Source organism: Dendrobates tinctorius, unplaced genomic scaffold (genome assembly GCF_039654945.1).
Source record: "Dendrobates tinctorius isolate UK_male_01 unplaced genomic scaffold, ASM3965494v1 ptg000046l, whole genome shotgun sequence".
Classification (NCBI taxonomy): Eukaryota; Metazoa; Chordata; class Amphibia; order Anura; family Dendrobatidae; genus Dendrobates; species Dendrobates tinctorius.
The window spans coordinates 51885523-52029701 of NW_027361714.1; positions in this window are offsets into that span (position 1 = coordinate 51885523).

A 144179-nucleotide genomic window follows, 5' to 3' on the forward strand; every position below is an offset into this window, starting at 1 on the left:
GTGCCCACTTAGCTGCACTGTTGACGGCTGTCTGAGAGGCCTCTGACTGTGTGTGAGTGCAGCTCACGCTGAGTAGAGTGTCCTGCAGCTACGTCTGGTTGTAGGACGCTCAACGTGCGTCACTGCCTCACACATATTTGTCTTTGAGTGCAGCTCATTTTTTCTTCTCCTATTAGTGTGCATCCATCCGTATCCATCAACATTGGTTGGTTGCAAACACTATATAGGAGTAGATAGAGGAGCCTTTTTTTCTGGCTTGTGCCCTGCCGGCGCAGCCAGATTAGTATTACCCAATTTTTTTGGAGCCTCATCTTTTGCATTGTAGGTTACCTGCCTGCATTGTAATAGCTCCAAAAAGTTGGTGATACTATCAGTTTCAATTCTTTGTTCACATACTTTGAGTTTGTTTCCAACAAAGAAACCACAAAAAAAGTTCACCAAACACTACATTTTGAACTTGTGTAGGCCACATCAGCTCCTATTAAAGTCTAGTCCACACACACACACACTTCATAAAATTAGTGTTTCTTGTACTTGTAACCAGCTGTTCAAGAATAAGCACACTAAGGCCCCCCTTTGTACTTTTTTGCCTATCTTAAGCAGTCTTGCAAGATGAAGAAGGCAGGGAGAGAGGCGCGTGGGCGTGGGCGTGGGCGTGGAGTTTCAGCAGGGAGAGGACGTGGGGATTCTGCAGGGAGAGGACGTGGGGATTCTACAGGTAGAGGACGTGGGGATTCTGGGCCTGCTGCGGGCACCAGTGGATCAGCATCCCCCAGTTTTAGCAGGCAACAGTCCTTTATGCGCAGCTTTGTAGGACCTCAACGTACCCCACTGCTGCGGGAGGAACAAATTGAAGCCGTTGTCGGATGGATGGCAGCTAACGCATCGACTTCAATTACTTCCGCATCCTCTCAGGGTCAGAGCACCGAAGAGCAACCATCTGTCTCTTCACCACCTGCCAAAGTGCCCAGGAAGTCAGAGAGACATGGACAGGAGCCATCACAGTCTCTACTTCTGTTCTCGGAATCTGTTGGCTTGGAAAGAGGGGGCCAGCCAAGCAGCATTCCTGAATGTGAAAAAGAGGGAGTATGCAGTGATGCGCAATTTCTTTGTCCCTCTGAATCTGAAGAGGCGAGTGGGCCAGTGCCTATGGTCAGCACACCTCAGTACGCATCAGATGATGACGAGACTCAGTTGCCACTTTCTGGTGCGTACGGTGCTGGCGAGACAACCCCGGAGAAGCAGCTGTTTGAAGAGGGGAGGGAAGATGATGAGGTCCTTGACCCATCATGGCGTGAGCAACAGGAAGGTGGTGGGAGCAGCTCGGAGGAAGAGATTCCCCTACCGGCCAAAACAGGAGGCAGAGGGAGGGGGAAGACTTGGTTGCCTGTACCCTCCACTTCGGCACCCGTTAGGAGCATTCCTCCTTCCAAAGGCAAACCGGGCGCTCACAAGAGTTGCAGTGCGTGGTCCTTTTTTGACACAGTTGCAGATGACATTTGCTTTGTCAAATGCAAGCTGTGTCATCAGAGAGTCAAAAGAGGGAGAAATGTCAGCAACCTCAATACCACAAATATGTGGAAACATGTGCGCACCAAGCACGAGTTGGAGTTGCAGAGACACCCTGAAGACGTAGGCCAACGTACAGCACCACCTACCACCTCTTCAGTTCGTGTTGGGCCCTCTTCCTCCAGCTCACACACTGCTGGTTCGGCTTCCTCACAGGATCGCCAAGGAAGAACCCCTGCCACTGTTGTCCGGAGACCCTGTCAGATTACACCCATAGCAGCATGTTCCCATCCATCACAGCCATCGGTAGCACAGGCATGGGATAAAAGGCGCCCTTACTCGGCAAACCATCCCCGAGCACAGTCTCTGAATGCTGGCATTGCCAAACTTCTGGCAGTTGAAATGCTGTCATTCAGGCTGGTGGACACTGACACCTTCCGGGACTTAATGGCATTGGCAGTCCCCCAATACAACGTGCCCAGCCGCTTTTATTTCAGCAGGCGAGCCGTCCCTGCCCTGCAGAAACATGTTGAGGGCAAAATAAAACATGCGCTACTAAACGCCGTTAGTAGCAAGGTCCACCTGACCACCGATGCGTGGACCAGTAACCATGGACAGGGACAATACCTTTCCCTCACTGCCCACTGGGTCAATGTTGTGGAGCCGGGTACGGATCTGGAGAGTGGCGCTGTACGTGTTCTTCCAACGCCACGGATTGCAGGACTCCAGTCTGTACACATAGACTCCTCCTCCTACTCAAGTTCCTCAGAAACAGCAGAGCAGGAGCCTGTTACGACCGATATGAGCACAGCCGTGGCCAAACGTCAACAGGCTGTACTCAAATTAATTTCTTTGGGGAATCGAAGCCACACAGCGCAGGAGCTCTGGAATGCTATCAAGCTGGAGAGCGATGTGTGGTTTGGGCCAGCGAATCTCCAGCCGGGCTTGGTAGTGTGTGACAATGGCCGAAATCTGGTGGCAGCTCTTGGCCTAGGCAACCTCACACACATCCCATGTCTGGCACATGTTCTTAACTTGGTCGTGCAGAGCTTTCTGAGGGACTATCCGGATCTTGCTGCACTGTTGCACAAGGTCCGCATAGAGTGCGCTCACTTGCGACGTTCCAGCACGGCAAGATCGCGCCTCGCTGCTCTGCAGCGACGATTTGGCCTTCCGGAACATCGCATCATATGTGACCTACCCACCCGGTGGAATTCAACGTTACATATGTTGGAGCGGTTGTGTGAGCAGCAGGCAGCAGTCATGGAGTACCAGCTGCATCAGGCGCAAACAAGTCGCACTGTGCGCCGTTCACACTTCAGCACCATTGAGTGGGCCTCTATGAAGGACATCTGCCTCGTTTTGCGTGCCTTCGATGAATCCACGCGGATGGCGAGTGCAGATGATGCACTAGTCAGCATGACTGTCCCCCTTATCTGCCTGCTTCAACAAACACTGCAAGCACTAAGTGATGAGGTTTCAGAAGAGGTGGAGGATGAGGAGTCCCAAATGCCATCTGCTTCTGGACAGTCTGCGCTACGTGTTTCCTCACAAAGGCCTAGGCAGGGGACACTTTGTGAGGAGGATGAGGAGGAGTCGATGGAGGAGGAAGACATCTCTCCAGAGGAGGGAGGTACACAAACCTCTACTCAGTATGTACAGCGAGGGTGGGGTGATGCAGAGCAGGCCGAGGTCACGCCTCAAACAGGGGACAGCGGTTCTTTGGCAGTTGGGAGTCTGCAGCACATGGTTGATTTCATGCTGCAGTGCCTGAGAAACGACCGCCGCATCGCCCACATACTCGTCTCGGCTGATTATTGGGTGCACACCCTCCTAGATCCTCGCTACCGGGACAGCGTACAAAGGCTCATACCAACGTTGAACCGGGAGCGTAAAATGCGGGAGTACGAAGAGTCACTGGTGCAGTCCATAATGTTTTCCATTCCACCCGACAGCATTGTTGCTAGTGCTTTACAAAGCAGCTCTGTGCGTCGAGGCAGTGGAGGAAACTCTGCACAAAGAGGGAGCAGAGGCAGCGCCGCAGCACAAGGCAAGACCACTATGGCCCAAATGTGGCAAAGTTTTGTGTGTCCACCACAATTGTCTACACCATCAGCGACGCCTCGAGTCAGCAGGAGGCAACGCTTCCGTCAGATGGTGTCAGACTACATGTCTTGCCCTGTCGCTGTACTCCCAGATGGCTCTTCCCCCTTCAAGTTTTGGGTCTCTAAGCTGGATACATGGCCAGAGCTTAGCCAGTATGCATTGGAGGTGCTGGCTTGCCCTGCTGCCAGTGTATTATCGGAACGTGTCTTTAGTGCCGCAGGTGGTGTACTAACAGACCGTCGCACGCGACTATCTTCCGATAATGTTGACCGGCTGACTTTTCTGAAAATGAACAAGGCCTGGATCTCCAAAGACTTTGCCATTCCTCTTACAGACTAAATTAGTGGTTGGCAACTGTATCCAGGTCTGCTGGTGTGTTCATTTTTCTACCACCTGAACTATAATCCCTTTGCTTCAACACAGCCAGTTGTCGCTCAGATGTGTCGTCTGCACAGAGAAACACACTAGCTCCTGTGTTAGTGGGGTTCAGTAATGCCAGCTGATCCCCTGCTGTGTGGACGGCAAAGTCACCAGCTCCATCAACATTCAAACCACTACTGATTTTTAACCGTGCCCAACTTAGGTCTCTGGCTCCACTGTCTCTACTATTTCCCCTGACCTCCAACCCCGCCATCTACATCTCTGAAGTGGCGTCAGCACAATCTACACTTGTTCCTGTGTTCCTGTGGCTCAGTCCCATCAGTTTATCCCCTGATGTGTGTCCGGCAAGGTCTCCTGCTCTGTCCACATTCCCATAACCAGTAGTGGGAATGAGGACAGAGCTGGGGAACTTGCCGGACAAACATCAGGGGATCAACTGACGGGACTGAGCACCAGTAACACAGGAACAAGTGTAGATTGTGCTGACGCCACTTCAGAGATGTAGCTGGCGGGGTTGGAGGCCAGGGTAAATAGTAGAGACAGTGGAGCCAGAGGCCTAAGTGGAGCATGGTTAGAATCAGTAGTAGTCCACAACCTCCATAAAAACCGCTGCCTATTGGCCTCTGCATGCGGCATGCGTAATCCTGGGCTCCAACAGCGTCAGTTGGTGTTCAGAAGTGTCGTCTCCACAGAGCCAAACACATTCGTTAGAGTGTTAGTAGGGTTCAGCACTGCCAGCTGTTCCCCTGCTGTGGAGATGGCAAGTCTCCTGCTGCCTTCACCTGCCAAAATCCAGTAGGCCACAGCCTGCTCCTCGCCTAATCCTGGGCTCCAACAGCGTCAGTTGGTGTTCAGAAGTGTCGTCTCCACAGAGCCAAACACATTCGTTAGAGTGTTAGTGGGGTTCAGCACTGCCAGCTGTTCCCCTGCTGTGGAGATGGCAAGTCTCCTGCTGCCTACACCTGCCAAAATCCAGTAGGCCCCAGCCTGCTCCTCGCCTAATCCTGGGCTCCAACAGCGTCAGTTGGTGTTCAGAAGTGTCGTCTCCACAGAGCCAAACACCTTTGTTAGAGTGTTAGTGGGGTTCAGCACTGCCAGCTGTTCCCCTGCTGTGGAGATGGCAAGTCTCCTGCTGCCTTCACCTGCCAAAATCCAGTAGGCCACAGCCTGCTCCTCGCCTAATCCTGGGCTCCAACAGCGTCAGTTGGTGTTCAGAAGTGTCATCTCCACAGAGCCAAACACCTTCGTTAGAGTGCTAGTGGGGTTCAGCACTGCCAGCTGTTCCCCTGCTGTGGAGATGGCAAGTCTCCTGCTGCCTTCACCTGCCAAAATCCAGTAGGCCACAGCCTGCTCCTCGCCTAATCCTGGGCTCCAACAGCGTCAGTTGGTGTTCAGAAGTGTCGTCTCCACAGAGCCAAACACCTTCGTTAGAGTGTTAGTGGGGTTCAGCACTGCCAGCTGTTCCCCTGCTGTGGAGATGGCAAGTCTCCTGCTGCCTTCACCTGCCAAAATCCAGTAGGCCCCAGCCTGCTCCTCGCCTAATCCTGGGCTCCAACAGCGTCAGTTGGTGTTCAGAAGTGTCGTCTCCACAGAGCCAAACACATTCGTTCGAGTGTTAGTGGGGTTCAGCACTGCCAGCTGTTCCCCTGCTGTGGAGATGGCAAGTCTCCTGCTGCCTTCACCTGCCAAAATCCAGTAGGCCCCAGCCTGCTCCTCGCCTAATCCTGGGCTCCAACAGCGTCAGTTGGTGTTCAGAAGTGTCGTCTCCACAGAGCCAAACACATTCGTTCGAGTGTTAGTGGGGTTCAGCACTGCCAGCTGTTCCCCTGCTGTGGAGATGGCAAGTCTCCTGCTGCCTTCACCTGCCAAAATCCAGTAGGCCCCAGCCTGCTCCTCGCCTAATCCTGGGCTCCAATAGCGTCAGTTGGTGTTCAGAAGTGTTGTCTCCACAGAGCCAAACACATTCGTTAGAGTGTTAGTGGGGTTCAGCACTGCCAGCTGTTCCCCTGCTGTGGAGATGGCAAGTCTCCTGCTGCCTTCACCTGCCAAAATCCAGTAGGCCACAGCCTGCTCCTCGCCTAATCCTGGGCTCCAACAGCGTCAGTTGGTGTTCAGAAGTGTCGTCTCCACAGAGCCAAACACATTCGTTAGAGTGTTAGTGGGGTTCAGCACTGCCAGCTGTTCCCCTGCTGTGGAGATGGCAAGTCTCCTGCTGCCTTTACCTGCCAAAATCCAGTAGGCCCCAGCCTGCTCCTCGCCTAATCCTGGGCTCCAACAGCGTCAGTTGGTGTTCAGAAGTGTCGTCTCCACAGAGCCAAACACCTTCGTTAGAGTGTTAGTGGGGTTCAGCACTGCCAGCTGTTCCCCTGCTATGGAGATGGCAAGTCTCCTGCTGCCTTCACCTGCCAAAATCCAGTAGGCCACAGCCTGCTCCTCGCCTAATCCTGGGCTCCAACAGCGTCAGTTGGTGTTCAGAAGTGTCGTCTCCACAGAGCCAAACACATTCGTTCAAGTGTTAGTGGGGTTCATCGTTGCCAGCTGATCCCCTGCTGTGGAGATGGCAGTCTCTCCTGCTGTCTCCGCATTACAAAGACAGTAGGCCTCTGCCTACACCCTCCTATTTCCTGGGCTTCAACACAGCCAGTTGTAGTTCGTAAGTGCCGTCCACACGGAAAGAGATACTTGCTCCCGTGTCTCAGTGGGGTTCAGTAATGTCAGCTGATCCCCTGCTGTGTGGATGGCAGTCTCTTCTGCTGTCACCTCATTCAAAATACAGTAGGCCTCTGCCTATACCCTCCTATTTCCTGGGCTTCAACACAGCCAGTTGTAGTTCGGAAGTGCCGTCCACACGGAAAGAGATACTTGCTCCCGTGTCTCAGTGGGGTTCAGTAACGTCAGCTGATCCCCTGCTGTGTGGATGGCAGTCTCTCCTGCTGTCACCTCATTCAAAATACAGTAGGCCTCTGCCTACACCGTCCTATTTCCTGGGCTTCAACACAGCCAGTTGTAGTTCGGAAGTGCCGTCCACACGGAAAGAGATACTTGCTCCCGTGTCTCAGTGGGGTTCAGTAACGTCAGCTGATCCCCTGCTGTGTGGATGGCAGTCTCTCCTGCTGTAAACTCATTCAAAATACAGTAGGCCTCTGCCTACACCCTCCTATTTCCTGGGCTTCAACACAGCCAGTTGTAGTTCGGAAGTGCCGTCCACACGGAAAGAGATACTTGCTCCCGTGTCTCAGTGGGGTTCAGTAACGTCAGCTGATCCCCTGCTGTGTGGATGGCAGTCTCTCCTGCTGTAAACTCATTCAAAATACAGTAGGCCTCTGCCTACACCCTCCTATTTCCTGGGCTTCAACACAGCCAGTGGTAGTTCGGAAGTGCCGTCCACACGGAAAGAGATACTTGCTCCCGTGTCTCAGTGGGGTTCAGTAACGTCAGCTGATCCCCTGCTGTGTGGATGGCAGTCTCTCCTGCTGTAACCTCATTCAAAATACAGTAGGCCTCTGCCTACACCCTCCTATTTCCTGGGCTTCAACACAGCCAGTTGTAGTTCGTAAGTGCCGTCCACACGGAAAGAGATACTTGCTCCCGTGTCTCAGTGGGGTTCAGTAATGTCAGCTGATCCCCTGCTGTGTGGATGGCAGTCTCTCCTGCTGTCACCTCATTCAAAATACAGTAGGCCTCTGCCTACACCCTCCTATTTCCTGGGCTTCAACACAGCCAGTTGTAGTTCGGAAGTGCTGTCCACACGGAAAGAGATACTTGCTCCCGTGTCTCAGTGGGGTTCAGTAATGTCAGCTGATCCCCTGCTGTGTGGATGGCAGTCTCTCCTGCTGTCACCTCATTCAAAATACAGTAGGCCTCTGCCTACACCCTCCTATTTCCTGGGCTTCAACACAGCCAGTTGTAGTTCGGAAGTGCCGTCCACACGGAAAGAGATACTTGCTCCCGTGTCTCAGTGGGGTTCAGTAATGTCAGCTGATCCCCTGCTGTGTGGATGGCAGTCTCTCCTGCTGTCACCTCATTCAAAATACAGTAGGCCTCTGCCTACACCCTCCTATTTCCTGGGCTTCAACACAGCCAGTTGTAGTTCGTAAGTGCCGTCCACACGGAAAGAGATACTTGCTCCCGTGTCTCAGTGGGGTTCAGTAATGTCAGCTGATCCCCTGCTGTGTGGATGGCAGTCTCTCCTGCTGTCACCTCATTCAAAATACAGTAGGCCTCTGCCTACACCCTCCTATTTCCTGGGCTTCAACACAGCCAGTTGTAGTTCGGAAGTGCCGTCCACACGGAAAGAGATACTTGCTCCCGTGTCTCAGTGGGGTTCAGTAATGTCAGCTGATCCCCTGCTGTGTGGATGGCAGTCTCTCCTGCTGTCACCTCATTCAAAATACAGTAGGCCTCTGCCTACACCCTCCTATTTCCTGGGCTTCAACACAGCCAGTTGTAGTTCGGAAGTGCCGTCCACACGGAAAGAGATACTTGCTCCCGTGTCTCAGTGGGGTTCAGTAATGTCAGCTGATTCCCTGCTGTGTGGATGGCAGTCTCTCCTGCTGTCACCTCATTCAAAATACAGTAGGCCTCTGCCTACACCCTCCTATTTCCTGGGCTTCAACACAGCCAGTTGTAGTTCGGAAGTGCCGTCCACACGGAAAGAGATACTTGCTCCCGTGTCTCAGTGGGGTTCAGTAATGTCAGCTGATCCCCTGCTGTGTGGATGGCAAAGTCTCCTGCTGCCTACACAGTCGTACTACTACTGATTTTTAACCGTGCTCCAATTAGGCCTGTGGCTCCACTGTCTCTCGTATTTCCCCTGTCCTCCAACCCTGCCAGTTACAGCTCCGAAGTGGCGTCTGCACAATCCACACTTGTTCCTGTGTTACAGGTGTTCAGTCCGGTCAGTTAATCCCCTGATGTGTGTCCGGCAATGTTGCCTGCTCTGTCCACATTCCCATTATGGGAATGTGGACAGAGCAGGCGACATTGCCGGACACACATCAGGGGATTAACTGACCGGACTGAACACCTGTAACACAGGAACAAGTGTGGATTGTGCAGACGCCACTTCGGAGCTGTAACTGGCGGGGTTGGAGGACAGGGGAAATACGAAAATCAGTGAAGCCACAGGCCTAAGTGGAGCTTGGTTCAAATTAGTAGTCTACAACCGATCTTAAAATTTCTTCAATGCAGCCTCAGCCTGCTCCGTGCTTGTCCCTGGGCTTCAACACAGCCAGTTGTTGCTCGGAAGTGCCGTCTTCACAGAGTAAAACACTAGCTCCTGTGTTTGTGGGGTTCAGTAACGTCAGCTGTTCCCCTGCTGTTTTGATGGCAATCTGTCCTGCTGCCTCCCAATTGACAGCACATCAGGCCTCAGCCTGCTAAGTGCTTGTCCTGGGCTCCAACATCGCCAGTTGCTGCTCATAACTGACTTTGGCACGGGTACTCCCTCCTGCCCAGCTTGGTTCCAGCCCTGCCTGCTGTTTCTGGGAAGTGTCAATGTCAGTTTGCCACCCCAAGTTGCCATGTCGTGTTGCGGTTGGGTTAGCCGAGGCTAGGGTGCCAGCAGTTTAGGTGCTTCCTATGTGGACTGCGGGTTCTGGTAAGAAAGGCTTGTTCCATAGTGCCAGTAGGACAAGCACCCCCTGTAGGACTGTGTGATTCGGTAACTGCGGCCAGCTTGCGGCATGCCAACTTTGCTTTTCAGGGGTAACTTCTGATACCCCTCCGGGTTCCAGCACCGTCAGCTGGTTCTCGTCAGAGCCTTTGGCCTAGGTGCCTCTATCTCGGTATCCGAGTTCCGGCAACGTCTGCTGGTCCTTGGTAGTGCTTTGTAGCACAGGTACCTCCTGCTTAGTAACCGGGTTCCAGCACCGTCAGCTGGTCCTCGGTTGTGCCATTGGCTCTTATTCCTTCTGCTGCCCCTCCGGGTGCCAGCACTGTCAGCTGGTCCTCGCTATTTCCATTTGCTCTTGCAGCTTATGCTACCCCTCCGGGTTCCAGCACCGTCAGCTGGTTCTCGTCAGAGCCTTTGGCCTAGGTGCCTCCATCTCGGTATCCGAGTTCCGGCAACGTCTGCTGGTCCTTGGTAGTGCTTTGTAGCACAGGTACCTCCTGCTTAGTAACCGGGTTCCAGCACCGTCAGCTGGTCCTCGGTTGTGCCATTGGCTCTTATTCCTTCTGCTGCCCCTCCGGGTGCCAGCACTGTCAGCTGGTCCTCGCTATTTCCATTTGCTCTTGCAGCTTATGCTACCCCTCCGGGTTCCAGCACCGTCAGCTGGTTCTCGTCAGAGCCTTTGGCCTAGGTGCCTCCATCTCGGTATCCGAGTTCCGGCAACGTCTGCTGGTCCTTGGTAGTGCTTTGTAGCACAGGTACCTCCTGCTTAGTAACCGGGTTCCAGCACCGTCAGCTGGTCCTCGGTAGTGCCATTGGCTCTTGTTCCTTCTGCTGCCCCTCCGGGTGCCAGTACCGTCAGCTGGTTCAAGAGGACAAAGAACAGGAAGACAACCACCAAGATGCAGAACAACAAGAGAGAGAAGACAAAGAAGCATAAAAAAAACAAAGCAGAAGAACATTAAGCATAAGACTAATACTCTGAGCAAATGATATTATCTTATTTATAAGCAGAAGAAGACTAAGCAGTGTATGGGGGTGAGTCCGTTCCTCCTCGTGGTGCCCCTGGAAAAGGCCTGCTGCTGCAGGCCAAACTGAACGCGGACAAATCCTGTTGTAAATCTTTTGTGACAGGCAGAACGGAAGGTGTAAACTTCTAACTTTTCTAGATAACAACTACAGGAATGCCTGACACAAACAAGAATATGATGAAGAAGAATAGGAAGAAGATGAAGAAGCTGAATATGTAGAATAATAATTGTTGAATAAGAAGAATATGAAGAATGTAAGAAAAGGAAGAAGAAGAAGAAGAATGTAAAAAAAGGAAGTAGAAGAATTTAAAAAAGGAAGAAGAAGAAGAATGTAAAAAAAGGAATAAGAAGAAGAATGTAAAAAAAGGAAGAAGAAGAAGAATGTAAAAAAAGGAAGTAGAAGAATGTAAAAAAAGGAAGAAGAAGAAGAATGTAAAAAAAGGAATAATAAGAAGAAGAAGGTAAAAAAAGGAAGAAGAATAAGAAAGAAGAAGAAAGAAGAAAGAAGAAGAAGACATACATGTCTGGCAAAATATAAATGAGGCTAACATAGTCAATATCTTTGTAACTCCTAACATCTTTAAAAAAAAAGTTTAATTCCTGCTATTCCATTTGATTGGGCTAAACCTCTATGGCTTTAATGTCTCCTCCACCTCCCACAATACATTCTACATTATTCTTAGTTGTTTTTCTTCATGTAGAATTAACCTACAAGGAAAGAAAGGGTTTTTTTTAATTCCGATATTTTGGCCCCATTGACTTGCATTGGTTCCCGGTATCGGAATCGGCGATACCGATACTTTTTTTTAAGATCGGCCGATCCATTCCGATCCGATATTTTCAAGTATCGGCTGGTATCGCTCAACTCTAGTATTGGAGCATGTAGTACAAGCAATCAGACAATTGCAGGTTCAAGACCCCTAAGGCCACGTTCACATGTTGAGTATTTAGTGAGCTCTTTACATAAGTATTTGTAAGCCAAAACCAGGAGAGGAACAATCAGAGCAATAGTATAATAGAAACCCGTCACCACTTCTGGATTTATCATCCTCTCTTGGTTTTGGCTTACAGATACTGAGGTAAAATACCAAATGCTCAATGTGTGCAAGTGGCCTAAGGGAACTAAAAAAAGTAAGTAAACAGAAAAGTAATTTTTAAAAAATACTTACAAATTTGAATCCTCCTCTTTATACACCAATAAAATAAAGAAATTAAAGAAAAAAATACACATGATATCATTGTGTTAGTTAACCCCTTTCTGTCATGTGACGTACTATCCTGTACATGTGCCCTGGGACTTGACTCCCAGGGGCGGGATAGTACGTCACAGCGATCAGCGGCGCCCACGTGGTGACCGCCGCTGATCGCGGCCTGGTGTCAGCTAATTATCACAGCTGACACCCAGCATAATGTGTCAGGGGCAGTCTCGGATCGCCCTCGACACGTTAACCCCTTGCACACTGCGATCAAACACTATCGCGGTGTACCGGGGGTTAAAGGGAAGCATCGACATGGAGGGGGCTCCCTCCGTGCTTCCCTGAGCCCCCCACAGCAGCGCATTGTGCAGCACTGCTGCAGGGGGCTCCATCCCTGCAGGTCCCTGAATCGAAGATGGCAACGGGGACCTTCGGGGGCCTGCAGGGAGCTAGCTTCCTCATGCCTGCAAAGCGCAGGCAAGGAGGAAGCCTTGTGCAGTGCCTGTGACAGATCGCTGATCTGTCACAGTGATCTGTGATGTGACAGATCAGTGATCTGTCTCATGACAGGTATGTCCCCCCTGGGACAATGTAAGTTAAAAAAGAAAAGGTGTAAAAATAATTTTTAAAAAATCGCTAAATAAAAAAAAAATATTCCCTAATAAATTCATTTTTTGGAAATAATAAAAAAAAAACAATAAAACTACACATATTTGGTATCGCTGCGTCCGTAACAACCCACCCTATAAAACTGTCCCACTAGTTAACCCCTTTAGCGAACCCCTTAAAAAATAAAAATAAAAAACTAAGCAAAAGATAATGATTTATTATCATACCGCCAAACAAAAAGTGCTATAACGCACAAACAAAAAGATGAATATAAATATCCATGGTACCACTGAAAAAGTCATCTTGTCCCGCAAAAAACGAGCCACAACACAGCATCATCAGCAAAAAAATAAAAAAGTTATACCTCGCAGAATAAAGCGATGCAAAAAAAATTATTTTTTATATAAATTTGTTTTCACTGCATAAAAGTGCCAAAACTTTAAAAAATGACCTAAATGAGTTATTGCTGTAACCATTCTGACCTGAAGAATAAGAGGGCTTTATCAATTTTACCGCAGGCGGAACGGTGTAAACGCACCCCCCAAAAGAAATTCATGAAACGCTGGTTTTTGTTCATTCTGCATCCCAAAAATCGGAATAAAAAGCGATCAAAAGATGTCACGTGCCCGAAAATGATACGAATAAAAACGGCAACTCGTCCCGCTAAAAATAAGACCTCACATGATTCAGTGGGTCAAAATATGGAAAAATTATAGCTCTCAATATGTGGTGATGCAAAAACTATTTTTACAATAAAAAGCGTCTTTTAGCGTGTGACAGCTGCCAAAAATAAAAACCCGCTATAAATAGTAAATCAAACCCCTCTTTATCACCCCCTTAGTTAGGGAAAAATAATAAAATTAAAAGAAAATGTATTTATTTCCATTTTCCCATTAGGGTTAGGGCTAGGGCTAGGGTTAGGGTTGGGGCTAGGGCTAGGGTTAGGGCTAGGGATAGGGCTAGAGTTAGGGCTGAGATTAGGGTTAGGGGTGTGTTGGGGTTGAAGTTATAATGGGGGGTTTCCACTGTTTGGGCACATCAGGTGCTCTCCAAACGCAACATAGCATCTGATCTCAATTCCAGACAATTCTGCATTGAAAAAGTCAAACGGCGCTCCTTCCCTTCCAAGCTCTACCATGCGCCCAAACAGTGTTTTACCCCCACATATGGGGTATCAGCCTACTCAGGACAAATTGCAAAACAACTTTTGGGGTCCAATTTCTCCTATTATCCTTAGGAAAATAATAAATTGGGGGCAAAAATATCATTTTTGTGGAAAAAAATGATTTCTTTATTTTCACGCCCGGGCGTTATAAACTTCTGTGAAGCTCTTGGGGGTTCAAAGTGCTCACCACACAGCTCGATAAGTTCTGTGGGGGGTCTAGTTTCCAAAATAGGGTCACTTGTGGGGAGCTTCAATAGTTTAGGTACATCAGGGGCTCTCCAAACGCACATGACACCCGCAGACCATTCCATCAAAGTCTGCATTTCTCCCACATATGGGGTATCAGCGTACTCATGACAAATTGGACAACCACTTTTGGTGGTCCAGTTTCTCCTGGTACCCTTGGGAAAATAAAAAAATTGGTGACTAAAAGATCATATTTGTGGAAAAAATACGATTTTTTAATTTTCACGCCCGGACGATATAAACTTCTGTGAAGCCCTTGGGGGTTCAAAGTTCTCACCACACATCTAGATAAATTCATGCCATTTGTTGGGGGTTTTCACTGTTTTGGTACATCAGGGGCTTTCCAAACGCCACATGGTGTCCGATCTCAATTCCAGCCAAAAATGTGAAATGGCGCTGCTTCCCTTCCGAGCTCTGCCATGCACCTAAATAGTGGTTTACCCCCACATGTGGGGTGTCAGCGTACTCAGGACAAATTGCACAATAAATTTTATGGTCCTTTTACCCTTGGAAAAATAAGACTTGAGGGTGAAAAGATCATTTGTGTGGAAAAAATATGATTTTTTAATTGTACGGCTGTACGTTATAAACTTCTGTGAAGCCCTTGGGGGTTCAAAGTTCTCACCACACATCTAGATAAATTCCTTGGGGGGGTCTAATTTCCAAAATGGTGTCATTTGTGGGGGGTTTCCACTGTTTTGGTACATCAGGGGTTTTCCAATCGCGACATGGTGTCCGATCTCAATTCCAGCCAAAAAAGTCAAGTGGCGCTGCTTCCATTCTGAGCTCTGCCATGCGCCTAAATAGTTGTTTACACCCAAATATGGGGTATCAGCATACTCAGGACAAATTGCACAATAACTTTTAGGGTCCTGTTACCCTTGGAAAAATAAAAATTGGGGGTGAAAAGATCATTTTTGTGGAAAAAATATGATTTTTTAATTGTACAGCTGTACGTTATAAACTTCTGTGAAGCCCTTGTGGGTTCAAAGTTCTCACCACATATCTAGACAAGTTCCTTGGGGGGCCTAGTTTCCAAAATGAGGTCACTTGTGGGGGGTTTCCACTGTTTAGGTACATCAGGGGCTCTCCAAACATGACATGGCGTCCGATCTGAATTCCAGTCAATTTTGCATTGAAAAAGTCAAACGGCGCTGCTTCCCTTCTGCCATGCACCAAAACAGTGGTTCACCCCCACATATCAGGTATCAGCGTACTCAGGACAAATTGCACAATAACTTTTGCAGTCCAATTTCTCCTGTTACCCTTGGTAAAATAAAAAAATTGAATCTGAAGTATTTTTTTTGTGAAAAAAAGTTAAATGTTCATTTTTTTAAATATTCAAAAAATTCCTGTGATGCACCTGAATGTGGTTTTGAGCACCTTAAGGGGTGCAGTTTTTAGAATGGTATCACTTTTGGGTATTTTCTATCACATAGACCCCTTAAAGTGGCTTCAAATGTGAGGTGGTCCGTAAAAATAAAATGGTGTTGCAAAAATGAGAAATCGCCGGGTAACTTTTAACCCTTAAAACTTCCTAACAAAAAAAAATTTTGGTTCCAAAATTGTGCTGATGTAAAGTAACCATGTGGGAAATGTTACTTATTAAGTTTTTTGTGTGCCGTATCTCTGTGATATAAGGGCATAAAAATTCAAAGTTGGAAAATTGCAAAATTTTAAAAATTTTCCCCAAATTTCCATTTTTTTCACAAATAAACGCAAGTTATTTGAATGAAATTTTACCACTATCATGAAGTACAATATGTCATGAGAAAACAGTGTCAGAATCACCAGGATCCATGGAAGCGTTTGAGAGTTATTACCTCATAAAGGGACAGTGGTCAGAATTTTAAAAATTGGCCTGGTCATGAATGTGCAAACCACTCTCGGGGGTTAAAGAGTGATTTATCAAAATCTAAAAATAATTAATCCAATCAGTAAATAGAAATGAGAAAATTAGTTTATATGCCAGAACTGTGGTTTTCAAGTCACTGCAACCCACAAAAAAATGCAATAAGAATCAATATAAACATTCAATCTATTCTAAAATGGTATTAGCAAAACTCTCAGCTCGCTACTCCAAAAGCAAGATCTCTCACGGCGTCATCAACCAATCTTTTTGCATCAATTTCCAAATTTTGTTTCACTAATTAACTGAAAAAAAATTGGCATTACTGTAATTGTGCTGAAGGAGAATGAGGGTGATTAATAATTTGTACAATAAAATGAGTATAGTTAAACCAAAAACCATAAAACTATTGCAGAATTGCATTTTTTTCACAATTTCATCCTATTTGGAATTTTTCCCCTGTTTTAAAGTTGACTGAATGATAAAATAAGAGGTGTAATTCAAAACTACAACTTGTTCACTGAAATCCAAGCCCTCTTAAAGCTAAATCGATGGAAAAATGCAAAAGTTATGGCTTTTGGAAGAAGGAGAAGAAAAAATGAAAATGCAAAAATGGAACATCGTCTAGTCAGAAAAGAGGTAAAGAGGAAACACATCATATGGTAAGATGTTGTTTTTTTAATTTAGCAAGTAGAAGTTTTAAATGCAACTTGAATAGAGTGCATTAAGTATTGGCAATGCACTGTGATCGGAGTCTGACCAACAAAATATCCAATAGTCAAAAAATCCCAAATATAGGACAATGGAAGTTTTCTGCATGTCAGACTGTTCATGTCATGCTCCCCAGAACTGTATTCTGTATTGTAACATAATTTCAAAGTTTTAACCAATTTTTTAGATTTTGTACTTAAAAACAAGAGTGATAAAATATCTGCCATGTTTCAAGTTCACACAGCCACACCCTATGAATTTGGCATTTTCTATCTCACTGGACAGTAACAATTCATTTCGTAATGATGTGTTGCTGTCCTAAAGTCTCAGTCGTATAAAGGAACTTGGCAGGTTTTTTTAAGTAGTCTTTAGAAATCGTAATGGAAAATTACTATTCTGTACGTTACATTCATAAATAAAAATCTACAGGGGTTTTCCCACAAACAAATATAATTGTAATCAACATTTTAATCATTAAATCTTTGAATAATAAGTTCCACAATTGATTGTGTTTAAAACAAATTGTTCCTGTAGTGAGATAATCTTATAAATGTGCCCCTGCTGTGTACTGTGTAATGGCTGTGTCTGTGCAGAAAAATGGTCTGATCATATCATATCTCCTGGCCGGGGAATGATGCAAAAGAGTATACAGATATTACAGCCTGGGATCACAGCTGATTCATTCTTTGAGGTAAAACATTACTTACAAACATTCAGGCAAATGTTTTGCCTTACAAACAGAATCAGCTGTGATCCCATGCTGTGCTATGTGTATACACTTTTGCTTCCTCCCCTGCCCAGGAGCTGTGGTATGATCAGACCATGTTCCTGTACAGAAAGACACAACCATTACACAGCACACAGCAGGGACACATTTAAAAGATTACCTCATCACAGGAACATTTTTGTTTAACACATTTAATCGTGGAACTTATTTTTTATTACAAGATCTATTAAGTAAAATGTACTTTGTTTGTGGGAAAACACCTTTAAGAGAGTTACCCTGGATTTTGACTATTTTTTTGCATGAAGCTAACAATTTACCGGCATGTAAAAAAAAAGCACATTAAGGTCATGGAGCCAGTGTCCAGACCTTAATCCTATAGAAAACTTATGGAGGGAGTTGAAGCTCTGATTTGCCAAGCGGCAGCCTCAAAATCTTAATGATTTAGAGATGATCTGCAAAGAGGAGTGGACCAAAATTCCTCCTGACATGTGCACAAACCTCATCATCAACTACAAAAAACATCTGACTGCTGTGCTTGCCAACAAGGGTTTTACCACCAAGCAACAAGTCTCGTTTGCTAGAGGGATCAAATTCTTATTAATCACAGCAAAACGCAAATAAATTTATATAATTTATACAATGTGATTTGCTGGATTTTATTTTTGATATTCTATCTTTCAATATTAAAATTAACTTACCCTTAAAATTATAGACTGTTTATGTCTTTGCCAGTGGGCAAACATACAAAGTCAGCAAGGGATCAAATACTTCCCCCCCCCCACTGTATAGATTTTTCCATGGTCTAGAGTTCATTTTGTTGCTATATAACCTTCTATAACCCTCAAAAAACTTGTTAAAAAATGTATCTGTATTATATTGCTCACCACAGACTATTCTATGCAGGTCTGGCTCCAGGTTTTTGTGGGCCCTCTTTGAAAGAAATTAAGTGAACCCCTTTAACACATACCACAACTCATGACTCACAGATATGGCAGAGAATTATAAGTATAGTGCATCCCCAAAGAGTTCACTTATGGTACTTCTTACATTACATGAGTGATATCTATTGTAAATTCTTCAATAGCTGAGAAACTGGCAAGTCTTTGAAGTGCACCGTGCATGCTCTGGGGTGATTCAAAAGTTTTCATTCTAGGCCAGACAGTATAGTTCTCGATACAGTATTACGGGCACCACATAGTCCTCCATACAGTATTTTGGGCACCACATAGTCCTCTATACAGTATAACGGACCCCATATATTTCAACATTCAGTATAATGGGCCCCATTTATGGCTTCATACAGTAAAATGAGTCCCAAATATTGCTCTATACAGAATAATGGGCCCCATATGACACTCCATAAAGATTAATGGACCCCATATAATGCTCAATATAGAATAATGGACCCCATATATTTTTCCATACAGAATGGACCCCATACAATGCTGCATACAGAATAATGAGCCTCATATAATGCTCCATGCAGAATAATGCACCTCATATAATGGTCCATACAGAATAATGGGCCCCATACAATGCTCCAAACAGAATAATGAACCCAATCTAATGCCCCATACAAAATAGACCCCATTGAAGGCTGCATTTAGTATAATGGGTCCCATATAATGCTCCATACAGAATAATTGGCCCCATATAATGCTCCTTAAAGATTAATGGACTCCCATATAACTCTACATACAGAATGGACCCCATGTAATGCTGCATGCAGAATAATGGGCCCAATATAATGCTGCATACAGTACAATGGGCCCCATATGATGCTCCATAGAGAATGGGCCCCATATAATGCTTGATACAGAATGGGCCCCATATAATGCTCCAAAGAGAATGGGTTCCATAAAATTCTCCATACAGAATGGGTCCAATATACAGTAATGCTCCATAGAAAATGGGTCCTATGTAATGATCCATCTAGAATGGGTTCCATGTAATGCTTCATATACAATGGGCCAGATGTAAGGTTCCATAGAGAATGGGCCCAATATAATTCTCTATACATAAGAAATAAATAATCATATAATTACTCTCCTCATTCCCCACAGGCCGAAACTTCAGTCTATTTAGCTTCAATATTTTCAGCCTCTTTTGTCTTTCTTCACTGCTGAGCAAAGAAGGTGTGCTGTAGTGACATCATCGTGCTCTCTGCCTTGAGATGTCAGAGTCAAATGACACGGAAGAGACTTGCAGCCAGGAAAGGAGAGGTAAGTATTTCAAACACTTTAAAGCACAGAGGAGTCCATTGCCAGCAACTCATGGGCCCCATAGCATGCCAGTGTCCTCAAAGGCGAGTGGGCTCCGCCCTTGCTCAGGGTCCCGGTACCTGCCAGGATGCGCCGGGTGGTGACACTGACCTTGATTCCATGGTCAGGAGTACATTTCCATGGTATATGTCTTACCGAATTTTCACTTTGAGAGGGGCAAGCCCCTTACTTACATCGCTCACTAATATACTAATTAGGCAAAAAGACTACTAGGTCTTTATTTCGGTAAAACAATTTATATTTTATTAATAATGAGATTACAGAATGACTTAGGTAACACTTTGATATGTGTGTGTTATAGGCACATGAATTATAGCAGCACTAGTCTAACATTACATTGATCATTATCATCATCTATAAAATAGAGAAAAGTAAGCATCAATACGTTTACCGGATATTGTAGCATCACTTCTCCCTCGGGGGACTCGACGGGTAGGAAGGAAACATCCAGTTAACACAACATCACAGAAGTTATGCGTCCATAAAGCCTTCTGGAAACGTCCCCGCCTACCAGTGAAAGTCCCCTTTGTTTTATGTTGTTTATAATCAGATATCAGTTCAACCATGCGCAGTACACTTTCTGCAAGCAATGCTTATATAACATGTTCACGCTTGGCGCCTGCGTGGTTAATCCTTGAGCTCGTGGCCAGCTCGTGTTACGCAGGCGCATTGCGGTTGTTTATCACTCAACCTACCGTGTTCTCATCATATCTCCTAACAGGTCATGTATCGGTCAAGTTCAGTTCTTCTAAACTTGTGCTGAATTACTGCAAAAAGGGACAATAAGACCCATGATCACCTGTGCACCTATCTTCTTCATACATACACCATACATATCACATATGTATCACAATCGGTCCTTGATCACGGGAATTATTTTCCACTTCTATAGGTTACCATCAGCACTTTTGGTCGCCTATAGAAGATTTTGTATGCCATGTAGCAATTCCATATAGATCGAAGTATTACTACAAGGACAAGCACCAACACTGGGTGAATGATCCAATTTAACATCCTTTGAGCCGAAGGAGAATGACCCATGAAAATATCATACCAATGATGAGAAGTGGCATCAGCAATTGCCGAACCCATTTTAACAATTTTCCCTGCCACTATGGTGGTACTAACAACATGATATTGTGTTGTTTTATTTAACATTTGAATTATTCTATTCCCTTCTTCAGATGTCTCCATAATATTCCTGAGCCGGGTCATATTCAATTCCCAGTTGTTTACCTGCAACTTGGTCGGTTGCCACCGCATTGTTTTCTGCACCTCCCGGTCATGAGTGAGAAGGAAGGTTTGGCCCTCCCACTGTAAAGCAGAAACATTCTGTAAACACCCCACATAAAGAACTTTCATCCCAGGAACAATAGGGACATCAGTTATTACACAAATTTCTTGTGAACCTATCTCCACCAACATCTTGTAGGATACTGGTAGAATGGTGAACTCACAAATATTCACAGTCTCTTGTAGCAAACATGGTTCATATACAGTAGAATGCAACCTACAAATTTTACCTTCTAATGTGTCTTCACATAAGCTTAAATCATGCGTGCGATTATTGACATCAATATATAAGCCATTCATTTTAGGCATCCACAACCATTGATCCCCTAGGGGTCCCAATAATAGTGGTAAAACTACATATCTACACATTACTTGCTGGTTGGTTACATTATATATATTCAATATCCCTTGACATACTGTGTCATTGCAAACCATTTTGGGAGCTTCAATTTTAAGCCATGAAACTCCAGGGATTGTGTTATTAAACATAGTCCTCCATACCCATTCATTTCCTGTCATAAGACGAGTCTGCATTGTTGCCTTCTGCTGCATTTGATAAATAGCCTGAATGTACACATAGTCCAATTAAGAATCGCACTAATATTTGATCCTTCCTTGAATACAAAAGAATTTGAAATATTCTGCATATCTAGTAAAAATTTATCTGCTTGCCAAGCTTGTGTCAGTGGGTGCCATATTGTAGGCATCCATTTACCTTGTAAAGTTAAAACATCTTGTATTCCTGCACCTGCTTTACTCATGCGATTTGCTAGAGTTTCAATATCAAAATAATTCAAAGTCCCAGTAACAGTTCCCACTCCCCCCAGCAACGTATCATACCATGCCCTTTTTTGTCTTATAGGGCAGAGAACGTTAGACGGAAATATCACTATAGCTGTTACTACAGTCTTTTGTGATTGAGTTCCAGTCTTTACACAGGACGAGGGGATCCTCTTCATATGTCCCGGATCCGTTTTTGACTAATTCATATTAACAAACGTTATACTTTGTGCCCAAGTACTTCTATTTGTTATACTAGTAGCATTATGACAAAGTAAAGTCTGTAGGACATTAATACTGAATACTAATTCTGTTCCACTTCCAATGGTGGGGGTGCAATTCTTATAGATCCGTATTTGTTGAGTTGGAGACAAAGACTCAAAACCCTCACCGGTGTTACAACATGTTAAATTCACCTTAGCGGTAATATTCGCAGTTCCGTGCATATTGTGTAACATATATGCTACTTGAAATGAGGTGGCCCCACGGGGGCCTATCCATACATATCCTTCCACTGTTACATTAGCTATGTTACAGCTCTGTCCTTCTGGGCAAATAAAGTCATCTTGTTTTCGTTCTTTTGCGCTTTCCTTCCACAACCACCTTATCCGACTGGTGTTTTGACTTTGGATTTGAGTACCCGGTGTTCATTCTTCAACTTTCACCAAACACTCGCTTCCAAGGATTCCAATAATTCCACATATTCCCAGAAATATCTGTTAGGGAAAAAAAAAACAAAGCATGATTTTATTCACGCAAATAACATTTTTTCCTGGGGAACATATTCCCATTTCTCCACTCCTGGTCTCATGATTAGCAAAGTACGATCCTTGCCCACAGCAATGACTTCAGCCGCCGATGGCAGTCCTTGAGGACTCTGTACCCAAATTCTAGCTCCTACATTGGTCACATCTGATGACCCGAATGCTTTATCCCCCCATAAGGAGAGTTCTAGTGGAGCTTGTCCTTCGATGGCTTGATCTAAACTAATAGGTATTACCAACATTTGAGCCATCTTCTGTCCTTTAGAGATAACTAGCGGCTCTTGTCTTAGATTGGACATAATAACTTTAATTTCTCCTTGATAATCAGCATCAATTACTCCTCCCACCACTATGGCCCCTCTTAAAGCAAAACTAGACCGAGTTGCCAACTGACCATAATGTCCTTTAGGCATTTGACATCCCAATCCTGTTAGTATAGGAACAGTCTTACCTGGAGGTACAATAGTCACTTCTATTGCACTGAGATCCAATCCCGCAGATAGGGGAGTTGCTCTTTCAGGAATTTTAGCCTCTTGATTCATCTTCCACCAAGTAATTGTATGTACAATATGAGTTTCGTGTATGGTAAGGTTGGGTGTCAGCATTCTCATCAATGGTGTCATGGAATCAGTAATTGGCCTATTGTTGATAATTTGTAAAGCCTCACTTAGATTATCTCTCCACTGGCCATATCCTCCTTCCATATTGTGTATCTTTTTCAGAGTAGACTTCAAGAGTCCATTCATCCTTTCCACTAACCCTGCAGCTTGGGGATAGTAAGGCATATGATATACCCATTGGACATTATGCTCATTAGCATAATCCTTTATCTGTTGACCAGTGAAGTGTGACCCATTGTCAGTCTGTATCTGCAGTGGAACACCATAGTATTGTGTGATAATCTCTAATGTACGTAATGTGCTCCATTGTGTGGCTGCTTTGCAAGGGAATCCTATCATAAGTCCTGAGTAGTTATCTACTGCTGTGCAGACATATTTACATCCCCTACTCTCAGTGAGTGGACCAATGAAATCCATCTGCCAAATTTGAGCTGGTAATTGTCCTCGAGCTATGTGTCCCATTACTGTGTGTGGAACTTCCCTTTTTTGTGAATGCTGGCATACTGGACACTGTGCAATGACTTGTTTTATAATGTCCATGGTTAGTGGAACACCTCTTTCTTGGGCCCACCTGTAAGTGGCTTTTTCTCCAAGGTGTCCACTCTTGTTGTGCGCCCAAACAGCTGTACCTTGCAGCCATTTTTCTTTTTCTTGATCAACCTCAGAAGTCTGTCTAATGGCGGCGGCTTTATCTGCTTCAGAATTAAACAGACGATCAAGTGAGTCAGCAGGCATATGTGCATCAACATGAAAAACAGTAGTAAGTGTGATTTGAACCATTTCTTCTATAAATTCCCACACCTCTTTTCCCCACACTTCCTTACCATGTATTAACCAACCATATTTCTTCCATCCCATCATCCAAGTTGCAAGACCATTAGCCACAGACCACGAGTTTGTGAAAAGGTGACACTCCTTCCCTTGTTCAAAACTCAATGCCAGAAAGATAGCATATAATTCTGCATATTGGCTACTTTTACCGTGACCTTCCATAACCAAATGTTTTTCTAGTTTCGGGTTATAAGCCACACTCTTCCAGTGTCGCTTTCCATTGACATATCGAGCTGACCCATCAGTGAACCAAGCATGTTGCTGTTGTTGTTCTGTTAAATCTTCATAAGATGTTCCCCATTTTACAGGGGACTCTTCCAGGACAGTTGGTTTCACAGGGGATTTGATTTCTTCCCCTATTTCAGCTATTTTCTCATGGAGGGAGGCGATCCCGCCTTCTCCTTTCTTTGCTCTTTCATTTCCATTTCCATTTTATGATACTTTGTTCCTATGCATATCCTACCCTATTGGTTTTAGGGTTAGACAATACCCATTGCATTATAGGTATTGCTGGTCTTAATATGACTTCATGTCCTAAAGTTAGCTGTTCTGTTTCTACCAATGCCCAATAACAAGCTAGCAATTGTTGTTCTAATGGAGTATACTTTTCTCCAGCATCAGGGAGTTTTCGATTCCAAAATCCTAAGGGGACTCTTTTTCCCCCTTGTTTTTGCCATAATGACCAATTTGCATACATATTTTGTACTGATCCATGCAATTCTACACTCCCCGCTGTCATTGGCCATAAATCTACAGCTTGCTGTATGGCCTCTTTTACCATTTCAAAGGCGGTTTGTTGTTCTTCCCCCCAATGAAATTCATATTTCTTCCTCGTAACTTTATACAAAGGGGACAGCATCTGTCCTAAATGAGGTATATGCTGTCTCCAAAATCCAAATAGCCCAATATAAGATTGAGTCTCTTGCTTAGACTTGGGAGTAGGGAAATTAATAATCTTCTGTTTTACTTTTGGTAAAATTTCCCTATGTCCTTTATTCCATTGTATTCCAAGGAATTTTACAACTTGAGCCGGTCCTTGGACCTTTGCTTCATTTATTTCCCATCCTTTGCTCCTCATATGCACCAAAAGTTTTTCCAATTGTGATTTCAGTGCCTGCTCCTCATTTCCTTGTATCATTATATCATCAATATAGTGTGAAATTTGCATATCTGAGGGCAAGGAGAACTGATCTAGATGTTCTGCCACCGTCCGGTGACAAATAGTAGGGCTATGAAGCCATCCTTGAGGCAATCTGGTCATGGTATACTGTCGACCTAACCAGGTAAAAGCAAATTGATCCTGCGCCTTTTCCTCTATTGGAATTGTAAAGAAGGCATTAGCCAAATCAATCACTGCATACCAAGTTCCATTATGACTCTGTATATTTTCTATTATAGTGATAGTATCTGGCACTGCAGCTGTTAATGGAGGGATACATTTGTTCAATTCCCTGTAATCCACTGTCATACGCCAGGAGCCATCACTCTTTTTAACTGGCCAGACTGGATTATTCCATGCAGTAGTAGTGGTACGCATGACTCCTGTGTCCACCAGATTTTTAATTGTTTCAGTAATCTCTTTGTGTCCCCTGGTATTCGATACTGTTTCATTGCCACCATTTTGGTAGCAGGAGGGATATGTACAGGGGGCATTTTTACTTTTCCTACCGTTACAGGTCTCATTTGTATTTCTGTCCTTTTTACTCCAAAGGAGAATTTGCCAGCCGATAAATTTAAAGTCATTCCTTTTAAAACATCAATTCCCAATATATATTCCGGAATGGGTACTACTAAAACACGGTAATTTCTTATCGGTAGATTTCCTATTTTCAAAGCAACTTGTGTTTGTACTCCGGTGATTACCTGTCCTCCTAGTCCGGCAATTTTAATTTTTGGACCTTTGAATTTTGTGGGAATACTTTTTCTTTATTAATTTTTCCTCTTCTCTTGCGATATTTATTTTGAGCAACTATGATAGCAGCTTTCTCTGCTACACTCTGGTAATGTTCCAACTTATCTTTGAGCAGACGGGTATTGCAATCCAGCACCACTTTCTGCCCTCCTAGCTCTGCAACTTTTTGTTCCAATTGAGAGCACTTCCTCTGCATTTGTTGATTCCGCTCATGCATCGCGCGATATGCACTGAGCAGAATCCAAGTTCGTCGCCCAAGTGACACAACATCACCCGCCTTGGCGGGGACACCCCTGAGTACATTAACAACATCCTGCTTTGACTGCATCACCTGCCTTTGCAGGGAAAACCTCGAGTAACTAAACAACATCGAGGGGTTATCTGCATCACCTGCCTTTGCAGGGATCCCCATGAGTAAACCAACAACATCATGGGTTAACTGCATCACCTGCCTTTGCAGGGAAAACAAATCCACATACGCCGTCCTAAAGACTCTACATCACCCCTGAGTACTTTAACAACATCAGTGGGTTCACTACCTTTAAGCTTACTAGACCACTGTTCCGCCAGTCCAGAACTGCTCAACTCATGTGCCAATACATTATACGGTGCCTCAGTCCAACCGGGCACATCCACAACATCCTCCTGCTTTTCCTTTCGTTTCTTAAACATATTGAAAAAAAAATAAAGAGATCCTGCCGACTACGCCAATTTATGTCTTACCGAATTTTCACTTTGAGAGGGGCAAGCCCCTTACTTACATCGCTCACTAATATACTAATTAGGCAAAAAGACTACTAGGTCTTTATTTCGGTAAAACAATTTATATTTTATTAATAATGAGATTACAGAATGACTTAGGTAACACTTTGATATGTGTGTATTATAGGCACATGAATTATAGCAGCACTAGTCTAACATTACATTGATCATTATCATCATCTATAAAATAGAGAAAAGTAAGCATCAATACGTTTACCGGATATTGTAGCATCACTTCTCCCTCGGGGGACTCGACGGGTAGGAAGGAAACATCCAGTTAACACAACATCACAGAAGTTATGCGTCCATAAAGCCTTCTGGAAACGTCCCCGCCTACCAGTGAAAGTCCCCTTTGTTTTATGTTGTTTATAATCAGATATCAGTTCAACCATGCGCAGTACACTTTCTGCAAGCAATGCTTATATAACATGTTCACGCTTGGCGCCTGCGTGGTTAATCCTTGAGCTCGTGGCCAGCTCGTGTTACGCAGGCGCATTGCGGTTGTTTATCACTCAACCTACCGTGTGCTCATCATGTCTCCTAACAGGTCATGTATCGGTCAAGTTCAGTTCTTCTAAACTTGTGCTGAATTACTGCAAAAAGGGACAATAAGACCCATGATCACCTGTGCACCTATCTTCTTCATACATACACCATACATATCACATATGTATCACAGTATATTACCCTCAAAAGTGCCGAGCCTTTATGTGTCTAGGAGAATCAATACATGACAATTTGATCAGAATGTATATGAGGGCCATCTTTCTGCCTAATAAAGGGTGTATCTGAGTTCGTCAGAGTCCCTTATTTTTGGCAGTTCTTGTTTCCTTTGCAAATTACACTGAATGTACTATTTTTTACCAAAAAAAATCAATTTTGGTTTACTTAAATTATATATATGTTTATATCCTTTTAAAATGTTGTCTAATATGCAAGTCATTATACAGGAAGAAATGTTTCTTAACATTTTTTTTCCTGTAAAATGCAATTTCTCATTGGTTTGGAATGTTTTATTGTCACTCCTTAAAGTGGAATAACAAAACACTGACTGGCACATCCAAGATAGAGTGAATAGGTGCATACTAAGAGCAGCCACCTCCATATACAACATACAAAAAAGTTGCACTCTGTAGTGCTAAAGCATATCAATGTGAAATATATGGAATATGAAATATGAATAGCTTCTGAATACTAGGAAAAAAATGAGACGCTTAGCACATAATTTAGCCAATTCATACTTGCCCATAAACCAAAGTCAAGGTGGTCTCAAAACTGATGGGTCCCTACATATCTAATATGAATATCTTTCTTAGGCTGAAGTCTGAATTCCTGAGTGAATGTGAACACCTCTTTCAGTAAAGCCTGTATTTATGGGTAGTGTTATGAATGAGTCACCGAGGAGGAGAGAAAGCCCAAGCTAAGCCACAGAAAACCAGAGAGGTTGGTAACTAAGCGGATTGCAGACCCCTAAACCTATCCACAAAACTAGCAGTAGCCGTGGAGCTTGCCTACGATGATCCTAGATGCCTCGGCACAGCCGGAGAGCTAACTAAGCCTAAAGCAAGAAAGGGGAAATCTAAACTGCCCCAGAGCAGACCCCAAAGGAATAGATAGCCCCCAAACATATATTGTCGGTGAGACAAGATGAAAACACAAACGCAGGCAGGAAAATAGACTGAGCAAATGATGGGGCCCACACTGACTAGACAGGACAGGAAAGGAAAGACACTGTCTTCAATCACGCAAAAAACCCTGCAAAAAAGTCCAACACGTCTGATGCAAAAAATACTGAAGTCACATGCCCACTATATCAGCACTCTGTATAAATCCTACAAAAGAACACGGAGATATATCCCGCAAGTATAGTAAAAAAGTCACTTTATTATTATAAACTCTTTAGACAAATGTACAAAATACAGACAACAAACAAAATGCTCATACAGGGCTCATATATGGTAACCGCTAATAACACCTTATATAACAGAATGGGTGATATGAAGTAAAGCAATGGATCCCAAAGAGAGCCATTCATTTCATAGTATATAGGCCCTCATTATGAGAAAACAGAGCTATCACACTCCAAATAGAAAATTCAATGTAGATAAATGGATATATATCCAAAAATAGTAACACCACAATGAAAGGAGTCAAAATCTTACCCATAAATATCTGCAGGTGAACGCGGCACTAAGAGAGCAGCCCCGACGCGCGTTTCGCGTGGGCTTCCTCGGGGGGCTGTGTCTGTGTGTTGAAATTGTGGGCATTTTATACAGGAGATCCAGGTGTATAGAATCGTCAGCGCCATTATTGGCGCATGCGCAGTGTAAAGCAAAGCGCCATGAAACAACGCCCACAGCCGCCCATGTGATCGGAAGGCAGAGGGAAAACCCCTCATGACGTCAAACGCCTCCCATATCACAGCCAGCCACCTGGGAGATGAGTCATAAGAGCAGCCACACTGGGCATGCGCACTAACTGAAGCCACCATCTTCCATAAGGGCAAGAAAGAGGGCATGCATATCGCTACATCTCATAGTGATGCAATCTAAAAGTACTGTGAAAAACTATATCTTCATCAGTGAATCTAAGGGTAATAACCTAAAAGAACCGCATTAAAGGGACACCCTCTCAAAATGGGCGCACAAAAGTATAACATATATACTATCATTACAAGGACATCCTCTCCAAGTGAACGCACATTACATAGAGCGTATATACTATTTTATAACTCACAAAATCTCGTGAAAAAATAAAGTGAACATAAATATATACTATAAATATTGTTACAAAAAATCCCAGACAAAAGGGAAATAAAGTAACAAAGTGTACAATAATACATAATTATACAAACATACACTAATACAATACACACATAGAGAATTACAAGAGAACACCCCTCCAAATAGAGAATTAAACCCAATAGTGGAACGGTTGCTTCAGAAATGCTGTATCTTGAATAACAGGCTATTCAAGATACAGCATTTCTGAAGCAACCGTTCCACTATTGGGTTTAATTCTCTATTTGGAGGGGTGTTCTCTTGTAATTCTCTATGTGTGTATTGTATTAGTGTATGTTTGTATAATTATGTATTATTGTACACTTTGTTACTTTATTTCCATTTTGTCTGGGATTTTTTGTAATAATATTTATAGTATATATTTATGTTCACTTTATTTTTTCACGAGATTTTGTGAGCTATAAAATAGTATATACGCTCTATGTAATGTGCGTTCACTTGGAGAGGATGTCCTTGTAATGATAGTATATATGTTATACTTTTGTGCGCCCATTTTGAGAGGGTGTCCCTTTAATGCGGTTCTTTTAGGTTATTACCCTTAGACTCACTGATGAAGATATAGTTTTTCACAGTACTTTTAGATTGCATCACTATGAGATGTAGCGATATGCATGCCCTCTTTCTTGCCCTTATGGAAGATGGTGGCTTCAGTTAGTTCGCATGCCCAGTGTGGCTGCTCTTATGACTCATCTCCCAGGCGGCTGGCTGTGATATGGGAGGCGTTTGACGTCATGAGGGGTTTTCCCTCTGCCTTCCGATCACATGGGCGGCTGTGGGCGTTGTTTCATGGCGCTTTGCTTTACACTGCGCATGCGCCGATAATGGCGCTGACGATTCTATACACCTGGATCTCCTGTATAAAATGCCCACAATTTCAACACACAGACACAGCCCCCCGAGGAAGCCCACGCGAAACGCGCGTCGGGGCTGCTCTCTTAGTGCCGCGTTCACCTGCAGATATTTATGGGTAAGATTTTGACTCCTTTCATTGTGGTGTTACTATTTTTGGATATATATCCATTTATCTACATTGAATTTTCTATTTGGAGTGTGATAGCTCTGTTTTCTCATAATGAGGGCCTATATACTATGAAATGAATGGCTCTCTTTGGGATCTATTGCTTTACTTCATATCACCCATTTTGTTATATAAGGTGTTATTAGCGGTTACCATATATGAGCCCTGTATGAGCATTTTGTTTGTTGTCTGTATTTTGTACATTTGTCTAAAGAGTTTGTAATAATAAAGTGACTTTTTTACTATACTTGCGGGATATATCTCCGTGTTCTTTTGTAGGATTTATATTATAGTGGAGTTTCCGTAGTTACTTATATATCCTCAATGAAGGTCTATTTACCTATATGAGTAATGGGTGTATATCAGTGGTTTATATTTTTATATCAGCACTCTGGTATATTCTGAAAGCAGAGCAAAAAGAGGCCAATCTAATAATGGACAAAAGCAAACTGGCACAAGTAGTAACATATGGACGGTGATTCAGCACAGCCCCAGCCGGAGCTAGCTAAACCCACACAAAACTGAGATAGACAAAACCAGATCAAATGTAAACAGAATAGCAAAAGAACACTTAGCTGAACATGCAGGGACTGAGCTGGAAACAAGGACCTCAGGAGGCAGGAAGAAAATTACCAGCAGGGATAGAGGGAGTCGGCTGTCTTAAATCCCTATCTGTGAAAAGAAAAGGGGGAGACAGGGCGCTTCCAATGCGTAGGTCTGTATGGAAAGTAGATGAGTGCACAGCAAGTGTTAGGCTCACCTGATAGGGTTGTGAGAGTCACAACACCTATAATCGCATAAAACAGCTGCAGCAGTCTGCATGAGGTCCAAGGACTTGGTACAAAGTGAAGGCTGGTAGTGCAATAAGAGACTGCGCTGCTGTGGTAGAATTCAAGATATCTTTATTGCCAACGCGTTTCCTGAGCCAGTCCCAGCTCACTGACTGGCTCAGGAAACACGTTGGCAATAAAGATATCTTGAATTCTACCACAGCAGCGCAGTCTCTTATTGCACTACCAGCCTTCTCTTTTTAAATCCCAATCTGAAACCCCAGATCTCCAGTCGTCGCCCTCATTATCAGGTGGCAAGCCTCTGCTAATCAGATCAGCTCCATTACCTCCAGCAACCACCAGAGGGAGCCCAGAAAGAGAACTCGCAACCCCTCTGTCAATTTGACCAGCTCCACTACCTTCAGTAATAACCAGAGGGAGGCCAGAAAGCGAATTCACAACAGGGTAGGTAGGATCCTGTTGTAATTAAGCCACCACTTGTTGAAGGGCAGAGTGTTTGATCAGAGAGCTAACATAGAAATAACAAAAGACTGACTGTGACTAGGTGCATACTAGGAGCAGTCACCTCCATATACAATATATAAAAAAGTTGTACTCTATGATGCTAAAGTTTTGCCTTATATATAAGTCATTACACAGGAAAAAAAAGTTTCTATACATTTTTTTCCTGTAAAATGAAATTTCTAGTTGGTTTGGAATGTTTTATTGTCAATCCTTAAAGTGTAGTAAAAGTATGATATCATTGTTCTCTGCAGAGATCTGGGAGTCAGAGATGTTTCCAGGGGTCTTCCCCATGCTGTTCTCCTTCCATTCAGAGCTTTTACCATAAAATTGATCATTTTCACTGCCCCCCAGACCTCTCTGTAGGGTCTGCCGGAAAAAAGCTTCGATTTGCCATTGACTCCCAATGAGCACCCGAGCATTTTAGTGATAGTTTATCTCTACTTAATATGTTTGTATTGCCATCTACAAATGTTCCAACTTGAAGCATCCTTGACCTTCATTTTTATTCTCTACAAAGTATTTTCTTGAATGTAACTTCCTTTTTTGGTCTACACTTTTAAAGTACAAATTGCAACTTATGTTTCAAAATATAATTCTAATATACCTTTTTATTTTCATCCCTGGTATATTTATATTTTACATATAAACCAGAGAGAAATGTTTGGTGCAAACGTTCTTGTTTTCAGATCAGATATATATTTCATTGTCAGGGATGTGACAAATATAGAATGTAAAGTGCAGAGTCTATCATATAAGGATGAAAATATTTGCATGCCCAGCATAGACGTTAGATGTACATTACTATCAATGAAACAGATTGTGGGTGCTAATTCAAATCAGTAGAATCATTTGTATTTAACCCCTTAACAACCAGAGGTATTTTTGGTTTGGCATTTTCATTTTTTGCTTCCCTTCTTCACAGAGCTATAACTTTTTTATTATTTGGTCAAAAGAGCCATGTGAGCGGTTGTTTTTTGCGGAACTAGCTGTACTTTTGAACAACACCATTGGTTTTACCTTATCTTGTACTAGAAAACGGGAAACAAATTTCAAGCGCGATGAAATTGTAAAAAAAGTGCAATTCCACAATGGTTTTTTATTTGGCTTTTTTGCTGGGTTCACTAAATGCTAAAACTGACCTGCCATTATGATTCTCCAGGTCATTACGAGTTCACAGACAACAAACATGTCTAGGTTCTTTTTTATCTAAATGGTGAAAAAAATTCAAAAGTTTTTTAAAAATAAAATTGTGACATTTTCCATTACCCATAGCGTTTCCATTTTTCGTGATCTCGGGTTGGGTCAGGGCTTATTTTTAGTGTGATGAGCTGGCATTTTTTAATGATATCATTTTGGTGCAGATACGATCTTTTTTTCATTTTAATGAAATGTTGCGGCGACCAAAAAAGCATATTTTTGGCATTTTGACTTTTTTTCTCATTACGTACGTCATTTAGCGATTGGGTTAATTCTTTTTTTATATTGATAGATAGGGTGATTCTGAATGCAGCGTTACCAAATATGTGTATCTTTGATTTTTTATTGTTTTACTTTGAATGGGGTGAAAGGGGGGTGATTTGAACTTTTTTTAAATTTATTATTTTAATATTTTTAAAAACATTTTTTTTTACTTTTAGCATTCTTTAACAGTCTCCTTGGGAGACTTGAAGCTGCCATAACCCTATCAGCTCTGCTACATACAGGTGATGATCAGATCGCCAGTAAGTAGCAGAATTGCTCACTTGGGCAGAAGCTCATGGCAATCCATCAGTGACAACCATAGAGGTTTGCTGGAGACCTCTGTATGTCATGCCAATGCATCGGCAACTCGCAGTCATGTGACACGGCACTGATGAGCGGGATTTCCAGCGTGCTTGCCAGAAGCCCGTGTTAGATGCCACTGTCAGAGTTTGACAGTGGCATTTCCCTAGTTAACAGACTCTGGTGGATTGTGATTCCACCCACGGCTGTTAGAGGCACATATCAGCGGTTCAAAACAGCTGACATATGATGGAAAAGATGGAGCCCACATCAAAGGGAGGGAGTCTGACATTGGCGTACCATTATTCCCGATGTTGGAAAGGGGTTAAAGGCAACCTGACATCAGTATTTTGCGTTATAAGGCATGCCCATTACCTTTAAAAACATGTAAATTGGTTCCTACAACCCTTTTACACCCTTGCATACCTCCAATATAGTATTTTATTCGAGTCCCTTGCTGCATGCAAATTGTGTGGTCCAATCCAATAGATGAATCCAGTTCAAGCTCGGCACTGCCCCAGTTTCTTAAAATGGGACCTCTTCTATCTGGATGGAAGTGGATGATGTCTCTATGACGTGAACACAGTGTTCAAAATCTCGTGTGTGTGCAGTGCAATCCGAGACCTTCTAAGGAGTGCCTGACTTTGGCCTATTGAACAGCCAGGGAGCTGGTGATATACAAGTATAGAGGGGCACCCCTGAGGGTATAAAGACATTGTAGGAATCCCATTTACATGATTGTAAAGATGATGGGAGTGGCTTATAAGGCAAACAACTGGTGATGGTGACAGCTTCCCTTTAAGAGGACAAGTGGCCGTTTCTTTATGTTTTTGCATTAGCTGCTAATACAATAATACAAAACAGCTAATAAAAAGAGATGCATTTATTTGAATGGAAGTGGGAACATATTCTGTCACGCTAGGTTCTATTTCTGGAACATCATAGAAGAGGTGCGTGATGGACTAACACACAAGAGAAGGAAATATAATATTCCCACAGATAAATCTGGAGTTTATCATAGACCTAGCAAATATTTCAGCATCAATCAACTATATAGTGAAATATGTTTCTTCCTGCAGATTTCAGATTTTCAGAATATTCTAACAGCTACAACTTTTGGATTTATTAGTCAACATTTATCTTGGTGCAAAAAAAGTTCTTTTTTGTTTTGTCAGAGGAGTAAAATGTTTAAAACCAATATACAGGTATTCTATAACCCTAATATTTGATGTAAGTGCTAAATAAACTGTACCTACTTGTATAGTGGGGAAAATAATAATAATAATAATAATAATAATAATAGTAATGTTTTGCAAGTTTTCCCACCTACAAAGAATGGAAAGTTCTGTATTTTTTTTCGTAGGTACACTTCAGAATAACAGAATCTTTAAAAAAAAATCCAGAAAATTACACTGTATAATTTTTACATAATTAATTTGTATTTTGTTTCATTAAATAATTATTTGACAAAATAGAAAAACAGAACTTAAAAATTGGTAGAGAAACCTTTGTTTACAATTACAGAGTTTAGACGTTTCCTGTAGTTCTTGACCAAGTCTGCACACACTGCAGCAGGGATTTTGGCCCACTCTTCCATATAGATCTTCTCCAGATCTTTCAGGTTTTGGGGCTGTCGCTGGGCAACATTGAGTTTCAGCTTCCTCCAAAGATATTCTATTGGGTTCAGGTCTGCAGACTGGCTAGGCCACTCCAGGTCTTTGAAATGCTTTGTATAGAGCCACTTCTCAGTTGCCTTGACTGTGTGTTTTTTGGCATTGTCATGATGGAAGATCTAGCCAGCAACCATCTTCAATGCTGTTATTGAGGGAAGGAGGGGAAATTGTTAGCTAAAATCTTGTGATACATGAGTCTATTCCTCGTCCCTTCAATGAGGTGCAGTCATCCTGTCCCCTTTGAAGAAAAACACTCCCAATGTTTTCTTCACCATGCTTCAAGTTTGGGATGGTGTTCTTGGGGTTGTACTCATCCTTTTTCCTCCAAACACGGCAAGTGGAGTTGATTCAAAAAATTTCTATTTTAGTCTCATCTGATCACCTTACCTTCTCCCATGCCTCTTCTGGATCATTCAGATGGTCATTGGCAAACTTCAAATGGGCCTGTACATGTGCTGACATGAGCAGGCGGACCTTTTGTGCGCTTCAGGATTTTAATCCATGACGGTGTAGTGTGTTATGAATGTTAATGATTGAGACTGTGGTCCCAAGCTCTCTTCAGGTCATTGACCAATTCCTCCCATGTAGTTCCTCGCTGATTCCTGACATTTATCAGAATCTTCCTTTCCCCACGAAGGGAGATCTTGCATTTAGCACCAGACAGAGGAAGATTGACTGTCATCTTGTATTTCTTCCATTTTTTAATAATTGAGACAACAGTTGCTGTTTTCTAACCAAGCTGCTTGACTATTGTTCTGTAGCCATACCCAGCCTTGTGCTAGTCTACAATTTGGTACCTGGTGTCCTTTGACAGCTCTTTGGTCTTGGACCTGGTGGAGAAGTTGGAGTGTCATTGATTGATTGAGTGTGTGGACAGGTGTCTTTTATACAGGTAATGATTTCAAACAGGTGCAATTAATACTAATAATGAGTGCAGAATAGGAGGGCTTCTTAAGGAAAAGTTAACAGCTCTGTGAGAGACAAAATTCTTGCTGGTTGATAGGTGAACAAATATTTATTTCATACAATAAAATGAAATTTAATTATTTAAAAATCATACAATGTGATTTTCTGGTTTTTATTTTTAAATTCTGTCTCTCACAGCTGAAGTGCACATATGATAAAAAAAATTTCAGACCTCTCCATTCTTTGTAGGTGGGAAAACTTGCAAAATCGGCAGTGTATCAAATACTTATTTTCCTCAATGTACATGAGATGTCTATATGCTACTTTTATATTTTTGAATATTTTACATTTACGTTGTAGGTAGTAAGAGTTAGTTGTGGGGAGATAGGGGATGCTATAAGCATCTGGAAGGTCGGGGAATTGCCACTTTTTCCTAAAAGTATTAAACATATGGTATATGTCATGTATTCACATCCACTGCTGAGTGTACAAAACCACAAAGCATTCACTATAATATGCAAGAAAATACTTTCCCAGCATTTACTATGTGAAAAGTGTCTCTTAAAATGGAACGTCTGTTTGTTTTTCCTTTCTATTCAACCCTTACTTCACACATAAAAAATAAACCTTGACAAAGTCTTTGTGCACATTGACTTGTCTACTTGGCAAGATGTTTGCCAGATCTGAATTACATTGTATTTGGCAAGCTCCTTATTCCCTAATGTAAATTCAGTCTGTATAAATATGTAAGTCCAATAACAAAGTGTGGTATATACAAATGTTTAGCAAACAAGTAATAAAGTGAAAAGATGATCATCACTCTTCAATATTTTCTGGTGCTTTGCTCCTGCTGTGTTTCTGATAACAATAAGCAATGTTGAAATGTACTTTATAAAACATTTTTTAAATTGATATTTCATGGAAAATATCTGCATTGCATTAATAACATTTTAAATGCAACCTGTGAGTTGGCATAAATGCTAATAAATAATTAAGATGAATGATAACAATGTTTAAAAAAATTTACCAATACAGAATTTAGTCTGGAAATATTTCTTAACTAAAGTAAGTGTCATGATCACGTGTGTCAGGTCGCAGATGATGCCGCAAGGCGAACCCATAACACACGTGACCCTGGATACACCGCCTCCAGTGGGGCGAATTTAAATAATAGAACGTGCAGGTGGATACGCCGCCTCCACCTGGCGAATTTAGGTATTACACGTTATAAATATATTTCTGGAAACACCGCCTCCAGTTAGGCGCATTTAAATAATAAGGGGGGAACCTGGGTAACTTTAACAATGGTGGGCCCTGCGATAGGGAATGGGGAAATGGAGACCTCCTGCACTCCCCTGAGCCAGTGTCCCTACACTCCTCACATTCCCTAAACAGGCTCCGCACCTGTCGCCGCATGCGTACCTTAACGCCCTTGCTCGCCCTGAGCCTAAACCCTCACTAGGGAATAGGTCGGTGCGGAGACTAATCCCACCACTGCACTAACAACACACATGAGGAAAGAGACAATACAGGGGAAACACCACTTATCTTTGCTCTGTTGCGTGCGCTCCTAGCAACAGAGCCCACCACCTGTGTGCATCTTCTCCTCCACCCTGATCCATCACCATAACTGGATCCATCACCATCGTGCAGCCTGGGAGCAGAGTCCATCACCACTTGCAGCAGTCCAGTACACAGAGTGCCAAGATGAGTCCAGCCTCTGCCAAGAATCCAAGCATGCTCGAGTCCAGTTCTCAGCAACCAAGTAGAGCATGCTGAGTGCAACTCTCTTCCTAGTCGCCAGCAACAGAGCCCACCACCTGTGTGCATCTTCTCCTCCACCCTGATCCATCACCATAACTGGATCCATCACCATCGTGCAGCCTGGGAGCAGAGTCCATCACCACTTGCAGCAGTCCAGTACACAGAGTCCCAAGATGAGTCCAGCCTCTGCCAAGAATCCAAGCATGCTCGAGTCCAGTTCTCAGCAACCAAGTAGAGCATGCTGAGTGCAACTCTCTTCCTAGTCGCCACTCCTCTAAGCCATGCCCGCACTTCCCGCCGACACCATAAACTGCGACTCCACCAAGCCATGCCAGTCCTTCCTGCAGACACCATTAGCTGGCACTCATTCTCTCTGGCTGACTGAGCAGGACTCATATCCAGCTCCATCATTCCACCAGGCTCTCCAACAACTCAGAAAGAAATCTCACAATATCACAGGCAGTGAGTGAACACCCTGAGCACACCTTTATAGGGTGTCACACCTGAACCCTAATTAAGTGAACATTAACCTAAACCTATGGTGCGATACCGCTAACCACCACCGGGGACAGTCAAGACACCTTGGAACTTTCCAAAGTAAAAAAAGTTCACCCAGTGCAATTTAAAACTGTCAGATCACTTCAGATCATGACAGTACCCCCTCCTTAATGAGGGGCCTCTGGACCCTCAAGCCCACCCCTCATTAGGGAAACACCTACAGCGGGGACGCCCAGACCCTGAGTTCATCCCACCATTCCCTGACACTTCAGGTTTACGACAAACACCGCTGATATTGGCAATATATGTTCCATTTGGAGGCACCACTCATCTCCACAGCGCCGACCTGGGGAACGAGTTAATGTATGTGTAGGTTTGCTCAGAGCTGATCAGACTCCACAACACATTTCCAAGATGTTTTTTGGTGGCACCCATACATGCTCGTTCACACACAGGTCCGGACCTGAACGTTTATTGCACACATACATTTGTCATTTTTTGGTGAACTCATTCTGGACTCAACAGAGGCGTCCCCCTGTGTCACCACACTCACACCCCCACTATTCACCAAGGGACACACCCTCCAACCCTTTCACCATGAGGACTGCGCCTCTTAGGGTTGGTTAATGGCGAGGGTAGAGATTTGTCCCTACTCCCCCGCAGCACACCTGCTGCACACACCAGGAGGAGAAGGGGACCGGGAAATGGAGGAAATATACACTCGCTGGTCACCTCCACACGACCAGGAGGGCGGCTTCTTCGATGGTATGAAGATTTGGCGTAAAACCCCGCGGACTCACACCAGTCAGCTCACCACAGGGGCGTACCCCTTCACCTCGGGGAATACCAGGCAGCTCCGTGGGGCACCATTCCTCCCACCTGCCTGGGTGCGCCCGCCTGCATGAACCAGTCCTGCTCCCCAGCAGCGACTCTAGGGGGTTTTAGTACCATAGCCGCAGGAATATGGAGGAAAATATATATACTCGCTGGTCGCCTCCACACGACCAGGAGGGGCGGCATCGAAGATTTGGCATGAGCCCCGCAGACTATACACCAATCTGCTCCCTACAGGGACGTACCCCTTCACCTCGGGGAATGCCAGGCAGCTCCGTGGGGCACCATTCCTCCCACCTGCCTGGGTGCGTCCCCTGAAAGAGCAAGTCCCGCTCCCCAGCAGCGACTCTAGGGGCTTTTGCCAGACCGCAGCCGCCATTTTTGTTTCTCTGGTTATCTGAGCAGAGGCCCCAGACCCTGATAACTGCTGCTGCAGCGGCTTAAACACACCTTGCCGCTCCCCACTGCACCTCAGTGAGGCCCGGCAGCAATTACCACAGGTCTCCACATGGCCAAAGCTCACCAGAAAAAAAAGTAAGGGCTGGTGATAAAGTCATGATCACGTGTGTCAGGTCGCAGATGATGCCGCAAGGCGAACCCATAACACACGTGACCCTGGATACACCACCTCCAGTGGGGCGAATTTAAATAATAGAACGTGCAGGTGGATACGCCACCTCCACCTGACGAATTTAGGTATTACACGTTATAAATATATTTCTGGAAACACCGCCTCCAGTAAGGCGCATTTAAATAATAAGGGGGGAACCTGGGTAACTTTAACAATGGTGGGCCCTGCGATAGGGAATGGGGAAATGGAGACCTCCTGCACTCCCCTGAGCCAGTGTCTCTACACTCCTCACATTCCCTAAACAGGCTCCGCACCTGTCGCCGCACGCGTACCTTAACGCCCTTGCTCGCCCTGAGCCTAAACCCTCACTAGGGAATAGGTCGGTGCGGAGACTAATCCCACCACTGCACTATCAACACACATGAGGAAAGAGACAATACAGGGGAAACACCACTTATCTTTGCTCTGTTGCGTGCGCTCCTAGCAACAGAGCCCACCACCTGTGTGCATCTTCTCCTCCACCCTGATCCATCACCATAACTGGATCCATCACCATCGTGCAGCCTGGGAGCAGAGTCCATCACCACTTGCAGCAGTCCAGTACACAGAGTCCCAAGATGAGTCCAGCCTCTGCCAAGAATCCAAGCATGCTCGAGTCCAGTTCTCAGCAACCAAGTAGAGCATGCTGAGTGCAACTCTCTTCCTAGTCGCCAGCAACAGAGCCCACCACCTATGTGCATCTTCTCCTCCACCCTGATCCATCACCATAACTGTATCCATCACCATTTTGCAGCCTGGGAGCAGAGTCCATCACCACTTGCAGCAGTCCAGTACACAGAGTCCCAAGATGAGTCCAGCCTCTGCCAAGAATCCAAGCATGCTCGAGTCCAGTTCTCAGCAACCAAGTAGAGCATGCTGAGTGCAACTCTCTTCCTAGTTGCCACTCCTCTAAGCCATGCCCGCACTTCCCGCCGACACCATAAACTGCGACTCCACCAAGCCATGCCAGTCCTTCCTGCAGACACCATTAGCTGGCACTCATTCTCTCTGGCTGACTGAGCAGGACTCCTATCCAGCTCCATCATTCCACCAGGCTCTCCAACAACTCAGAAAGAAATCTCACAATATCACAGGCAGTGAGTGAACACCCTGAGCACACCTTTATAGGGTGTCACACCTGAACCCTAATTAAGTGAACATTAACCTAAACCTATGGTGCGATACCGCTAACCACCACCGGGGACAGTCAAGACACCTTGGAACTTTCCAAAGTAAAAAAAGTTCACCCAGTGCAATTTAAAACTGTCAGATCACTTCAGATCATGACAGTAAGTCTGTTGTTGAGTTTTTTCCTTGGTGCAGATAGTGATGCGCAGACCCATGGGTTTTCTGGTTCACCCAGTTCGCCAAACACACAGTATACATTTCAGCTTTGCTCCAAACTTGACCCCAGACCTGACCACAACACAAGTCAAAGGTAACCCAAACTGTTGTGCTTTAGCTGTAAAATGGTCATACTTAGGGCTAGGGGGCTGCCAAAGGAAGCAGGGTAATCGTCCTGCAAGCAAATATGGATAAGAAAATTATTTATAATATCACAGGATAAAAAAAGAGAAAAATTAACAATCTTGAAACAGGAGGCGGAGGTCTAAGTGGTGGAGGTAGACGTGGTGGTGGAGGTGGAAAAGGCAGAGGAGGAGGTATGGACCACTGTTTTGTAAGGCTTTTTTTGTTTTTGTTAGGAAACTGACTTAACACCTTAATGTCGAAGCCAATTTTGACCTTAATGACCAGTGTCACTTTATAATAATAACTATAATAACTAATAACTGCAAAACGCTTCAACAGATCCCAGTGATTCTGAGATTGTTTTTTTTTCTGATATAGTGAACTTCAATATTGTGGTAAGATTTGCTCGATATGACTTGTGTTTATTTGTGATATTTGTGAAAATATTGGAAATTTAGAGAAAATTTTGAAAATTATGCCATTTTCAAACTTTTAATTCTTTTGCTCTTAAAACAGTAATGTCACATAGAATAGTTAATAAATAACATTTCTCATATTTCTACTTTACATCAGCACAATGTTTTAAACATAATTTTTTTTAGGAAGTTAGAAGGGTTAACAATTGATGAGCAATTTCTAATTTTATTTTTTTTTTAAATTCTAAACCATTTTTTTGTGCACTGCACCACATATGAAGTAATTTTGGGGGGCCTATATGAATTAAAATACACAAAATGAAACCATTCTAGAAAATTCACCCTTCAAAGTCCTCAAAAACATATTCAAGAAGTTTATTAACCCTTTAGGTGCTTCACAGGAACTGAAGCAATGTGGTAGGAAAAATTCACATTTAACTTTTTTTTTTTTACAAAAAAATTACTTTTGCCCCAAATGTTTTATTTCCCCAAGGGTAAGAGGAGAAAATGGACACCAAATTTTGCTGTGCAATTTCTTCTGAATACAGCGACACCCCATATATGGAGGAAAAGTACTGTTTGGATGCACGGCAGGGTTTGAAAGGGAAGGAGCGCCCATTGACTTTTTGAATGCAAAAATGGTTGTAATTGAAAGCGGCCACCATGTCGTGTTTGTTGAGCCCCTGATATGACTAAACAATGGAAACTGCCCACAAGTGACTTCATATAGGAAATTTCACCTCTCAATGAATATATCTAATAATATATGTATAGATGTGTTGCGAGCTGTGAAAATAAAAATTTCACATTTTTCCCACAAAAATGTTTTTTAATCCCAAATTTAGCATTTTAACCCCTTTCTGACATGGAACGTACTATCCCGTCCATGTGACCCAGGCCCGTATAACCATGGACGGGATAGTACGTCATTGCGATCAGCTGCGCTCACGTGTGTCAGCTGTGATAATCAACAAGATCGGAGTGTACTGGGGCATAGTGAAGAATCGCGCAGGGAGGGAGCTCCCTGCGTGCTTCTCTGAGCCCCTCGGAACAACGCAATTTGCTCGCATTGTTCCGAGGGCCTCCTTCCTGCAGGTCTCTGGATCCAATATGGCCACGGGGGCCTTTGGGGTCCTACAGGAAGGCGGCTTTCTCAGTGCCTGCTGAGAGCAGGCACGGGCAAGCCTCCTACACTGCCTGTCAGTTCGCTGATCTGACACAGTGCACTGCAAAGTGTCATATCAGTGATCTGACACTATACAGTGATGTCCCACACTGGGACAAAGTAAAAAAGTTAAAAAAAGTGTAAAAATAATTTTTTAAAAATTCCTAAATAAATATTTTAAAAAATTCCCTAATAAATTCATTTTTTTGTAAATAAAAAAAACAATAAAAGTACACATATTTAGTATCACCGCGTCCATAATGTCCCACCCTATAAAACTGTCCCACTAGTTAACCCCTTTAGTGAACCCCTTAAAAAAACCAAAAACAAGGCAAAAACAATGCTTTATCATCATACCACTGATCAAAAAGTGCAATAACACACAATAAAAAAGATGAATATAAATAAACATGGTACTGCTGAAAACATCATCTTGTCCCACAAAAAACGATCCGCTATAAAGCATCATCAGAGAAAAAATAAAAAGGTTATACCTCACAGAATAAAGCAATGCAAAAATAGTTATTTTTTATATAAAATTGTTTTTATTGTATAAAAGCACCAAAACATAAAAAAAGATAAATGAGGTATCGCTGTAATCGTACTGACCCGAAGAATAAAACCGCTTTATCACTTTCACCACACGTGGAACAGTGTAAACGCCCCCAAAAGAAATTCATGAAATGCTGTTTTTTGTTCATTCTGCTTCCCAAAAATTGGAATAAAAAGCGATCAAAAAAGTCACGTGCCCGAAAATGGTACCAATAAAAACGGCAACTCGTCCCACAAAAAATAAGACCTCACATGACTCTGTGTTCTAAAATATGGAAAAATTATAGCTCTCAAAATGTGGTGATGCAAAAACTATTTTTACAATAAAAAGCATCTTTTAGCGTACTACAGCTGCAAAACATAAAAACCCAAAGAGAAGGCTGGTAGTGCAATAAGAGACTGCGCTGCTGTAGTAGAATTCAAGATAACTTTATTGCCAATGCGTTTCCTGAGCCAGTCCCAGCTCACTTCATCAGGGCATCTGGGACTGGCTCAGGAAACGCGTTGGCAATAAAGATATCTTGAATTCTACTACAGCAGCGCAGTCTCTTATTGCACTACCAGCCTTCTCTTTGCACCAAGTCCTTGGACCTCGTACAGACTGCTGCAGCTGTTTTATGCGATTATAGGTGTTGTGACTCTCACAACCCTATCAGGTGAGCCTAACAATTGCTGTGCACTCATCTACTTTCCATACAGACCTACGCATTGGAAGCGCCCTGTCTCCCCCTTTTTCTGAACATAAAAACCCGACATAAATAGTAAAGCAAACACCCCTTTATCTCCCCCTTAGTTAGGGAAAAATAATAAAATAAAAAAGTATTTATTTCCATTTTCCCATTAGGGTTAGGGTGAGGGCTAGGGTTAGGGCTGAGATTAAAGTTAGGGGTGTGTTGGGGTTAGGGTTGGAGTTAGAATTGGGGGATTTCCACTGTTTAGGCACATCAAGGGCTCTCCAAATACAACATGGCATCTGATCTCAATTCCAGTCAATTATGCATTGAAAAAGTCAAAGGCAGACCTTTAACCATTGTGTTGGCTGCTACTGTACACAATGCCTAGCCCCTAGCTATTACATCAGCACCTATGAAGCTCTGAGGACCGGCACCAAATCATTAAATTGGCTGCTACTGTGCACTGCTGCCAGCAGCTAGCCATTAAGTCAGCTGTTTCTGTCCATGTGTAGGAGTGGTGGAGATGATGGTCTGCGCTCTGACACTATAAAGGATTAAATATACTTTATAATCATGCACATGTCAAGGGTACCAACCACTGGGGCTGCAGTCTAGCGTAGGCATAGTTAAATGTAATGGCCGGCCCAGTCTTTGGAGGGGGAACTGAGAGTTAGTGCCAAGTTCAGGAAGTGAAGAGTCAGTGCAGCAGTGTGAAGTTTCAGCAGCAGTCTCATGTAATAGGCTTCTAGGGACAAAATAAGCCTAATATTCAGGGCAGTGGAATGCCAAAAATACTCTTACTCTTGTCTGACTGTATATACTGCAATGGTCTGGTAAAAGTTTGATTTTTTTTAACAAAACCTGTGTCTACTGGATTGATTGATGTTAAGGTTCCAGAAGAAGAAAAACTGGAGCCAATGAAGGCCTGCAGGATAGAAGTAAGCGTGATGCACCCCACACACAGCAGCACACTGGGTTGGGGACACGTATTGTCTGTAGAGTGCCAGAGCAATTGGGATCAGCAACTCACCACAACTACCTTGGTTGGGCACTTCTGCCTTCTAGCTTCCCGCCTCATATGTGGCATACTTCAGGCAATACTGGAGTTTGAGCTGGAACACGCACAGGTGAGTCGATGTGAGGAACAGCACCACCTTACAACCAAAGACTGTGAGAATCCATGAGTGACATATCATAGAATCATAGAATCATAGAATCGTAGAGTTGGAAGGGACCTCCTGGGCCATCTGGTCCAACCCCCTGCTCAAAGCAGGATTCGCTAAATCATCCCAGTCAGATGTCTGTCCAGCCTCTGCTTGAAGACTTCCATTGAAGGAGAACTCACCACTTCTCGTGGCAGCTTGTTCTACTCATTGATCACTCTAACTGTCAAAAAGTTTTTTCTAATATCTAATCTGTGCCTCCTCCCATTCAGTTTCATCCCATTGCTTCTAGTCTTTCCTTGTGCAAATGAGAATAAAGTTGATCCTTCTACAATGTGACAGCCCTTTAGATATTTGTAGACAGCTATTAAGTCTCCTCTCAGTCTTCTAATTTGCAAACTAAACAATCCCAAATCCTGCAACCTTTCCTCATAAGACAGGGCTTGCAGACCGGTCACCATTCTGGTCGCTCTTTTCTGAACTTGCTCCAGTTTGTTGATGTCTTTTTTAAAATGTGGTGCCCAAAACTGGACACAATATTCCAGATGAGGTCTGACCAAAGAGGAGTAGAGGGAAATAATGACTTCACGTGATCTAGACTGTATGCTTCTGTTAATACAACCTAGAATTGCATTTGCCTTTTTTGCTGCTGCATCACACTGTTGACTCATATTCAGTCTGTGATCTATTAGTATACCCAAGTCTTTTTCACATGTGCTGTTGCTTAGCCCTATTCCTCCCATTCTGAATATGCTTTTTTCATTTTTATTGCCCAGATGTAGTACTTTGCATTTTTCCCTGTTAAAAACCATTCTGTTAGTTGCTGCCCACTTCTCCAGTTTATTTATATCTTTTTGAATCCTCTCTCTCTCTTCTCTAGTATTAGCTATCCCTCCTAGCTTTGTGTCTTCAGCAAATTTAATCAGTTTACCCTCAATTCCTTCATCTAAATCGTTGATAAAGATGTTGAACAATACAGGGCCCAGGACAGAGCCCTATGGTACCCCACTTGAGACATTCTTCCAACTGGATGTGCAGCCATTTACGACCACTCTTTGGGACCGATCACTAAGCCAGTTATGAATCCACCTAACAGTTGCCTTGTCCATTCCATACTTAGTCATTTTTTCAATTAATATTGTATGAGATACTTTGTCAAATGCTTTGCTGAAGTCAAGATATACTATATCTACAGCATTTCTTTGATCCACCCAATCAGTGATTCCATCATAGAAGGAAATTAAGTTAGTCTGACATGACTTATTAGTTACAAACCCATGCTGACTCTGTTTAATCACTTCATTCTTATCCAGGTACTGACATACATGTTGTTTAATAATTTGTTCAAAGATCTTTCCTGGTATAGAAGTCAGACTCACCGGCCTATAGTTGCCTGGGTCCACCTTCTTCCCCTTTTTGAAGATAGGAACAACATTTGCTCTTCTCCAGTCTTCTGGGACTTCTCCTGTTCTCCAAGAATTTTCAAAGATTATGGAGAGGGGTTCAAAAATTTCTTCTGCTATCTCCTTCAGTACTCTGGGGTGTAATTCATCTGGACCTGGAGACTTGAATTCATTTAGGTTAGTTAAGTGTTTCCTCACTATCTTTCTGTTTATAGATATCCTGGATTCTTCTATTTCCTTAATAGGACAGTTGATGTTACATTTCCTTTCTGAGAGAAAACAGATGCAAAATAGGAATTTAAAAGTTCGGCCTTCTCAACATCCTGTCTTACCATTTCATCATTTTTATCCTGTAAAAATCCTATAGCATCTTTGACTTTTCTTTTACTTTTGACATATCCCCAAAATCCTTTATTATTGCTTTTGACATCTCTTGCAAGCCTCAATTCATTGTCAGCTTTAGATAATATGATTTGTGCCCTGCAGGTTCTGCAGACAGCATTATATTCTTTTTTAGATATGCCTCCCTCTTTCCATTTTATAAACATTTTTTTCTTCCTTTTTAGCATGTGCTTAAGTTCTGTGTTCATCCATCCTGGCTTCCTTAAATGCTTCCTATTCTTCCCTCTTTTTGGAAATGTTAATAATTGTGCTTTGAGAATTTCATTTTTCAAGATTTCCCATCCTTCCTGGACATTTTTGTCTTTAAGGATATCCAGCCATTGGATCCTTCCAATTCTCTTTCTGAATCCCTTAAAATCTGCCTTTCTGAAATCTAACCTTGATGTCTGAGTCTTCACAGGTCTTCCTCCTCTAGTTATTCAAAATTCTAAAATAGCATGGTCGCTACCTCCTAGGGTCCCAGCCACTTTTACCTCCTCAACCATTTCCTCCCTGTTTATAAGGATTAGATCCAAGGTAGCAGTTCCCCTTGTTTTCTCCCCTACCTTTTGGAAGATAAAGTTGTCAGCAAGAGAGGATAAGAATTTCCTTGACCTGTTAGTTTTGCCTGAGAGAGATTCCCAACAAATGTCTGGATAGTTGAAATCTCCCATGACAACTATGTCATATTTTTTGGAGAACTTGGCCATTTGATGCATAAAGAGTTCATCCATATCTTCAGCTTGCACAGGCAGCCTGTAGTAAATGCCTACAATGGTGTCCTTTCCATTGTTCTGTCCTTGTATTCTTACGCAAACAGTTTCCACAGAACTCCCAGTCTCTGAAGCTTCAATCTCTGTTCAGATATACACATTTCTAACATACAATGCGACGCCTCCTCCTCGTTTATCAAGTCTGTTTCTTGCAAATAAGTTGTATCCTTCTAGTCTTGTATTCCAATCATGTTTATCGTCCCACCAAGTTTCAGTGATTCCAATGACATCATATTTCTGTTCCTGCGTTAGTAGTTCCAATTCTCCTTGTTTGTTGCCCATGCTTTGTGCATTAGTATAGAAACATTTTAGTTTGTGATTAGTTTCTCTTTCTCCAATATGTGTATTAATTAGATTCTTTTGTCTTTGTTCTTCCTTTCCACTTCTAATAGCAGAGTTCTCAATAGCATTTGTCAGGTGTATGGCTTTTTCTGGTCTTTTGCTTCCCTTCCCACGTTGTTCTAGTTTAAAGCTCTCCTTACAAGTGTAGCAAGGCGATTTCCAAATACATGTTTTCCAGTCTTCGTAAGGTGCACCCCATCTCTAGCAAGTAGTCCATCGTAAAGGTAATTCACTCCGTGATCCAGAAATCCAAATCGTTGCTGACGGCACCATCGACGTAGCCAGTTGTTCACCTGCAGAATCTTATTCCACCTCCTTGTTCCATGGCCATCCACTGGAAGGATGGAAGAGAAGACCACCTGCGCTCCCAGTTCTTTCACTTTCTAGCCTAAGTCTTCAAATTCTCTGCAGATGGTTTCCAGGTCGTTTCTTGCGGTGTCATTTGTCCCCACATGTAGTAGCAGGAATGGGTAGTCATCTGTAGGTCTGAAGAGTCCTGATATCCTGTCAGACACATCTTTAATTTTTGCACCTGGAAGACAGCACATTTCTCTTGAAGTTATATCCGGTCTGCAGTTTGCGGCCTCTGTTCCTCTCAACAGGGAATCCCCCATGACCACCACTCTCCGTTTCTTCTTCACAACATTTTTCTTTCTCCATCCAGGAGGACTCTGAAGGCGCACAAGGTTGCTGTTTGTGGGCAAAGTCTTATCCTGATGTATTTCTTCATCGTTTTCCTGCGTGAGAGCCTGGTACTGGTTCCTGAGAAGTATGGGTGAGAAGTATGGGTGCTGACTGCCTCCTGATCCTCCTGCTTCTCTGGGTCACATGTCTCCATTCCTCTGTTTCTTCAGGTGCACTTCGAATTTCTTCTCTTCCTGTAACATGAAGAGATAATTCTGCTCTGTCTAAGAACTCTTCACCTTCCTTAATGATCTTCAACGTAGCTAACCTCTCTTCGAGATTTTGCAACTTTTCCTCCAACAGGGACACAAGCTTGCATTTGTGGCATGTGAAGTTTGACTTTTCCACTGGTAGGTCTGTGAACATGTAGCAAGAAATGCAGCTCACCAAATGGCTCCTGGCCTCTTCCATATTGAGATTTCTTAAAAACGATGAAAGATGAGCCAAAATTTGCGCGCTGATAGGCCAAAACCCAGTGATCGTTGAGCTCGCGGAGACTCTTCACTTATCCCAGAAGGCACTGGGAATATGCAAATGATCTCCTCAAGACTCTTCCCCTGGTTTTCCGATCTCCTCTTTTCAGCTGCAACGGCCAAAACCCAGTGATCGTTGAGCTCGCGGAGACTCTTCACTTATCCCAGAAGGCACTGGGAATATGCAAATGATCTCCTCACGACTCTTCCCTTGGTTTTCCGATCTCCTCTTTTCAGCTGCAACGGCCAAAACCCAGTGATCGTTGAGCTCGCGGAGACTCTTCACTTATCCTAGAAGGCACTGGGAATATGCAAATGATCTCCTCAAGATTCTTCCCCTGGTTTTCCGATCTCCTCTTTTCAGCTGCAACGGCCAAAACCCAGTGATCGTTGAGCTCGCGAAGACTCTTCACTTATCCCAGAAGGCACTGGGAATATGCAAATGATCTCCTCAAGACTCTTCCCCTGGTTTACTCGAAGCCATTTTGCGTGGCTTCGAGTACTCCATGAAAATGGCCAGCGCTGTTGACGGCACCATCAGTGTTAACATCCCACTTCTATGCCTCATAGAAAAACAAAGCTTAATGTGATGATGGATGAAGCGGTGGTACAGGAGGAAGAGGAGGAGGAAATGGGACCATTCAAACCATTATCAGGCCCGGCATCGACACATGTCTTGAAGGATGAGTTCCTGTTCCAATATTGACCTGGTACACAAATGGTACTCCTTCCCTTCCAAGCTATACCATGCGCCCAAACAGTGGTTTAACCCCACATATGGGATATCAGCCTACCCAGGACAAATTGCACAACAACTTTTGTGGTCCAATTTCTCCTGTTACCCTTGGGAAAAGAAAAAATTGGGGGCAAAAATGTCATTTTTGTGGAATAAAATATGATTTTTTTATTTTTATGGTTCTATGTTATAAACTTCTGTGAAGCACTTGGGGGTTCAAAGTGCTCACCACACATCTAGATTAGTTCCTTGGGGGTCTAGTTTCCAAAATGGGGTCATGTGTGGGGGTTTCCAGTTTAGGCACCTCAGGGGCCCTCCAAACGCGACATGACACCTGCAGACCATTCCATCAAAGTCTGCATTCCAAAACGTCACTACTTCCCTTCCGCACCCCGACGTGTGCCCATAAAGTAGTTTTCTCCCACATATGGGGTATCAGCGTAGTCAAGACAAATTGGACAACAACATTTGGTGTCCAATTTCTCATGTTACCCTTGGGAAAATAAAAAATTGGGAAATAAAAGATCATGTTTGTGGAAGAAATATGATTTTTTTATTTTCATGCCTGGGTGTTATAAACTTACGTGAAGCGCTTGGGGGTTCAAAGTGCTCACCACTAGTGTTGAGCGATACCGTCCGATACTTAAAAGTATCGTATCGGATGGTATCGGCCGATCTAAAAAAAATATCGGGTATCGCCGATTCCGATACCGGAAGTCGAATTCAAGTCTATGGGACTTCCGGTATCGGAATAAGAAAAACCCTATTTTTGCCTTGTACAGCCTCTCTGGGGTCTGTACGGGCCTTTTGGGGGGCTGTGCCGGCCTGCCGGGGGGTCTGTGCAGGCTCCGGTGGTCTGTGCACGCCTGCCGGTGGTCTGTGCAGGCTCCGGTGGTCTGTGCAGGCCTGCCGGGGGGCTGTGCCGGCCTGCCGGTGGTCTGTGCAGGCTCCGGTGGTCTGTGCAGGCCTGCCGGGGGGCTGTGCCGGCCTGCCGGTGGTCTGTGCAGGCTCCTGGGGTCTGTGCCGGCCTGCCGGGGGGGCTGTGCCGGCCTGCCGGTGGTCTGTGCAGGCTCCGAGGGTCTGTGCCGGCCTGCCGGGGAGCTGTGCCGGCCTGCCGGGGAGCTGTGCAGGCTCCGGTGGTCTGTGCCGGCCTGCCGGGGGGCTGTGCCGGCCTGCCGGTGGGCTGTGCAGGCTCCGGGGGTCTGTGCAGGCATCGTCCGATGGGACTACAAGTCCCATCGGGTGATGCCTGCTACCATGACAGTGATTGACACATTAGCCAATGATGGGACAGTAGTAGTCCCATCATCCGGCTAATGTGTTGAATGTAAAAAAAAAAAAAAAAAAAAAAAAAAATTTACATGCTACATACATACAACATGCATACTACATATATACTACATGTAACATACATACTACATATATTCCATGAAAATATATTCCAAATTGGGGTCACTTGTGGGGGGGTTTCCACTGTTTAGGCACATCACAGGCTCTCGAAACGCAACATGACACCTACAGACCATTCAGCCAAAGTCTGCATTCCAAAACATCACTACTTCCCTTCCGAGCCCCAACGTGTGCCCATACAGTAGTTTTCTCCCACATATGGGGTACCAGCATACTCAGGACCATTGGACAATAACTTTTGGGGTCCAATTTCTCCTGTTATCCATGGGAAAATAAAAAAAAATTGAGAACTAAAAGAGCATGTTTGTGGAAAAAATATGATTTTTTTATTTTCACGCCCGGGCATTAGAAAGCACTTGGGGGTTCAAAGTTTGGTACACAAATTTTCAGCCAGGAGAACCTTTTGGATGAGGAAGAGGAGGAGGAATAGGAGGAGGAGGAGAAGGAACAACCATCTTCACAGCAGGGTGGCACTCAAAGCAGCTCAAGGACTTCACTGGAGTGTGGCTGGTTGATACAGATAGTATAAAAGACCGAAATGATACACCTCCCATGGAGAACAGCTTGTCCTTGCTTCTAGTCAGCCTGGCACACATGAAGCAATACATGCTGCTGTGCCTGCGCAATGACCACTGAATTGGCGGGATTTCTACAAGTGCTGATTACTGTATGGCTACATTGTGGATCCTCACTGCAGGCAAAAAGTGCCATCCTTACTTCAGTCACTAGACCGAGATTGGAAATTGCAGGAATACAAGCGCATGCTGATAAACACACTATTGATGACTTCCTCACCTGACAGCAGGGGCTCAGTGGAAGCACAAGTCAAACAAGGAGGAGAAAGTCGTCAAAATCAGCTGGGGCACCACCACCACCGCAGAAGGGAAGATTTGCTTGGCAGAAATGTATAAAATATCGCCCAAAATATAGCACCACCATCTGATATAATCCGTACTAGCAGTAGGCAGCGTTTACATTTTGATAGAGTAACAACTTGCTCGGGATTAATAGGGTAGACACTAAAAACACCCAACTTAGCTTGCCGCTTCCTGTAAAGACTAGATATCCTGACATTGCAGTCCCTAGTGGTGCTTGCAGATAAAGAGATAGCCCGAACCAACCAAAGAACTGTTAGATGGCAACTGGGACCTAAACACCTAAACATCTGCTGACTTGCTTCACATTCCTCCTAAAGAAACAGAGGGCAGAGTAGAGTGTGAATTAACTACAAAAGGAGAAGTGTGCAGAACAAATTTAGAATGTTACAGTGACTAAAGTAAATATCAAAATGCCAATAAAACAATACATTAATTATTATTAACAAATATTCAGCTCAGTTACGAAAATTAAACAGGAGAGCGGTGCAAAGCATAGCAATATAGAAAGAAAGCAACAAGGTGAAAATTAGCTCAAAGTTCACAGGCTGGCTCCAAAGGTCAATATAATGTCGGAACATCTAAATGAATATATCGCTCAGAGAAAAGGTGTGTCTCCTGAGGAGCAGCAGAAAGAGAAGCCGACCACTAAACACAAGACAAGAGATCAAATCCATGAGCTTGACAGTTTCAATAACATGGGAGAAAAGTGTGTGTCCACATGTATGCACATACAGATTGATGGGCCTTTTTCATTTAACTTCTGGGTCTCCAAATTGGACAAATGGCCTGAGCTTGCCCTTTATGCCTTTTAGGTGCTAGCCTGCCCTGCAAAAAAGTGTACTGTTGAAATGTGAGTTTAGCAGGAAGTGAGATCACAGACATGAGCATGCACTTGTCCACAGCCAACGTGGGCAAACTCACATTCATTAAAATGAACCAGATGTTCATCCCACAAGACATGTTTGTAACTTTGGCTGAATAAATGAAGATTAAATAAGCTGAACTCTCAATCATTTGCAAAGAGGTTTTAAAAAATGAAAAATATTCACACCACAAAAAGAAACAAAAAGATTTTACGTATAATAGACAAAAAAATCAAGAAGCATGTGATGTTTCGACCCCGTTTGGGTCTTTTTCAAATGACGCTAGAAGGTAAATAGAGATATGTCAATTATATGTCTCAAATAATTACAATACGGTAAGGAAAATGCACAATACTTGTACCAATATTGGTCTTAAACATTAGAAATACATTGCACATATCAATGCTAACAAACAACCAAAAGCTAATAATTATTTTGTATATAACAAAATTATAAATTATAAAACAAATATTAGAAAGAATAGAGAAAAAATATAAGGGGGAGGAGGAAAAAATGAGAAGAGAAAATATGAGCTTTTAAGTAGGGTAGAAAGTTTGCAGGTGTTCGGGATTTATGTAAAAACAAAAAGAAACAAATAAGAGTTATCGGTTCTGACCTAAAGTTAATTTTTTTATTAGCCCAAAATTGCTGCACGATTTAAAGTGCCGGGGAATAGCTAAAAGAGAAACAAAATTTTATTAGAGCAATATACCTTTAAGAGGGAGTGTGGGCATAACACAGTGCATCTTCCAAAGAAAGTATAGAAAATTGAAAAAATCCCCTTATGTACTGACCGTGGAGGTGTCTGGAGGCGTGTGTTTCAGCGCTATTGCGGAGGTGTAGAGGCATTGGTGGCAGTGTGTCAATATAAATAGATCCCAGGGGCTATAATTCCAGTGTCAGAAACCCAGAAGTGGACGCTCGAGCAGAAAGAGGCATGGAGTGCAGTAGATCAATGGCTTTGGTCTCAAAAGGAGGCTTGGAGCGCATAATGTAGTGAGCATGCGCGAAGCTGACAGAGTACTGTATAGGGGATAAGGAGCACAATATTACGTGATAGGTGTAATGCGGTCAATGGAAGATGAAGGAGAAGTTAACTAATTGCCTTCTACGTAAGGGGCACAAATTTAATTAATTCATTAATAATGTAAAAGGGAATAATGTTAGATGTGGAACAAAAAAAGAAGGGGGAACATATAGTTAAGTGCCTCTAGTGGAGATGTATAGAGATTACAATGTAAAGTAAAAAATTATAAAATATGTTAAAAAATAAAAATAAAAAAAATAAAAGAATAAAGAATAAAAAAATAAAAGAATAAAAACAAAAAATGGAGTAATAAATGGGTTTACTTACCCCTTGTATGCATATTGTTTTTAATGGGTCTGTAAAAGTAAAGACAAGGTTAGGGGAAGAGAACATATGAAGAATAGAATAGCAAGCTCTATAGTTAAGAAAAAGGCTCTGTATTGAGGAAAAGCCAAATAAAAGACATGGCATTCCATACATCAATTTCTGTTAGGCGTCAGGTTCCTGCAACTGCACAGCAGGAATCCAGAGCCTTGCATTCAGCGGTCTCCCATTCTCCACCGACCGCTCGGGAGCCTGCGCAACAATCTCAACGTCCCAGATGCTCTGCTCAGATTAGCTGTCTGGGTTTGACTATTGCTGCCACCTCTGGGTCAGCAGTAGCAGCGCAGGCTGCCCAGCAACAAGTCACTTCAGAGGCTAAGTCCTCCCGTCGCTATACTGAGCATGCTCACGAGATGATCTCCCATTGGAGATCGGGAGTCACATGTCCAGGTCCTTTTCGTGATCTGATTGGCCCATCTCAGGGATCTGGAAGCTTCCGGAAGGTCCCGACTATAAAAGGTTAGCATGGCCGCTCAGCCATGCGCTAGCATAGTCTCTAGTTGCTAGCTGTGTGAATGATGATGATGCATGTACCTGCGAATGACTCATTAAGAGCCCCTCCTTCTGATATTACGAGTGTGTATAGGGACATAGCTTAGAGTCAGCGCCAGCCAGTGGCAAGTCACAAGCCACTATAGCATCCTCCACAGTGCTAGCATCTGACAGTGCACCTGGTACCAGGCACTGTCGATCAGCGGCAGTGTCTGTCGCCGTGCTGCAGTCTGCAGCTCTGCTTGGCATCCGCAGTGCACTTCTCTGAGACCTGTGACGCTAACAAGCTCAGGCTTTTGTGTTTATTACACTTAGGCATCTCTGTGATTAAACAGAGACCGCTCAGTGCACCCAGGTGACGTTTAACCTGCGTGCATTATACTGCCACATTGTACGTCCGCCATTAGCTAGCAGCAGTGTTAACACCTTCTGCATGGTGAACCCCGGGTGGCGAATGCACTTTACGTTATTTTATATTTAGTGCGTTCCGCCGTCCCTAACAAATTTCATTGGCCTAAAAGGAATCAACGAGATACATTAATTTTAATGAGAATTCAATACATAATATTTATAAACATATAACCTTCAAAATATAGGATTTCCATAGTGACATAAGATCAGTGGATAGCAGAATCAGTGAATAATAAAATCCAACTCCCTACTGAGACCCTTAGGTGCTAAGGTTTGTAAATTGTGAATCTAATATGATCCTCTTTCTTTAGAATTCTTACATTGTTGCCACTCCTTCATGGTCTGGCTACCTGTTCTAGGACCTGGAACCTGAGTTGTGATACCATATGACTCATAGCCAAAATGTTAGGCGTCGGGTTCCTTTTGCTGCACAGCAGGAATCCCGAGCCCTGCTCCCGGAGGTTTCCCATTCCTCCCCAGCTGCAGAGGAGGTTGCTCAGCAAAAACGTCGGTCCCAGCGCTCTGCCCAGACCAGCTCTATGGATTTGCTTGCTGCTGCCACCTCTGGCACAGCTATGGCAATGCATGCTGCTCAGCAGCGAGTTTCTCCAGGGACTAAGTCCCCATTTCGGGCCACTGAGCATGCCCGTGGAGTGATCTCCCATTGGAGATCGAAGGTCACATGCTCAGGTCCTGCGCATGTTTGAATTGGCCCATCCGAGAAGCCAGGAGGGTCCCGGACGCGCATGGCTATAAAAGGTTCGCATGGCCGCTCGGCCATGCGCTAGGATAGACTGTAATTTCAGACTATGAGGAGTGAGTGGTGTATGCACGTGTGAATGTCTCTGGTGACTGACTCATTATGAAACCCCTACCCTTGGTACGCATGTGTTGTGCAGCCTAGCCCGCTAGTGCCCAGGCTTAGGTGTAGGTAGGTCAGAGTCTGAGTCAGGCTTTAGGCATCATCAGTATGTATCTGGATGATATTCTCATCTACTCTCCAGATATTGACTCCCACCAGAGAGATGTTTGCAAAGTTTTCGACCTCCTGCGGGCAAACTCCCTCTATGCCAAGTTGGAGAAGTGTGTGTTTGAGCAGGAGTACTTGCCTTTCTTGGGCTATATCATCTCTGCCCAGGGTTTGGCCATGGATCCTGCCAAGCTACAGGCGGTGATGGATTGGCAGGAATCCCATTCTCTCAAAGCGATGCAGCACTTTATGGGGTTCATAAATTACTATTGCCAATTCATTCCCCACTTCTCAGCTTTGGTAGTGCCCTTGGTAGCCCTCACCAAGAAGGGTGCAAACCCCAAGTTGTGATCAGAACCTGTCTCCAAGTCCTTCTCCTCTATTAAGTCCCATTTCGCTAGCGCTCCCATTCTACATCCCCCCGATGTGGATAAACCCTTCATTCTGGAGGTGGATGCCTCTTCCGTCGGTGCTGGAGCGGTCCTGTTCCAGAAGGACTCGCAAGGTCGGAAGCACCCATGCTTCTTCTTCTCCAAGACCTTCACTCCGGTGGAGAGGAATTATTCCATCGGGGAGTTGCTAGCAATGAAGTTGGCCTTTTCAGAGTGGAGACACCTCCTGGAGGGGGCCCGCCACCCTTTCCAGGTGTTCACCAACCACAAGAATTTGGTCTACTTACAAACAGCCCAGCGGCTGAATTCTCGCAAGGCCAGATGGTCCTTGTTCTTCTCCCAATTCCACTTCAACCTGCATTTTCTCTCCAGGGAGAAGAACGTCCGGGCTGATGCTCTCTCCCGCTCCGTGGTGTCATTGGAGGAGGAGGAGTCTCGGCTGATAGTCCCATCTGAGAGCCTGAGGACCGTGGCTCCGGTCGCCCTCGAGTCTGTACCTCCGGGCAAGACTTTTGTCCCTGCTCATCTGTGACCAGAGGTCCTCTCTTGGGCTCATTCGTCCAGGGTGGGTGGACATTTTTGGACCAAACAGACCTCTGAGCTTCTGGCGAGGATGTACTGGTGGCCGCATATGGCCCCTGACATCAGTGACTACATTCAGGCATGCGTCTCTTGCGCCCAGAATTGGTCCTCTCGGCAGCAGCCCGCTGGGTTACTCTATCCTCTATCCTGGGAGATGGTCGGTATGGACTTTGTGGTGGGTCTGCCCAAGTCCAGTGGCAGCACTGTCATTTGGGTGGTCACCGATCATTTCTCCAAGATGGTGCATCTGGTGCCACTCTCGCGGCTACCTTCTGCGCGGGGCCTGGCAGCGTTGTTTATTAAACATGTCTTCCACCTGCACGGCATGCCGGATAAGATTGTCAGGGACCGGGTCCTCAGTTCGCTTCTCGGTTCTGGAGAGAGCTCTGTTCTCTGCTCAGCATCGAGCTAAATCTCTCCTCGGCCTATCATCCCGAGATGAACGGGTTGGTTGAGAGAGCCAACCAGACCCTGGTGACATATCTGTGACATTTTGTCTCAGCCAGGCAGGATGACTGGGCATCCTTGCTGCCGTGGGCGAAGTTCGCTTTGAACAATGCTGTGGCCGACTCCACCGGTCAGACCCCATTCCTCTTAAATTACGGCCAGCGTCTGCGCATCCCCGTGCCCATGCCCGTGTCATCCACCGACTCTAGAGTGGCAGACTTGGCGGTGGAGGCACATGACATTTGAGATTGCATGCAGGATGCTATCCGAGCCTCCAAGGAGAGAATGAGGGCCTCCGCTGACGCACACAGGTGTCCTGCTCTGACCTTCGCCCCTGGCAACTTAGTGTGGCTTTCTGCCCGAAACACCAGGCTGCGGGCTGAATCCGCTAAGTTCACCCCGCGCTATATTGGCCCTTTCAAGGTCCTCGAGCAGATCAATCATGTGGTCTACCGCCTGGCCCTTCCACCACACTTGGCTATTTCTGACACGTTTCATGTGTCCCTCCTTAAGCCGGTTCACATGTCCTGGTTTTCTGAGCCACCTGCCGGGACATCAGACCTGTCATCTGACGAGTTTGAGGTCAATGCCATTGTGGGATGCAAGATGATGCTTGGCAAAAAGTTTTATTTGGTGGATTGGAAGGGTCATGGTCCAGAGGCTCGATCCTGGGAGCCGGTGGAGAACAATCACGCTCCACTTCTCATTGCGGAATTCGAGCGGAGCGAGGCTCAGAGAGGGGAGGCCCTAGGAGTGGGGTAATGTTAGACGTCGGGTTCCTGTTGCTGCTCAGCTGGAATCCCAAGCCCTGCTCCTGGCGGTATGACATTCCACCCCAGCTGCAGAGGTGGTTGCTCAGCAAACTCGTCGGTACCGGCTCTCTGCCCAGAGCAGCTCTGTGGGTTTGCTTGCTGCTGCCACCTCTGGCACAGCTATGGCAATGCATGCTGCTCAGCAGCGAGTTTCTCCAGGGACTAAGTCCCCATTTCGGGCCACTGAGCATGCCCGTGGAGTGATCTCCCATTGGAGATCGAAAGTCATGTGCTCAGGTCCTACGCATGTTCGGATTGGCCCAACCGAGAAGCCAGGAGGGTCCCGGATGCACGTGGCTATAAAAGGTTCGCATGGCCACTCGGCCATGCGCTAGGATAGACTGTAATTTCAGACTATGAGGAGTGAGTGGTGTATGCACGTATGAATGTCTCTGGTGACTGACTCATTATGAAACCCCTACCCTTGGTACGCATGTGTTGTGCAGCCTAGCCTGCTAGCGCCCAGGCTTAGGTGTAGGTAGGTCAGAGTTTGAGTCAGGCTTTAGGCATCATCAGTGACTTGGCACGCCTCTGTGCATGTGCTCCACACTCCATTGCCAGCATCTATAGCGGCGTTCGTGGCAGCGACGCCACGCGCTCAGAGGGCCTAGAGGGACTCTAACCCCGTGTCCTTGGGGTATAGTTCTGTGGCTGCTTTCTGTGCGCGCTTTAGCCGGGCTGTGTGAGCTAAACAGGCCCCGGCATTTATGTTCAGCGGTAGTGGGGCTCTGTGAGTTAACAGAGTTCGCTCCTGTTCACACGGAGTGACGTAACCCACGTGTGACCTTTCCACACTGCTTTATACTTCCGCCATTACCTAGCAGCAGTATACCACCTCTGCACGGTTGACCCCAGGCTGCGAACGCACCTACTATTATTTTATAATTTGGTGCGTTCCGCCAGCCCTAACACAAAAAATATTGTGGAAGTGGGAGCCATGGTTTTTTTTGCATCTGATGGTTGATTTGTGGCTCACTATCCTGTCTATCACATGTTGAGTTGTTTCATCAATGTATAGCAAGCTGCAAGGGCATTTGATTGCATAGACAACAAAATTGCTGTCATAAGTGAAAAAGCCTTTAATTGGATAGTGTTTGCCAATATGTGGGTGGGTGATATCACTTGATTTAATCACATTGGCGCAAGCAGCACATCCCAAGCAAGGGAAAGTACCATTCCGACTGAAGCCAATAAAGGTTTGTGTTAGTTGTTGAGTTCCCCTAATGTCGGCTTTCACCAAATGCTCTTAAAGCTTGAGTGGTCTGCAAGTACATATTAATGCAGGGTTTTTGAAGACTTCGATTTGTGAATAGGCTTTGCTAAGGAGTGGCCAGTGTCTCCTTATTATGTTGCAGATTTTAGGCATTATAGGATTGTGTGTGTGCACAAATGGCATACGTTCCAATTTGGGAGACGGCTGTGGTAATTGGACTCTATTGAGTGATCTCTCTCTCTTTCTTGTGTCAAAATAGCAAGAGTATAGTCCCTATTTATAAATTTCAGCGACATTTCGTCCAGACGAATGGGAAGCACATTTTTATCCGAAACAATTCTAGAAATTGAACTTGAAAAAGGCATACACCGAAACGTGTAGTTTTAGGGGGGGTGAGGGGTGAATTTTTTGTCTATACATGTAATGTTTTTGATTAATTAAATATTGAAGAGTTTTTCTGCTAAAACGTCTGCTACTGTTCCTTCAACGCTGGTTGTAAACACTTTTCATGTTTGGATACAGCTGTGCTTACTCTGGACTGGACTACATCCGTGTTGGAGCATTTTAAACGGCCGTCATAGTGGTAAGCTGAAATGTAATATTTTTTCAATTCTCGAAATACGTTCAAATTGTGAGTCGGTGGGTTTTGTATATAAATCTGTGTTGAGTTTACCAAAGCCATCCTTTTGAACCAGCATGTCTAGAAATGGAATTTTACAAAAGTATGAAGTTCAGTACGAATAGAGTTAAGGTACTGATGAAAGAGAAGTTACTAAACTGAGTCATTCCATATGCAGAAAATATCATCCATGTAACGTAACCAACATTTGGAGAGTTGTAAAAAAGAGTATTGATATACACTAATTCTTATACAAAGGAATCCGTATAACAATTTGCATATGCAGGGGCTACATTAGAACTCATCGCTGTACCCCGTACTTGTTGGTAAAACTGGTCCCCAAAGAGGAAGTAGTTCTCATTGAGAACTGTAGTCCATACAGAGTTCTATTGAGTTTTTAGAAAGTTCCGCTGTGTTGACCAGATTGTGTACTGCAGAAAGACCCAAATTGTGTTGAATAGACATGTTAAGACCAGTAGCTTGTTGAAAGGTGCAAATGTTTTTGCTACTCTTTTGATGTAGCGTTTTAAAAAAACATTAAATAAAAAAGATTTTTATTTTAAAAGCCATTTATGTAAACTTATATGTAACTATTATTGTTTTGAATTAGTCAACTTGTTTTAGTTTTAGGTATTGTAAAATGGCCACCAGATGGGTCATGAGGGGAGATTTGTATCATTGCAGTTGGTAGCTTCAGTGATGTGAGCTAAGAAAGCATGCTCCAGCACATATACTTCTTGGAGAGCTATTATGCCATTCCAGGAACAGGTTTTGCGAGCAGTCATAAAAGATGGGCGGGAATGACTGCTCACATATCCTCACCCCAGGGGCATGGTTTGTCTGATAAAATGGTGACCGAGTGTCTTATTCAGTGTCTGTGACCGGATATGTGGAGGCCTGCAAACTATTTGCTAAAGACACTAACCGGAGTGGGCATACCCGAAGTACTATATGGACATTTTATTTTCTATTTGTTTTCACTTTGATCCAGAGAAGTCTATCTTTTGTTTTCTAATGCTTAAGCAGTTTTATTGAGCTAATAAACCTGACTGGACATTTTTTATGAAAGCCATTTCCTGTGCCTACCTCAAACCACAGCTGATTGAGTAAAACCTTACAGTATACACAATGTAAATTTGATCCTCTACATGTTCAATTGATTCGACCTTTCTTTGGAATGATTTCCTTTTCTGGAACTAATCTTACAAAAATTATTTGCATCATATGAATGTACTATGTAATGCTTTTATTTGCAACTTCCCTAATTATTGCTTTCAATGACTAATTCTGATACTTGCAAAGTTAAAATGTATCATTTTCTGCCATTAGCAGCTACTTTAGTTTGACATTATTATTTCAAATCATAGGTTATATACTGTGTGTCTATGAGCTCGGCTGTGTAGATGTAATTAGAGATGGGCGAACGTGTTTGGAAAACAATTGCCAATCTAAAATTCAGCACGAATGTAGCACTTTCGGATTTGTGTTCACTTTTACTAGCATTTTTACTCAAAGTCGGCAAAAGTTGGTCACAGTTCGGATAATTATGGCGTTTCCACTAATGTTCTTGTTATTACTTTGGCTATGATAGTGGTGCTGGGGGATGAGTTTGATGGAGCATGGGAGCATGTGGAGAGGTTACAGCAGCGGCACACACTTTTATTTTTTCTTCACTTAACTTCATGTGTGTTGATTCTGGCAACCAATCAGGGCGCAGAAACTATCCACAACATTATGACACAAGGTGTTCTGTGATTGGTTTCCAAAGTCACAAGTCCCTGGCCGTATAAAAAGCATAAATCTTGTTTTGTTGGTGCCGTTTGCTCAGTGTCACAGTGCAGAGAGGTTGTTCCTGCACTAGTGCTCTTGCTGCTGAAAGTGAACTCATCCTGTGCGAAATCAATCTCCCAGCATCGAAGTAGATTGTGCAAAAACTGTGTGGCAGTCTCCAGAAGCCCCATTAGCTACTCCAAATTGTTTGTTCTAAAACTGTGTTTCAGTGGCAAAACAGAAGGACAGATTTCCACTTAAAAAATTTTTGGGCCAAATTTAATTCCCTGGTAAAATCCAAGTGATTTAGCTAATGCATATTTTGGCATATCTGCTCATCTCTAAAGAGCATGCAAAACTTATGCAAAAAAGATCCAGTTTCCTCATGGCAGTTCATTGTGTGATCCTCAAAACATGAGCAGAAAATGTTCAAAAATCCAAGTGGTTTAGGTCACAAACTTTGTGTTTCCATTATATTCATTGACTACTAACTGTATAAACTCAAGGAAACTATAGTGGCTGCAGTTATTGAAGTTGCATTTGAGCCAATTAGTTAAAAAAGTACCTGTTACCCATATGAAAAGTCCAATGATGCTAAGGAACATATTTTAAAACTACAACAAAAAGTTTTAAACCATTGGGTGGTGAGACATTTGCTTTTGTTGTTCTTGAGTTCTAGTCCTTTTCCTCTCTGAAGAAAAGAATGTTACAAATACCTTTAGCATTGAGACAGTTAAAGGGGTTGTCCAATGAACAAAGTACATTTTAATTAATAAGTCTTTGAACAAATTAATTTCCACAATTGGACGTGTAAAAAAAAAGTCCATATGCTGAAAAAATCTTATAAAAGTGCCCCTGCTGTGTACTGTGTAATGGCTGTTTCTGACCATACCAGTGGGTGGCCATGGAACAAGGAGGTGGAATAAGATTCTGCAGGTGAACAACTGGCTATGTTGACGCTGCCATCAGCAAGGATATGGATTTCTGGATCACAGAGTGAATTACCTATACGATGGACTATACTGAATATGTTTCTGCACAAATGCACAAAGCATGGTGTTGTGAATTCGCTTTCTGGCCTACTTCTGGTTACTAGTGAAGGTAGTGGAGATGGTTATATTGATAGAGGGGTCGCGAGTTCTCTTCCCGGGCTCCCTCTGGTGGTTACTGGAGGTAATGGAGCTAATCTAATTAACAGAGGCCTGCCACCTGATAATGAGGAGGATGACTGGAGATCTGGAGTTTCTGACTGGATTTAAGACAGCCAACCCCCTCTATCCCTGCTGGTGATTTTTTCCTGCCTCCTGAGGTCTTAGTTTCCAGCTCAGTCCCTGCATGCTCAAGCTAAGTGTTCTTTTGCAGTTGTTCACATTTGATTTGGTTTTGTCTATTTCAGTTTTGTTTGGTCAGCCAGCCCCGGCTGGGGCTATGCTGAATTTCCATCCTTATGTTACTGTTTGTGCCAGTTTGTTTTTGTCCCTTATTAGACTGGCCTCTTTTTGCTCTGCTTTCAGAATATACAAGAGTGCTGATATAGTGGGCAAAGTCTAGTGACCAGTATTTTTCTATCAGATGTGTTGGGCATTTTTTGCAGGGTTCTTTGGAGGATTGCAGACAGAGTCCTTCCTTTCCTGTCCTGTCTAGTTAGTGTGGGCCTCATCGTTTGCTCAGTCTATCTTCCTACCTGCGTTTGTGTTTTCATCTTGTCTCACCGGCAATATATGTCTGGGGGCTACTTATTCCTTTGGGGTCTGCTCTGGGGCAGTTTAGATTTCTCCTTTCTTGCTTTAGACTTATTTAGTTCTATTTAATGTCAGAATTTTTTTTTTAGATATATTTTTTCCTCTTTTTCTCTGGGGCCGTAGGAGGATATTTTATTTAAGGCCTCTTTCACACATCAGGTTTTCGCCGTCAGGCGCGATCCGGCGCTTTTGACAGAAACCGGATCCGGCGAAATGCAATGCCGGATCCGGTTTCCCCCCCATTGACTTGCATTTGCGCCGGATCGCGCCGGATGGCCATGCGTTTCATCCGGTTTTCGCCGGATCCGGCAATGTGTCGCAATGTGTCGCGATCCGGCATCTGGAAAAAACATCTACTGTAACGTTTTTTGTCTCCGGCGAAAAAGCCGTACCCGCCGGATCCGGCGCGTCCGGCTTTTTCACACAATGAAAGCCTATGAGCGCCGCAATGCGCCGGATCCGGCGAAAGCCGGATCCGGTGGCCGGATCCGGTTTTTTTGGTCTGAGCATGCTCAGTAGCTCTGCCCACAGGAGATATATAAAAGCAAGACAATGGGACCCTCAGCCACACCCAACATGCCACCCAAGCCAAGAACCAGGAGCAGGAGAAGGCAGCAGACATCTGCAGCAGCAGCACCATCAGCACCACCCCAAATGGAGCAGCATGCTGAACGGGAGGGGAGTCCAGAAGCAGATGAGAGACGGTAATTATCAAATCCCCCATTCCTCCAAACTAGGGCCATGGAATATCAAGATATTCATTGGCCCTTTGTTTCTCTTTATTCAACAGCCGCCAAAGAGATGCAGCAGCAGCAGCAGCAGAAATGGCATCACTGGCAGCAGCAATACCCACAGCCATGGAGTCTGGCCATCAACAGGACAGCACATCTTCTTCTGGGAGCCCTCCCTCGCATCGTCAGCGTTTGACGGTAAGTTTTTATTTCCAAAATCCATCATCTCTGTAATATATGTCTATTCATTGCCTTTTGAAGAGGAGCTCCCAGAAGAAGAAGGAAGGGGTGGACAGACACCTGGAGTGGGCTCACAATTCATAAGTTTTTTGCATCAAACGCAGAAACACAACATCACACTACACACAACACATAGAAAACAATGTTCTGCAGACCACACACAGCAAACAAATGCCTACATCCAAAGACATAACATTTTTTGTTTTCTTCTCTAGTCTTCCCAATCTGGTGCTCGGCCAAGAGGTCCTCGCAGTGCCTCCCAGGGTCGTCGGCGACAGCAACGCGGCGGTCACCAGCGTGTAAGTATAAATATTTTTGCTTTGTTTTTTTGCACTTTTTATTTCATTTCTTTTGTGGAGGCTAATTATGTTATTTTTGTCTTTTTCTTTAACAGCCTTCACAGCGTGCTCCCGACTCTGACGGCGAGGATGGAGGGATTGATGTTGACCGCCTCATCGATCTCGTCAGAGAAAGGGAGCCGCTCTGGAATATGGCTGACCGCCGCCACGCTGACCTGATCATTACCCGACGACTCTGGGAGGAAATCTGTTCTCTCCTTGTGGGCCGCTGGGAGGACCTCGAAGCTCGGGCCCAGATTAAAGAGCGTAAGTATATACAGTAACGGTTGCTTGATGTAAACCAGTGTTTCCCGAACTCCAGTCCTCGTGGTCCCCACGGATCATGTGTTCAGGATTTCTATTTACTATGGAAATCCTGAAAACATGACCCCTGGGGTCCATGAGGACTTGAGTTTGTGAAACACTGATGTTGTATACTAACCACTCCTTTCTCGTTTCAGGGAACAGAATTGTGAATCGGTGGCGGTCTGTGAGGGATCGTTTCAAGAAGGAGTTCAATAAAGAGATGCGGGCCCCGAGTGGATCTGGAGGACGCAGGAGCAAGTACAAGTACGCACAAGCCCTGTCGTTCCTCCGGGAAACAATGCTCACCAGAAGGTAAATATTACACACCACATGTGAAAAAAAATGTTAGATGTAACTTTTTTTTTTCAGCCAGGGCCATACCATGTCAGTATTTTAATTGTTTTTTTTTCTCTTTATTCCACAGCACGGTGAGCAGCACTCGGGAGCCTGCACGATTGGACCCTTCTGAGGCGATCCCTGAGGAGACCGGCACCGAGGGACACTTCGACCGCCCCGGTACATCTGCACCTTCCCAGCCTTCCCACACATTCGACCCATCTGTCCCATCCACCAGCACAGGAGCATCGTGGCCGCCTACATTACATGAAGCTGCTGGTGAGGAGATCGCTTTCCCTTTACCCCACCCTTCTGCCCCTGCCGCCTCTAGTACACCTGCGGGTACTGGGCGGCAGCGGCAGAGGGGTCAGGAAAGATTTATGCGCAAGAGTTATTGCATCTGAATGCATCTTTCCAGAACTGTCTCAAAGTCTTGTCAGAGCAAATCTCCGCAGGCTTTCAGCAGATCAACTCCAGCATTCTGGAGGTGAAGACACTTCTGCAAACCATGCATTCAGAAGCAAGATCTTCGCCAAACCACACCTTTTTCAGGTCTGTTGTGGAGCGCATGGAAACACTATCTCCTACCCAGCAGATGCATGTAATGCATTCGTGCCACGGTGCTCTACAGCAGGTTACCTCCCAACCTCCACCTCACACCACTGTAGTTCCTCCACCTGCACCCCCTCCAGCCACTTTCCATCCTCCCCCTCCTATTACATCTGCACCCCCTCCAGCCACTTTCCATCCTCCACCTCCTACTACATACCAGCAACCTGCCCAGTACCAGCAACCTCCCCAGTACCAGTCATCTCCCCACTTCAAGCAACCTGCCGGTACCAAACTCCTTCCCCGTACCAAACTCCTTCCCCGTACCAAACTCCTTCCCCATACAACTTTCCATCAACATCATCTGCTCCTACAGTCCCTGCCCAACCCTCCACTCCACCACCCACCACCTCTTCTGCTTCCCACATGTCCACCCATTCTGTAGTTTTTTCCACACCTTCACCTCTAACTGTTCCTTCCCCACCACGATCCCAGTCCTCTCTCCACACACCCAGTGTCAAAGTGTCCCGCAGCCCCTCCAGCAGTATTTCCACCCCACAGTACACAGAATTGTAATGTGTGTTTTTTGTAATAAAAATGCCCATTGGGTTTAAAACCTTTATTAAAAAAGTTTTTTGCACTTTAAAAACATTTTACAAAAAAAAAAAAAATTTAAATAAAAGTTAAATTATCGTTTCACAATGGTTGTCTGTCATTTCTTTCTGCGGCGAACTATGTTTTAAAAAAAGGTTAAATACAGGGTATTTCAAAGGTAAAAAGGTATTCAAAACCAGGTATAACTGTGGGTAAATTTTAGCTTTTTGCCACAGTTGTGTTCCTGGTTGTGTTTGAAGCAAAGTATTTCACCGAAAAAGTTGTGTTTATTGTTGGTGATTTCCTACCAATGTACACAACTTTTGTTAAAAGGTGAAATACTTTGCATAAAACACAACCAGGTACACACCTGTGGCCTAAAGGTAAAAATAGTAAGACCATGACAAGATAGCCAACTTTGGTTGGCAAAGGTATATACTGTTGGTCCAGAAGGTACACAAGTTTAGGGCAAAAATCTCTCACACTCTGTCATCCCAGTGTACTCTGCCTTGAGGTGACATAAAGTATAGTGGAAAATTGTCCCTGAAACCGTCACAGAACTTCTAGTGGTAATATTTCCAATGACAACATCCATCTTCGCCAGTAACTTGCTCTTCTCTCCAACCTGCACTTTCTTCTCTACAACCTGTCAAAGAAGGGCTGTAGGAACATGCTATATCTAGTTTTCCAGTAGCCAATCCCGTTCGGAAGGCCACAAGGGTCAATTTTAAAAAACGGATCCGGCGTAATCCGTCGAAAAACGGATAGAAAAACGGATAGAAAAACGGATGAACCGGATGAGACGGATCCGGTTTTGTCTGTCAAGAACAAGACGGATCCGGCAGAAAACCGGATCCGGCACTTCAGGTTTTACAAAACATTTGCCGGATCCGGCATTCCGGCACGACGCCGGATCGCGCCTGACGCCGAAAACCTGATGTGTGAAAGTAGCCTAATGGAGATTAAGCAATTGTCTGATCATGTTGAGCAGCTAGTTGCTGAAGTGCGGGGAATTTCTGCCTATCTCGCTCAATCATCTGCTGTTGAACCAAAAATCCCTACTCCTGATGTGTTTTCTGGGGATAGGTCTAAATTTTTGAATTTTAATAATAATTGTAAACTATTTCTTGCCTTGAAGCCTAACTCATCGGAGAGCTCTGTGCAGCAGGTTAAAATTGTCATCTTGCTGTGCGGCGATCCCCAGGATTGTGCTTTTTCTCTGACACCTGGAGATTCTATTCTGTCTAATGTGGACGCATTTTTTCAAGCCTTGGGGTTGTATGATGAACCTAATGCTATTGATGAAGCTGAAAAAACCCTATTGGCATTGAACCAGGGTAAGGATTCTGCAGAGTTACACTGTCAAAAATTCTGAAAGTGGGCGGTTCTTACTACATGGAATAACGGTGCCTTAGCAGTGCTCTTTCGGAAGGCTTTGGCAGAAACCGTAAAAATGTTATGGTGGGATTTCCTGTTCCCTCTGGTCTTGATGATTCTATGTCATTAGCCATTCAAGTTGATCGGCCTTTACGTGAACATAAAACTACACGAAAGGCGTTGCCACCTTTTGAACAAACATCTGAACCCATGCAATGCGATAGGGTTTTGTCTAGGGTGCAACGTCAGGAGTTTAGAAGGCGTAATAAACTGTGTTTTTTCTGTGGAGACGCCTCTCATTCTATTTCTGTCTGCCCTAAATGAGAAAAACGTTTTGCACACACATTTGCTGTGGGCAGTGTACAACCTAAGTTCATTTTGGCAATTACTCTGATCTGCTCTTTGTCTACATTTTCCGCTAAGGCTTTTGTGGATTCAGGAGCAGCTTGAATCTCATGGATTTGGACTTCGCTAAACGTTGTGGTTTTCCTATGATACCCCTGCGGACTCCCATCCCTTTGAGGGGTATTGATGCTACTCAATTGGACAAGAATAAACCCCCATTTTGGAACCAGGTGATAATGCGGGTCGCAGCGGACCACCAAGAAAACTGTAAATTTTTGGTGCTGCACAATTTGCAAGATACTATTGTTCTGGGGTTTTCCTGGTTGCAAACTCATAATCCTGTTTTGGATTGGAAATCGGTGTCTGTGGTGAGTTGGGGTTGTCAGTGTGATCTTAGTGACACTCCTGTTTTCTCCACCTCTCCCCAGTCTCATGATATTCCAGATTATTTGGCTGATTTTTCTGATGTATTTAGTGAGAGTAAGTCTGCATCTTTGCCTCCTCATAGGAGTTATGACTGTGCAATTGAGTTAATGCCCGGTTGTAAATTTCCCAAGGGTCGGCTTTTCAACTTATCGGTACCCGAACATGGTGCTATGCAATCTTATATCAAGGAGTCGTTGGAGAAGGGTCATATTAGACCATCTTCTTCACCCTTAGGTGCTATTTTTTTTTGTGGCCAAGAAAGATGGTTCATTAAGGCCTTGTATTGACTATCGTTCCCTTAACAAAATCACTGTTAAATATCAGTACCCGTTACCCCTGATTTCTGATTTATTTTCCAGAGTTAAAAGTGCCTGCTGGTTTACCAAGCTTGACCTCAGGGGGCGTATAATCTTATTCGCATCAAGCACGGGGATGAATGGAAGATGGCGTTTAATACTCCGGAGGCATATTTTGAGTGATGCCTGGTGATGCCTTTTGGGCTCACTAATGCCCCTTCTGTGTCCCAATCTTTTATGAACGATATTTTCCAGGACTTTGTGGATAAGTTTTTGATCATTTATCTGGATGATATTTTGATCTTTTCCAGTGATTGGGATTCTCATGTGGAACATGTCCGGACTGTGTTCCGGATTTTGAGGGAAAATTCCCTGTATGTTAAGGGATCGAAATGCCTCTTTGGTGTACAGAGGATTTCACTTTTGGGATTTATTTTGTCCCCGTCCGCTATTGAAATGGACCCGGCCAAGATACAGGCCATTTATGATTGGGTTCAGCCCACTTCTTTGAAGGCTCTCCAGAAGTTTTTGGGTTTTGCTAATTTCTATCAGAAATTTATAGGTAATTTTTCTGGTATTGTCAAACCACTGACTGATCTGACCATAAAGGGCGCTGATGTGGTGAATTGGTCTCCAGAGACAGTCTCGGCATTTCAGGAGCTTAAGCAGAGATTCACTTCTGCTCCGGTTCTACGGCAAACTGATGTCTCACTTCAATTTCAGGTGGAGGTAGATGCTTCTGAGATTGGTGCAGGAGCCATTTTGTCCCAAAAAGATCCGATGACTTCTAAAATGAATCCCTGTGCCTTCTTTTCTCAAAAATTCTCCCCATCTGAATGTAACTATGACGTGGGGAATCGGGAATTGTTCGCCATGAAATGGGCATTTGAAGAGTGGAGACATTGGTTGGAGGGAGCTAGACATCAAGTTGTGGTCCTCACCGACCACAAGAATTTGATTCAGCTTGAATCAGCCAAGCGTTTGAATCCTAGATAGGCTACGTGGGCCTTGTTTTTCATGCATTTTAATTTTGTGGTCTCTTTTCTTCCAAGCACTAAGAATGTTAAGACGGACGCCCTTTCTAGGAGTTTCTTTGCGGATTCTCTTATTGTGACCGAGCCTACTACCATTCTAAATGAGGGGGTAGTTCTTTTCGCCATCTCACCCGATTTGAGACGTGCCCTGGAGGAATTTCAGGAGGACAAACCTGAACGTTGCCCTATGGGAAAATTGTATGTTCCTGACCAGTGGAGGAAGAGAGTAATGTCTGAAATTCAGTGCTCCGCGTTGGCTGGTCATCCAGGTATTTTTGGTACCAGAGATTTGGTGAGCTGGTCTTTTTGGTGGCCTGCCTTATCTCGTGATGTCAGGAACTTTGTGCAGTCCTGTAGGACTTGTTCTCAGTCTAAACTCTATTCTTGTTTTAGTGGGTTGTTGATGCCCCTGCCGGTGCCCAAGAAGCCATGGACCCATATCTCAATGGATTTTATTTCTGATCTTCCTGTCTCTCAGAGACTGACTATTATCTGGGTGATTTGTGATAGATAGTGTTGAGCATTCCGGTACTGCAATATCAGGTATGGGCCGATATTCGCTGTATCGGAGTTCCGATACTGAGTTCCGATACTTTTAGAATATCGAATACCGGAATCGGAAGTTCCCATAATGCAATGAGCCAGTTTGATTTTATTCAGACAATGAGGAATCCTAAGAAGTGTGGGTACATCCTGTTATGCATGTTATACATGAAAAACTAATGGCATGGCTGTGATTGGCTGCTGAAATGATGTCATGATGCACTATAAAAGCCGCCGCCGCCATTTTGGGTTCACTCTGCTGTGAATTTACTTAGGGACAGGACGCTGCTGTTCTGACTCTGAGGGACAGTTTGAGCTAGCAATTTGCTTTATTGTGCTTTACCCAGGCTACTTTAGCAACCGCTGTGTGAGAATCTTTCTTTTGCCTTGCAGCGCTGTTCACGACTGTCTGCGAGGTCTCTATGTGTGAGTGCAGCTCACGCTGTAGTGTGTTCTGCAGCCACCTCCAGCTGTAGTCCGCTCTGCGTGCATCACTGCCTCATACATTGTCCTTTTTTGCATTAGTGCTGCTCATTTTTCCAGATTTCTCCTATTAGTGTGGTTCCATCCATATTCAGCTAGAATATTTGCAAACACTATATAGGAGTAGATAGAGGAGCCTTTCTGCTGGCTTGTGCCCTGCAGCCCCAGCCAGATTAGTATTAGCCTATTTTTTGGAGCCTCATCTATTGCATTGCAGGTTACCGTCCTGCATTGTAATAGCTACAAAAAGTTTGTGATACTATCAGTTTTACATCTTTGGGCACATCCAGTGTCTTTTTGTGAGAAAAAAAAAGTTAATAAAGTTTACCAAACAATCCACTTTACAGTTGTGTAGGCCACATTAGCTCATATTAAAGTCTAGTCCTCACTTTATAAAATTAGTGTTTCTTATACCTGTTAGCAGCTGTTCAGGAATAAGCACACTAAGCCCTTAGTACTTTTCTGCCTATCTTTATCAGTCTACCAAGATGAAGAAGGCAGGGAGCAAGGCATGTGGTCGTAGGCGTGGAGTTTCTGCAGGGAGAGGATGTGCAGATTCTGTGCCTGAGATAAACGAGGAGGAGGTGTTGCATTGTATCTTAGAAAATATACAAGCTCCAGATACTGGGAGTTCTGTGGAAACTGTTTGGGTAAGAATACAAGGAGAGAATAACCGAAAGGACACCATTGTAGGCATTTTACAGGCTGCCTGTGCAAGATGAAGATAAGAATGAACTGTTTATGCATCAAATGGCCAAGTTCTCCAAAAATTATGACATAATGGTCATGAGAGATTTCAACTATCCAGACTTTTGTTGTGAATCACTCTCAGGCAAAACTAAAAGGTCAAGCAAATCCTTATTTCTTATCCTCTCTTGCTGACAACTTTATCTTCCAAAACGTAGGGGGGGGAGAATGGGGATCTGCTACCTTGGCTCTAATCCTTATAAACAGGGAGGAAGTGGTTGAGGAGGTAAGAGTGGCTGTGACCTTAGGAGGTAGCAACCATGCTATGTTAGAATTTTGGATAATTAGAAGTGGAAGACCTGTGAAGACTCAAACTTCAAGGTTAGATTTCAGAAAGGCAGATTTTAAGGGACTCAGAAAGAGAATAGTAGGGATCCAATGGCTGGATATCCTTAAGGACAAAAATGTCAAGGGAGGATGGGAAATTTTGAAAAATTAGATTTTCAAAGCACAGTCTCTAACAATTCTGAATAGAGGGAAAACTAGAAAGCATTTAAAGAAACCAGGATGGATGAACAAAGAACTTAAACATATTGTAAAAATGAAGAAAGAAATGTTTATCAAATGGAAAGATGGAGGCTGATCTAAAGTAGATTATAATGCAGTCTGCAGAACCTGCAGGGCACGAATCAGATTATCCAAACCTGACAATGAATTAAGGCTTGCAAGAGACATCAAAAGCAATAAAAAAAGGATTTTGGGGATATGTCAAAGTAAAAGAAAAGTCAAAGATGCTATAGGATTCTTACAGGATGAAAATGATGAAATGATAAGAAAGGATGTTGAGAAGGCCGAACTTTTAAATTCCTAATTTGCATCTGTTTTCTCTCAGATAGGAAATGTAATATCAACTGATCTTCGTGGGGCCATCGAAGGAATAAAAGAATCCACACTATTCATAAACAAAGAGATGATCAGGGAACACTTAGCTAACATAAATGAATTCAGTTCTCCAGGTCCAGATAATTTACACCCCCAGAGTACTGAAGGAGATAGCAGAAGAAAATTTACAACCACTCTCCATAATCTTTGAAAATTTCTGGAGAATAGGATTTTTGAACCAATTATTAAACAACATGTATGTAAGTACCTGGATAATAATGTAGTGATTAACCAGCGTGGATTTGTAACTAACAAGTCATGTCAGACAAACTTAATTTCCTTCTATGATAGAATAATTGACTGGGTGGATCAGGGAAATGCTGCAGACATAGTATATCTTGACTTCAGCAAAGAATTTGACAAAGTATCTCACACCATCCTTATTAAAAAAATGACTAAGGATGGAATGGACAAGGCAACTGTTAGGTGTATTCATAACTGGCTTAGTGATCTGACCCAAAGAGTGATCGTAAATGGCTGCACATGCATTTGAAAGAATGTCTCAAGTACCACATGGCTCTGTCCTGGGCCCTGAATTGTTCAATATCTTTATCAATGATTTAGATGAAGGAATTGAGGGCAAACTGATTACATTTGCTGATGACACAAAGCTAGGAGGGATAGCTAATACTAAAGAAGAGAGAGAGAGGAATCAAAAAGATATAAATAAACTGGAGAAGTGGGCAGCAACTAACAAAATGTTTTTAACAGGGAAAAATGCAAAGTACTACTTGTAGGCAAGAAAAAATGAAGAAAGCATATACAGAATGGGAAGAATAGGGCTAAGCAGCAGCACATGTGAAATTGACTTGGGTATACTAATAGATCACAGACTGAACATGAGTCAACAGTTTGATGCAACAGCAAAAAAGGCAAATTCAATTCTGGGATGCATTAACAGAAGCATACAGTCTAGATCACGTGAAGTCATTATTTCCCTCTACTTCTCTTTGGTCAGGCCTCATCTGGAATATTGTGTCCAGTTTTGGGCACCACATTTTAATAAAGACATCAACAAACTGGAGCAAGTTCAGAGTAGAGTGACCAGAATGGTGACCGGTCTGCAAACCATGTCCTATGAGGAACGGTTACAGGATTTGGGAATGTTTAGCTTGCAGAAGAGAAGACTGAGAGGAGACTTAATAGCTGTATACAAATATCTGAAGTGCTGTCACAGTGTAGAGGGATCATCGTTATCGTCATTTGCACAAGGAAAGACTATGAGCAATGAGATGAAACTGATTGGGAGGAGACACAGATTAGATATTAGAAAAAACTTTTTGATGTGGTGTGATAAGACCTGTCACAAGAGGTGGTGAGTTCTCCTACAATGGAAGTCTTCAAACAAAGGCTATACAGACATCTGTCTGAGATGATTTAGTGAATCTTGCTTTGAGCACAGGGTTGGACCAGATGACCCAGGAGGTGCCTTCCAACTCTACCATTCTATGTTTCTATGACCATTCAGGAACATGGTCTTATCACACCACATCTTCTAGGCAGTGGAGGATGCAAAATAGAGTATACAGACATTACAGCATGTGATCACAGCTGCCGCTTTCAGTGAGGCAAAATATTTCACTGCCTATTTTTAAACATGTTTTACCTTACAGAAAGCAACATCTGTGATCCTGTGCTGTCCTGACTGTGTACTCTCTTTTGCGTCCGTCCTTGCTCGGGAGATGTGGTATAATCAGACCTTGTTCCTGCATGGTCAGACACAGCCATTACACAGCACACACCAGGGGCACATTTATAAGATTATCTCAGCACAGGAGCATTTTATTTAACACATCCAATTGTGGAACTTATTTTTTTTTCAAGATCTATTGATTAAAATGCACTTTGTTCATGGGAAAACCCTTTTAAGTTAACTTTTGTTGAGGTGCACAGTGTATACATATATAGAGTAGTATCTCTGAACTTGTTAAAACAAAGTACTAGTACTCTAGTTGTTGGAGATCTTTCTTGAAGAAAGTGGTCAATGTCCATATTTACCTCTAATGTAAAATTTGAAAATTAGCAATCTGTCTCAACAATAGCATGTTTTGCTCACACAGTCGTCTGTAATCTGATGGTACCACACAGCAACTTATTATTTTCAAACACGTGGTTGAGATAAAAAATTATTGTTCCAGCTGTAGTGGAGTTTTCAAGGATAGTGACTTTAGGTTACAAGATAACCAAAATTAATTACTTGTATTTGACATATGAAAACTTGAAAAGACATTTTACAAGTGTGCAGTAAGAAAAATGAACTTTAGAATTTATGGACAGTGTATATATATTGTACTGTACAAAACTTTTAAGCAGGTGGCAGGAAAGAATACTGCAGTGTTAGATTGCTTTAAAAAATATGTAAGTGTAAATAATTTATTTTAATTATCAATTAACAAAATGCAAAGTGAATGAACCACAGAGAAATCAAAATTAAGTTTGATGGGGCCAACCATCATCTTCAAAACAGCATCAACTCACCTAGGGCCACTTGCAGACAGTTTTTGAAGGAACTTGGCAGGAAGATTGTTCAATTCATCTTGATAACTAACAGCTAGCTTCTATGGATTTAGACTTGCGCAAACCCTACTACCTCTTCATGTAATCCCAAAGAGACTCTATGTTGTTGCTATCATAGCTCTCTGGAGGCCATATACTTCTGGGACATGACTCCTTGTTCTTCACACTAAAAATAGTTCTTAATTGCATTAACTGTATGCTTGAGGCCATTTCTCTTCTGCAGAATAAATGTGGAAATAAGCAAACTCCTCCCTGATGGTATTTTTCATGATGGATCAGTTTCTGCCTACATTTGTGAGCAATGACAACACCATTAATAATGACCAAATCCCCAAGAAGGGATGAAGCAGAAAGCATCATGGAATATATGTCACATCACTTTTTCTCAGCCACAGCAAGATGATGTAGCCTCTGACAATGACACCATCGGCTTGCGTCAGTGTTCTGCTCAGTCTAATTTCTCCACCGCCATAGCACTTAATGTTGTACAGAGTGGAATTTCAATTCTTTCAATGACTCCTGTTTCTGTTTTGCTCCTTAGATTCCTAACCCACAGCACCCCATGGTCTATGGAAGGAAAACATTTTTTAGTTGATTTATTGGAGATGAAAAGACAACCCTTGTACTCGAATCACATGAACTGGAGGGGATTGAGTACTATATTCTATTACCAAGCTGTGTTACTATTTCTGCCATCCATGGTGGTAGAGGCACTGTCAGCAGTAGTAGCATCCTGAGCCAAGGCTAATAGGAATAAGACAGGGGAGCAAGACACGCAGGCTATTTCCCTCACAGGGGCAACTGTTAGCTGAAACAATGACAACAATGATATTGAATCTGTTATGGACAAGACCTTGAAACCAGACAGAGGTGCCGAGGAGGTGATGTCATCAGTGGAGTGAGGCATTGATCTAGGCAATACACAGCAGAGGCAACAGGTAGCTAGAAGTTATTCTAGACTGAAATCTGCATGTTTTACAGTCAGCCCTGGAGCATGTGGTGCATTATCTTGTGTGGGTGGATGGGGCATAAAGTGACTGCAGACTTTTATCACAAACCTGGACAACCCCTTTAAGGCTCCTAACATAAATAAAGCAACCCTTAACTTTTCATGTGGCTTTACTCTACTGCTGCTGGGAAACATACACAATACATGAAAAATATGGTACACAAACATTAAACAGCTCCTAAAATAGGGCAAATTTTTGTAATGACTTGTTGACATGTCTTTGCTTCTCCAATCTGAAAGCAGCTAGCCTCGTTTGTTCATTTAAGGCCGGGATCACACATGCAAGAAACACAGCCGAGTCTCGCTTGTGAATACCTTGCACTGCCACCTGCACTCGGGAGCGGAGCATGCGGCTCCATGTATTTCTATGTGGCTGCACGCTCCACTCCAGAGTTCCGGCGGCAGTGCCGGGTATTAGCATGTGAGACTGGGCCGTGTTTCTCACATGTGTGATCCCAGCCTAACAAAGACAAACAGAGGTATAAGTTTTGCACCATCCCATGTTGTACAACTTCAGTTTGCACTGCCTGCGTAAAAACACTATCAAGGTAAGCATCTGTACCCCAATGCAGATAATGTTTGGACCATTTTTATAATGTAAGCAAAATTCTAATGTTGTGGTGTTTTGTTAAATAGGCTGTTGTGCGTCCCCCCATCAATCCCTGGTGCTATCCATTTTCCCGAGTCCAGATAGTTTGAGGTCACTTGGACATCAGTAAAGATGTTTTTGGTTCAAGGAGCTAAGGAGTTCTTAAAGTTATAGGAGACGTAAGAGTGTTATTCACATATTTTTCATGCACTTATAGGCTTTGCATTATAGAAATTAGGCCCTAAAATAAGGCCATAGCAAAACTTGAATAAAACTATATCAATTTCTAATTGCCATAATTATACTAACAGGAAGAATACAATTAATATGTTGCTTATGCCTTGAGGTCAATAACATGAAAAATAACCATAACAGAGTAGCATTAATTTTGACCAGTTACCTTATATTGCACATTAATATTTGGAAGATGCAGTACATTTGAAGTAAAAATGCCAATTAAAACTCTTGATGAGGTGTATTGAATTGATCAACCAAGCCAAGTGTGCACCGAGCTCCGGTGCTTGGTTTGAGTGGTCAGATTGTGCTGACAGGCTTCCGTTAAATGAAGCACTCCCAAAACAATTTAGAATTCTTATTCCTTTAGCAATATGCATTTTGTATAGTGTGCATGTGCTCATATACTATCAATCTGTTTTCTCCTGATATCAGAGCTGTTCTGGTCCTCTTCTGTATCTTGTGACCACATTACAGATTAGCCAGATAACATAATGTTTTTTTCCGTCAACTAGAAATTGATTTTCTCAGTGTAATCCTGAGACTCAAGTAGAGGATTGCAATGAAAAAGTGGTTTCCACTTCACACAAAGGACATTGTGCGAGCCAGCTAGTGTGAAATGTAGTCACTTGGTGAAGAAAAGAATCAGAACATTGCTGATATCATAAGAAGAACGGTTAAAAAAAAATTAACTTCATCACCTTGTAGCCATATGGTCATAAATTTGCTTAACTTCTGCTCTATGCATTGTCTTTGGATATTGATGGAAAAAGCCAAGCGAAGCGCTCTGCAGCTTTATAGATAGATATTGAATAGAACAGAGGCCAAGTATGCACAACTGTGCTCCATTCAGGACTAGACTGCAGACCCCTGTTCTCAGAATATCTGGGGGGGCAGTGGTCAGATCCCAACTGATCAGCAATTTACCCCCGATCCTATGGATTGAGGGCAACTTGATTATTAGTGAATAACATTTTAAAGAGTCAGGTTGACTGTCCTATTCTGTACAATTACAGTATCATGCATGAACTAAAAAAAAATATGTTCACATATACCTGCACACCCACACATATATATACTGTAACACATCTCCACTATCTGTGGACGGGGAGTACTCACTTGGTTGGTCTTTGAGGAATATGCAGAGACACTGAGGGTTAAAACAAGTCCATTTGGTTTATTAATACACAGCATAAACCGAATCTCAGGTACTTGGTATCATGCAGCACCCAGTGCACCATCGGACCACCTTTTGGCTTCATAGAACCCACGGTCCTCGATGAGTCCAGTGTGCCTAACACAGATTAGTGTCCATTAACTGTCTGTGATGACGGTACAGGTTACCTCTTATCCTCAGAGGCATCCTCTCTGGAGGTATATCACAGGCATCCTCATTCTGGCTCAGACTAGCCAGCACTACCGCCCGCACACAAACACACTGGCTCCATCTACGGTGTTCAGACACACCCCATTGGGTAGGGAATGTAGGTGACTGGAATCACCCATCTCTTTGTCACCTGAAAGCCTTCCCAATGTATAGTGAAACCCTCAGCTTCAATCACAGGGCCACCCATCTCTGTGACACATACCGCCCATTAACCGCATGACCAATCGCCTTACTACAATACACACTTATACATACACACATATGCATACACAAACACATACATACACACACATACATACTGTGATGCAGTGAGGGCTATTGTGCTGGATGGGAGACATATTCCTTCCCGCAAGTGCCTTGGTACGGTATAGTGTAGCTGGAGTGCCTCGTCATTAAGTGGGCACTCAAGGCTCTCTGCTATTTTTTGCTGGGGATGACATTCTGCCTGGTGACCGATCATTCACATCTTACATGTATGAGTCAAGCCAGGGAGGAGAATGCTCGGGTCACCTGGTGGTTCCTGTCCCTGCATAATTTCAAGTTTATTGTGGAACATCGGGCAGGCATGCTGCAGGAGAATGTAGATGACCTATCCATAATCCACTGTATGGCATTTATACAAGTACATCCCCTTTGGGTTGAAAAAAGGGATGGGTTATGTGATGCATTGAGGGATATGGTGCTAGATGGGAGATATATTCCTTCCAGCAAATGCCTCTCACACTGGTGAGCAGCAGAGAATGAGTTCAAGCCCTGATTAAGGACAGCATAAATAGACAGCCATAAGTCTTCAGAGTGTGTTTTTTTGGTTGGAGAAAAAGCTGAAGAATGTCTTGTGGCAACAGACATGAATGGACTGGCACGTCCAATCCCTAACCTACGTTGTAAAAAAGCTGGAGTTTTGCTCTGTCTGATGTAAGATGTGTTTTTTATCTGCTGCCAGTGTGAATAAAACACTGAGCTTGGATTGAAAACCTGTGTGCCTCCTTACTGAGTTCTTGTTATTGCCTACCAGAGTGAATCCCCACAATACATACATACACACATACAACATACACACATACACACAAACGCATTCTCAAAGATATACACACATACAGTATATATACACATATATACATACACACATATAAACATACACACACACACACGCATTCTCAAAGATATACACACACATACAGTATACATACACATATAGACATACACACATATAAACATAAATACACACATATACACAAAAGCATACAAACACACATACACACACATATACAGTATAATAATCTATTATATCAGGTATTCAGCTGTGCCATGGTGGAGGTCTGCCACACAGTTCATAAATCAGCTACAAAGGACTGCAGAAACCACTGTGGGGGTTGGGGACAAAACAGACAGGACTAATATCAGCTCCCTGCTGCTACCGTGTTGTCCCTTCCTGTGAGCCCCCTTCCCCTGACCTTTACTCTGTGATGTGATGCTGCTGTGAATGGAACAGTGAGAAACTAGGTCTGAGCTGAAAAAGTAAATTAATTTGTATGCAAAATGTAAATGCATATAAACACATGACCTTTACACAGAGAAAACCAAAACCAAAAAACAAATATCCTAAAATAAAAAAGTAAAAAATAACTTACAAAAATTGCATGAAGGTAGGGATGATAATAATAAGGGTATTTAGTAAACATAATTTTTATCAAAATAATGTACAAGCCATCCCGCCATGTCATGCAACATTATACATTATTTTGATCAAAATTTTGTTTACTAAATACCCTTATTATTATTCCTACCTTTCTGCAATTTTTGCAATTTATTTTTTACTTTTTATTTTAGGATATTTGTTTTTTGTTTTTGGTTTTCTCTGTGTAAAGGTGATGTGTTTATATGCATTTACATTTTGTATACACATTAATTTACTTTTTCAGCTCAGACCTAGTTTCTCATTAAGTTCATTGTGCATTCTGTGCATATAAGGGTGTGACCACCCTGTTTCTGAGTTGGGAAATCCATCCTGTCTGGCCTATGCATTACTGGTTGTTCAGTCTCTCGGTCCTTGTTCACATTTACAACACTTACCAAGTGGAAAGGTTTTAAATACAAGAGTTACAACTGTCCCACAAGGATTGCCGTGACGTGGCGGGATGGCTTGTACATTCTTTTGATCAGAATTATGTTTACTAAATACCTTTATTATTATTACTACCTTCATGAAATTTTTGCAATTTATTTTTTACTTTTTTATTTTAGGATATTTGTTTTTGGTTTTCTCTGTGAATGGAACAGCGCAGACTGCAGAAGTCAAATTGTAAGTCCTGCTCTTCCTCCAGTATTGTCCCAGGGTACTGTGTGGCCAGGCCTCCTAAATCTACATGATTAATACTCACCAACTCACCTTCGGGGCACACCATTCAGGAAGACTGAAACTGCAACCAGTAAGCGCTCTCATCAATTAGGTGGAGGAAAGCGTTCATTGGACAGTGGCCTCTATCCTTGCATGACATGCCCACTTTTATCATGCCCACACCTGGCACAACACCCTCACTCTGGCTCTGGGTATCATAATGATATGGATAGGAGTGAGAGGAGTCTAGTTTTAAGCAGCACTGGGAATTTTGACTGAGTTGCCCCACAGAGGCTGCTTAGTATGCTCTTGTGGGCAGTATGCCCCTTCCTGCAAAGGCCCCCTCCACCTCTGGGCCCTAGTGCATCTGCACTGGCTGCATGTCATCCCTGGTTTCACCCCTTTAAACATAAAGTCTTATATTAATGACATTACTTTCTCATTAGTTTCCTCCAACATAGTCCAATGCAAAAAGACATCATCACCACTCTCTCCTGCCACATCCATGTTAAAAAAATCCTCCTCTTTATGTGCAGCTCCTTCCTGCAGTATTATTATTATTATTTATTATTATAGCTCCATTCTATGGCACTTTACTTGTGAAAAGGGGTATACATAATACAAAACAAAGCAAACAAAAAACCCCAAAATATTATATCATTCCTCTCAATCCTGTACAGCAGTACAGTACTCCTCTCATCTATTGTCAGGCTGGTTGAAGGATAAGTAAGAGCACAGCAATAAGAATAGGTAAGGGGAAGCCCTAGGAAGATCTAAAATCACCCTATCTGCCCTAAATGTCTCTATATAGGTTCTGCACATATCGTCGAGCAGGAACCTAATCCTGCCAGACCCTAGCGATAAGCCCTACATAGGGAAGGAATGGCGTGGGAACTAGTTAGTCCCCACTAAAAATAAATAAAGAGAGGGAAAATGGATCAGGGGAAATCACTTAGCTTGAGAAGACAACCGAGATGTCATACCAGCAATCCTCCAAGGGTAGTTAGGGAAAGACACTAACCGACTGCTAGATCTTCCACAAAGACAGAGGCAAGTTTGAGCTAACACCCACACCATGCTGCAGCACCTTCAGCATAGGTGTATGATTAGCAGCAGAAGGTTTAGGCAGTGGCGTAACTACAAAGTTATGGGCCCCGGTGTGAACTTTCAAATGGGGCCGCCCCATGGCAAAATATGTGCAGCTCCACTCCGTACACCTCGCACACAGGCGGCTCCGCTCCGTACACCTTGTACACGTGCGTCTCAGCTCCGTACACCTCATACAGGCGCAGCTCTGCTCTGTACACCTCGTACACGCATGGCTCCGCTCCGTACACCTCGTAGACATGTGGCTCCGCTCCATACACCTCGTACATACATGGCTCCGCTCCGTACACCTCGTACACACACCACACCACTCCGTACACCTCGTACACATGGCTACGCTCACCTCGTACACACGCAGCTCTACTTTGTACACCTCGTACACACACAGCTTTGCTCTGTACACCTCGTACACACACGGCTCTGCTTCGTACACCTCCTACGCACATGGCTCTGCTCTGTCCAAAATTGTACACACACAGCTCTGTTACATCCACCCTGTAAATGTGGCTCCCACAAGATTGTGGTCGGCCACAGTGGCTTTGCCTTCCTCCAGGGAGGGTAATGCCAGGCTTGGAAGCAGTGAAGGCTCTCTCTCGCAGTTAACCTATGCATGCAGCACAGTTCCACTCCAGGCCAGCAAGGGGGACTCTGAACCAGAATTGAAGGGAGGGGTGCTCTCTGAGGGCCAAGAGGAAGGAGTGGTTAGTTAGTGTGAGGAGGTCCACGTGTGCAGACGTGTGGAGAGAAGCTGGAGGTTGAGCTGAGGAAAGAGAGCTCCCTCACAGTGAGAGTGCATGAACTGGAGCCTTGTCTCCGCAGTTGTATGGATACTAATGGTCCTGCAACAGACACCAGAGGAGTAGGAGGCTGTAAATGCCCCACCCCTATCTAAGACTCGGAGGCACAACAGCACGGAGTGAGCAAAGAGAGGAATAGCGGCTACAGCTGTCTGCCATACGAGAAGTGCTAGTAGAAGAGAATTAGGAGGAACTTCAGTCTAACTCAGTACTAGGAGTACTTCACTCAAATAAGCTCTAAGAAGGAGATTTCACAGCCCATCTGCAGAGAGAGAATCCCTGAGCTGCTTCCAGACTAGCCTGCTCCAGTACCATCTGTAATCAGGACCCTGGACTGCATTTATCATGTAAAGGTACAGAAATTGCACCCCGCTGTGTCTTTGTCTGCTTCCTACCCTTCCGGCACTGCTACATCCCCGTGCCAACCACATCTACACTCCCCTGGGACTACAGCTTCACCTGTGGGGAGCTTTTACATCTCTGCTGCACCATACCATCAGTCCCAGTGGATCTGCATGCAGCGTCGGCTTAACATCTCACTTGCCGAACACCAAAGGTGGCGTCACAAACTATTCCATTAACTACATTCCACCATTCATACTTCCCCTATTAATTGGGCGCCCAGGGCCATGGACCGGGTCACCGCTGCTGTGACACATCCCGCCGACACCGGCCCGGTACCAAGTACCCCATGGCCTGGGAGGGCAACCCATAAACCCTTCCTGACCCCACACCGAAACTTTACGTCATCCAGCACCATGACAACCAGCACAGCAGAGTCTTCCAGACACAGCTCCTGATCATGTGACCCCTGACTTCTCCCCTCCTGTGACCTCATCACAGGTCCTAATAAGGAAGAGGAACAGCATCCGGTCTGGGTGAAAAATTGTATCAAAATTTTTTTCTGCCAGTACAAAATACAACGTTTCGGCCATATTGTGGCCTTTTTCAAGTATAACATAACAGCACATATAGTGGCCTTTTATAGTGTGGCACAGCCAGTCACAATTTAGGTAACACCCATCACAGAAAATCCATACACAAAATACATATAAATACATCCATCAGATACATATATATTCAATAGCACAGTTTATCTAGTCGTTAACAATAATGGTCATAATCATATTAGAAATATTGCAAAAGCATTTCATATATAAACAACGATCCCCAAATCAGCACACCAATAATCATGATGCATCAAAGGTATCCATAGAAATAACGCACCAATCAGTTGCAGTAATACATATCCATATATAAACCGCCAATCCCTAATCACATAATAATGGCACCAACCCCAATCATATGAGGACTCACAAATCCATATATCGGCAGAGTTCCCTCTCACCCATATGACAACATCAGCAAGAGCCAGGTTGTATCAGGAACGCAGTCTAATGACGCGCGCCGCCCATCCCCGCAGACCCGGTCACGTGACGTCTCCGTCACAGAGCACCGCGCATGCGCGGTGCTATGCAAGGGATCAGCCACACGAACCGCCCCCCGGGGAGGACCGCGCACACGCAGAGACCCAGAGCACGCGATCACACAACACACTCCCTCACAAGCCCGCGCATGCGCTGATTAACGAAAACAAGTGTAATACCACACTTGAATAAATGAGTCCACACAGATAGGCCAAAATGCACCCAAACAACGCAGCATATAAGAGACATTTGGAATCAAGAAACCATATCCATAGTAACTTTAATAATATTTCATACTTTACGAGATTCGCATACGTTGCACATTATATAAAGAGCAAAACTGGGATAATTACAAAAAAGAAAAAAAGAAGAGAAAAAAGGAAAAGAGGGCACGGGGAATGGCAGGCAAGAAATAACGACAAAAAATCACAAAGGACAACATCCTCTACGTAATTCAGGACTGTTTAGTCCCCGTGTCTTCCACTCCATCCAAATGTATTACCTACAGTTGCGGGGTACTGCAATGGGGTCCAATGTGGCCCCAACCTATGCTAACATCTATATGGCGGTATTCGAGGACCGGTATGTGTACAATTCCATCACGTGACCGGAGACGTCACGTGACCGGGTCTGTGGAGATGGGCGGCACGCGCGCCGTGACCTGGTGGTGCGCATCATTAGACTGCGCTCCTGATACAACCTGGCTCTTGCTGATGTTGTCATATGGGTGAGAGGGAACTCTGCCGATATATGGATTTGTGAGTCCTCATATGATTGGTCCATTGGGGTTGGCGCCATTATTATGTGATTAGGGATTGGCGGTTTATATATGGATATGTATTACTGCAAGTGATTGGTGCGTTATTTCTATGGATACCTTTGATGCATCACGATCATTGGTGGGCTGATTTGGGGATCGTTGTTTATATATGAAATGCTTTTGCAATATTTCTAATATGATTATGACCATTATTGTTAACGACTAGATAAACTGTGCTATTGAATATATATGTATCTGATGGATGTATTTATATGTATTTTATGTATGGATTTTCTGTGATGGGTGTTACCTAAATGGTGATTGGCTGTGCCACACTATAAAAGGCCACCATATGTGCTGTTATGTTATACTTGAAAAAGGCCACAATATGGCCGAAACGTTGTATTTTGTACTGGCAGAAAAAAATTTTGATACAATTTTTCACCCAGACCGGATGCTGTTCCTCTTCCTTATTTGGACTATTGTTCATTTGGGTCCATGAACCTTTGAACCGGCATCCACTCCTCCGTTGTGCTGTCAGCTGCTCTTTGCTGCTCATCACAGGTCCTGTGCGCACATTGGAGAAAACAGCCTAGCGATGGGCTGCTGTCAGTGCAGTGGGTTTCTGTGGGAGGGCGAAGATGGGGTGCATGGGGGGGCGTGGTGGCTCAGTGCAGTGCAGGATGCAGGTGGGGGGGGCAAAAATGAGACTGTCCTGTGAGAATCGGGATGATTGGAAGATATTCCTGCCGGGCCCTTGACTCCCCCCGGGCCCGGTCGCAGTGGCGACTCCTGTGACCGTGGTAGTTACGCCCCTGGGTTTAGGTAATTATTGGGTCCTAGTGGGAGAAGGATATCGCTCCATAACAGACACAAAAATTAAGAAGCTGCTTGAGCTAAACAAACAGACCTTCTACTCCTGGAGCAAGCACACCTGACACACCTGTAACATCTATATACAACCTCATCCTGCACAACAGTATCCTTCTTGTCTACAAACAGATCCATACTGAAGCATATCACTCATTTAATCTATGCAAAGCCCCATCCTGCAGCACATCACTCATCATCATACCACATACAGTACCTTCATGCAGAACATCACCCCTCTCAGTCCATGTACACAGAGCCCCTTTATGCAGTACATCATTCCTCTAAGCCCCATCCTGCAGTATTTCACTTCTCTCTTCTATATGCAGCCCTACTATCCCACAAAATATCACCCATCTCATCTGCACTATTCAACATTGAAATTGCAATACCAAGAAGGAAAAGTCATGGAGGTACATAGACAACAGGATTGATAGACATGTTAATAATATGTAACTAATAAATGGAAACAACATTTTCAAAACATCTCAATCTATTCAGTATTAAGAAGGAGCATCATGCCCAGAAATACATGCACTTACATATCTTGGCATGCTATCAATGAGGTTGTTTGTCTGAGGAATGTTTTGCCATGCAGATTGCACTTGAGCTTTCAAATTATCAAGAGCCGCTCCTTTTACAATTGCCAACTAATGACATCTCAGATGTGCTTGATGGGAGTCCGGAGATGCTGCAGGCCATGGTAGCCTGTTTTTGATGGGAGTCCGGAGATGCTGCAAGCCATAGTAGCCTGTTTAAACCATTAAACTTGCTCATAATAATATGAACAACATAAGATTTGGTATTGTCATGTTGAAAAATATTTTCTTGGACACTTTGGAAAAATTATTCTATGACCAAATCAATTTAGTGCCCAGCAGTTAGTGTACATGATTTGAAGACTAAAGGAGTCCAGTTATTATACATTATGCCACTCCAACAGCATAATCATGGGAGTAGAACTGATATGATGTTTCTACATAAAGGCATCTTCCTTGATCTCGCATGATGCTCTCCAAGACTATTATGGTGTATAGCAAAAAGGAAATGAAGGCTGGAATGTAGGTCTGTCCTCTTCAGCAAAGAGTCCTGCTTTTGTTTTAAATGTAACAGCCAGAGATTGGTCTGGAGACCACATGGGTAACACCATAAAGAACTCTTCATGAGATAACATCAAGCGGTAAAACATTCCAAAAACATGAACTCTCCAATTTATCTACATCAACTGTGCAAATGAAAATGTTAAGATCATTATTCATATTTATGTTAACATTACAAACACTTGTACTTCATGTGAGTATGAAATTAAACTTTTATAGGAGCTCTGTGCTGATTCCTGCATTAGCAGTTATGGGTCTCATGTTTCAACTCATAATTGTATCTAAAAATCTGCAAGCAAAATAACACACAAATACTAGTTTGTCTGAAGAAGGTGGTGGCATTATTATATTTAATATTTGAAAATTGCAAAACTTTAAATATAGAGCCATGGTTGCTTGAATTAAGACCTACATTATTCCATTTTAATGTGCCACAGATGAGTCTGACAACGGTACATATCTATAATCAAGTTCTGACACTTCTCTCTTAAATTTGACCCACTGAAAATGGGGCAATGTATCAATTTGCCACATTCCACAGCCATCACATAAGGTGTGCCTTGAATGACTTAAGCAACCTCAGACATCCAAACACTTACAAGCATGACAGCACACATATACTGTAGAAAAGGAAAAAAAAATACTCACGGCCTCCACTACTCCCATGTTGGCAAATAAAAACTAGTACTACTTCCAGAGTATGACCCCTCACTCTCTGACAATTATCCTCTCCAATGAAATCCCATAATGGGCAATGTCAATCTCTCAACTTTCTTGGCTGCTATTACAGTATTCTAACAAAACCTACAAGAGACAAAATGAGCAAAAACTCTGCTGTAACTAATTAAGTAAAAATCAAGAATGCATTTAAATAATGCAGAATTCTTAGTAATACTGTTTTTGAGCAAAAATAGCATAAAAGCCATCTCACCGTCAACAAGGTGACTCTGATCGGGACGGTCATACACTGCCTAATATTGAAAACCTGACCATGTGTCAGAGTTGACCTAATATTCAAAAAAGGGCAGACAAAAGGACTGGATCCCAACCAGTGGACACCAGTCAGGGGAAGCCTTTAAATACATTTTCCAGCTCAGGAGATGGAGGCCACACCCTACTTGCACAGAATGCAAAACTACAAAGAAAAAACACCAAAATTGAGCTTTGTTTGAGTTGGCATAGATACAGCACATAAAAGAATGTTCACATTAGCTATAATACATACAAAACCTGCAAGAGATAAAATGAGCAAAAAATGTTTTTGATCAAAAATAGCATAAAAGCCATCCCACCATCGATAAGGTGACTCTGATCGGGACAGTCCTACATTGTCTAATATTGACCTCAATGTGAGAATAAGGGCAGACAATTTGCCACATTCCATAGCCCGAAAACAAGTTATGCCTTGAATGACTTAACCCCTTTACCCCCAAGGTTGGTTTGCATGTTAATGACCAGGCCAATTTTTATAATTCTGAACACTGTCCCTTTATGAGGTAATAACTCTGTCTGGAACACTTCCACGGATCCCGGTGATTCAGACAGTGTTTTCTAGTGACATATTGTACTTCATGATAGTGATAAAATTTCATTAATATAACTTGTGTCTATTTGTGAAAAAAAATGGAAATTTGGCAAAAATTTTGAAAATTACGCAATTTTCCATCTTTGAATTTTCATGCGACTTGACTCTACGGGAGAGTGACAGATGTGCGAGCACAGTCTTCACACCTTATGGAGCAGGGCTGGTAACTCCGGATAATTATTTATGAAGCACTGCACCACCAGGTTCAAGGTGAGAGCCAGGCAAGGTATGTGTCTGAGTTTTGCCAGGGCTATGGGCGCCACAAAATTACTTCCGTTATCACTGACTACCTTGCCTGGCTCAAGATGTAGACTGCCCAGCCATGTTTCTCGCTGCAAGTAGTTGGCCAGTACCTCCGCGGTGTGTCTGTTGTCGCTCAAAGACATCATCTTTAAAACAGCCTGCTGACTAGAGTTGAGCGACTTTTGGTTTTTTAGGGTCGCGTTTCGTTTCGTGAAACCCGACTTTTCCAAAAGTCGGGTCGAGCAAGATCGTCCGATTATAGGGAAAAGTCGGGGTCGTCCCGAAACACGAAACCCAATGTAAGTCAATGGGGAATAAAAGTCGGCAGTGAGAGAAGGACAGGAAACACACCTACAGTGCCCATTTGAATGCCAAAAGCATCAATTCTTCTTACTTAAGCTTGTCAACCTTAATTAACTTCATAATACAAGTTACGCACTGAAAAATGGGGGTTATTTGGCTAAAGTTGTGGGGGGGGAGGGCTGGCTGCAGGTTTTCATGTGCCCTGGGCGAAAGACCACCCCTTTAACACATACCACAACTCATCAATGATCATGCTCCGATACGGCAGAGAAATAGCGGTATAGTACAATGAAAAATACTTCACTTTTTACATCTCATGACGAGGCCCATCTATTTCTCCATACAGAATCATTGGTCCCATATAATGTTTGAAACAGTATATGATGAGCTCCACATAATGCTACAGTATATGTTGGTCCCCATGGATGAAGCTCCACTGTCTTATGGGCCCAAATAATGCTCCAAACATAATGGGCCCCATTTCTAATGCTCTAGTGTATAATGGGCCCTGTAAATGCTGCTCCAGTGTCTGATGTCCACCTTTGGAATGTTCCAGTGTATGGTGGGCCCCATCTATCATTCTCCAGAGTATAGTGCTCCCCAAAAATTGCTGTCCCAACATTGAAAACAATCAAATAAGTCTCCTCGCTAGGGAATCCCTGGACTAGTCTGGACTCCTCGTCGTCCCCATCTTCCATCTCACTGCACAGTATTTCAACCTTGCAAGTGCTGTGATCCTGAGCAAGCAGGGGGGGCCCACTCATTGGCGACGGCACTGGCACAGGGCCCCTGATAGTACGGTGGTGTGTCTGATGGCGGGTGGGCCGAACCTGCACTTTCATCTGCAGCTTCCTCTTTGTCACCGTGTAAGATGGAACTGTATATGGGAAGGGTAACCTGAGTTTCATCAGGGTCAGATTCAGGCCGTGTAGCGTGAGAGGGGAATGTAGTGGTCTGGGTCAATGTACCAGCAGATTCATTCTAGCAGTCGCTGGGCATCAGTGCACTTGTGTCGCCCCCAGGAGTACGGTCGCCACAGTGGCATTACCTTTCTCCTAGGGAGTGTGATGTCATGCTTGGGAGCAACGAAGGATCTCTCTAGCAGGTTAACTGATTGGGCGGCGTTATTCCCACGAGTCATGACCCTCCAAACAGCGTTCATGAAGGCAAAGTGTTTGTTTTACGTGGGCAGTATGGTTGCAAAGCTGAACCTTAAAGGAATGTCCAGAAGGGCACCACCAGGAGTGGAGCCTACGGTTAAATTCGACTCCACCTGGGAAACCTCAACCATGCCAGCTACAGAACAGATGCACACATTGCAAGCTTAATTCCGTTAACGAACGAGACTCCGTCATGCCCCGCGGTCCGAGTCCGGCTTACTAGAGGGACACGTGAGGCTCTGGAACATGAGATTGGCCAATAACTGATGTGTCATGCCCTTACATGTCCGTGGCTGCATGTGCGCTACACTGAAAAGGCCAGCGTTTGTCGCTTACAGGTGCAGATAACCAGCTGAACAACGTTAGTGATGGGGATCACTGAGTGATTACAATTATTACCCGCGAACAATGATTTCCCAGTAAGTGCAGGTCAAGTGCAGTTCCGGAATTAGGCCTAACCGTCATTCCTGAAAAAATGAAAAACTTAAGTGTGCAAACCACAGGTGCTGTAGCTTGCCAGCCGTTCTCACGCCCAGTATGGATTACACGTGATTGCACAAAGGTTAGAAAGGGTACCGTATCCCCAGATAACATGTATGGATAGCGTACACATTCAAAATATATGTCTCAGGAGGCAGGCTCATACGGTGTCAGGCCCAGTATGGATTGCATGTGATTGCACAAAGGTTAGAAAGGATACCGTATCCCCGGATAACATGTATGGATAGCATACACATTCAAAATATATGTCTCAGGAGGCAGGCTCAGACGGTGTCAGGCCCAGTATGGATTGCACGTGATTGCACAAAGGTTAGAAAGGGTACCGTATCCCCAGATAACATGTATGGATAGCGTACACATTCAAAATATATGTCTCAGGAGGCAGGCTCATACGGTGTCAGGCCCAGTATGGATTGCATGTGATTGCACAAAGGTTAGAAAGGATACCGTATCCCCGGATAACATGTATGGATAGCATACACATTCAAAATATATGTCTCAGGAGGCAGGCTCAGACGGTGTCAGGCCCAGTATGGATTGCACGTGATTGCACAAAGGTTAGAAAGGGTACCGTATCCCCGGATAACATGTATGGATAGCGTACACATTCAAAATATATGTCTCAGGAGGCAGGCTCAGACGGTGTCAGGCCCAGTATGGATTGCACGTGATTGCACAAAGGTTAGAAAGGGTACCGTATCCCCGGATAACATGTATGGATAGCGTACACATTCAAAATATATGTCTCAGGAGGAAGGCTCAGACGGTGTTAGGCCCAGTATGGATTGCACGTGATTGCACAAAGGTTAGAAAGGGTACCGTATCCCCGGATAACATGTATGGATAGCGTACACATTCAAAATATATGTCTCAGGAGGCAGGCTCAGACGGTATCAGGCCCAGTATGGATTGCACGTGATTGCACAAAGGTTAGAAAGGGTACCGTATCCTCGGATAACATGTATGGATAGCGTACACATTCAAAATATATGTCTCAGGAGGCAGGCTCAGACGGTGTCAGGCCCAGTATGGATTGCACGTGATTGCACAAAGGTTAGAAAGGGTACCGTATCCCCGGATAACATGTATGGATAGCGTACACATTCAAAATATATGTCTCAGGAGGCAGGCTCAGACGGTGTTAGGCCCAGTATGGATTGCACGTGATTGCACAAAGGTTAGAAAGGGTACCGTATCCCCGGATAACATGTATGGATAGCGTACACATTCAAAATATATGTCTCAGGAGGCAGGCTCAGACGGTGTCAGGCCGAGTATGGATTGCACGTGATTGCACAAAGGTTAGAAAGGGTACCGTATCCCCGGATAACATGTATGGATAGCGTACACATTCAAAATATATTTCTCAGGAGGCAGGCTCAGACGGTGTCAGGCCCAGTATGGATTGCACGTGATTGCACAAAGGTTAGAAAGGGTACCGTATCCCCGGATAACATGTATGGATAGCGTACACATTCAAAATATATGTCTCAGGAGGCAGGCTCAGACGGTGTTAGGCCCAGTATGGATTGCACGTGATTGCACAAAGGTTAGAAAGGGTACCGTATCCCCGGATAACATGTATGGATAGCGTACACATTCAAAATATATGTCTCAGGAGGCAGGCTCAGACGGTGTCAGGCCCAGTATGGATTGCACGTGATTGCACAAAGGTTAGAAAGGGTACCGTATCCCCGGATAACATGTATGGATAGCGTACACATTCAAAATATATGTCTCAGGAGGCAGGCTCAGACTGTGTCAGGCCCAGTATGGATTGCACGTGATTGCACAAAGGTTAGAAAGGGTACCGTATCCCCGGATAACATGTATGGATAGCGTACACATTCAAAATATATGTCTCAGGAGGCAGGCTCAGACGGTGTCAGGCACATTATGGATTTGACGGCCCAGATTACACAGCGGAGGAGCAGGGAGAAGTAAAGATTGCAAATGCTGGGGCCCTGCCCAAGCAAGGGGGGCCCACTCGTGGGTGTCGGTACTGGCACTGGGCCCCTCATAGTACATCGGTGTGTCTGACGGCGGGTGTGCACCACCACCGTCAGAGACACTTGATTGCACTATGAGGGACCCTGTGCCAGTGCCCGCGCCCAAGAGTCGGCCTACCCACCTGTCCAGGGCAACGGCACTCGCACGGTGTCGTGCGCTAGGTGGTGACCCTGGCCATGGGGGGGGAGGCAGCACAGTTAGGGAGTTTTAGAAAGTGGCATATGTTGATGTTGGACATTCAGCTGATGCAAAAGGCGAAATAGGTCAAGTCCCAGGAAGAGGTGGACCAAAGCAAGCCATTTTTCTGTCACCCTATGTGTCATCAGGGGAAGGTGGGACAAAATCCTTGGAAACCCATGCATGGTTCATTTTAATGAAGGTTAGATCATCCACATTTTGGGTTGACAGATGGGTCCTTTTTTCTGTCAGGATTGATCCAGCTGCACTGAAGACTCTTTCCGATAGCACACTTGCAGCTGGGCAAGCGAGCTCCTGTAAGGCATATTGTGCCAATTCAGGCCAGGTGTCCAGTTTAGCGGCCCAATAGTCAAAGGGCAATGACCTGTGTGGGAGAACATCGATATGGGAGGAAAAGTAGTTTGTAACCATGGTTGACAACTGCTGTCTCCTGTCACTTTCCATCGATGCAGTATTACCAGTTGTGTGAGCGGTATTTGAAAAATCAGTCCACAACATTGTCATGAAACCCCTGTCTCCAACGCCAATTCTGCTGTGTGCACCACGAACACCTCTGCCAAGCTGCCCCCGGCCCGTACGGCTCGTGTGAGAACCATCACCGCTGCTGTGTGCTGGGAATGCCTCAAGCAACCGATTTACCAGAGTTGCTTGTTTATTAGCCAATATTAGGTCAAGGTTCTCCTGTGGCATGATGTTTTGTAATTTGCCTTTATAGCGTGGATCCAGGATGCTGGCCAACCAGTAGTCGTCATCGTTCATCATTTTGGCAATGCGGGGGTCCCTTTTTAGGATCCGCAAGGCATAATCTGACATGTGGGCCAATGTTCCCGGTGTCAATGATGCACTGCGAGTGTTGGTTGGAGGAGCACTTTCTGGCAAATCCACATCCCTCCAGTCACGCACAAACCCTGTACCAGACCTTGCCACGCCAACATTTTCACTTGCCCCACGAGATGCATCATCCTCCCCTAAGTAATCATCCCCATCATCATCCTCCACCTCCTCTTCTTCCTCCACCTCGTCCAGGAGAGGTCCCTGAGCAGACAATGGCTGAATGTCATCAAGGATTCCCTCCTCCTCTTCCTCCTCATCAACATTGGCTGCAGACGCCTGCACCTTAAGGTGCGTCAAAGTTTGCATGAGCAGACGCATAAGTGGGATGCTCATGCTTAGGATGGCGTCGTCTGCGCTTACCAGCCGTGTGCATTCCTCAAAACACTGAAGGACTTTACAGAGGTCTTTCAGCTTCGACCACTGCACACCTGTCAACTCCATGTCTGGTCTCAAAGTGCCTGGCCGTGTATCCTCCCACAAATGCATTATGGCCTGCCTCTGCTCGCACAGCCGCTCCACCATGTGCAGGGTGGAGTTCCACCTTGTTGCAATGTCGATAATGAGGCGGTGGTTGGGAAGGTGGAGCAATCGCTGCAGCTTCTGCATACGAACGGAGTGTACAGGCGACCGGCGGATGTGCGCGCACAGTCTTCGCACCTTCTGGAGCAGGGCTGTTAACGCCGGATAATTTTTGAGGAAGCACTGCACCACCAGGTTCAAGGTGTGAGCCAAGCAAGGTATGTGGCTGAGTTTTGAAAGGGCTAAGGCTGCCACAAAATTACGGCCGTTATCGCTAACTACCTTGCCTGCCTCAAGATGTACACTGCCCAGCCATGACTCAGTTTGTCGCTTCAAGTACTCGGCCAGCACCTCGGCGGTATGTCTGTCGCCCAAACACATCATCTGCAACACAGCCTGCTGACGCTTTCCACTAGCTGCTCGATAGGGGGACACATCGTGTGCAACAGTGGCAGCTGCAGATGGAGTGCTCGTACGACTGCGCTCTGTGGACGAGCTTTCGCTTCTGGAGGAGGAGGAGGAGGAGGAGGGTGGAACGCCTACAGCCAACTGTTTCCTATACCGTGGGCTAGGCAGCACTGTCCCACCACCGCTGTCCACTGTGGACCCTGCATCCACCACATTAACCCAATGCGCAGTGATGGACACGTAACGGCCCTGGCCATGCCGACTGGACCATGCATCAGTTGTGAGGTGCACCTTTCCGCTCACTGACTGCTTGAGTGCATGGACAATGCGGTCTTTCACATGATGGTGGAGGGCTGGGATGGCTTTGCGAGAGAAGAAGTGGCGACTGGGTAGGTCATAGCGTGGTACTGCATAGGCCATGAGTTCGCGGAAAGCTGTGCTTTCCACCAACCGAAAGGGCATCATCTCAAACGAGATTAGTTTGGCAATGTGGGCGTTCAAACCCAGTGTACGCGGATGAGAGACTGAGTACATTCTTGACCTACTCATAGTGTCTGGGAGGGTGAGCTGGACTTGAGAGCTGCATATGGTGGAAGTAGCGGTGGACAGGGCGGACTGAGAGAGGGTTGATGATGGTGATGGAGTTGGTGTTCTTTCTGATGGCCTAGAATCAGTCTTTCGTTGATATAACAGTGGGATTCCCCGACTGCTGTGGCCTTGCAACGACACCTCAACATTTGCTGCTGTGCTAACCAGTGGGCTTACAGTGGGGGAAACAATGTAGCGTTGATGACTACCTTCGTTGTGATCAGTTGCACATGTGGCACTTGAGGTTTGGTGTTGTGTCCACGCTTGCAAGTGCATGCTGGTTAAATGTCTAAGCATGCAACTGGTATTCAAATTTTTCAGATTTTTCCCTCGGCTAAAGGTCTTTGCGCTCTTCTTACAGATAACCTTGGCCTGATCATGAGGATTTTGTTCAAAAAAGTGCCACACTGCACTCTTCCTACTTTGGCAGACATTTTGCGGCCTAGCACGCTGTGATCTTTTGACCCTCTGGACAAGTTGTCCAGCAACTCTTTTGATGTTTGGAACCTGTCTTTGGAGTGCTCCGGGCCTGCCAGATAACAGCTGTTGCGATGTCGATGTCTGCTGTGGATGCTCCTCATCTGAGCTATTGGAAGCAGCACCCTCTTCCCCCAATGGATGCCAATCTGGGTCAACAACTGGGTCATCCATCACCTCCTCTTCTATGTCATGTGCACCTTCCTCTGTGTCACCGTGTATGGTGGTATAGTGTGCGGGAAGGGGCACCTGAGTCTCATCAGGGTCAGAATCTGGCTCTGTACACTGCGAGGACAATGTAGTGCTCTGAGTGAATGTATCAGCAGAATCATCCATCAGCGGCTGTGCATCAGTGCACTCCATGTCAGATTCATCTTGGCCTGGGTAATTCACCATTTCACTTGATAATCCAGGCATGGTATGTGAAAACAGCTCCATGGAGTAATCAGTAGTATGGCCTGCGTCATCCTTCAATCTTGGTTGGGGTGAAGGACACAAGGAAAGGTGTGGTTCATGAACATGAGCCTCCAATGATGACTCAGTGCTTTTACTTTTTACAACTGAAGAAGAGGAGGCGATAGAGCTGGAGGCTGAGTCAGCAATGTAAGACAAAACTTTTTCCTGATGCTCTGGCTTTAAAAGCGGTTTGCCAACTCCTAGAAAACTAAGCGTTCGAGGCCTTATGTAGCCAGACGATGACGCAGGCTCAACACCTCCTGCATTCGGTCCTATTTTGCTCTTGCCACTACCATCAGATCCACCACCAACACCATCATTACCAGCTGCCAACCCCCGCCCAATTCCACGGCCTCTTCCACCAGCCTTCCTCATTTTTGGTAGAAATGTAGACAAAATCCAACAAACTATATAGTATGTAAAAAAGGTACAAGGTGTCTATAGGACAGGGGAGATTTTGAATTTCTGCACACACTTTTGGACACTGGACACTTTTGGATTGTGTGAGGCCCAATGAATATCTGAGCGCTATGTGACAGGCTCGATGGCACAGCTGTGACCTAAGTGACTAGAGAATAAGTGAGATTTTGAATCTCTGCAAACACTTTTGGACACTGGACACTTTTGGATTGTGTGAAGCCCACTGATATCTGAGCGCTATGTGACAGGCTCGATGGCACAGCTGTGACCTAAGTGACTAGAGGATAAGTGAGAGTTTGAATCTCTGCACACACTTTTGGACACTGGACACTTTTGGATTGTGTGAGGCCCAATGAATATCTGAGCGCTATGTGACAGGCTCGATGGCACAGCTGTGACCTAAGTGACTAGAGGATAAGTGAGAGTTTGAATCTCTGCACACACTTTTGGACACTGGACACTTTTGGATTGTGTGAGGCCCAATGAATATCTGAGCGCTATGTGACAGGCTCGATGGCACAGCTGTGACCTAAGTGACTAGAGGATAAGTGAGAGTTTGAATCTCTGCACACACTTTTGGACACTGGACACTTTTGGATTGTGTGAGGCCCAATGAATATCTGAGCGCTATGTGACAGGCTCGATGGCACAGCTGTGACCTAAGTGACTAGAGGATAAGTGAGAGTTTGAATCTCTGCACACACTTTTGGACACTGGACACTTTTGGATTGTGTGAGGCCCAATGAATATCTGAGCGCTATGTGACAGGCTCGATGGCACAGTTGTGACCTAAGTGACTAGAGGATAAGTGAGAGTTTGAATCTCTGCACACACTTTTGGACACTGGACACTTTTGGATTGTGTGAGGCCCAATGAATATCTGAGCGCTATGTGACAGGCTCGATGGCACAGCTGTGACCTAAGTGACTAGAGGATAAGTGAGAGTTTGAATCTCTGCACACACTTTTGGACACTGGACACTTTTGGATTGTGTGAGGCCCAATGAATATCTGAGCGCTATGTGACAGGCTCGATGGCACAGCTGTGACCTAAGTGACTAGAGGATAAGTGAGAGTTTGAATCTCTGCACACACTTTTGGACACTGGACACTTTTGGATTGTGTGAGGCCCAATGAATATCTGAGCGCTATGTGACAGGCTCGATGGCACAGCTGTGACCTAAGTGACTAGAGGATAAGTGAGAGTTTGAATCTCTGCACACACTTTTGGACACTGGACACTTTTGGATTGTGTGAGGCCCAATGAATATCTGAGCGCTATGTGACAGGCTCGATGGCACAGCTGTGACCTAAGTGACTAGAGGATAAGTGAGAGTTTGAATCTCTGCACACACTTTTGGACACTGGACACTTTTGGATTGTGTGAGGCCCAATGAATATCTGAGCGCTATGTGACAGGCTCGATGGCACAGCTGTGACCTAAGTGACTAGAGGATAAGTGAGAGTTTGAATCTCTGCACACACTTTTGGACACTGGACACTTTTGGATTGTGTGAGGCCCAATGAATATCTGAGCGCTATGTGACAGGCTCGATGGCACAGCTGTGACCTAAGTGACTAGAGGATAAGTGAGAGTTTGAATCTCTGCACACACTTTTGGACACTGGACAGTTTTGGATTGCGTGAGGCCCAATGAATATCTGAGCACTATGTGACAGGCTCGATGGCACAGCTGTGACCTAAGTGACTAGAGGATAAGTGAGAGTTTGAATCTCTGCACACACTTTTGGACACTGGACACTTTTGGATTGTGTGAGGCCCAATGAATATCTGAGCGCTATGTGACAGGCTCGATGGCACAGCTGTGACCTAAGTGACTAGAGGATAAGTGAGAGTTTGAATCTCTGCACACACTTTTGGACACTGGACACTTTTGGATTGTGTGAGGCCCAATGAATATCTGAGCGCTATGTGACAGGCTCGATGGCACAGCTGTGACCTAAGTGACTAGAGGATAAGTGAGAGTTTGAATCTCTGCACACACTTTTGGACACTGGACACTTTTGGATTGTGTGAGGCCCAATGAATATCTGAGCGCTATGTGACAGGCTCGATGGCACAGCTGTGACCTAAGTGACTAGAGGATAAGTGAGAGTTTGAATCTCTGCACACACTTTTGGACACTGGACACTTTTGGATTGTGTGAGGCCCAATGAATATCTGAGCGCTATGTGACAGGCTCGATGGCACAGCTGTGACCTAAGTGACTAGAGGATAAGTGAGAGTTTGAATCTCTGCACACACTTTTGGACACTGGACACTTTTGGATTGTGTGAGGCCCAATGAATATCTGAGCGCTATGTGACAGGCTCGATGGCACAGCTGTGACCTAAGTGACTAGAGGATAAGTGAGAGTTTGAATCTCTGCACACACTTTTGGACACTGGACACTTTTGGATTGTGTGAGGCCCAATGAATATCTGAGTGCTATGTGACAGGCTCGATGGCACAGCTGTGACCTAAGTGACTAGAGGATAAGTGAGAGTTTGAATCTCTGCACACACTTTTGGACACTGGACACTTTTGGATTGTGTGAGGCCCAATGAATATCTGAGCGCTATGTGACAGGCTCGATGGCACAGCTGTGACCTAAGTGACTAGAGGATAAGTGAGAGTTTGAATCTCTGCACACACTTTTGGACACTGGACACTTTTGGATTGTGTGAGGCCCAATGAATATCTGAGCGCTATGTGACAGGCTCGATGGCACAGCTGTGACCAAAGTGACTAGAGGATAAGTGAGATTGGATTGCTTTTAAAAAAGCAGTTTGCGGAGCAGTGGGTAAACAGCAATGCCAGCCTGTCAGGAAGCCTTAGAAGGCAGCCCAACAACCAACACCACTGATACACCACTATATAGCCTCCCCTTGCACTGCACACAGTGACTGGTGTGTTGTGCAGGCCAAATCGCTAGCAGCAGAAGCAGTTTTTTGGTCTTCTTCCCTGCCTAACGCTCTCCCTACAGAATCAGCAGCAACCTCTCCCTATGCTAAGATCGGCAGAAGTAAGATGGCGGTCGGCGTGCACGCCCTTTTATACCCCCTGTGATGCCCACCAAAGCAAGCCAATCACTTGCATGCCCTTCTGAAAGATGGTGGTGACCCTTGCCTATGTCATCACGTTGCCCACAGTGTCCGTGGATCCTGATTGGCTGAAAAAGAGCGCAAAACAAACTTTTGAAACGCGACTTTGGCGCGTAAGTCGCCGACCTCGTGGCCGACCTCATCCTAGGGTCGGGTTTCGTTTCATGAAACCCGACTTTGCCAAAAGTCGGCGACTTTTGAATTTTTTCGACCCGTTTCGCTCAACTCTACTGCTGACACTTACCACTAGCTGTTCGACAGTGGGCCACCTCGTGTGCAACACTGGGAGCTGCGGATGGAGTGCTCGTGTGACTGCGCTCTGTGGACGAGCTTTCGCTTCTGGAGGAGGAGGAGGCGGAGGGTCGAATGCCTACAGCCAACTGTTGCCTATACCGTGGGCTAGGCTGCACTGTCCCACCGCCGCTGTCCCCTGTGGACCCTGCATCCACCACATTCACCCAGTGCGCAGTGATGGACACGTAACGGCCCTGGCCATGCCTACTGGCCTATGTATCTGTTGTGAGGTGCACCTTTCCACTCACTGATTGTTTGAGTGCATGGACAATGCGGTCTTTCACATGCAGGTGGAGGGCAGGGATGGCTTTTTGAGAAAAGAAGTGCCGACTGGGTAGGTCATAGTGTGGGACAGCGTAGGCCATGAGCTCTTGGAACGCTGCGCTATCAGCCAAGTGGAAGGGTATCATCTCTAATGAAATCAGTATGGCTATGTAGGCATTCAAAGCCAGTGTACGCGAATGAGAGCATGAGTAATTTCTTGTCCTACTCAGAGTGTCTGGTAGAGTTAGCTGGACTTGAGAGCTGCATAAGGTGGAACTAGCAGTGGACATGGCAGACTGAGAGGGGGTTGGTGATGGTGATGGTGGTTCTGATGGCCTAGATGCAGTCTTTCGTTGGAAAAACATTCTGATTCCCTGACTGCTTTGGCCTTGTGACGACACCTCAACATTTCTTGTTGATGGTGTGCTAACCGGTGGGCTTACAGTGGGGGAAGCGATGTAGCGTTGATGGCTATCTTCAGTCAGAGCAGGTGCACGTTTGCTACCTGAGGTTTTGTAGTCCGTCCATGCTTGCAAGTGCATGGTGTTTACATGTCTAAGCATGCAACTGGTATTCAAATTTCAGAGATTTTTCCCTCGGCTAAAGGTCCTTCCGCACTTCTTACAGATAACCTTTGCCTCATCAATAGGATTTTGATAAAAAAAAGTGCCACACTGCCCTCTTCCTACTATGGGAAAAATTTTCAGGGCTTGCACGCTGTGCTAATTTGACCATCTGGCCAAGCTGTCCTGCAACTCTTGTTGCTTTTTTAACATGTTTTTGGACAGATACGGGCCTACCAGATAACAGCAGCTGCGATGTCGGTGCCTGCTGCTGATCCTCCTCCTCTTCTGAGCTATTGCCAGCGGCACCCTCTTCCTCAATGGATGCCAATTCGGGTCAACAACTGGGTCATCCATCACCTCCTCTTCAATTTCATCTGCACCTTCCTCTGTGTCACCGTATAAGGTGGTATAGCATGCGGGAAGGGGCACCTGAGTTTCATCAGGGTCAGAATGTGGCTCAGTAGACTGCGAGGGCAATGCAGTGCTCTGGGTGAATGCACCAACAGAATCATATAGCACTGGCTGTGCATCAATGCACTCCATGTCATATTCATCTTGGACTGGGGAATTCAGGATTTCACTTGATAACTTAGGCATGGTATGTGAAAAGAGCTCCATAGAGTAATCTGAAGTGTGGGCTGCTGCATCCTTCACTTTTGGTGGGGGTGAAGGACACAAGGAAAGGTGTTGTTCCTGACCAGGAGCCTGCACTGATGACTCAGTACTTGCAGTTTTTGAAACTTCAGAAGAGGAGGCGATAGAGCTGGAGGTTGTTTCGGCAATGTAAGCCAAAACTTGTTCCTAATGCTCCGGCTTTAAAAGCAGTTTACCTACTCTCAGAAAAAGGAGCCTTCCAGGCCTTCTGGAGCCAGACGATGACGCAGGGTCAACACCTCCTGCCTTAGGTGCTATTGTGCTTTTGGCACTACCATCAGATGCACCACCATCACCATCAGTACCAGCTGCCCCCCATCCACGTCCGTGGCCTCTTCCACCATACTTCCTCATGTTTGGGAAAATGTACCAAAAATACCAGCAGATATATGGTACTGTATGAGGAGCGTACAGCTGTATACGGTGTAGGGAAAAATTTAAATCTCCGTATATATTTCCGGAGTCACACACAGATGCTCACTCAATATGTATTTGACCGTAATACAAACAGCAGATATACGGTACTGTATAGAGTGTACAGCTGTATACGGTGTAGGGGAGACTTAAATCTCCGTATTTATTTCCAGAGTCACACACAGACGCTCACTCAGTATGGATTTGACCGTAATAAATACAGAAGATATACGGTACTGTATGAGGAGCATACAGCTGTTTACGGTGTAGGGGAAAATTTAAATTTCTGTATTTATTTACAGAGTCACACACAGATGCTCTCTCAGTATGGATTTCACCATAATACAAACAGCAGACATACGGTACTGTATCAGAAGCGTATAGCTGTATATGGTGTAGGGAAAAATTTAAATCTCCGTATATATTTCTGGAGTCACACACAGATGCTCACTCAGTATGTATTTGACCATAACACAAACAGCAGATATACGGTACTGTATGAGGAGCGTACAGCTGTATTTGGTGTAGGGGAAAATTTAAATCTCCGTATTTATTTACGGAGTCACACACAGACACTCTCTCAGTATGGATTTCACTGTAATACAAACAGCAGATATACGGTACTGTATCAGAAGCGTACAGCTGTATACGGTGTTGGGAAAAATTTAAATCTCCGTACATATTTCCAGAGTCACTCACAGATGCTCACTCAGTATGTATTTGACCATGATACAAACAGCAGATATACGGTACTGTATGAGGAGCATACAGCTGTATATGGTGTAGGGGAAAATTTAAATCTCCTTATTTATTTCTGGAGTCACACACAGATATTCAGCATGCATTTGTCCATGATACCATCTGGTACACGGTAGTGTGAGGAGCGTAGTTCTATCCTGTGTGGGAAAAAATGAACGGTCGGTAACTGTGCAGAAAAAAAGAATAAAAGTATTAGTGCTGTGTAAAAAGCTGTCTGCACAGCAATGTACACACAGCAATACAGCTATCAGGCAGCCAAATAACCAGCACTGCTGCACACAAGAAAATCCTCCCCTGTCACTGCACACTAACTGTACAGCACAATTGCTTTCAGCACAAGAACATAAGAACTTCTTATATCTTTACAGCCCTCTCTCCCTACTGATAAACAGCAACCTCTCCCTACTGTTAAGATCGACAGAAGTAAAATCGAGGTCGGCGGTCAGGGCTTTTATAGACACTATCACGCCCCCCAAAGCTAATCACTGCAATGCCCTTCTCTACGATGGTGGTGGACGCTGTGCATGTCATCTTGTTGCCAACAGTGTACGTCCTTGCTCATTGGCTGAAAAAAAGGCACCTGCAAGCATTCTGGGAAATCCGACTTTGGCGCTCGTTTTGCCGACCGCATGGCCGACTTCACGCTATGGTCGAGTTTCGGTCGGCGAAACCCATCTTTGGCATAATTCGGCGGCTTATGAATCTGGCCGACCTGTTTGTCTCAACTCTAATGCAGATGCTAAACATGTAAAGTTTCTTTTTTATTTAAGTGGAGAAAAAAAAACAAAATTTCCAAGACCCATAGTGTCTTCATTTTTCTTGATTTGTGGCTGTGTGGTGGATTATTTTTTTGTGTGCTGAGCTGAAGTTTTTATTGATGCCATTTTTGATCGCCCGTTATTGCATTTTATTGCATTGTTGCTGAGGTCAAAACAAGTAATTCTGGCATTTCGATTTTTTTACTTATTTTTTCAGTTTTGTAAAAAAAAGTAACTTTAAATTTTGCAAAGAGAGGCATAGGGTCTTATGCAATCCCCCGGCTGTCATGACCACCCATCGGTATCCCACGTGTGATCACGTGATGAGGATGCCAATGGTCGGGTCTTGTAAAGGGCTTTTTCCCAGTACATGTTACATGCCACTCTCAAAGATCCGCCCGCGGTTGTTAGAGGCACATGACAGCGGATCAGCTCAGCTGTCATGTGCAGAGAAATATGTTGGCTCAGTGCCGGAGCCCACATCAAAGGCAGCGACACAACCGATGATGTACCTATATGTCATTAGTCATAAAATGGTTAGTAAGGTGGTTCAAGCAAAAACGCTAACCAGTCAGATATATCGCTAGTAGTGCTTTATGAACCAAACTAGCTGAGAATATGGTGCCTCTAGTGCAACAAGCAGAGTGAGTGCAATACCTTTAGCTTTGATATTCTAACACATGAATTGATTGCACTTTGTCTTCCATTGTGTGAGAGCTATTTTACTAGATAGGGTTAGATTATTGGCTTCCAAACCTCCACTGCAATTTTTCTTTGATAAGAAAATAATATCACCTAAAATTTAAAATAGGCTTCCCATTAAAAATGATTTTCAGCTAACCCGTTTTAGATTGTGAATGGATTTGCTTTCTAAAATCTAACAAAAATAATTCACAAAGGACCTTGTGGCCCTAAAATGCATAAGCTGAAAGCTTTACTCTTCTGTTAAACTTGTAATTCATAGGATCAGACTGATACCTAGCCCTGACCTATTCAAGCGCGCTTTGAAAACCCATCTCTTCAAACAAGCCTACCACATCAACTACCCAGCAAGCTAACTTTGCCCTGTTCCCTCCTTCCAAATATTATTCTGAATCTGCACCCTACTATTCATCTGTCTCCACACCCTTCATGCACAGGATAACTGCACTTGATACTTGTCTATTGCACTTAAACACACGGGCTGATGACCGGATCATGCAGCTTTATATGAAAATCCCTATTATAATTGCCAGACCTGAATTAACAAGCATTTCTCACCTACTGTGTCCCCCCATTTCCTTGTAGATTGTAAGCTTGCGAGCAGGGACCTCACTCCTAATGTCACTGTTTGAATTGTCTTAACTTGTATTGAATTTATTGTCTGTACATGTCCCCGCTTAATTGTAAAGTGCTGCGGAATATGTTGGCGCTATGTAAATAAAAATTATTATTATTATTATTATTATAGGATGCTTTCTGCGTTGGTTGATTTACTGTTACGTTGTGATGCGAAGTAGTGTATGCAACATACAGAAATATTTCTTCACAAACTTGTGAGAATTTTTGAACACAAGTGTTAAGTGTGAGTTAGTAATTTAAGATAGTTTGCCTTGATCCTAAATATAGTAAAGGTCAATATGGTATATTGTTCATTGCATTCACATAGAGGTGACTGATACAAATTTAGCTGTTAGACACTTTTAAATCTTTCAAGTTTATATTCTATTATGTATAATTAATCATATCAGTATTTACGTCAAACAATTTATGTGGGACATCCTTTTTTTTTATAAAGATCCTGTAATAATTCTCTGATTTTGAAGGGAAAAAATCTCTTTGACGTCAAATACAAATTCCGTGAAACAATGACCCAAATATGTAAATGTAGCTGCTTCTTCTGATGTGGCAAAGAAAACAAAACCTGCAGAAAATGATAACTAAAGTTTAGCTTTTGCTCCTCTATCATTACTTTCTTTGACTTTTACCTTTTTATTCATCCTTGTCAAGTACAGTTATTATTGCCCTACCTGGTCTGGAAATTGAAATGAAGAGATAGCTTTTCTGTGCAGAGATTTCCTGTTAAAGTTTATAAAGACGTGGCAGCAAAATGAGTCTGTTCTGTTTCTCTATGTTTTTCTTTTAGATGTCCTTGACTTTTTTTAAATACAAGTAATTTCTGCAGGGTCATCACAATCTTCAGTAAGTTTTAAATGATTATTTTTCTTAATTAACGCCTAGATGATCATTTTGAGTCATGCACACATGAAAGAATTCAGTGTTTACTGTCAGCAATGCTTAGCATGTACATGTTATTACAATGGCATCTCACATGAATTACAAGAACACTCGTATCTACTTGAGGCACTTACTTAGCAATAACACGGAAAATTTTAGGCTCTGTAAGAATCTTAAAGAATCTTACAAAATCAATCTCAATTGAAATCATGCATAACATTTATTTTTCTTAAAAAGAGCAAGATACATTTTAATGTTTAAGACTCATTACATTTTTCACTAGAATTGTGCTATTTCTCGTAATTTAAATAATAGTACATTTATACAAATACTAGCTGAAGAGCCCGGTGCTGCCCGGGCATAGTAACTAACTACGGTTAGTTATAACAAATTATAATGATTATATCTATATATAAAGCTGAGTGTATAGCCCCGCCCACTCCGCATAGCCACATTCATTATAATATCCCACATCATCCCATCAGCCAGAGCTACCGGACAACAACCCCTAATATCGCACATCATCCCGTTAAACCCAGTAAAAGTAGAATAGTGAAATTGCACAGAAACATGGTTCACTAAGATCCCAGGTTTTCTACTGATCAGGCTGATATTCTCACTTATCTGCCACCATAAATATCACAGTCATGCTTTTCACCAATGGACAGGCACAAACCTTATCCATTAGTACTGTAGAGAAACCTTCACACACATTTTCTTGCACCGTCAACTTGTAATTTGTCCGGCTGAGTTGCTCATGGATGTACAGCATCTGTATGCAGTATAGTATCATTTTTAATGGGTTGCTATGGGAAAAACATTACGTGTTATATGGGTATATTCAGGTGAATTATGGGGAAAGTAGCACATTAAAAAAAACTCAGAGCATCAGAGCACAGTAACACATCAATAATGCATAAAAGTGTCTGTGAGAAAATATGAAATCCACATGACATTTAATATGTGCACTTTCCTACATTCATGTGTGTCACTTAATGATACCACACGGAAGGGGGGGATTCATTTCTGTCATGTGCTCTGTGCTCCTTTCTGGGGGACAGACGATGGCTGGAGCTTATATTCCTGGGGATGCTAGATTTCTCCCACCATGTCAGTGTCTGCTGAGGTGTTGTCAAGTGGGAAAACTTGCGCATAGCAAAAAATCACAGCTCAGCTACTTTTAACCAGCTCTGGTGAAATGAGAGATGCTTAGTGATTGGTTGCAAGGAAACTGTTGGTCATAGCAACAAATCACAGTTTAGCTTCTTTTGAACAGCTCTGGTGAAATGAAAGATGCTTCGTGATTGGTTGGTGATACACACACACACATTGATTTTTATGTATAGAGATGTAAAATTCAAATTTTAATGTCATTGTAAAAACTGTGGTCTAAGGGGTAATGTCTCATCTCATGGAGAGTGCCATGTCTGACATGCCAGTGTGAGAAGACTTATAGGTCATTGCATGCTTCGCTCATAAATTATGAAAATTGTCTCTTCATAGAGGAAGACGACTTGAACTTGTGCCAGCTATTGAAGTAGCAATCTTAAAAGTCAATATCAACCCTTTAATTTGCTTTGCCATATGACATAGGATAAAAGCCAAACAAGAATCTCAATTTGCAGACATGGTGTTTCTGGGTGTAGCCCCTCCTCAGTGCAAAGCATAAAATGTTGTTTGGCTGTATTAGAGGTCTAAGACTCATGATCTAAGGGGTAAAGTTTCTTCTTGTTGAGAGTGACATGCCTGACATGCATAGGTAAGCAGAGTTTTCATAGGCCATGCAATGCACCTCGACGAAACTGCATATACAAATTGGCTCTTCATAGAGGAATAGGGTTTGAACTGTTGTGCCACCTGTTGGAAGTAGCAATCCTAAAATTCAATATCAACCCTTTAAAGAGCCTTGCCACATGATTTAGAAGAAAAGTAAAACAAGAATCTTAATATGCAGATAATTGTTGCTGGATGTTGCCCCTCCTTAGTGCAAAGCATACAATCTGATTTGACTGTATGAGAGGTTTTGGTCTAAGGCATAATGTTTAGCCTGTGGAGAGTGACATCAATATGTAATAACTGCAGCATATCATAGCCAGACTATAATTCATAGAGAAATTCATATTATTCATTCAGAATAGCTTTCAAATTTATTAATATTTTTTAGCAGCACTTGATATGGGTGCCAGGTTCATTTAGTTCCATGTGACTAGTGCTGTCCACAAGCATCTGTTGATTCCTGCATTTCACTGACAAGTTTAAGTGCCAGTTCCAGGAATAAAGGCCAGAATATGTAATGTGCTTGTACTAAGCTTTAGCTGCAACAATTCAAAAGGCAGGAGCTAGAGTTTAAGGCTAGGCTCTCACAAGCATTTGGAGTACCATTTTTTGTTCCTTTCTAAGAAAACATATCCAGCCTTTGACAAGGGCTCTGAGGCAAGTGTGAACCTAACCTAAGTTTTAAGGACACAGTAAAACTGGATATAGTAGTCTCATATTTTTCCTTAACCCTATTTGTTATTTACATATAGTTACAGTTGTGGACAAAAGTATTGACACCCCTGCAATTTTGTCAGATAATACTCAGTTTCTTCCTGAAATTGATTGCAGTCACAAATTCTTTGGTATTATTATCTTCATTTAATTAGTCTTAAATGAAAAAAACACAAAAGAGAATGAAGCAAAAAGCAAAACATTGATCATTTCACACAAAACTCCAAAAATGGGCCAGACAAAAGTATTGGCACCCTCAGTTTAATACTTGGTTGCACAACCTTTAGCCAAAATAACTGCGACCAACCGCTTCCGGTAACCATCAATGAGTTTCTTTCAATGCTCTGCTGGAATTTTAGACCATTCTTCTTTGGCAAACTGCTCCAGGTCCCTGATATTTGAAGGGTGCCTTCTCCAAACTGCCATTTTTAGATCCCTCCACAGGTGTTCTATGGGATTCAGGTCTGGACTCATTGCTGGCCACCTTAGAAGTCTCCAGGGCTTTCTCTCAGACCAGTTTCGAGTGCTGTTTGAAGTGTGTTTTGGGTCATTGTCCTGCTGGAAGACCCATGACCTCTGAGGGAGATCCAGCTTTCTCACACTGGGCCCTACATTATGCTGCCAAATTTGTTGGTAGTCTTCAGACTTCATAATGCCATGCACACGGTCAAGCAGTCCAGTGCCAGAGGCAGCAAAGTAACCCCAAAACATCAGGGAGCCTCCGCCATGTTTGACTGTAGGGACCGTGTTTTTTTTCCTTGAATGCCTCTTTTTTTCTCCTGGAAACTCTATGTTGATGCCTTTTTGCCCAAAAAGCTCTACTTTTGTCTCATCTGACCAGAGAACATTCTTCCAAAACGTTTTAGGCTTTTTCAGGTAAGTTTTGGCAAACTCCAGCCTGGCTTTTTTATGTCTCGGGGGTAAGAAGTGGGGTCTTCCTGGGTCTCCTACCATACAGTCCCTTTTCAATCAGACACCGACGGATAGTATGGGTTGACACTGTTGTACCCTCGGACTGCAGGGCAGCTTGAACTTGTTTGGATGTTAGTCGAGGTTCTTTATCCAACATCAGCACAATCTTGCGTTGAAATCTCTTGTCAATTTTTCTTTTCTGTCCACATCTAGGGAGGTTAGCCACAGTGCCATGGGCTTTACACTTCTTGATGACACTGCGCACGGTAGACACAGGAACATTCAGGTCTTTGGAGATGGACTTGTAGCCTTGAGATTGCTCATGCTTCCTCACAATTTGGTTTCTCAAGTCCTCAGACAGTTGTTTGGTCTTCTTTCTTTTCTCCATGCTCAATGTGGTACACACAAGGACACAGGACAGAGGTTGAGTCAACTTTAATCCATGTCAACTGGCTGCAAGTGTGATTTAGTTATTGCCAACACCTGTTAGGTGCCACAGGTAAGTTACAGGTGCTGTTAATTACACAAATTAGAGAAGCATTACATGATTTTTCGAACAGTGCCAATACTTCTGTCCACCCTGTTTTTTATGTTTGGTGTGGAATTATATCCAATTTGGCTTTAGGACAATTCTTTTTGTGTTTTTTCATTTAAGACAAATTAAATGAAGATAATAATAACAAAGAATTTGTGTTTGCAATAATTTTCAGGAAGAAACTGAGTATTATCTGACAAAATTGCAGGGGTGTCAATACTTTTGGCTACAACTGTAGATCTTGGTCATTGAGCATGAGACCTTAAAACCAAATGGTGTTTTAGATTATTGTAATTGGTTTTCTTTGCCCTTACAGGATATAACTCACCTATCATTTATGCAGATCGTTGAAAGATCGTTGAAAGTCCTCAACTATGCCTAAAAGCATACTCTTCTGTTCGATCTTCTAGACATTGTTGTGCCAGATCCTTGATGGAACCTCCAGCTCTGGTGAGTCAGTCTGACTTTTCTATTTTACTATCCTCACTTAAAAAAAATTATATTTTTATAGGACCCAATGTAAATTTTTGGTGAATAATCAACAACAAGTGGGACAGAATTGTGTGCTTGAACAAAATTTATTGGTTATTTTAAATTTTTTGGAAATACAAAAACTGAAAAGTGTGGCGTGTAATATTATTCGGCCCCTTTACTTTCAGTGCAGCAAACTCAGTCCAGAAGTTCTTTGTGGATCTCTGAATTATCCAATGCTATCCTAAATGACTAATGATGATAAATATAATCCACCTGTGTGTTATCAAGTCTCCGTATAAATGCACCTGCTCTGTGAAAGTCTCAGGGTTCTGTTTGAAGCACAGAGAGCATCAAGAAGACCAAGGAACACAACAGGTAGGTCCATGATACTGTTGTGGAGAAGTTTAAAGCTGGATTTGTACACAAAATGATATCCAAAACTTTAAACATCCCAAGGAGTGCTGTGCAAGTGATCATATTGAAATGGAAGGTGTATCATACCACTGCAAATCTACCAAGACCCAGCCGTCCCCCTAAAGTTTCATCTCAAACAAGGAGAAGACGGATCAGAGATGCAGCCAAGAGGCCCATGATCACTCTGGATGAACTGCAGAGATCTACAGCTGAGGTGGGACAGTCTGTCCATAGGACAACAATCAGTCGTACACTGCACAAATCTGGCCTTTATGGAAGAGTGACAAGAAGAAAGCCACTTTTCAAAGATATCCATAAAAAGTGTGGTTTAAAGTTTGCAACAAGCCACCTGGGAGATACACCAAACATGTGGAAAAGGTGCTCTGGTCAGATGAAACCAAAATCAAACTTTTTGGCAACAACGCCAAACGATATGCTTGGCGTAAAGGTAACACAGCTCATCACCCTGAACACACCATCCCCACTGTCAAACATGGTGGTGGCAGCATCAAGGTTTGGGCCTGCTTTTCTGCAGCAGGGACAGGGAAGATGGTTAAAATTGATGGGAAGATGGATGGAGCCAAATACAGGACCATTCTTGAAGAAAACCTGTTGGAGTCTGCAAAAGACCTGAGACTGGGACGGAGATTTGCCTTCCAACAATACTGTGATCCCAAACATAGAGCAAAATCTACAATGGAGTGGTTCACAAATAAACATATCCAGGTGTTAGAATGGCCAAGTCAAAGTCCAGACCAGAATCCAATCGAGAATCTGAGGAAAGAGCTGAAAACTGCTGTTCACAAATTATCCCCATCAAACCACACTGAGCTCGAGCTGTTTGCCAAGGAAGAATGGGCAAAAATTTCAGTACAAAACTAATAGAGACATACCCCAATCGACTTGCAGCTGTAATCACAGCAAAAGGTGGTGCAACAAAGTATTAAGTTAAAGGGGCTGAATAATATTGCACCCCCCACTTTTCAGTTTTTGAATTTCCTCAAAAATTTAAAATAGCCAATAAATTTCACTCAACTTCACATTTTTGTCCCACTTGTTGTTGATTCTTCACCAAAAATTTACATGTGGTATCTTTATGTTTGAAGCATGATATGTGGGAAAAGGTTGAAAAGTTCCAAAGGGCCGAATACTTTTGCAAGGCACTGTAATGGACATAGAATGGTTAGATTTTGGCAAGACAAAAGTTTTGTTGGCCACATAAAGTAATGTGATATTCAAACAAATAATTAACTTAAAACACAAATACATGTTGCATAACATTGTTGAATGAAGTTGTGGTGCTATTAGAGTCATATTTAATATTTTGTGTGACTTCCATGAGCTTGAAGGACTGCATCCATGCGGTTCAACAATGAGTCATACAATTTATTAATGAAGTCATCAGGAATAGCAAAGAATACAGTCTTACATGCCTCCCAGAGTCAATCTAGATTCTTTGGTTTTGTCTTCCAAGCTTCCTCTTTCCTACCCCAAGCATGCTTAATGATGTTCATGTCTGGTGACTGGGCTGGCCATCCTTGAGCACCTTGATCTTTTTTTGCCTGGAGGAACTTTGTTGTAGAGATGGATGTATGAGATGGAGCACCATCCTGCTGCAGAATTTGACCCCTTTTATGATTTGGAATAGAAGAGGTAGCTAATACTTCTTGATATTTTAGGCTATTGATATTGCCTTCCACCTTACAAATGTTTCCCTCCCATACTGAATGTAACCCCAGACCATGATCTTTCCACCACCAAATTTAACTGTTTTCTGGGTGTATTTTGGATCCATACAGGCTCCAGTAGGTCTCCTGCATAATTTGTGGCAGCTGTGGTGTATTTCTACTGAAGATTCATCAGAGAAATCCACTTGCTGCCACTTTTCCAGCGCCCATCTGTTTAGCAGGCTGTGGGACTTTGTAAATGCCACACGGTTTTTTATTTGCCTTTTGCTTAGTGCTGGTTTCCAAGCACTGATTCGACCATGCAGGCCATTTCGAGACAGAATCCTACAAACTGTTCTAGTTGACACAGGGACTTGAGATGACCAGGCCTGTTGGAGCTCTGCTGTAGTGGAAGAGGGGCATGCTTTGGATTTTCTAACCAACAAACGTTCCTCCTGAGCAGTTGTCTTACGGGGTCTGCCGGAGCTGGGCTTGTCAAACACATCTCCAGTCTCTTCAAATCTTTTTTTAATTCTTTGTACTTGACACTGAGACACCTTAAAGGTGCCAGCCACCTCTGCAGTGGATCTGGTCTTCAGCCTCTTGATAATCCACGCTTTGTTCACAGGGTGGATTTTTGGCATGTTGTCAGAGCTCAAGTTGCAGCTCAAGTGAAGTTCTCGGGTGCTGGGTTTCTTTTTATACACACCAACTAATTAACCGATCATTTACTGAGCACAGGTGAGGATGTAAACTAGGATTGGGTGCATTATATGACCAGGTGAAAAAACTTTTGTCTTGCCAAAATCTGACCATTCTGTGTCCATTAAATGATCAATATTTCTGCATTGATGGCAATTTATTTTCTTAACCTATGCCACATTTCGGAGGGTTTCAGCTTTCAAAAGAATAATTTATGCAACCAATGGATGAATTTAACGTCAGGTTATAAGCTTTTATTTACATATCATGGATAAGCGACATAACTTCTGTCAGGGAGTGTACTTTGGTCTCATCTTAGAAGAGCACGTTATTCCACATGCTATCTGTGTTGCTTAGATAGCTTTTTGCAAACTGCAAACTGAACTTGCTTTCAAAACTGACTTTCTTTTTGCCATGCATTTATATAAAGGCCAGATTTGTGAAGTACACAACTAATAGTTGTCCTGTGGACAGATTCTCCTACCTGAGCTGTGGATTTCTGCAGCTTCTCCAGAGTGACCATGACCTCTTATCTCCTACTTAATTAGTGTTCTTGATTAGGATTTCAGTTTAGATCAGTGTTTCCCAAACTCCAGTCCTCAATGTCGCCAAAAGGACAAGTTTTTAGGATTTCCACAGTGTTGCACAGTTGAAAGAATTCTTAATGCTTTGATGTCACCTTTATTACATGAGCAACACTAAAGAAATCCTGAAAACATGACATGCTGTGAGCAATGAGGACTGGAATTTGGGAAACACTGATCTAAACTGAAATCCTAATCAAGAACACTAATTAAGCAGGAGATAAGAGGTCATGTGGATGGCACTCATAGCAAGTCTACAATTCAGCCTCATAGAGGCAATCTGACCATCGCCTCTATGTAGCTGAGCCGATCAAGTTGTGGCAACGTCTAGCCTCCAGTGGAGACTATTGAAGCATGCAAAAAGTAAAAAAAAATGCTTTTAAAAATATGAAAATATAAAAAATATAAAAGTTCAAATCACCCCCCTTTAGCCCCATTCAAAATAAAACAATAAAAATAAAATCAAACATAGACATATTTGGTATCGCGGATTTCAGAATCACCCAATCTATCAATAAAAAAAAGATTAACTGGATCGCTAAACGACGTAGCGAGAAAAAAAATCAAAACACCAAAATTATGTTTTTTATGTGCCGCGACATTGCATTAAAATGCAATAATGGGCGATCAAAAGATCATATCTGCACAAAAATGGTATCATTAAAAACATGAGCTTGGCACACAAAAAATAAGTCCTCATTGTGACCAGGAGAATCATAATGGCAGGTCAGTTTTACTATTTAGTGAACCTAGCAGAAAAGCCAAAAAATACAACTGTGGGATTGCACTTTTTTTGAAATTTCACTGCACTTGGAATTTTTTTCCTGTTACACGACATGGTGAAACCAATGGTGTCGTTCAAAAGTACAACTTGTCCAGAAAAAAATAAGCCCTTACATGGCCATATTGATGAAAAAAAAAAGGTTATGGCTCTGAAAAGAAGGGGAGCTAAAAACAAAAACACAAAATGGAAAAAACTCTGGTCATGACTTATGGATATGGGACGGACCCCTACTCCATCTTAAAACCACCCTTGCTACAGTAAACCTAGGCACTAGAATAAATACGCAACACATTATTTTGGTTGTCAAAATGGCAACAGCTTTATTTAAATCACAGGATTAAAACAATCACAGTAGGAGTCAGGTGAAGTGCTAGTACATTGGGATTCACAAGTACTGTGATTTCCCCAGCTGTCTGACATACAGAACCAGGACAGACAGCCATAAAGGGGCGGCACGCACTGGCTTGCCATTCAAGCAGAGCCAGTAAACTTTCAGGGCACCAATGACCCTATTATCCTCACTCCTGTGCTTTACCACTGTGCCCGCCCCTGATTGACGTTACCATTACAACGTCCTTGAGGCTGGCCACCAAAGCCAAGTCTGTTCACCACCATGAGGTTTTACATTCTCTATTAGTTAAAATGAGTCCATCTTAACTTATCTGCAACTTCCACCTGACTCCTAAACCGCAAAGCTGTGACGGGTTATAAATTCACATTTGACACCTTTTTCTTTTTTTTTAATAAATCTCTTTAGTAAACTTGTAAACTAGAAGTCCCTGCAAAAGCATTAAGGGAACTAACTTGGCAAACCTCCGACTCACAAAGAGTCATCCTACAGCGCTCAGGACTCAGGAGAGGAAAAACCCCCTGTGGAGGAAACCTCTAGGGAACCATGGCTGAAGGATGGCCCTTCCCTTGGGCTTAGAAGGTTAATGCTGTTAACTCTTTATAACCATGATAAAATTGAACCTGGAACAAAATATACAATGGTAATTTAAAAAATACAATAAAGCATTCATCATACAAACAATAATTAAAACATTTTAGGACAATGATTATAAACAGGGCGGGAGGGCGGGAAATGCTTCCTCCTGTTCATCCTGTGTAAGAAAGAGGGAGAGAGACAGATTTCCTGTTCTATATAAGCCCCACCCTCCTCACAGTATCCCCCCAGGCATATACATACTGTGCTTCTTACTCTGAAAGCAACACCACTCTTGCTTAAAATCTACACCACTATACCAAAAAAGCTGCAGGAGTAAAGGTCCACCCATCCCCAAGTCATGTCCTCCTCCGCCTAAGATTCCAGTGGTTTCTTGACATATGGATATGGGGCGGACCCCTACTCCATCTTAAAACCACCATAACTACAGTAAACCTAGGCACTAGAATAAATACATGACACATTATTTTGGTTGTCAAAATGGCCACAACTTTATTTAAATCTCAGGATTAAAGCAATCACAGTAGGAGTCAGGTGAAGTGCTAGTACATTGGGATTCACAAGTACTGTGATATCCCCAGCTGTCTGACATACAGAACCAGGACAGACAGCCATAAAGGGGCGACTCGCACTGGCTTGTCATTCAAGCAGAGCCAGTAAACTTTCAGGGCACCAATGACCCTATTATCCTCACTCCTGTGCTTAACCACTGTGCCCGCCCCTGATTGACGTTACCATTGCAACGTCCTTGAGGCTGGCCACCAAAGCCGAGCCTGTTCACCACCATGAGGTTTTACATCCTCTATTAGTTAAAATGAGTCCATCTTAACCTGTCTGCAACTTCCACCTGACTCCTAAACCGCAAAGCTGTGACGGGTTATAAATTCACATTTGACACCTTTTTTTTTTTCCAGAGCTCCAACAGATTAATTTTATCAATGCCATGCTGCCAAGTTATGATCGATAATACGGTAACTACAGCAAAATAACAGTTGCTAAACATCCTGCAATGAGGATCCCATAATGGGGAATGTGGAAAGTAAACCATAATTAAGGTCGTAGCTACAATCTGATTACCTGTACAAAAAACTATTATACCGCATGCATTGTAGCCAGCTCTAATAATTCACCAATTCACAGATTTTAGTTCTAGAAACCACCATTATTTACAGTAGCTGTGCAGTAAAATTTCATAAACCCACTTACTATCACTACCCGAAAAGTGATGAACATATCAATAGAGAGATATTATAAATAGGGAGTAATTAAAAACTATACACAATATAATATCAATATTATAACCGACCATAAAATAGCGTTCAGAATATCTGGAAGTAGTAATTTAAATAAACCTAAAGCAGAAAAAGTCTACAAAGGCATTATTAATAACCCTACCACGCCATTGGTAATTGTTTTTCATGCACTTGATAACATTTACTTTTGACCTCTCCAACTGGGTCAAAGGCTTTGGGAATAGGCATATTGTCCTTCGTGTTAATGCACTTGATTACTTTACCCTTAGCCGCTCCCACTGGCTCAAGGGCATCGGGAGTAGGCACACTGCCCTTTCTGTTAATGTACTTGATTATACCCTTAGCCGCTCCCATTGGCTCAAGGGCATCAGGAATAAGCATACTGCCCTTTGTGTTAATGTACTAGATTATACCCTTAGCCGCTCCCACCAGCTCAAGGGCATCGTGAATAGGCATATTGCCCTTCATGCTAATGTACTTGATTACTTTTCCCTTAGTCACTCCCACTGACTCAAGGGCACACAGATTAGGTATATTGCTCTTCAGTTTCATGCACTAGATAACTGCATTGTCCAGATGACAACCTTGAAAGGAACATGGAAAGAAACATGGTTTGGTCAATATGAACAGTAAAAAACAGTGCCTCGGCATTTTCAAGTCACATGAAAAAAAGAGAGAAGGTCCTTGAAGCTATAGATTGTATTGAATAGCATGCCTACCTTGTTCTCTTCTCCCCTCCAGACGCTGTTCCTGGCTCAGAGGAGCCAATTAATTCTGTAGGCATACAAATATGATTGCCATAACCCCAGGGACTTTACCCTAACAGGGTCCTATAAAATATAAATGCTTCTGGAGACCAGGGGGCCATACCATTATGGTCACCCCTCCATACCAGGGAGCCATACCCGAGATGGATACCCCCTCCACACCAGGGGGCCATACACGAGATGGTTACCCTCCACACCAGGGGGCAATACCTGAGATGATTACCCCTCAAAACCAGGGTGCCATACCTGAAATGGTTACCCTTCCATACCCAGGGGGGGTCATACTGTGATGAACACCCCCCCAAACCAGAGATCCACACTTAATATGGTTACCCCTACTGACCAGTTTATAAATAACTTCAAGGACCCACTAAAAGAAAAACAAATAACTTTTTTTTTGTTTGTTTTTTGTTTTTTAAATTTGTAATTCATATTCTTATTAAAATAAACATAAAATAAACATCAAAGCATAAATAACATTAACACGCTGGAGGGAGTCCTTGAAGCTCCCAAATCTGGTGATTACCAAACATAAAATGTACCAACAATTACTCCCAGCCGTTACCCCACTAGCTCGGAGCACCGAGACAAACCCTTGCCAAAACTCCCCTCCACCTTTCACCAGATCCAGAACCATATTAAATTCCAAAAGGAGGAAACCATATCCCATTGGATCCCCAAGACCATATTTAACCAACTTCAAGGACCCCTCCAACCGCACAAGATGTGAGATAAGTGAAGGTGAAAACCATGCAGGTTTACAACCAAGGTATACAACAGGTTAATAAAGGAAAATATCCCATTGTAAGGTCCAGAAATAGACAGAGATGGGCAATGCTGTGTTATATACTGTAACAATAAATGAGAAGCCGCCTGCTCCTCTACAGCAGTTACAGACTCTAATCACCAGCTGCGCATAAATGGTAAGAGATATGTAGGTCTAATATAAGCTGCCTGCAGCCATAGGTGTGTGCAGAAAACTGCAAGTTCTGTATCCCAGTCAGTCACTCTACTACATACAATAGATGAGAGACAGGGCATAAAACTGGGCCCATGATGTGTCCTCCAGAGCAATGTGCAGCATCACACTAGGAGTGCCCACTCACTGCCCGCCATATGCTGATTATTAGTGCCCACTCAAATGTGCCGAGTAACTCACCGATTATTTATTTTACACATGATAAATAGTGTTGAGCATTCCGATACCGCAAGTATCGGGTATCGGCCGATACTTGCTGTATCGGAATTCCGATACCGACATCCGATATTTTTTCAATATCGGGCATCGGAATCGGAAGTTCAAAGTTGATTGACAGCCGAAATGACGTCATCATGATGCGCGGTGTGTGCGCATCATGATGCGCCGTCATTTCGGGCCTTCCGGGGGTCTCTGCCGGCCTGCCGGGGGGCTGTGCCGGCCTGCCGGGGGGCTGTGTGGACTGCCCGGGGTCTGTACCGGCCTGCCGGGGGGCTGTGCCAGCCTGCCGGTGGTCTGTGTACCCTGTGGGGGTCTGTACCGGCCTGCCGGGGGGCTGTGCTGATGTCCGGGGGTCTGTGCAAGCATCGTCCGATGGGACTACAAGTCCCATCTGGCGATGCCTGCTACCATGACAGTGATTGACACATTAGCCAATGATGGGACAGTAGTAGTCCCATCATCCGGCTAATGTGTTAAATGTTTAAAAAAAAAAAAAATACTATATACATACTACATACATACTACATGCATGCTACATACATACTACATGCTACATACATACCACATATATACTACATGCATGCTACATACATACTACATGCTACATACATACTACATATATACTACATGCATGCTACATACATACTACATGCTACATACATACTACATACATACTACATACATACTACATGCATGCTACATACATACTACATGCTACATACATACCACATATATACTACATACATACTACATGCATGCTACATACTACATGCTACATACATACCACATATATACTACATACATACTACCGATATCCATGCTGAGCAGCCATCCCACCAGACAATGCTTGGGATCTGTCCCACACAGCAAGAGAATCCCGGCGCCTAACACATATTGTACTTTATCCCCTTAACGACCGCCGAAACGCCTTTTAACGGCGTTAGTTAGGGGTACTTAAACCACAGCACCGTTAATTAATGGCATTGTGGAAAAAGTATATAGCGCCCCCCATAGTTGGATTTTCTCCAGGGTATCGGCTGCCGAGGATAGGTTTTTACCAACTCCGCTTTTGCGATCACCGTTATTAAGTGTATAATGGCGACCGCCAAAAAAAGCCTTGATTTTGCATTTACTTTCTCTCTCCTCTGATGTGATCGCACATTAGAGGAGAGAGAAATAGTGTCTATGATCCCCCCGTTACCTCCAGGTAGTCCTGGGCCCGCGTGCTTCCCTTCCATGGGCGCCGCCATCTTCTTCTGGTAAGAAAATGGCGGGCGCATGTGCAGTGCACCCTCAGAGTTTTGCCGACCATCAGATTCCATTCATTCATTTTGATCATTGTGATAAACCCTATCACAGTGATCAAAATAAAAAAATAGTAAATAACCCCTTCCTTTATCACCCCCTTAGTTAGGGAAATATAATGAAATAAAGAAAATATATTTATTTTCATTTTTCCATTAGGGTTAGGGTCAGGGTTAGGGCTAGAATTAGGGTTAGAACTAAGGTCAGGGTTGGAATTTGGTTTAGGGTTGGGATTAGGATTGGGGTTAGAGTTAGGGATTAGGGTCAGGGTTGGGAAGAGGGTTAGGGGTGTGTTGGGGTTAGGGTTGGAGCTAGAATTGAGGAGTTTCAACTGTTTAGGCACATGAGGGGGTCTCCAAACGCGACATGGTGCCACCATTGATTCCAGCCAATTTTGCCTTCAAAAAGTCAAATGGTGCTCCCTCCCTTCCAAGCCCAAATGTGTGCCCAAACAATGGTTTAACCCAACATATGAGGCATCAGCGTACTCAGGACAAATTGGACACCAACGTGGGGGTCTAATTTCACCTGTTACCCTTAGGAAAATAAAAAAAATTGGGGGCTAAAAATCATATTTGTGGAAAAAAAATATTTTTTATTTTCACGGCACTACGTTATAAACTTCTGTGAAGCACTTGGGGTTTCAAAGTGCTCACCACACATCTAGATAAGCTCCTTGGGGGGTCAAGTTTCCAAAATGGAGTCACTTTTGGGGTGTTTCAACTGTTTAAACACATCAGGGGCTCTGCAAACGCAACATGACGCCCCGCAGAACATTCCATCAAAGTCTGCATTCCAAAATGGCGCTCCTTCCTTTCTGAGCTCTCCCATGCTCCCAAACAGTGGTTTCCCCCCACATTGTGAGTATCAGTGTACTCAGGACAAATTGCACAACAACTTTTGTTGTCAAATTTCCCCTATTACCCTTGCAAAAATAAAAAATAGCTGGATAAAAAAATCATTTTTGATAAAAAAGAGATATTTTATTTTCACTGCTCTCCGTTATAAACTTTTGTGAAGCACTTGGGGGTTCAAATTGCTCACTGCACATCTAGAAAAGTTTCTTAAGAGGTCTAGTTTCCAAAATGGTGTCACTTGTGGGGAGTTTTCACTGTTTAGGCACATCAGGGGCTCGCCAAATGCGACATGGCGTCCAATCTCAATTCCTGCCATTTCTGCATTGAAAAAGTCAAACACTGCTCCTTCCCTTCTGAGCTCTGCCGTGCACCCAAACATTGGTTTACCCCCACATATGGGGTATGGGCATACTCAGGACAAATTGCACAACAACTTTGGCAGTCTAATTTCTCCTGTTACCCTGGTAAAAATAAAAAATTGGGGGCAAAAAGATCATTTCTGTGGAAAGAAAAATTATTTTTTATTTTCACGGTTAGAGTTGAGTGATACCAGCCGATACTTGAAAATATCGGATCGGAATGGATCGGCCGATCTTAAAAAAAAGTATCGGTATCGCCGATTCCGATACCGGGAACCAATGCAAGTCAATGGGGTCAAAATATCGGAATGAAAAAAAACCCTTTCTTTCCTTGTAGGTTAATTCTACATGAAGAAAAACAACTAAGAATAATGTAGAATGTATTGTGGGAGGTGGAGGAGACATTAAAACCATAGAGGTTTAGCCCAATCAAATGGAATAGCAGGAATTAAACTTTTTTTTTAAAGACGTTAGGAGTTACAAAGATATTGACTATGTTAGCCTCATTTATATTTTGCCAGACATGTATGTCTTCTTCTTTCTTCTTTCTTCTTCTTTCTTATTCTTCTTCCTTTTTTTACCTTCTTCTTCTTCTTCTTATTCCTTTTTTTACATTCTTCTTCTTCTTCTTCCTTTTTTTACATTCTTCTACTTCCTTTTTTTACATTCTTCTTCTTATTCCTTTTTTTACATTCTTCTTCTTCTTCCTTTTTTTAAATTCTTCTACTTCCTTTTTTTACATTCTTCTTCTTCCTTTTCTTACATTCTTCATATTCTTCTTATTCAACAATTATTATTCTACATATTCAACTTCTTCATCTTCTTCCTATTCTTCTTCATCATATTCTTGTTTGTGTCAGGCATTCCTGTAGTTGTTATCTAGAAAAGTTAGAAGTTTACACCTTCCGTTCTGCCTGTCACAAAAGATTTACAACAGGATTTGTCCGCGTTCAGTTTGGCCTGCAGCAGCAGGCCTTTTCCAGGGGCACCACGAGGAGGAACGGACTCACCCCCATACACTGCTTAGTCTTCTTCTGCTTATAAATAAGATAATATCATTTGCTCAGAGTATTAGTCTTATGCTTAATGTTCTTCTGCTTTGTTTTTTTATGCTTCTTTGTCTTCTCTCTCTTGTTGTTCTGCATCTTGGTGGTTGTCTTCCTGTTCTTTGTCCTCTTGAACCAGCTGACGGTACTGGCACCCGTAGGGGCAGCAGAAGGAACAAGAGACAATGGCACTACCGAGGACCAGCTGACGGTGCTGGAACCCGGTTACTAAGCAGGAGGTACCTGTGCTACAAAGCACTACCAAGGACCAGCAGACGTTGCCGGAACTCGGATACCGAGATGGAGGCACCTAGGCCAAAGGCTCTGACGAGAACCAGCTGATGGTGCTGGAACCCAGAGGGGTAGCATAAGCTGCAAGAGCAAATGGAAATAGCGAGGACCAGCTGACAGTGCTGGCACCCGGAGGGGCAGCAGAAGGAATAAGAGCCAATGGCACAACCGAGGACCAGCTGACGGTGCTGGAACCCGGTTACTAAGCAGGAGGTACCTGTGCTACAAAGCACTACCAAGGACCAGCAGACGTTGCCAGAACTCGGATACCGAGATGGAGGCACCTAGGCCAAAGGCTCTGACGAGAACCAGCTGACGGTGCTGGAATCCGGAGGGGTAGCATAAGCTGCAAGAGCAAATGGAAATAGCGAGGACCAGCTGACAGTGCTGGCACCCGGAGGGGCAGCAGAAGGAATAAGAGCCAATGGCACAACCGAGGACCAGCTCATGGTGCTGGAACCCGGTTACTAAGCAGGAGGTACCTGTGCTACAAAGCACTACCAAGGACCAGCAGACGTTGCCGGAACTCGGATACCGAGATGGAGGCACCTAGGCCAAAGGCTCTGACGAGAACCAGCTGACGGTGCTGGAACCCGGAGGGGCAGCTGAAGTTACCCCTGAAAAGCAAAGTTGGCATGCCGCAAGCTGGCCGCAGTTACCGAATCACACAGTCCTACAGGGGGTGCTTGTCCTACTGGCACTACGGAACAAGCCTTTCTTACCAGAACCCGCAGTCCACATAGGAAGCACCTAAACTGCTGGCACCCTAGCCTCAGCTAACCCAACCGCAACACGACATGGCAACTTGGGGTGGCAAACTGACATTGACACTTCCCGGAAACAGCAGGCAGGGCTGGAACCAAGCTGGGCAGGAGGGAGTACCCGTGCCAAAGTCAGTTATGAGCAGCAACTGGCGATGTTGGAGCCCAGGGACAAGCACTTAGCAGGCTGAGGCCTGATGTGCTGTCAATTGGGAGGCAGCAGGACAGATTGCCATCAAAACAGCAGGGGAACAGCTGACGTTACTGAACCCCACAAACACAGGAGCTAGTGTTTTACTCTGTGAAGACGGCACTTCCGAGCAACAACTGGCTGTGTTGAAGCCCAGGGACAAGCACGGAGCAGGCTGAGGCTGCATTGAAGAAATTTTAAGATCGGTTGTAGACTTCTACTAATTTTAACCAAGCTCCACTTAGGCCTGTGACTTCACTGATATTCGTATTTCCCCTGTCCTCCAACCCCGCCAGTTACAGCTCCGAAGTGGCGTCTGCGCAATCCACACTTGTTCCTGTGTTACAGGTGTTCAGTCCGGTCAGTTAATCCCCTGATGTGTGTCCGGCAATGTCGCCTGCTCTGTCCACATTCCCATAACTAGTTATGGGAATGTGGACAGAGCAGGCGACATTGCCGGACACACATCAGGGGATTAACTGACCGGACTGAACACCTGTAACACAGGAACAAGTGTGGATTGTGCAGACGCCACTTCGGAGCTGTAACTGGCAGGGTTGGAGGACAGGGGAAATACGAGAGACAGTGGAGCCACAGGCCTAATTGGAGCACGGTTAAAAATCAGTAGTAGTACGACTGTGTAGGCAGCAGGAGACTTTGCCATCCACACAGCAGGGGATCAGCTGACATTACTGAACCCCACTGAGACACGGGAGCAAGTGTCTCTTTCCGTGTGGACGGCACTTCCGAGCTACAACTGGCTGTGTTGAAGCCCAGGAAATAGGAGGGTGTAGGCAGAGGCCTACTGTATTTGGAATGTGGTGACAGCAGGAGAGACTGCCATCCACACAGCAGGGGATCAGCTGACGTTACTGAACCCCACTGAGACACGGGAGCAAGTGTCTCTTTCCGTGTGGACGGCACTTCCGAGCTACAACTGGCTGTGTTGAAGTCCAGGAAATAGGAGGGTGTAGGCAGAGGCCTACTGTCTTTGGAATGCGGAGACAGCAGGAGAGACTGCCATCTCCACAGCAGGGGAACAGCTGTCAGTGCTGAACCCCACTAACACTTGAACGAATGTGTTTGGCTCTGTGGAGATGACACTTCTGAACACCAACTGACGCTGTTGGAGCCCAGGATTAGGCGAGGAGCAGGCTGGGGCCTGTTGCTTTTGGCAGGTGAAGGCAGCAGGAGACTTGCCATCTCCACAGCAGGGGAACAGCTGGCAGTGCTGAACCCCACTAACACTTTAACGAATGTGTTTGGCTCTGTGGAGATGACACTTCTGAACACCAACTGACGCTGTTGGAGCCCAGGATTAGGCGAGGAGCAGGCTGGGGCCTGTTGCTTTTGGCAGGTGAAGGCAGCAGGAGACTTGCCATCTCCACAGCAGGGGAACAGCTGGCAGTGCTGAACCCCACTAACACTTGAACGAATGTGTTTGGCTCTGTGGAGATGACACTTCTGAACACCAACTGACGCTTTTGGAGCCCATGATTAGGCGAGGAGCAGGCTGGGGCCTACTGGATTTTGGCAGGTGTAGGCAGCAGGAGACTTGCCATCTCCACAGCAGGGGAACAGCTGGCAGTGCTGAACCCCACTAACACTTGAACGAATGTGTTTGGCTCTGTGGAGATGACACTTCTGAACACCAACTGACGCTGGTGGAGCCCAGGATTAGGCGAGGAGCAGGCTGGGGCCTGTTGCTTTTGGCAGGTGAAGGCAGCAGGAGACTTGCCATCTCCACAGCAGGGGAACAGCTGGCAGTGCTGAACCCCACTAACACTTGAACGAATGTGTTTGGCTCTGTGGAGATGACACTTCTGAACACCAACTGACGCTGTTGGAGCCCAGGATTAGGCGAGGAGCAGGCTGGGGCCTACTGGATTTTGGCAGGTGTAGGCAGCAGGAGACTTGCCATCTACACAGCAGGGGAACAGCTGGCAATGCTGAACCCCACTAACACTTGAACGAATGTGTTTGGCTCTGTGGAGACGACACTTCTGAACACCAACTGACGCTGTTGGAGCCCAGGATTAGGCGAGGAGCAGGCTGGGGCCTGTTGCTTTTGGCAGGTGAAGGCAGCAGGAGACTTGCCATCTCCACAGCAGGGGAACAGCTGGCAGTGCTGAACCCCACTAACACTTGAACGAATGTGGTTGGCTCTGTGGAGATGACACTTCTGAACACCAACTGACGCTGTTGGAGCCCAGGATTAGGCGAGGAGCAGGCTGGGGCCTGTTGCTTTTGGCAGGTGAAGGCAGCAGGAGACTTGCCATCTCCACAGCAGGGGAACAGCTGGCAGTGCTGAACCCCACTAACACTTGAACGAATGTGTTTGGCTCTGTGGAGACGACACTTCTGAACACCAACTGACGCTGTTGGAGCCCAGGATTAGGCGAGGAGCAGGCTGGGGCCTATTGCTTTTGGCAGGTGAAGGCAGCAGGAGACTTGCCATCTCCACAGCAGGGGAACAGCTGGCAGTGCTGAACCCCACTAACACTTGAACGAATGTGTTTGGCTCTGTGGAGATGACACTTCTGAACACCAACTGACGCTGTTGGAGCCCAGGATTAGGCGAGGAGCAGGCTGGGGCCTGTTGCTTTTGGCAGGTGAAGGCAGCAGGAGACTTGCCATCTCCACAGCAGGGGAACAGCTGGCAGTGCTGAACCCCACTAACACTTGAACGAATGTTAAATGCAAAAACCTCAGTGACATTATCACTATGTCAAAGAATAGGGTTTAAGGCTATAAGTAAATCAGGAAGAACACCTGAAACACCCACTCCAATAGGTATGCATGCAAAGAGAAAGATTGAGTAACTAGGTGAATATAGTAAAAATACGTCTTTATTAGTTAACATATATGTCATTAAATACAAAAATACAAAAATACAGAGATTAAAATGACACCACAGGATGAAGGAACAGAATAACCCGGGAAAGACACCCAGCCACAGGATATCAAGTAATATAACGGTATATATAGAGAATAGCCACATCTATATAGATAACTATTGTCTGCTAATTCCCCATCCCCCCATTTGGGGATCACTGCGCCACATTATCAATCCATTGTAACCACCTAATGTGCATAGATAAATTTAGCGTGGCCAGTTAAGGAGATATCTTACCAGATATACATGGAGGCTGAGTGAGCCCAGGACCAGGTAAGGAAAACGCCCGACGCGCGTTTTGCGTGACTACAAGCACGCTTTCTCAAGGGAAGTATACCGGGGAGTGCGCACAGGACCTTCTTAAGCCCATGTGACTGGTCACATGGTTTCCAATCAGCCAATCAGAGCGGTTTGGCACGGCGCATGCGCACTGTCCACCCGAAGGGCAGACAATGCAGAGAAAGCGTCATACGTTGCCCCGGGCAGCAGGGGAGGAAAAGTCCCCGGAAGCCCGGAGGAAGGCAAAAGACACTCCTCCACATGTCGGCCACAAGCAGGGACAGCGGGCATGCGCACAACCACTGACACCAATGAATGTAAATATACATCATATGGAACAAAGAAATCTGGACATAGGTCAAAAATAAACAAAAATGTAGAAAAGCAACTGCAAATAGAGAATACTCAACAATTCAGAATATAACATCACAATACATGTTGCTCTCTTCAAATTATAACGTCTCAGAATCGTCCATAGACACCAATGTCTGGAATTGATGAACATCCAATGTAGATATTAAGATTAGGGCCAGTGGGATCGCCACATATAATTGCAACAGATAAATCCAGTTGATGAGTAAAGAAGAGGTCCCACATAGACTAAGGAGGGGAAATAAGTGAAACATATATCAAAAACACACATATACAATACAAAAGAAAAATTAAAAAATAATAAATAAAACACACCCCACTACCTGGGATATGGGGGAATAGGTAAGAAAAAGGGGGCAAACAATAAATAACTAAAAGGACCAAAAGAGGCCCAATATATACATTTCAGGATATCCTACAGGAAAGAGGCAAAGGATAGTGATTCATTAAGTCCTTTGGGGGCCATTGTATCAAGTGTAATAATCCATTTGGTCTCAATTTGAGCCAACCTACGTTTATAGTTCCCCCCCCCTTAGCCCTAAATGTACTTGATCAATCCCTCTAATTTTAAGGGAAGTTGATTCCCCATTGTGATATTGTCGAAAATGACGGGGCAGAGTTTTCAGGAGAGATATATCGGTCACTGTCTTGGATGCACAAATGTCCCGCACATGTTCACGCACCCTCATCCTAAGCTCCCTTGATGTAAGTCCAATATAAATTTTTGGACAGTCGCATGTAGCATAATAAATCACGTTCATACTGCCACAAGATATTCGATGGCGTATATTGAACTGTCTCCTTCCATCTGAGGTCTTAAAGGTGGTGCAGCGCAGGACATTTGTGCATGCAAGACAGTGGCCGCAAGGTATAGAGCCAGGTATAGGGCCCCTAGAGCCAAATGGATTAGCTTGTACATGTCGATAGTGACTCTGCACGAGGAGGTCCTTAAGATTTTTGGATCTTCTTGGAGTCATTAAAGGATATGAACCCAGAGCAACTCCCAGGGAGGGTTCGGTACCCAAAACAGACCAGTGTTTCATAAGGATCTGTCTCATATCCTCCCATTGATGGTTAAAAGTAGATATAAATCTAATAGGTGCCTCCTTATTTGGGTAAGAGGACCTCTTCGAGGATCCCAAAAGACTGCCGTGTGGTGTTGCCCTTGCTCTTAAATAGCCTTTTTTGATGCTTCTATTTGAGTATCCACGGTTCAGGAATCGCTCCTTCAAATCAGCCGATTGGATCTCAAATTTGGTATCCGAAGAACAAATCCGCCTCGCCCGTAGGAACTGTCCGACCGGGACAGCCCCTATGGTGGAAGGATTGTGGGCAGAGGACGCATGAACCAAAGAGTTAACGGATGTCGGTTTACGATAGACATCCGTCTGGATATAGCCAGAGTGATCAACACTCATGGCAATATCCAGAAAACTGATTTTAGTGGCATCATAGGAATAAGTCAAATGAATATTAAATTCATTATGGTTCAGCGTCCTCATGAACTCCCCGAGCTGCTGCACTGATCCGTCCCACAAAAAGAAAATATCATCTATATATCTATGCCAACACAGCACATGGGAGGTGGCCTGTACTCCTGCATCGCCAAAAATCAATCTCTCCCACGAACCGAGGAAGAGATTTGCATACGCAGGCGCACAGGCCGCGCCCATGGCTGTGCCACGCTTCTGTAGAAAAAACTTATCTTTAAAAGTAAAAAAATTGTGGGTAAGGATAAAGCGCAGCAGCTCGAGGATAAGCCCACACAAGAGGCCACCCAGATCGGAAGCGCCCAGGAAGAGGCGGACTGCCTCCAAGCCGTGAGAATGTTCAATACTCGTGTAAAGACTTTCCACATCGGCAGTCACTAATAAAGTCCCTTGGTCCACAAAAACACCATCGACCCTAGCCAGGGCGTCCGTAGTGTCACGTATGTATGATGGTAAAGTTTCCACCAAAAGTTTTAAATAAAAGTCAATAAATTGACAAATAGGATCACAGAGTCCATCAATGCCTGACACTATAGGGCGCCCTGGCGGGTCAAGGGCGTTCTTATGGACCTTGGGCAGCAAATAAAAAGTTGGGATCCTCGGATACTTAGTCACAAGACCATCAAAGACCTGCCATGAGATGACATTATTATCCAATGCTTCCAGGAGGATGCGCTGGAGGTCGAGAGAGAAGGTCACAAGTGGGTTGGACGGCAAACATGAGTAGGTATTTAAATCTCTTAGTTGACGAAAGGCCTCACGCTCATATTTCTCGTGAGGCCAGACAACGATATTCCCCCCCTTGTCCGCCGGTTTGAAGACCACATCTGTAAGCTTTTGTAGCTCTTGTATCGCAATACGCTGAGAATGCGTCAGATTATCATATCGACGCTTGGTTGATAGTTCTTTGAAGTCCTCATAAACCAATTTAGTAAAGACTTCAATAGCTGGACATAGCGACAAAGGGGGGAATTTAGTTGACTTTGGAAGAATAGACGTTGGAAACCTACTTGTTGACGGTGCTGCTTGCTCATCCAATAGTTCCTCCAAATTACGAAGAGCTTCTCTCTCGACCTCACTGATCATCTCCCTGGAGGTCCTCCTGGCATGTAATTTACGCAATAAAAGTTTGCGTGAAAATAAGTGCAGGTCATTCATTGGTGTCAGTGGTTGTGCGCATGCCCGCTGTCCCTGCTTGTGGCCGACATGTGGAGGAGTGTCTTTTGCCTTCCTCCGGGCTTCCGGGGACTTTTCCTCCCCTGCTGCCCGGGGCAACGTATGACGCTTTCTCTGCATTGTCTGCCCTTCGGGTGGACAGTGCGCATGCGCCGTGCCAAACCGCTCTGATTGGCTGACTGGAAACCATGTGACCAGTCACATGGGCTTAAGAAGGTCCTGTGCGCACTCCCCGGTATACTTCCCTTGAGAAAGCGTGCTTGTAGTCACGCGAAACGCGCGTCGGGCGTTTTCCTTACCTGGTCCTGGGCTCACTCAGCCTCCATGTATATCTGGTAAGATATCTCCTTAACTGGCCACGCTAAATTTATCTATGCACATTAGGTGGTTACAATGGATTGATAATGTGGCGCAGTGATCCCCAAATGGGGGGATGGGGAATTAGCAGACACTGGTTATCTATATAGATGTGGCTATTCTCTATATATATCGTTATATTACTTGATATCCTGTGGCTGGGTGTCTTTCCCGGGTTATTCTGTTCCTTCATCCTGTGGTGTCATTTTAATCTCTGTATTTTTGTATTTAATGACATATATGTTAACTAATAAAGACGTATTTTTACTATATTCACCTAGTTACTCAATCTTTCTCTTTGCATGCATACTTGAACGAATGTGTTTGGCTCTGTGGAGATGACACTTCTGAACACCAACTGACGCTGTTGGAGCCCAGGATCAGGCGTGGAGCAGGCTGGGGCCTACTGGATTTTGGCAGGTGTAGGCAGCAGGAGACTTGCCATCTCCACAGCAGGGGAACAGCTGGCAGTGCTGAACCCCACTAACACTTGAACGAATGTGTTTGGCTCTGTGGAGACGACACTTCTGAACACCAACTGACACTGTTGGAGCCCAGGATTACGCATGCCGCATGCAGAGGCCAATGGGCAGCGGTTTTTATGGAGGTTGTTGACTACTACTGATTCTAACCATGCTCCACTTAGGCCTCTGGCTCCACTGTCTCTACTATTTACCCTGGCCTCCAACCCCGCCAGCTACATCTCTGAAGTGGCGTCAGCACAATCTACACTTGTTCCTGTGTTACTGGTGCTCAGTCCCGTCAGTTGATCCCCTGATGTTTGTCCGGCAAGTTCGCCAGCTCTGTCCTCATTCCCACTACTGGTTATGGGAATGTGGACAGAGCAGGAGACCTTGCCGGACACACATCAGGGGATAAACTGATGGGACTGAGCCACAGGAACACAGGAACAAGTGTAGATTGTGCTGACGCCACTTCAGAGATGTAGATGGCGGGGTTGGAGGCCAGGGGAAATAGTAGAGACAGTGGAGCCAGAGACCTAAGTTGGGCACGGTTAAAAATCAGTAGTGGTTTGAATGTTGATGGAGCTGGTGACTTTGCCGTCCACACAGCAGGGGATCAGCTGGTGTTACTGAACCCCACTAACACAGGAGCTAGTGTGTTTCTCTGTGCAGACGACACATCTGAGCGACAACTGGCTGTGTTGAAGCACAGAGATTATAGTTCAGGTGGTAGAAAAATGAACACACCAGCAGACCTGGATACAGTTGCCAACCACTAATTTAGTCTGTAAGAGGAATGGCAAAGTCTTTGGAGATCCAGGCCTTGTTCATTTTCAGAAAAGTCAGCCGGTCAACATTATCGGAAGATAGTCGCGTGCAACGGTCTGTTAGTACACCACCTGCGGCACTAAAGACAGGTTCCGATAATACACTGGCAGCAGGGCAAGCCAGCACCTCCAATGCATACTGGCTAAGCTCTGGCCATGTATCCAGCTTAGAGACCCAAAACTTGAAGGGGGAAGAGCCATCTGGGAGTACAGTGACAGGGCAAGACATGTAGTCTGACACCATCTGATGGAAGCGTTGCCTCCTGCTGACTCGAGGCGTCGCTGATGGTGTAGACAATTGTGGTGGACACACAAAACTTTGCCACATTTGGGCCATAGTGGTCTTGCCTTGTGCTGCGGCGCTGCCTCTGCTCCCTCTTTGTGCAGAGTTTCCTCCACTGCCTCGACGCACAGAGCTGCTTTGTAAAGCACTAGCAACAATGCTGTCGGGTGGAATGGAAAACATTATGGACTGCACCAGTGACTCTTCGTACTCCCGCAGTTTACGCTCCCGGTTCAACGTTGGTATGAGCCTTTGTACACTGTTCCGGTAGCGAGGATCTAGGAGGGTGTACACCCAATAATCAGCCGAGACGAGAATGTGGGCGATGCGGCGGTCGTTTCTCAGGCACTGCAGCATGAAATCAACCATGTGCTGCAGACTCCCAACTGCCAAAGAACCGCTGTCCCCTGTTTGAGGCGTGACCTCGGCTTGCTCTGCATCACCCCACCCTCGCTGTACATACTGAGTAGAGGTTTGTGTACCTCCCTCCTCTGGAGAGATGTCTTCCTCCTCCATCGACTCTTCCTCATCCTCCTCACAAAGTGTCCCCTGCCTAGGCCTTTGTGAGGAAACACGTAGCGCAGACTGTCCAGAAGCAGATGGCATTTGGGACTCCTCATCCTCCACCTCTTCCGAAACCTCATCCCTTAGTGCTTGCAGTGTTTGTTGAAGCAGGCAGATAAGGGGGACAGTCATGCTGACTAGTGCATCATCTGCACTCGCCATCCGCGTGGATTCATCGAAGGCACGCAAAACGAGGCAGATGTCCTTCATAGAGGCCCACTCAATGGTGCCGAAGTGTGAATGGCGCACAGTGCGACTTGTTTGCGCCTGATGCAGCTGGTACTCCATGACTGCTGCCTGCTGCTCACACAACCGCTCCAACATATGTAACGTTGAATTCCACCGGGTTGGTAGGTCACATATGATGCGATGTTCCGGAAGGCCAAATCGTCGCTGCAGAGCAGCGAGGCGCGATCTTGCCGTGCTGGAACGCCGCAAGTGAGCGCACTCTATGCGGACCTTGTGCAACAGTGCATCAAGATCCGGATAGTCCCTCAGAAAGCTCTGCACGACCAAGTTAAGCACATGTGCCAGACATGGGATGTGTGTGAGGTTGCCTAGGCCAAGAGCTGCCACCAGATTTCGGCCATTGTCACACACTACCAAGCCCGGCTGGAGATTCGCTGGCCCAAACCACACATCGCTCTCCTGCTTGATAGCATTCCAGAGCTCCTGAGCTGTGTGGCTTCGATTCCCCAAAGAAATTAATTTGAGTACAGCCTGTTGACGTTTGGCCACGGCTGTGCTCATATCGGTCGTAACAGGCTCCTGCTCTGCTGTTTCTGAGGAACTTGAGTAGGAGGAGGAGTCTATGTGTACAGACTGGAGTCCTGCAATCTGTGGCGTTGGAAGAACACGTACAGCGCCACTCTCCAGATCTGTACCCGGCTCCACAACATTGACCCAGTGGGCAGTGAGGGAAAGGTATCGTCCCTGTCCATGGTTACTGGTCCACGCATCGGTGGTCAGGTGGACCTTGCTACTAACGGCGTTTAGTAGCACATGTTTTATTTTGCCCTCAACATGTTTCTGCAGGGCAGGGACGGCTCGCCTGCTGAAAAAAAAGCGGCTGGGCACGTTGTATTGGGGGACTGCCAATGCCATTAAGTCCCGGAAGGTGTCAGTGTCCACCAGCCTGAATGACAGCATTTCAACTGCCAGAAGTTTGGCAATGCCAGCATTCAGAGACTGTGCTCGGGGATGGTTTGTCGAGTAAGGGCGCCTTTTATCCCATGCCTGTGCTACCGATGGCTGTGATGGATGGGAACGTGCTGCTATGGGTGGAATCTGACAGGGTCTCCGGACAACAGTGGCAGAGGTTCTTCCTTGGCTATCCTGTGAGGAAGCCGAACCAGCAGTGTGTGAGCTGGAGGAAGAGGCCCCAACACGAACTGAAGAGGTGGTAGGTGGTGCAGTACGTTGGCCTACGTCTTCAGGGTGTCTCTGCAACTCCAACTCATGCTTGGTGCGCACATGTTTCCACATATTTGTGGTATTGAGGTTGCTGACATTTCTCCCTCTTTTGACTATCTGATGACACAGCTTGCATTTGACAAAGCAAATGTCATCTGCAACTGTGTCAAAAAAGGACCACGCACTGCAAGTCTTGGGAGCGCCCGTTTTGCCTTTGGAATGAGGAATGCTCCTAACGGGTGCCGAAGTGGAGGGTACAGGTAACCAAGTCTTCCCCCTCCCTCTGCCTCCTGTTTTGGCCGGTAGGGGAATCTCTTCCTCCGAGCTGCTCCCACCACCTTCCTGTTCCTCACGCCATGATGGGTCAAGGACCTCATCATCTTCCCTCCCCTCTTCAAACAGCTGCTTCTCCGGGGTTGTCTCGCCAGCACTGTACGCACCAGAAAGTGGCAACTGAGTCTCGTCATCATCTGATGCGTACTGAGGTGTGCTGACCATAGGCACTGGCCCACTCGCCTCTTCAGATTCAGAGGGACAAAGAAGTTGCGCATCACTGCATACTCCCTCTTCTTCACATTCAGGAATGCTGCTTGGCTGGCCCCCTCTTTCCAAGCCAACAGATTCCGAGAACAGAAGTAGAGACTGTGATGGCTCCTGTCCATGTCTCTCTGACTGCCTGGGCACTTTGGCAGGTGGTGAAGAGACAGATGGTTGCTCTTCGGTGCTCTGGTCCTGAGAGGCTGTGGAAGTAATTGAAGTCGATGCGTTAGCTGCCATCCATCCGACAACGGCTTCAATTTGTTCCTCCCGCAGCAGTGGGGTACGTTGAGGTCCTATAAAGCTGCGCATAAAGGACTGTTGCCTGCTAAAACTGGGGGATGCTGATCCACTGGTGCCCACAGCAGGCCCAGAATCCCCACGTCCTCTACCTGCAGAATCCCCACGTCCTCTCCCTGCAGAATCCCCACGTCCTCTCCCTGCTGAAACTCCACGCCCACGCGCCTTACTCCCTGCCTTCTTCATCTTGCCAGACTGCTTAAGATAGGCAGAAAAGTACAAAGGGGGGCCTTAGTGTGCTTATTCCTGAACAGCTGGTTACAGGTACAAGAAACACTAATTTTATGAAGTGTGTGTGTGTGGACTACACTTTAATAGGAGCTGATGTGGCCTACACAAGTTCCAAATGTAGTGTTTGGTGAACTTTTTTTGTGGTTTCTTTGTTGGAAACAAACTCAAAGTATGTGTACAAAGAATTGAAACTGATAGTATCACCAACTTTTTGGAGCTATTACAATGCAGGCAGGTAACCTACAATGCAAAAGATGAGGCTCCAAAAAAATTGGGTAATAATAATCTGGCTGCGCCGGCAGGGCACAAGCCAGAAAAAAAGGCTCCTCTATCTACTCCTATATAGTGTTTGCAACCAACCAATGTTGATGGATACGGATGGATGCACACTAATAGGAGAAGAAAAAATGAGCTGCACTCAAAGACAAATATGTGTGAGGCAGTGACACACGTTGAGCGTCCTACAACCAGACGTAGCTGCAGGACACTCTACTCTGCGTGAGCTGCACTCACACACAGTCAGAGACCTCTCAGACAGCCGTGAACAGTGCAGCTAAGTGGGCACTGGCACTGACAGGCTGCAGAAAGGCTCCGCTGGGTACTCCTATATAGTGTTTGCAACCACCGTAGATGGAGACGGATGGATGCACACTAATAGAAGAAAAAATGAGCTGCAATAAAAGAAAAATGTGTGAGGCAGTGACACGCTGAGCGTCCTACAACCAGACGTAGCTGCAGGACACACTACTCAGCGTGAGCTGCACTCACACACAGTCAGAGACCTCTCAGACAGCCGTGAACAGTGCAGCAAAGTGGACACTAGCACTGAAAGGCTGCAGAAAGGCTCCGCTGTCTACTACTAGTGTTTGCAACCAACGTATATGGATACGGATGGAAGCACACTAGATTGAAATTATGTAAAAAATGCAGCTCAAAAATTAAAAGATGTATGAGGCAGCAGTGAGGCACGCTGGGCAGCCTACAACCTGACGTGGCTGCAGGACCCACTCCACAGCGTGAGCTGCACTCACACAGCCCTTGCAGACAGCTGTGAACACTGCTGCTAGGGCAAAGAAGGCTACAGTGGTGGTTTATGTAGCCTGGGTAAAGCACTAGATGTTTGGTGGAATCGCTATTTCTAACTGTCCCTCACAGTCTTCTACAGCAGCCTGTCCCTAACTGAATTCACAGCAGAGTGAACCAGAAATGGCGGCTGCGGTGGCTTTTATAGTGCATCATGACATCATTTCGGCAGCCAATCACAGCCATGCCAATAGTTAACATGCCTACATGCCTAACAGGATGTGCCCACACTTCGGAGGATTCCCATTGGCTTAATCAAAGCAAGCAGGCTCATAGCATGATGGGAACTTCCGATTCCGATTCCGGTATCCGATATGACAAAAGTATCGGAAGTCAGTATCGGAATTCCGATACCGCTAATATCGGCCGATACCCGATACTTGCGGTATCAGAATGCTCAACACTATTCACGGTACTACGTTATAAACTTCTGTGAATCACTTGGAAGCTCAAAGTGCTCACTGCACATCTAGATTAGTTCTTTAGGGGGTCTAATTTCCAAAATGTGTCGTTCCGGATGTGACGATACCAAATATGTATACTTTTATTGATTTTTTTATTTACATAAATAAATGTATTTACTGGAAAAATATTTATTTTTTATTTATTTAGGGATATTTTAAAACAATATTTTTACACGTTTTAATTTTTTTTTTTACTATTTTACATTGTCCCAGTATGGGACATCACTATATAATGTCTGATCGCTGATCTGAAAGGTAGGGAAGAAGGCATCCTCAGGTTCTGCTTTCAGCGGGCACTCACAAGCCACCTTCCCTGCAGGACCCGAAAGGACCCCGCGAGCCCCCTCCCTGTGCCATGCTTCTCTATGCATCAGAGCGGTTAAATGCCCGCGATTGGTGCTAGCACCAATTGTGAGTATTGCTGCAAGGTGTTAGCTGTCACATACAGCTGACATGCACACCCGATCGCCGCAGCACTCGGCGTGAGGCCGCACGATCGGTGCGCCATACTTATACTGCTCTTTGCAGGAACGCACCTCCCGCAGAGCAGAATATGTATGACACATGTCGGCAAGGGGTTAAGTGCATGGATTGATGCCCATGCTGCTTATACACAATACTGAATAAATTGAGATGTTTTGAAAATTTTGTTTATTTTTTACTTTCATAATTTGAATGTCAATAACATTGATCCTGTGATTTTCAGAATTCTAAGACTGTTTCTTCTTGGTGTTGCAATTCCAGTTTTCATAAGTGTAGCTTGCAAGAAACTAAATGAATGTTTCGGAATGGCCTATCGCTTAGAGACGCTGTTTCAATAACTTACAAAAGGGTAGTTCATGCTCTTAACCATCCAATATTACTAAATTAAGACATTTCTGACACTAAAAGTGGGTCAAATATCCTACACAGACATTTAACCCCTTAGTGACGGAGCCAATTTGCAGCTTAATGACAAGGCCAATTATTACAATTCTGACCACTATCACTTTATGAGATTGTAACTCTGGAATGCTTTGACAGATCCCAATGATACTGAGATTGTTTTTATGGAACATATTGTACTTCATGATAGTGATAAAATTTCTTTCATATAACTTGCGTTTATTTATGAAAAAAGCAGAAATATGGTGAAAATTTGTAAAATGTAAAATTTTTATGCCCTTAAATCAGAGAGATATGTCACAAAAATACTTAATAAACAACATTTCCCACATGTCTGCTTTACGTCAGCACAATTTTGCAACCAAAATAGGTTTTGGAAAGGAAGTTATAAAGGTTAAAAGTTGACCAACGATTTTTTTTCAGGGACCACATCACATTTGAAGTCACTTTGAAAGGTCAATATGACAGAAAATACCCAAAAGTGATACCATTCTAAAAACTGCACCCCTCAAGGAGCTCAAAACCACATTGAAGAAGTTTATTAACCTTTTACTTGCTTCACAGGAACTGAAGCAATGTGGAAGGAAAAAATTAACATTTAACGTTTTTTTACAAACATTTTAATTGAGAACCAATTTTTTTATTTTCACAACTGTAAAAAGAAAATGAAGCACAAAATGTGTTGTGCAATTTCTCCTGAATACACTGAAACCTCATATGTGGGGGTAAACCACTTTTTGAGCGCACAGCAGGGCTTGGAATGGAAGGAGCGCCATTTGACTTTTTCAATGCAGAATTGGCTGTAATTGAAATCGAACACCATGGTGCGTTTGGAGAGCCCCTGATGTGCCTAAACAGTGGAAACCCCCAACAAGTGACACAATTTTGGAAACTAGACCCCCTAAGGAGCTAATCTAGATGTGTGGTGAGCACTTTGAACCCCCAAGTGCTTCACAGAAGTTTATAACGCAGAGCCGTGAAAATAAAAAAACTTTTTTTCCTCAAAAATGATTTTTAGCCCCCTATTTTTTATTTTATCAAGGGCAACAAGCGAAATTGGACCACAAAAGTTGTTGTGCAATTTGTCCTGAGTACGATGATACACCATATGTGGGGGGAACAATTGTTTCGGGCACATGGGAGAGCTCGGAAGGAAAGGAGCGCCGTTTTGGAATACAGACTTTGATGGAATGACTTTTTTAGCCAGCTATTTTTTATTTTCACAAGCGTTACAGGAGAAATTAGACCTCCAAAGCTGTTGTACAGTATTTCATGAGTATGCTGATATCCTATATGTAGGAGGGAACCACTGTTTGGGTGCACGGGAAAGCTCAGAAGGGAATTAGCGCCATCTGGGAATGCAGACTTTGATGCAATAGTCTGCGGGCGTCATGTTACGTTTGTAACGCCCCTGATGTGCCTAAACAGTAGAAACCCCCCACAAGTGACACCACATTGGAAACTAGACCCCCCAAGGAGCTTATCTTGATGTGTGGTGAGCACTTTGAACCCCCAAGTGCTTCAAGGAAGTTTATAACGCAAAGCCGCGAAAATAAAAAAATCATTATTTTTCAGGAGAAATTAGACCCCCAAAGTTGTTGTGAAATTTGTCCTGAGTAGGCTGAGGCCCCATATGTTGGGCTTAACCACTGTTTGGGCACACGTCTGGGCTCAGAAGGGAAGGAGCACTGTTATGATTAGGTCACCGAGGAGGATATCAGGGGAATAAGCTAGACAACCAGATAACCAGAAAGGTTGGTAGCTTAGCGGACTGCAGACCCCTAAAACTAACAACACAACTAGAATTAGCTGTGGGACGTACCTACGATGCCCTAGACGCCTCGGCACAGTCAAAGAATTAACTAAGCCTATAGCACGAAAGGGGAAAGCTAAGCTGCCCTGGAGTAGAAACCCCAAAGGAATAGATAGCCCCCAAACATATATTGCCAGTGAGAAAAGATGAGGCACAAACAAAAAATAGAGTAAGCAAATAATGGGGCCCAAACTGTCTAGATAGAACAGAACAGGAAAGATACTGTCTGCAATCATGCAAAAAACCGTAAGAAAAATCCAACACGTCTGATATGCAAAAATACTGAGGCCACATGGCCTCTTGTCTACTAGATCAGAATTCTGGTGTGAACTGGAAGCAAAACAAAAGATACGGATATAATGGGGGATTAACAATACTGAACACACTGACATGAGCTGTGGCATATGGAAGGGGGTCCAACACAGGTCCCAGCAGGGAACAATGCTGAACCCACACAGCAAAGCAGAAAGCAAAGAAAGGCAAAAACTGGATCAAATACAAAAGATTTCAGCAAACAAATAACTTATCTGAACGATGCAGGACCAAGCAGGGGGAAAGCGGACTTCAAAATGCACAGGAAGAAGACCAAATCACCAGCAACAACTGAGGGAAGCTTGCACACTTAAATCTTCCCAGTCTGTAACACCTGACCTCCAATTATCTTCAGGTGTTTGACTTCTGTCAACTCGACCAGCTCCATTACTCGCAGCAACCACCAGAGGGAGCCCAAACTCAGAAGTCAGGTCAAAAGTGTTCACAATAGAGCACCATTTGACTTTTTGAATGCAAAACTAGCTGTAATCAATGGTGGTGCCGTGTCGTGATTGGAGACCTCCTGATGTGCCTAAATAGTGGATACCACTCAATTCTAGCTTCAACCCAAACTCCAACACACCCCTAACCCTAATCCCCACCCTAACCCTAATCTTAACCCTAATCCCAACCCTAACCCTAATCCTAACCCTAATTCCAACCCTAAAGCTAACCCTAATTCACACCCTAACCCTAATTCCAACCTTAACCCTAATTCTAACCCTTACCCTAATTTCAACCCTAATCCTAATTCCAACCCTAACCCTAATTCTAACCCCAACCCTAATGGAAAAATGAAAATAAATATTTTTTTTTATTTCATTATATTTCCCTAACTAAGGTGGTGATAAAGGAGGGGGATATTTACTTTTTTTATTTTGATCACTGTAATAGGGTTTATCACAGTGATCAAAATGAATGAATGAAATCTACCTACCAGCAACGAGATCTGGCGCACTAAGCAGGCATCCTCCATTTTCTTCCTGGAAGAAGATGGCGGCGCCCATGGAGAGGAAGGATGCGGTCGGAGGACCAACGGGAGGTACCGGGGGGATCGGGGACCCTATTTCTCTCTCCTCTGAGGTGCGATTCCATCAGGGGAGAGAGAAAGTGAAAGCAAAATCGTGGCTTTTTTTTTGCAGTTGCCTTTATACGGATAATAACGACGATCGCAAAAGCGGGGTCAGTAAAAACTGATCCGAATCATGTTTTCTGGGGTCTCAGCTACCCCTGGCAGCTGAGACCCTGGAGAAAATCTGACTCTTGGGGGGCGCTGTACACTTTTTCCACAGCGCCGTTAATTAACAGCCTTGTGGTTTAAGTATCCTAAACTACCGCCGTTAAAAGGCGCATCGTCAGTTGTTAAGGGGTTAAAAGAATCACTATGTGTTATCACATGTGTTGGACTGCAGTTTTTACTGCCAAAGGTGGCACAACCAGTTATTAGGTTTAGGGAGCAATTACTTTATCAAATGATTCATACAATTCTTTACCATCAACAAATTTGAATTTTTATTTACTTTATCTTATATTTAAATTAGTTAGATCATGTGAATCATTTAAAGTTAATCTGCTTTTGATGCCTAATCTGAGAGAAACATAATATAGAGACAGAGACCCTGATTTTTACTATGTGTCATTTACTGGGTTGTTTGCTGTAGTTTTAATAAAATCACTGCTTTACCAGAAAAAGATTATTATTGGAGGACTAGTAAACTTGCTATCATGCAGTCTTCCATATTCATGAGCTCTGTATAACCCCACCCCCACCCTTGATTGTCAGCTTTCTTAAGGTTAGGCAGAAAGCTGCCAATCATTGGGGCATATAGAGTTCTGCATTGAGAGAACTGGTAGAGCTACACCAGGAGAAAACAGTGATTTTATTCAAACTATATAAAGCAGCCCAGTAAGTGATACATCACTCGAATCGGGGACTCTGCCCCTGCATCATGCTGTTCTCAGACAAATAACCAAAATATTTGCAACTAGGGGAGAGGCAGATACTTTTTTTTCACATCACTGTACATGTGTGGCTTAACAAGAGCCCTTTTAGGATGGACTGTACGATTCTTAATTTTGGAGTACTGCCATTCTTTCACTTGGCGTATTTATCTGTGGATAGGTGGTGCTCCAGATTTCATGAGGTTAAATTCAAGTTGCTCATCTCCCATTATAAATAATTTTTAAAATAGGATGATGTGGTGTTATGTTTATAGTCTCTTTGAATCATGTGTTATTAGGTTAAAGCAACATTTTAACAAATGTCATTGGATATACTGGATTTTTGCCTTGAGTTGTAAATGTCTACTGCCTGCAGTCCTTGGATCATGTGATATGAAGCAACATGAACCTAATGTCACAGGGGTCAAGGGAGTGATGGAGGCGGGTGACAGGAAATGAAAGTAGAGTTTGGTAAGTACAGTATATACTCGAGTATAAGCCGACCCGAGTATAAACCGAGGCACCTAATTTTGCCACGGAAAACTAGGTAAGCTTATTGACTTGAGTATAAGCCAGGTATGCATTGTCCCCTCATCCCTGTCCTGCTCTGTGTGGCTCTCCCCCCTCCCAGTATGCATGGCTCGGCTCCCCCATCCCATCCTTCTATGTATGGCTCAGCTCCCTGTCCTCCCCCGTACTCCCCCTTCCTCCACCATGCTCCTCAGTGCTCCCCCATTCTCCTCAGTTCTTCCCCATCCTCCTCAGTGCTTCCCCTGACACCTTCTCCTTGCTCCTCAGTGCTTCCCCATCCTCCTCAGTGCTTCCCCATCCTCTTCAGTGCTTTCTCGTCCTTCTCAGTGCTTCCCTGTCCTCCTCAGTGCTTCCCCATGCTCCTAAGTGCTTCCCCCATCCTCCTCAGTGCTTCCCTGTCCTCCTCAGTGCTTCCCCATCCTCCTCCGTGCTCCTCTGTGCTTCCCCCATCCTCCTCAGTGCTCCCCCAGTCCTCCTCCATGCTTCCCAATCCTCCTCTGTCATACTCACCCTCCTCGTGCCACCGCTAAACGTCCCTGCATCCTCCATTGTCCTGGGGACAACAGCTTCTTCCTGTGTTGAGCTGTCACGTGGTACCGCTCATTAAGGTAATGAATACGGACGCGACTCCAGTCCCATAGGCATGGAGGCCACTGACTCCTGCCCCCGCTCACCCTCCCCCACTGGCTTTCTGCACAATGACTTGTGTATAAGCCAAGGGGGGATTTTCAGTACAAAAAAATGTGTTGAAAATCTTGGCTTATACACGAGTATATACGGTATCTAGGTATCTATGATGGAAATAATAGTAATAATAATAGTAACACTAATAATAGTAATACTAATAGTAATAATAATGACAGTAATAATAGTAATAATAATAATATTAATAACAATTATAGTAGTAGTAATAATAACAATAATAGGGCCAGCATTGCTGTTGGATTTGCAAAAAAGGTTCCTTTCAACTGGTCACTCGTCTCGTATACCACTTCCCAATGCTTACTGACGCTTCTTACACCTGAATCTATTATAACTGTGTACTGTTTGCTTCAATATTAAATGGCAATATTAAATGGCAAGTACTACTTATTACGAAGCCTTTTATTATTATACAGCTGATAGTATTTATCTATTTATTATTTTATTTGAGGGTACATTCATAGCGCAAGTTCTAAACTCTACATTTTTTAATTGTTTTCTTTGGACAAACTAGGTGGTTTTGTCTTGTAACCTGCAGCTTTGTACCTTTAATTGCGCTTAGCACCCATGACTCTTTATTTTATTACTGTAGATACAAGTTTTAGGAAAGTGTGCCGTGAATGAGAATGAATATAATCAATCATTTCATTGCCAGTAGCCAACCATACTCTGTGATAGCAATAGGTCACAGGACATGTGCAGTTTATCATTTCAGGGAAGGATATTTGAAGTCACCAGTCTGCTGTGTCATGCAGCTTTTCATGTGGAATGTACTGTGCCATTATGTCTGGCTAGAAAGCTAAAAATATAAAAATGAATGACAGCCTGTGGGTAAGAGTGAGGTTTCATTTTGTTAGCTTTTGCAGGAAGTGGCTATTCCTAGGCAAACATAAATGCTGGGACTATTATTCTATGTAGCACATAAGGCGATTTTAACTGGATTTCATGGGTTTAAGTCAATAAAACCTTTACGAATGTCAACAGCGCTGCAAAATCTTCTCACATTTACTGTCTGTATAACAGGACGGTGTTTACTTAATAACTCGGAGGTAGTGTAAGAAGAAACATAATGTGTTGGTGGAGATATGTAAGAAGACAGAACAAAATATACATCCGAGACTTATTCTGAAACCCAGTGCAACCTGGGTAATAATGATTGAATGGGAAAGATGTATATCTTTGTACCGTGTTAGCCAGTAGATAGAAAAATATTCAGGATTGAGAGTCCTCAGTAGTTGATACCTTTTAATGGCTAACTGAAAAGATGGTAACACATTGCAAGCTTTCGAGACTACTCAGGTCTCTTCATCAGGCTAGACTAATACAAAATCTGAAGTCACAATACAGCCTAGAAAAAATGCAATAGATAAGACAAGTGACGTGAAGCAGAACTATCAATATGGGAGAGGGAGAAACATAAATATAAACATTGGACCAGTTCATAGATAAGGAATCCGGATGTTTTATGGTCCTCTGATTGGGGTCTAGTTCTGTGTTGTGATGCCCCCACACGGTTTTAAAAGGAAATTCCTTAATTGATGTAAAAAGACATAAATCCATGCGACACATTCATTCCAGCACTGAGAGTGTCAAAGGTCGTCATAAATTAGTACTCCCAAACTCGTCTCTCTCTCTGAGAATTGAAGTTACCTTTCAATACCAGTAATTTCATATCCACGCTGCTGTGTTCAGGGATACAGAAATGTTTTGCCACAGGTGATTGAATGGTTTGCTGCGTTCCTACCCCTGAAGACAACAGTCGTGCTATGTGTATAGTGTAATGTGGCTTTACATGTAATGTGAATGGTGATGTGTGTCTTGCATAATGTGTTACGGTAAAGT